Genomic DNA, 144,179 nt, shown 5'->3' on the forward strand with positions numbered 1-144,179 from the left:
TGCAAGTATTACACAGTTGTCAGCAAAGAGAAGATGCGTTAACTGTTCTCCATCAATTTTGATTCCTTCTTCCCAGTTCAATTTCTTGAATAGCGACTGCAATACTGCTGCAAACAGCTTCGGTGAGATTATGTTGCCTTGACTGACTCCTCTGTGTATAGAAATAATGCAGGGGACATTGAATAATGTTATCTCTGTCAAGCAATTGTGGTTAATTTCTTCCAGCACGTCAATGTACCTTGGATCGATTCCGATTTCATTGAGTGCACTGAGTACAGCGTTAATCTCTACCGAGTCGAATGCCTTTTTGTAGTTGACAAATGCAATACATAATGGTACTTTATATTCCTTGCATTTTTCAATGAGCTGCCAAACTGAGTGGATTGTCTAATACCCTGAGCAGAAACCAGCTTGTTCTCTGCTTTTCTGCATTTCAAGATCTTTCTTAATCTGACTGAGTATGACATGGGTGAAGACTTTATACACTTGGTATAAGGGACCATCTATCCCAAAGGCAAGTTTGCCTGTGTGGTAAGATAGAGCAGAGTACAGAGTACAGAGCTAAAAGCCATGTAGAGTTGGACCTTCCAAAGGGAATTAAAACCAATAGTAAAAGGTTCTATAGCCATATAAATAAGAAGAAAACAAAGAAAGAAGAAGTGGGACCGCTAAACACTGAGGATGGAGTGGAGGTTAAAGATAATCTAGGCATGGCCCAATATCTAAATAAATACTTTGCCTCGGTCTTTAATAAGGCTAATGAGGAGCTTAGGGATAATGGAAGGATGACAATTGGGAATGAGGATATGAAGGTAGATATTACCACATCCGAGGTAGAAGCCAAACTCGAACAGCTTAATGGGACTAAATCGGAGGGCCCAGATAATCTTCATCCAAGAACATTAAAGGAACTGGCACATGAAATTGCAAGCCCATTAGCAAGAATTTTTAATGAATCGGTAAACTCAGGGGTTGTACTGTACGACTGGAGAATTGCTAACATAGTTCCTATTTTTAAGAAAGGAAAAAAAAGTGATCCGAGTAACTATAGGCCTGTTAGTTTGACATCTGTAGTATGTAAGGTCTTGGAAAAAATTTTGAAGGAGAGGGTAGTTAAGGACATTGAGGTCAATGGTAATTGGGACAAAATACAACATGGTTTCACAAAAGGTAGATCGTGCCAAACCAACCTGATCTCCTTCTTTGAGAAAGTAACAGATTTTTTAGACAAAGGAAATGCAGTGGATCTAATTTACCTCGATTTCAGTAAGGCATTTGATACGGTTCCACATGGGGAATTATTAGTTAAATTGGAAAAGATGGGGATCAATATGAAAATTGAAAGGTGGATAAGGAACTGGTTAAAGGGGAGACTACAACGGGTCATACTGAAAGGTGAACTGTCAGGCTGGAAGGCAGTTACTAGTGGAGTTCCTCAGGGATCGGTTTTGGGACCAATTTTATTTAACCTTTTTATTACTGACCTTGGCACAAAAAGCGGGAATGTGCTAATAAAGTTTGCGGATGACACAAAGCTGGGAGGTATTGCTAACACAGAGAAGGACCGGGATATCCTACAGGAAGATCTGGATGACCTTTTAAACTGGAGTAATAGTAATAGGATGAAATTTAATAGTGAAAAGTGCAAGGTCATGCATTTAGGGATTAATAACAAGAATTTTAGTTATAAACTGGGGACGCATAAGTTGGAAGTAAGAGAGGAGGAGAAGGACCTCGGAGTATTGGTTGATCACAGGATGACTATGAGCTGCCAATGTGATATGGCCGTAAAAAACGCTAATGCGGTTTTAGGATGCATCAGGCGAGGTATTTCCAGCAAAGATAAGGAGGTGTTAGTAACGTTATACAAGGCACTGGTGAGACCTCATCTGGAATACTGTGTGCAGTTCTGGTCTCCCATGTTTAAGAAGGATGAATTCAAACTGGAACAGGTTCAGAGATGGGCTACTAGGATGATCCGAGGAATGGAAAACCTGTCTTATGAAAGGAGACTGAAAGAGCTTGGCTTGTTTAGCCTAACCAAAAGAAGGTTGAGGGGGGATATGATTGCTCTTTATAAATATATCAGAGGGATTAATATTAGGGAGGGAGAGGAATTATTTAAGCTTAGTAACAATGTGGACACAAGAACAAATGGATATAAACTGGACACTAGGAAGTTTAGACTTGAAATTAGATGAAGGTTTCTAACCATTAGAGTAGTGAAGTTCTGGAACAGCCTTCCAAGGGGAGTAGTGGGGGCAAAAGACATATCTGGCTTTAAGACTAAGCTTGAAAAGTTTATGGAGGGGATGGTATGATGGGATAGCCTAATTTTGGCAATTAATTTGGCAATTGATCTTTGATTATCAGCAGGTAAGTATGCCCAGTGGTCTGTGATGGGATGTTAGATGGGTTGGGATCTGAGTTACTACAGAGAATTCTTTCCTGGGTGCTGGCTGGTGAGTCTTGCCCACATGCTCAGAGTTTAACTGATCGCCATATTTGGGGTCGGGAAGGAATTTTCCTCCAGGGCAGATTGGCAGAGGCCCTGGAGGTTTTTTGCCTTCCTCTGCAGCATGGGGCATGGGTCACTTTCTGGAGGATTCTCTGCAGCTTGAGGTCTTCAAACCGCAATTTGGGGACTTCGATAACTCAGACATAGGCTAGGGGTTTGTTATAGAAGTGGATGGGTGGGATTCTGTGGCCTGCATTGTGCAGGAGGTCGGACTAGATGATCATAATGGTCCCTTTCTGACCTTAAAGTCTATGAGTCTATGAGTACCCAAGGGGACTGTCTGTTATAGTGCTTGAGGAGTTCACAATTGATATTCGGTTGGTGAAATATAAGTTTAGAACTCACAGCCAATCTGGGATTTGTGCCCTGCTTCTTCACAGTCTGTGCCGAGGTTGGTACTCACCCTCTTCAGCCACTATAGGACAGCTTGACACAGATCATGTGTTGGGCCCGTGTTTCTCCAGCAGTAAGGCTGTGTGTGAGAATTAGCACCAAAGACAGAAGCTGCATTTTCTATATTTTCTGGTCTTTTCGCTCCCTGCTTGTGTCAGTTTGTCTTGATTTGTCATCTAGGAAATGGGATCGGACTTTAACAGCAGCAACAGCAGCTCCAGCCCATCTCAACTAATTTCTCTCTCCTCCCCAAAAGGACAGCTATTACTATCTGTAATACCATCTAAGAGATTGTCAGACAGGGGTTTCTTTTTGCTTCCAAAATCTCTCTAAAGCTAGAGGGAAAAGAAATAAGGGGAATGTTACAGATGTTAGTGACAGATGACAGATGATGTGGAAAAAGCTGAAGTACTCAATGCTTTTTTTGACTCGGTCTTCACAGACAAGGGCAGCTCCAACACAGCTGCCCTCGGCAACACAGTATGGGGAGGAGGTAAGCAGCCCTCAGTGGTGAAAGAACAGGTTAAGGACTATTTAGAAAAGCTGGACATGCACAAGTCCATGGGTCCAGATCTAATGCATCCAAGGGTGCTGAGGGAGTTGGTTGATGTGATTGCAGAGCCACTGGCTATTATCTCTGAAAACTTGCGGAGATTGGGGGAGGTCCCAGATGATTGGAAAAAGGCAAATATAGTGCCCATCTTTTAAAAAGGGAAGAAGGAGAACACGGGGAACTGCAACCTCACCTCAGTCCATGGAAAAATCATGGAGCTGGTCCTCAAGGAAACCATTTTGAAGCACTTGGAGGCGAGAAAGGTGATCAGGAGCAGTCAACATGGATTCCCCAAGGGCAAGTCATGCCTGACCAATCTGATTACCTTCTATGATGAGATAACTGGCTCTGTGGATATGGGGAAAGCAATAGACGTGTTATTCCTTGACTTTAGCAAATCTTTTGATATGGTCTCCCACAGTATTCTTCCCAACAATTAAAAAAAGTATGGATTGGATGAATGTACTATAAGGTGGAGAGAAAGCTGGCTAGATTGTCGGGATCAATGGATAGTGATCAACGGCTCGATGTCTAGTTAGAATCCGGTATTAAGCGGAGTGCCCCAGATGTCGGTCCTGCGGCCAGTTTTGTTCAACATCTTTATTAATGATCTGGATGATGGGATGAATTGCACCCTCAGCAAGTTCGCAGATGACACTACGCTGCGGGGAGAGGTAGATATGCTGGAGGGTAGAAATGGGGTCCAGAGTGACTTAGACAAATTGGAGGATGGGCCAAAAGAAATCTGATGAGGTTCAACAAGGACAAGTGGCAGATGACATAACAAGGAGCAATGGTCTCAAGTTGCAGTGGGGAAGGTCTATGTTGGATATTAGGAAACAGTATTTCAGTAGGAGGGTGGTGAAGCCCTGGAATCGGTTACCTAGGGAGGTGGTAGAATCTCCATCCTTAGAGGTTTTTAAGGCCCTGACTGGGATGATTTAGTTGGGGTTGGTCCTGCTTTGAGCAGGAGGTTGGACTATATGACCTCCTGAGGTCTCTTCCAACGCTAATCCTCTATGATTCTATGTTGTTAAAATAAAAGCCTTACTTAATACTTGACAAAGGCTTTAACTGTTTTTCTTTCTTTATCTGTATCTTTAGGGGACTAAGCAGGCTGAGGTCTCTCTACTTAAAATCTGAGTCTTGCTTAACTGTCTAGTGTTGTACAGTGATGGGGTCACATTAATTCCTTTGACTCTCTGGGCCCATTTATTCCATCCAAATTAATACAACAGAAAGAATGGGTGGAGACTGAGACAAATATGGAGACAATATAGGCGTGAGGAGAATGGAGGAGCAGGAGGAGGGATAGCTCAGCGGTTTGAGCATTGGCCTGCTAAACCCAGGGTTGTAAGTTCAATCCTTGAGGAGGCCACTTAGGGATCTGGGGCAAAAATTGGTCCTGCTAGTGAAGGCAGGGGGCTGGACTTGATGACTTTTCAAGGTCCCTTCTGCTTCTAGGAGGTTGATATATCTCCAATTATTACCTTTGACATAGGAAACTGGAAAACCACAGGGAAAGGAAAGAAAGGACACAGACCACCAGAGACATATCAAGAAAAAATAATCCCTTTTTTATGGAATGTCTGGTGCTAAAATGGTGCTAAGGGGTGGGTGAATAGACTGTTGCAGCCTGCCTGAGTCACCAGCCAGAGCCTAGACTGTGTACGCCCACCCCACTTCAAGGATGGCCCCCTTTTGAATTGCTAATTCACCCGCTGTAGCAGACCCAAATTGCAAGGAGCCATGCCCCGCCCCCCAGATGCAGACATGGAGGGATGACATCGCCAGCTTACACGTGGTGGAGAACACGGGTATTACCCGCCCACCTGAACCTAAGGGGGACAGCATCTGTTCCTAACCCAACCCCAGCAGAGGCCATCATGGATTGGGGCCAGCTAGTGAGACAGTGGGCTGGAGGTGGAGTCAGGGGAACCGGGCCTCAGCGACCTACCTGGCCTGCCTGAGGATCAGACTGACAGGGACAAGGAGGCAGATGTTCGGCTAGATGTGGCGACAGACTTTTGCCAGGATCAAAGGGATGACCCCACAGTGAAGCATGCCTATGAGCAACTGTCCTGCGTGGATGGGGTCATGGTAGATGTGCAGAGGGCCAACCAGTGGCCTTAGTTTGAACTCACCCAGGATCGGATGTATCGAGTTGAGCTGGACCCCAGGATCTGCAAGCCTTGGTCCCAGCTGCTGGTCCCTCGATGGCATAGATTAGCCATGTTAAGGCTGGCACACAATGCCCCGGCGGCCGGCCACCTCAGACTGGAGAAGACGTGGGCCTGGGTTCTGTCCCATCTCTTTTGGCCAAGTGTACACTGTGACACTAAGGACCACTGCGCCTCCTGCCCAGAACGCACCTTCTGGGGTATCCAGAGCACCCCTGGTCCCTCTCCTGCTGGTGGGAACCCCTTTTGAAAGGGTAGCCGTGGACTTGGTGGGGCCTCTGGTTAAGAGCGCCATCAGATTATGATATATCCTGGTAGTTCTGGACTATGCCACTCGGTTTCATGAGGAGTGCCACAGCCCATATCGTAGCAGCAGAGCTTAACAAAATCTTTGCCTGAGTGGGCCTGCCCCATGAATTACTCACCCATCAGGGACGAACTTTACCTCCCGGCTCCTCCAGGAGCTGTTGTCACAGACTCACAGGTCATGCCCACTCTTGTCCCCATATGGTCCACTCTCTCTCAGGGGTTAAGCCCTGCTGCCTCCTGTAACTGCACTTCTCTGAGCCTTGGCATGCCTGTCTCTCTCCGTGGACCCCCTCAGGGAGTCCACTCGCTCTGGACCCCTGGGGCCTCCACTCCCAGAGGGAATAATACAGCCCTGTTCTCTAGACCAGAGAGACTCTCAGCCAGTGTAAAACAGGAGGGTTTATTGAGTGTCTGAACCCAGCACAGGAAACTCTCAGGGCCCTCAGGCCTGGCCTCCCTCAGCACAGTACATCTAAGTCTCTCCTGCATCCAGGTGGGCTCTGCCTACTCTCTCCCTCCAGTACTGAACCCAGTGCTTTCCAGCCGGACATCTGGTATCACCTCCCCCAAGCCCCGCCTCTGTCCATTGTCTTCTATCCAGGTAAACAGGGTCGCCTGGGCCTCCTCTCCTCTCAGCTGTCCTCTCTCCCCCTCTGGCTGGAACCGGTTAGTCAGGTCACTGGGGTCCTCTCTTCACAGCCCATTGTCCTCCCACTGGCCAGAACCAGCTGTGACTCCTGAGCTGTGCCTCCCGGTCACCAGTTGCTGGGGTATCCATTCTTCAGCCATTGTCTGGGGTCCCAAGTTCTGTTGCTGATCTTCTGTAACAACAAACTCCCTCTCACATCACCTCGTTAAATCAGGAACATCCAGGGAAACTGCGTTCCACCCCCTCTGCATGCAAACCATTGGAAAAAACAAGAAACTCCCTACTCCATCATAGGTGTGTGCTCTTCTGGGGATCAAAAAGCTCCTGATTTCCATCTACCACCCGCAGACAGATGGCTTGGTGGAACAGTTTAACCGGATACTAAAGAATATGCTCTGGAGTTCCCCACTGAGGAGGTCTGCCATTGGAATCAGCTCATCCCTCAATTGCTGCTTGCTATTTGGGAGGTGCCACAGGCATCCACCAAATTTTTGCCTTTTGAGCTCCTATACAGCTGCCAGCCTCAAGGCCTGATGGATCTCATTCAGAAGACATGGGGACAGACCCTGCCCCGTGCTGAAAAGTTGCTTCCGTGTGTTTAAGCTCCAAGAGTGCCTGGCCCAGGCTGGGACCCTTGCCCAGGAGACCCTCCAAGCTGCCCAGAAGGCCCAAGCACAAGGGTATAATCGCTGTTCGCGAGAGCAGATCTTTGAGCCAGGGGACCGAGTCCTTGTCCTGCTCCCTTCACCTGAGTTGAAGCTGATGGCCCACTGGCAGGGGCCATACGAGTTCACCCAATTGACAGACCCTGTCAATTATGAGGTTTGTCAGCCAGACTGGAAGAAAAAGCCCCAGATTCATCATGTGAACCTGCTAAAGCCTTGGCATGAGCGGGACAAATTGTCAGTCACTCCCAACCCCCCCGAACCAGAACTGGGATGGCAGACGCCCATTGGAACTGAACACGAGAACCTCTTGCTTGGGGACACCCTCTCATAGAATCATAGAATCTAAGGGTTGGAAGGGACCTCAGGAGGTCATCTAGTCCAACCCCCTGCTCAAAGCAGGACCAAACCCAACTAAATCATCCCAGCCAGGGCTTTGTCAAGCCTGACCTTAAAAACCTCTAAGGAAGGAGATTCCACTACCTCCCTAGGTAACCCATTCCAGTGCTTCACCACCCTACTAGTGAAAAAGTTTTTCCTAATGTCCAACCTAAACCTCCCCCTCTGCAACTTGAGACCATTACTCCTTGTTCTGTCATCTTCTACCACTGAGAACAGTCTAGATCCATCCTCTTTGGAACCCCCTTTCAGGTAGTTGAAAGCAGCTATCAAATCCCCCCTCATTCTTCTCTTCTGCAGACTAAACAATCCCAGTTCCCTCAGCCTCTCCTCATAAGTTATGTGCTCCAGCCCCCTAATCATTTTTGTTGCCCTCCGCTGGACTCTCTCCAATTTATCCACATCCTTCTTGTAGTGTGGGGCCCAAAACTGGACACAGTACTCCAAATGAGGCCTCACCAGTGCTGAGTAGAGGGGAATGATCACATCCCTCGATCTGCTGGAAATGCCCCTACTTATACAACCCAAAATGCCATTAGCTTTCTTGGCAACAAGGACACACTGTTGACTCATATTCAGCTTTTCGTCCACCGTAACCCCTAGGTCCTTTTCTGCAGAACTGCTGCCCAGCCATTCGGTCCCTAGTCTGTAGCAGTGCATGGGATTCTTCCGTCCTAAGTGCAGGACTCTGCACTTGTCCTTGTTGAACCTCATCATATTTCTTTTGGCCCAATCCTCTAATTTGTCTAGGTCCCTCTGTATCCTATCCCTACCCTCCAGCGTATCAACCACTCCTCCCAGTTTAGTGTCATCTGCAAACTTGCGGGCTTGGCTACACTTACAAATTTGCAGCGCTGCAGCAGGGTGTGAAAACACACCCTCTCCAGCGCTGCAAATTGCGGGGCTGCAAAGCGCCAGTGTGGTCAAAGCCCCAGCACTGGGAGCGCGGCTCCCAGCGCTGTCCGTTATTCCCCACAGGGAGGTGGAGTACGGACAGCGCTGGGAGAGCTCTCTCCCAGCGCTGGCGCTTTGACTACACTTAGCGCTTCAAAGCGCTGCCGCGGCAGCGCTTTGAAGCGCTAAGTGTAGCCACAGCCTAAGGGTGCAGTCCACACCATCCTCCAGATCGTTAATGAAGATCTTGAATAAAACTGGCCCCAGCACCGACCCTTGGGGCACTCCACTTGATACCGGCTGCCAACTAGACATGGAACCATTGATCACTACCCGTTGAGCCCGACCATCTAGCCAGTTTTCTATCCACCTTACCGTCCGTTCATCCAGCCCATACTTATTTAACTTGCTGGCAAGAATACTGTGGGAGACTGTATCAAAAGCTTTGCTAAAGTCCAGAAATAGTACATCCACTGCTTTTCCCTCATCCACAGAGCCGGTTATCTCATCATAGAAGGCAATTAGGTTAGTCAGGCATGACTTGCCCTTGGTGAATCCATGCTGACTGTTCCTGATCACTTTCCCCTCCTTTAAGTGGTTCAGGATTGATTCCTTGAGGATCTGTTCCATGATTTTTCCAGGGACTGAGGTGAGACTGACTGGCCTGTAGTTCCCTGGATCTTCCTTCTTCCCTTTTTAAAAGATGGGCACTACATTAGCTTTTTTCCTGTCGTCCGGGACCTCCCCCGATCGCCATGATTTTTCAAAGATAATGGCCAATGGCTCTGCAATCTCATCGGCCAACTCCTTTAGCACCCTCGGATGCAGCGCATCCGGCCCCATGGACTTGTGCTCGTCCAGCTTTCCTAAATAGCCCCGAACTACTTCTTTCTCCACAGAGAGCTGGTCACCTCCTCCCCATACCGTGCTGCAGAGTGCAGCTGTCTGGGAGCTGACCTTGTCTGTGAAGACAGAGGCAAAAAAAGCATTGAGTACACTAGCTTTCTCCACATCCTCTGTCACTAGGTTCCCTCCCTCATTCAGCAAGGGGCCCACACTTTCCTTGACTTTCTTCCTGTTGCTAACATACCTAAAGAAACCCTTCTTGTTACTCCTAACATCTCCGGCTAGCTGCAACTCCAAGTGTGATTTGGCCTTCCTAATTTCACACCTGCATGCCTGAGCAATACTTTTATACTCCTCCCTGGTTATTTGTCCAATCTTCCACTTCTTGTAAGCTGTTTTTTTGTGTTTAAGACGAGCAAGGATTTCACTGTTAAGCCAAGCTGGTCGCCTGCCATATTTACTTTTCTTCCTACACATCGGGATGGTTTGTTCCTGCAACCTCAATAAGGATTCTTTAAAATACAGCCAGCTTTCCTCGACTCCTTTCCCCGTCATGTTATTCTCCCAGAGGACCTTGCCCATCAGCTCCCTGAGGGAGCTGAAGTTTGCTTTTCTGAAGTCCAGGGTCTCTATTCTACTGCCTTCCTTTTTTCCTTGTGTCAGGATCCTGAACTCGACCATCTCATGGTCACTGCCTCCCAGGTTCCCATCCACTATTGCTTCCTCTACTATTTCTTCCCTGTTTGTGAGCAGCAGGTCAAGAAGAGCTTTTCCCCTAGTTGGTTCCTCCAGCACTTGCACCAGGAAATTGTCCCCTACACTTTCCAGAAACTTCCTAGATCGGCCGAGCAGTTGAAGCAAGCCAGACATCTCATTGAGGCCTTCCCTCGAATGTTCACCCCCATGCTCGGACAGACCATCCAGATCTACCACTCCATCACCACCGGTCCTGGAGAGGTTGTACGAGGAACCACCCAACCACTCCCCCACCATATGCGAGAGGCCATGGAACAGGCGGTCCCGTCCATGTTAGAACTAGGGGTAAATGAGAAATCCTCAAGTGGAGGAGCCCAATTGTCCTCGTCCCCAAGCCAGACGGGACCTGTCGCTTTTGCATTGACTTCAGGATGGTCAGTGAGATATCCTGCTTTGACGCCTACCCGATGCCCTGGGTGGACGAATTACTTGACCGACTGGGGAAGGCCCAGTATATCACAACCCTGGATTTAACCAAGGGACATTGGCAGATCCTGCTGACACCGGAATCGAAGGTAAAAACTGCCTTCGCCGCCCCCAGTGGGCTGTATCATTTTACCAGAATGCCCTTCGGACTCCATGGTGCCCCTGCAACATTCCAGAGGTTGATGGATTGTCTCCTCCTGCCTCACCTTGAGTATATGGCCACTTACCTGGATGACACAGCTATCACTGAGAGGACCACCTAAACCAGGTGGCAGCTGACTTGAGAACTCTCCGGGAGGCTGGTCTCGCTGCAAACATAAAAAAATGCCAAACTGGGTGGCAGGAAACAATGTATCTAGGTTACACATTGGGATGAGGCCAGCTGCACCCCCTTGTTGGGAAAGTTGAGGCCACCCATGACCAACCAGCTCCCACTACTAAGGGTAGGTCCATACTTACCCGCCGGGTCGCCGCGGAGAGTTCGACTTCTCGGAGTTCGAACTATCGCGTTTAATCTAGACGCGATAGTTCGAACTCCGGACGCGCTCCCGTCGACTCCGGAACTCCACCACCGCGAACGGCGGTGGCGGAGTCAACGGGGGAGCTGTGGACTTCGATCCTCCGGTGTCAGGACGGGTAACTCAGTCGAACTAAGGTAGTTTGACTTCAGCTACGCTATTCACGTAGCTGAAGTCGCGTACCTTAGTTCGACCCCCCCGCCTAGTGTAGACCAGGCCTAAGAAGCAGGTCCGGCAATATCTAGGATGCGTGGGCTATTACTGACACTTCATCCCAGACTTTTCGACTATCGCCGCCCTGCTGTCTTGGCTGTTCACGAAGGACCAGCCCCTCTGGATACGATGAACTCCAGACTGTGAGGCAGCTCCAGAGATCGGGAGCTGGGCCTAATGGGGTGGGGGGTGTAGCGAGGAGTGTGGCCCCCCTCAGAGGTGGACTTGGAGGGAGCACTGCAAGCCACCTGGTGGGAGAGCCAGGAGGGCCACACCCCACACGCCGGAAGCAGAGGGGAAGGATAGGAAGGGGAAGTATAAAAGACCTTCCCAGCAGCTCAGTTACGGGGGAGCTGCCAGAGGAGACAGATGCTTCTTCCCCGCTGCTGGAGTGGAGCACCAAAGAGAATTGTTGTTGCCCTGGGGAGACTGAGCTTCCAGGGAGCCCTGACGTTCTTGATGTGTAGGAACTGCTACTGCTTCCCCTGGCAGTGTATCCCGGGGAAACTGAGTTTTCAGGGAGCCCCGATGCTCTTGATCTGGAGGAGCTGCTACTGCTACCCTTGGCAGTGTCCCCAGAGGAGACTGAGGCTGACCTCTGGACACAGATATGCCCGAGGGGGAGAGAAAGAAGCAACTCAGAGGAATCAGGCAGTAGTCTGGTGGGGAGTGAGCCTGAAACTAGGTCAGTGTGTTGCGGGCAGATCCCCGCTGACCCAGTGGTGGACTACTCTGCCACTGATAGGGCCCTGGGTTGGAGCACGGTGGAGTTGGGCGGGCCCACGTCTTCCCTGCTATCCCACCCCTGGGATGGCAGTACTCCCCCTCCGTAGGCCGCCTGTGCTCCTCAGCTCAATCCCTTGCCTGAGCTCCACAGACTGTGTGTGGCGTTCACCCCAGACCTGAGCCCCATAGACTGCATGTGATGCTCAAACCCTTACCAGAGCCCCATAGACTGCGTGTGGCGCTCACCCCAAGCCTGAACCCCATAGACTGCATGTGGCACTCAACCCTTACCAGAGCCTCACAGAGTGCGTGTGGTGCTCAAACCCTTATCTGAGCTCCACAGACTGCGTGTGGCACTTACCCCAAACCTGAGCCCCATAGACAGCATGTGGCGCTCACCTCAAACCTGAGCCTCATAGACTGGGTGTGGTGCTCTACCCCAAACCTGAGCCCCATAGACTGTATGTGGCCCTCACCCCAAACCTGAGCCCCATAGACTGCGTGTGGCACTCAACCCTTACCAGAGCCCCATAGACTGCGTGTGGTTCTCAAACCCTTACCTGAGCCCCATAGACTGCGTGTGGCGCTCACCCCAAGCCTGAGCCCCAGAGACTGCGTGTGGTGCTCTATCCAAAACCTGAGCCCCATAGACTGCGTGTGGCGCTCACCCCATACCTGAGCCCCATGGACTGCGTGTGGCATTCACCACAGACCTGAGCCCCATAGACTGCGTGTGGCATTCACCCCAGACCTGAGCCCCATAGACTGCATGTGGTGCTCAAACCCTTACCTGAGCCCCATAGACTGCGTGTGGCGCTCACCCCAAACCTGAGCCCCAGAGACTGTGGTGCCTGAGCCCCTACACTGGGCTGGTACGACAGCTCTGCCTGATTGCTGGCCAGAGCCCTAACTGTTGGCTGCCCTGCCCTGCCTAAGGGCTGGGTGAATGGACTGTTGCAGCCTGCCCAGGTCACCAGCCAGAGCCCAGACTGTGTACGGCCTGCCCCGCTTGAAGGACAGCCCCCTTGTGAATCACTAATTCCCCCACTGTAGCAGACCCAAATTGCGAGGAGGTGTGCCCCGCCCCGACGCATCGGGACGGCCTTGCCAGCTTACAATCCCCAATCTTGGTTGGGCCCCGAAAGCACTGCTGTAATACAACACAGCATGTATGTATCATACCCCAGTCAGCCACACTCTCTGCCCCCTCCTCACCAGCACCATCCTAGTACCCAGCTGGTCACCCCCACACTCCTCCCATCACCACCCCAGAGACCAGACAAGACACCCCTCAGCACCCAGCCACACAACTCCACTCTCCCACCTGCCCTAACTGTAGACACCCAACTGTCTAAGCAGCACTCCACCACCTCCATCCAGCCCCAACCACCCACACTCCAGCACCAGTCACCCCAGTAGCCCCATAGCAGCCAGCAAACAACCACCAGGCCTTCCAGCATCCACAGGCAACCAACAAATACCCCTTTCTCTAATAGGTCTAACACTCACCGCTTCCAACATGGCAGCACTCATGCCACAAACAGTTACCAGCTTCCAGGACCCAGGCCCACACACCTACCCCAGATGCAGTTTTGGGCTGTTCCACATCCTGCCCCCAGGCTGGGTGGGCCAGTAACTGAACATGGTCATAAGGGAAATCATAAATATGCAATTTAGTTGATTAATTAAGTTGCATAAAATGTCACACATGGAGCATCACAAAACTTGGCAGCTCTGAAATCTGTCATAGTAATTGCAGTTTTCTGTTCTATAAATTGTTAAGCATGATGAGAAAATGGAAAGGGAATCCAACACGCACAGAAACCTCACATGCAGGAAAAAATCAAAATACACAGAGTGTGAGACCAGGGTAGGAAGTCTGTAGTCAGGGGCTATAATTCATTATCGGGCAGAGAAAGCTAGTTTTTAAAATACAACCATGCACATGAAATGAGCAGAAATCAGATTTATCTAGGGAAATAACAATTAAAACAAAGGGATCTAAAAAAATAATCTGTCCCTTTGACTTCTTCCTAAAAAGCACAGTATTCTTGTGAAAATATCTTCTGACAACAAAAGGCAGCAATCTGTGCACTGAGACATTGCTACAGTATTTAAAGAACAGGTGGGGCTAAAATATCAAAGCATGCAAGAGAACAAAAGGGCAAAAACTAACAGTGGGAAATACTGCGAGGAAAAAATATGAATCAAAGAGGCCTGTGCACAAACATGACAGAGGAGAGGGCTGAGAGGGATAGCAGTATAGAGGTTATCAGGCAAAGTCATTCTTTTCCTTCTAAAATCCTCTAGGGTGAAATAAATATTAACTTACATCCTTACCTGAATGAGTGCAAAATAAAAGACACCTGCCTGGAGATCATCTCTGCCGGGACTCGAACCCGGAACCTCTGGATTAGAAGTCCAGCGCGCTCGTCCATTGCGCCACAGAGACCTCACTACAAGCACAGCATCAGTACCAGAGCTGAAAAAGCACATACCTTCTGCATCACTGCAGGGTTAATCTCAGCATCCTGCTATTTCTGTGCAGCTACAGGGGCAGAGGGAAAACCTGGAGCTACAATCCATCTCACTGCTCAGGAAAATAGGCTATTCTCAGCATCCTCCTCCTTCCATGGGGAGTGGGGGAAGAGAGTAATTCTGGATATGATCCATATCTCATCCCCAGCTCTAAGAGAGATACTCCAAAAACACAGATCTAGGATTGTCCTCTGCATCCCTGACGGTCATCTCAGCATCTCCAACACTAACAAAGACAGAACTAAATCCTGGAATAGGATTAACCACTGCAACCCTGACAGGCTCATCTCAGCATCCCCTGAACAAGACCAGGCAAAGAGCTAAATGATTTAGCTTTCCCTCACACTCCCTGCTTCTCTCCATATCCCCATCACTAATTGGGGAAAGGCTGGTTGGCTGTTATGTGGAAAATTGTGGCTTTGTGGCTGTTATGGGGAAAGCTGTGGCTTTGTTACAGTAAAAAATAAGGGAGTCATCTTTTTATTTTTAATTTAAAGGAGTCTTGGCACTCAGGATTTTAATAATAGTTACTAAGTGTATTTCTCATTAGAAAAGTGTTACAGAATGGTCAGTAATTATTTAAAAAGCATAAGAGGATCATTAAACACCTACATTCATATAGAAGAGACACAGAAATGTAATAAACCAGTGGCTTCCAATAAAGCCTGTTACACATTCCTAAATTACATGGTTTTTATAGGGCTGCAGTTATCTAGAAACATCTTTATTCAACACTCCACAGGCACCCTCTGAGCTGGAACAGGAAGAGACATTCATGTAATACATGGGAATCTAAAATTCAGTTCAGTCCACTATTATACGGGCCCTGTACAAGTCTGAATCATTTAACTTTCGTTAAAAATTATTCAAAAAACCCAGGTCACTGTCCCATTGTCCACCCCACTCAACTTAGCGAGTCCAGTTTACACAAATTCTGGGAAGAGACTTGTTCTGTAGCTGGCTGGTTTGGAAGACAAAGGCCATGACTTTTTGTGACCAACACAAAAAGTCATGAATGTGACAAACATGACACCTAAGCAATAGAGAACTAGATTCCCATGGTAGGATTGCACGATGGAATCTAGAACTAGACCATTCCAGACAGGTGCTCTGATGCTCCATTGGTATGCATCCCGGCTCGGGGGGAAAGAGATGGGACAGTCCTTAGCATCTCCAGTACTAACAAACTAACTTCAGTCCTATAGAATTCACAGAACACAAGATAAAGGGAAGTGACTAAATAAAATGATTGGCTTTCCCCTTTACTGTGGCTTTATGTTAATAGATTCATAGATTCCAATGCCAGAAAGGACCATAGTGATCATAGGACCATAGTCTGAGCCCCTGTATAGCATAGGCCACAGAACTTCCCCAAAGTAATTCTTAGAGCAGGTTTTTTTTTTGAAAACATCCAATCTTAATTTTAAAAAGTGCCAGGGATGGAGAATCCACCACAATCCTTGGTAAATTGTTCCAACGGCCAATTTTTGATAGAGGGTAATTTACACCTTATTTCAAGTTTGAAAGATTAAAGTTTAAATATGTCCCTGAGGCTGTTTTTAAATTAAAAAGAGTTTGCTTGTGGCTTTACAGCCATGTAAGCAGATAGCTGTTGCCCTGGAGAGTTTGTCCTTGAAACCTGTAGCATAGCAGCACAAAGGGGTGGGGGAAGTATAGAAAAAATAATCTTTTTCCATTTTATCTGTCCTATTTTCCTTCTTTGCCCAGTTTTGGTTTCTATCTGCTTTTAGAGCTTTTATGCAGCATTGTTTTAAACTTCTTTATTGTTTAATGTTTTCTGCTAATTTTATCATTAGAAATATCCCACCTTGCCTCTGTTTATCAGATCTTAGCTTGCCTCTTTTTGCTGGGAGCCTTTGGAAGTACTTTTGGAGGCTCTATATGATGGCATGACAGCAACTTGAGCTGCAGGTCTCTACCCCTAGTGATGGAATTCTGACCAGCATAAGACTACTGTTAGCTCCACCCCATGCAGGTGTGTGTCTTAACTGGGAAGCAATTGCACATCCACGGAGCATAGCAGATGGTAAGGGGTTTTGTGTGTAGGTAAGACAGCAGGGTGAGAACAGACTGTCGTAAACCAACACACTTGGAAACTCTTTGTGCTGAAGTCTTTGCTAAACTGATTATAGTGAACTGTGAAATGTTCACGTGTTGTCTAGGACTGAGAAATAATACAAATGGATCTAGAAAGGCTAGAGCTATGAGAAGAAAATGACAAAGTATGACTGACCCTAGAAAACCGCATGTAATCAATCTTGGGCAAAAATGCAACACACACATACGTAAAGGGAGGGAGACACTTGCAAAGATGCAGTAGTGAGAGAGGCCTGGTGGAGTGGAGGCTGTGGACAATAAAGTTGGTATGAACTTGCAATGTGACATAGTGTCAAAGAATGTCAACACAATTGGTTGGGCCATTCCTGTATTCTTATGTTAATTGTTGGCTGCATAAAGTTCACTGCACCGTGGGATACGGAGATAAGTAGTCTATTTTCATAAACTTTAGGGAGACCAAACCTGGAATGCCATATGCAGGTCAGGGAACTTCATACCAGAAGGGCCTTGGCAGAACAGACAGAATTCAGAGCTGGAGTATGAGTTTATGAGGAACCATTAGAAGAACTTAGGGTGAGGGTATGTGCTGTATCTCTTAGAGGCCCAGCACACCCTGGGGGCGAAATGAGTCATCTTTAAGCCACCTTTGTGTCCTGGATGCTGAGCTGCACTGGGGCTGGAGGGGGATTATGTTATTGGACTGTTCTATAGGCAGTGGCACCACAAGGGATGCCCTCCTGCTGTGGGGTCTGGCAGATATCAGGCATGCTCAGAGTAAAACTAAAGGATGGGTCTCCTTGGTGAGACAGGCGTTTTCCCTTCATTTGAGAACCCTGCTTTGTGGCTGCTGGGGCTTAGGGCTCTGAGCTGCTCATTAGCTGTAAGGCAGCATCAGTGCTTAGGCAGCTTCACACATGGCCACAGGGCACTTAGGTGCTTACAAAGTTTGGTGGCACCTGAAGGGTGGTTTTGACAATGCCAGTGGTGCCTAAATGCTGGATTTAGATGCCTAAAAAGGCAGTTAGGTGCCTAGTGTGATTCACAAAAGCCAGTAGGGTCAGTGGGAGCGATGTGCATAACTCACTTAGTTCGTAATGCCCTAGGCACTTCTCTGCACCTTTGTAAATCTGGCCCTAATTTCCTGACATGCTGACCTGATCTGTGATTTCTATGTATTTGACGAGTTTAAAAACTGGGGAAGTGGAGGAACTGTATAGGGTGAGACGAGGGGGCAAACTGGGATTAATGTGGAAAATTTAGGATGGATATCTGGAAAAAATTCCTAATGCTGAGATTTATTAGACTGTGGAATAGTCTCGAGGGAAAGTAGACAGCATAAACGTAACACAGCATAAACCAGACTGGCTACAGAACTAGAAAACATACCAAAAGAAACAATCCTGCACCAGCCGGCTAGAGTGGGGAAGGCAGAAGGCACTAGTTGTGCATCTTTCCCATTTCTACATTTTACAAACAGATAAAGCGCAGACCGAGCCCAGAGTCATGCAGGTCAAACATAAGGTGAACAGTTTACAGTGACTGTTTGGAATGATCAGTGACCCACCACTTGAGAACCTACCTGCAGAGGCAGTTGGGAGGAAGACTGAACTAGGATGCTGGTCTGGGTGATCGGGTTTCTACTCCTGGCTCAGCCACCGATCTGCTGTGTGATCACAGGCAAGTCATGTCCTTTACACTGGGGATAATGACACTCACCTTCCCTTGTGAGGAGCTTTGAGATCAACGGAGGAAACGTAGCAAGGAAGCATTACAATACCAGTACACTGCTGAGAATGCATCTCTGCAATGTGGATGTCAAAGTAGAGGGGCCTCTTCCCACTGCGGTACTAGAGCTGGTCAAAAAAATCAGTACAAAATGTTTGTAATGAAAACATTATTTTTAGGCTGGAGCTTTAAAGGGGGTGAAGGGAGTTTGGTGCCCAGCTCCCACTGACTTCAGTGGTCCTCAGGCACCTGACTTCGTCCTCCAAGCTTTCATTGCCTGTGCTCTCAAAAAGAGCTGGTTCACTCAACATGACAGTGAAAAATACACTGAGCACAGTAGCCCCTGTCAGACTCAATTCCATATATTTTACATTGCCCATCCCCATTTCAGTTTTGCATATGCTGTTTGATTTTGTGCACTCAGTGCATAACTGCATTGTGGATGTTGCCGGGGGGAGCGGGGGGAAAGGAGGGTAGCTAGAGATTTGGCAGCTGAACAGGGAACAGCTGGAGTTTTCAGCACCTGGGGAGGCATTGGAGGGGTTTGAGACAGTGGGAATAACACATTAGTTGGAAGTTCCTGACAACAGGACCAGCAGTGACACAGCTAACAATGCTGACATTTAAATTAGCATCTTTAGGTTTTAGAGTTAACATCTCATTGAGATGAGTGGGGCTATTTGCACCTCTAATGGATATTCCTTCAGACCCAGACCCAGACAGACTGCACCGCATTGGTTACATTTAGGTCACATGTCAAAGGTTTCCTTTCTTAATTAGGAGGGCTAGAAATCTCTGTATTTTGTGGTGAGAAGAGAGTTCCATGGCAAGGAAGCCGTGCTCATAACTTCATTTGCATAAGTTTTTTAAAGAATCCTTATTGAGGTTGCAGGAACAAACCATCCTGATGTGTAGGAAGAAAAGTAAATATGGCAGGCGACCAGCTTGGCTTAACAGTGAAATCCTTGCTCGTCTTAAACACAAAAAAACAGCTTACAAGAAGTGGAAGATTGGACAAATAACCAGGGAGGAGTATAAAAGTATTGCCCAGGCATGCAGGACTGAAATTAGGAAGGCCAAATCACACTTGGAGTTGCAGCTAGCCGGAGATGTTAGGAGTAACAAGAAGGGTTTCTTCAGGTATGTTAGTAACAAGAAGAAAGTCAAGGGAAGTGTGGGCCCCTTGCTGAATGAGGGAGGGAACCTAGTGACAGAGGATGTGGAGAAAGCTAGTGTACTCAATGCTTTTTTTGCCTCTGTCTTCACAGACAAGGTCAGCTCCCAGACAGCTGCACTCTGCAGCACGGTATGGGGAGGAGGTGACCAGCTCTCTGTGGCGAAAGAAGTAGTTCGGGACTATTTAGAAAAGCTGGACAAGCACAAGTCCATGGGGCCGGATGCGCTGCATCCGAGGGTGCTAAAGGAGTTGGCCGATGAGATTGCAGAGCCATTGGCCATTATCTTTGAAAAATCATGGCGATCGGGGGAGGTCCCAGTTTGGCAGTTTGACTGTGTGCTTGATTGTTTGATTGCTTGTTTGACCAGTTTGATCTGGGAGTGCTTTGTTCCAGCTGGGCCTGACTGTTATAAAAAGGCAGTCAGCTGCGAACCAGCTGAGCAGCGAACAGCAGAGAGGCAAACAGAAGGAGTTTGCCTGGGATCCCTCTGAGCAGAGGTACGCTAAGTGCTGCAGTAGGGGGACTGCGCTGGTGAGTATCTGAGTGTCTGTTGGGGGGGCAGTTTGGCAGTTTGACTGTGTGCTTGATTGTTTGATTGCTTGTTTGACCAGTTTGATCTGGGAGTGCTTTGTTCCAGCTGGGCCTGACTGTTATAAAAAGGCAGTCAGCTGCGAACCAGCTGAGCAGCGAACAGCAGAGAGGCAAACAGAAGGAGTTTGCCTGGGATCCCTCTGAGCAGAGGTACGCTAAGTGCTGCAGTAGGGGGACTGCGCTGGTGAGTATCTGAGTGTCTGTTGGGGGGGCAGTTTGGCAGTTTGACTGTGTGCTTGATTGTTTGATTGCTTGTTTGACCAGTTTGATCTGGGAGTGCTTTGTTCCAGCTGGGCCTGACTGTTATAAAAAGGCAGTCAGCTGCGAACCAGCTGAGCAGCGAACAGCAGAGAGGCAAACAGAAGGAGTTTGCCTGGAGAGAGCTCTTAGAAGGAAGAGACCATGGATGCTGAGCAATCCGCCGTTGTGACCTGCACAGGATGCGCCATGTTCGTCTTCCTTCCACAGGATAGAAGCGACTTTGTCTGTACCAAGTGCAAGCTGATCTCCATCTTGGAAGAGAAGATTCAAGGTCTGGAGAAACGAATAACAACCCTGCATTCCATAAAAGAAAATGAGGATTTCCTGGATAGACGTCAGGATCAGCTGCAGCGGGCACAACGTTCTGAAGATTCAGAGCAGGCTACGCAGCGGGGACAGAAGGCCAGCGAGGATAAGTGGCGGCATGTGACTTCCAGAAGGGGAAAGAGTACCAGAAACATCCATGTACCAGAAACACAGATACAGGTGAGCAACCGTTTTCATGTTCTCTCCACAGGTATTAGTGCAGAGAGTGGAGTGGATGATGCACCTGAGGGAACAGAGCAGAAGGAGACTCCACTGATTGGAAGGCATGAGATGCACCGTCCTAGGGATGGGGGTTCCACGACCACCACTCCCAAGAGGAGGAGGAGGGTGGTGGTGGTCGGGGACTCTCTCCTCAGGGGGACTGAGTCATCTATCTGCCGCCCTGACCGGGAGAACCGAGAGGTGTGCTGCTTGCCAGGGGCTAGGATTCACGATGTGACGGAGAGACTGCCGAGACTCATCCAGCCCTCGGATCGCTACCCCTTCCTGCTTCTCCACGTGGGCACCAATGATACTGCCAAGAATGACCTTGAGCGTATCACTGCAGACTACGTGGCTCTGGGAAGAAGGATAAAGGAGTTTGAGGCACAAGTGGTGTTCTCGTCTATCCTCCCTGTGGCAGGAAAAGGCCAGGGTAGAGACCGTCGAATCGTGGAAATCAACGAATGGCTACGCAGATGGTGTCGGAGAGAAGGGTTTGGATTCTCTGACCATGGGATGGTCTTCCAAGAAGAAGGATTGCTAGGCAGAGACGGGCTCCACCTCACGAAGAGAGGGAAGAGCATCTTTGCAAGCAGGCTGGCTAACCTAGTGAGGAGGGCTTTAAACTAGGTTCACCGGGGGAAGGAGACCAAAGCCCCGAGGTAAGTGGGGATGTGGGATACCGGGAGGAAGCACAAGCAGGAGATTACAAGAGGGGAGGACTCCTGTCTCAGACCAAGAAAGCGGGACAATCAGCGGGTTATCTTAAATGCCTATACACTAATGCAAGAAGCCTGGGGAACAAGCAGGGAGAACTAGAAGTCCTGGCACAGTCAGGGAATTATGATGTAATTGGAATAACAGAGACTTGGTGGGATACTCACATGATTGGAGTACTGTCATGGATGGATATAAACTGTTCAGGAAGGACAGGCAGGGCAGAAAAGGTGGGGGAGTTGCGTTGTACGTAAGAGAGCAGTATGACTGCTCAGAGCTCCAGTATGAAACTGCAGAAAAACCTGAGTGTCTCTGGATTAAATTTAGAAGTATGAACAACAAGGGTAATGTCGTGGTGGGAGTCTGCTACAGACCACCGGACCAGGGGGATGAGGTGGACAAGGCTTTCTTCCAGCAACTAACAGAAGTTGCTAGATCACAGGCCCTGGTTCTCATGGGTGACTTTAATCACCCCGATATCTGCTGGGAGAGCAATACAGCACTGCACAGACAATCCAGGAAGTTTCTGGAAAGTGTAGGGGACAATTTCCTGGTGCAAGTGCTGGAGGAACCAACTAGGGGAAAAGCTCTTCTTGACCTGCTGCTCACAAACAGGGAAGAAATAGTAGAGGAAGCAATAGTGGATGGGAACCTGGGGGGCAGTGACCATGAGATGGTCGAGTTCAGGATCCTGACACAAGGAAAAAGGGAAAGCAGTAGAACAGAGACCCTGGACTTCAGAAAAGCAGACTTTGACTCCCTCAGGGAACTGATGGGCAAGGTCCCTTGGGAGAATAACATGACGGGGAAAGGAGTCGAGGAAAGCTGGCTGTATTTCAAAGAAACCTTATTGAGGTTGCAGGAACAAACCATCCCGATGTGTAGGAAGAGAAGTAAATATGGCAGGCGACCAGCTTGGCTTAACAGTGAAATCCTTGCTAATCTTAAACACAAAAAAACAGCTTACAAGAAGTGGAAGATTGGACAAATAACCAGGGAGGAGTATAAAAGTATTGTTCAGGCATGCAGGTGTGAAATCAGGAAGGCCAAATCACACTTGGAGTTGCAGCTAGCCGGAGATGTTAGGAGTAACAAGAAGGGTTTCTTCAGGTATGTTAGCAACAGGAAGAAAGTCAAGGAAAGTGTGGGCCCCTTGCTGAATGAGGGAGGGAACCTAGTGACAGAGGATGTGGAGAAAGCTAGTGTACTCAATGCTTTTTTTGCCTCTGTCTTCACAGACAAGGTCAGCTCCCAGACAGCTGCACTGTGCAGCACGGTATGGGGAGGAGGTGACCAGCTCTCTGTGGACAAAGAAGTAGTTCGGGGCTATTTAGGAAAGCTGGACGAGCACAAGTCCATGGGGCCGGATGCGCTGCATCCGAGGATGCTAAAGGAGTTGGCCGATGAGATTGCAGAGCCATTGGCCATTATCTTTGAAAAATCATGGCGATCGGGGGAGGTCCCGGATGACTGGAAAAAAGCTAATGTAGTGCCCATCTTTAAAAAAGGGAAGAAGGAAGATCCAGGGAACTACAGGCCAGTCAGTCTCACCTCAGTCCCTGGAAAAATCATGGAACAGGTCCTCAAGGAATCAATCCTGAACCACTTAAAGGAGGGGAAAGTGATCAGGAACAGTCAGCATGGATTCACCAAGGGCAAGTCATGCCTGACTAACCTAATTGCCTTCTATGACGAGATAACCGGCTCTGTGGATGAGGGGAAAGCAGTGGATGTACTATTTCTGGATTTTAGCAAAGCTTTTGATACAGTCTCCCACAGTATTCTTGCCAGCAAGTTAAAGAAGTCTGGGCTGGATGAATGGACGGTAAGGTGGATAGAAAACTGGCTAGATGGTCGGGCTCAACGGGTAGTGATCAATGGTTCCATGTCTAGATGGCAGCCGGTATCAAGTGGAGTGCCCCAAGGGTCGGTGCTGGGGCCGGTTTTGTTCAATATCTTCATTAACGATCTGGAGGATGGTGTGGACTGCACCCTTAGCAAGTTTGCAGATGACACTAAACTGGGAGGAGTGGTTGATACGCTGGAGGGTAGGGATAGGATACAGAGGGACCTAGACAAATTAGAGGATTGGGCCAAAAGAAATATGATGAGGTTCAACAAGGACAAGTGCAGAGTCCTGCACTTAGGACGGAAGAATCCCATGCACTGCTACAGACTAGGGACCGAATGGCTGGGTAGCAGTTCTGCAGAAAAGGACCTAGGGGTTACGGTGGACGAAAAGCTGAATATGAGTCAACAGTGTGCCCTTGTTGCCAAGAAGGCTAATGGCATTTTGGGTTGTATAAGTAGGGGCATTTCCAGCAGATCAAGGGATGTGATCATCCCCCTCTACTCAGCACTGGTGAGGCCTCATTTGGAGTACTGTGTCCAGTTTTGGGCCCCACACTACAAGAAGGATGTGGATAAATTGGAGAGAGTCCAGCGGAGGGCAACAAAAATGATTAGGGGGCTGGAGCACATGACTTATGAGGAGAGGCTGAGGGAACTGGGATTGTTTAGTCTGCAGAAGAGAAGAATGAGGGGGGATTTGATAGCTGCTTTCAACTACCTGAAAGGGGGTTCCAAAGAGGATGGATCTAGACTGTTCTCAGTGGTAGAAGATGACAGAACAAGGAGTAATGGTCTCAAGTTGCAGAGGGGGAGGTTTAGGTTGGATATTAGGAAAAACTTTTTCACTAGTAGGGTGGTGAAGAACTGGAATGGGTTACCTAGGGAGGTAGTGGAATCTCCTTCCTTAGAGGTTTTTAAGGTCAGGCTTGACAAAGCCCTGGCTGGGATGATTTAGTTGGGTTTGGTCCTGCTTTGAGCAGGGGGTTGGACTAGATGACCTCCTGAGGTCCCTTCCAACCCTGAGATTCTATGATTCTATGATTCTATGACTGGAAAAAAGCTAATGTAGTGCCCATCTTTAAAAAAGGGAAGAAGGAAGATCCAGGGAACTACAGGCCAGTCAGTCTCACCTCAGTCCCTGGAAAAATCATGGAACAGGTCCTCAAGGAATCAATTCTGAACCACTTAAAGGAGGGGAAAGTGATCAGGAACAGTCAGCATGGATTCACCAAGGGCAAGTCATTCCTGACTAACCTAATTGCCTTCTATGATGAGATAACCGGCTCTGTGGATGAGGGGAAAGCAGTGGATGTGCTATTTCTGGACTTTAGCAAAGCTTTTGATAGAGTCTCCCACAGTATTCTTGCCAGCAAGTTAAAGAAGTCTGGGCTGGATGAATGGACGGTAAGGTGGATAGAAAACTGGCTAGATGGTCGGGCTCAACGGGTAGTGATCAATGGTTCCATGTCTAGTTGGCAGGTTTTGTTCAATATCTTTATTAACGATCTGGAGGATGGTGTGGACTGCACCCTTAGCACGTTTGCAGATGACACTAAACTGGGAGAAGTGGTAGATACTCTGGAGGGTAGGGATAGGATACAGAGGGACCTAGACAAATTAGAGGATTGGGCCAAAAGAAATATGATGAGGTTCAACAAGGACAAGTGCAGAGTCCTGCACTTAGGACGGAAGAATCCCATGCACTGCTACAGACTAGGGACCGAATGGCTGGGTAGCAGTTCTGCAGAAAAGGACCTAGGGGTTACGGTGGACGAAAAGCTGAATATGAGTCAACAGTGTGCCTTTGCTGCCAAGAAGGCTAATGGCATTTTGGGTTGTATAAGTAGGGGCATTTCCAGCAGATCGAGGGATGTGATCATTCCCCTCTATTCAGCACTGGTGAGGCCTCATCTGGAGTACTGTGTCCAGTTTTGGGCCCCACACTACAAGAAGGATGTGGATAAATTGGAGAGAGTCCAGCGGAGGACAACAAAAATGATTAGGGGGCTGGAGCACATGACTTATGAGATGAGGCTGAGGGAACTGGGATTGTTTAGCCTGCAGAAGAGAAGAATGAGGGGGGATTTGATAGCTGCTTTCAACTACCTGAAAGGGGGTTCCAAAGAGGATGGATCTAGACTGTTCTCAGTGGTAGAAGATGACAGAACAAGGAGTAATGGTCTCAAGTTGCAGAGGGGGAGGTTTAGGTTGGATATTAGGAAAAACTTTTTCACTAGTAGGGTGGTGAAGAACTGGAATGGGTTACCTAGGGAGGTGGTGGAATCTCCTTCCTTTGGCCTGGTCTACACTAGGACTTTAATTCGAATTTAGCAGCGTTAATTCGAACTAACCGCTCAACCGTCCACACCAGGAAGCCATTTAATTCGAACTAGAGGGCTCGTTAGTTCGAATTTGGTACTCCACCCCGACAGGTGGAGTAACGCTAAATTCGACATGGCTAGCTCGAATTAGGCTAGGTGTGGATGCAAATCGAACTTAGTAGCTCCGGGAGCTATCCCACAGTGCACCACTCTGTTGACGCTCTGGACAGCAGTCGGAGCTTGGATTCTCTGACCAGCCATACAGGAAATGACCCGGGAAAATTTGAATTCATTTTCCTGTCTGGGCACTTTGAATCTGACGTCCTGGCTGGACATCGGGGCGAGCTCCGCAGCACCTGCAACGATGCAGAGCTCTCCAGCAGAGGAGTTCATGTTATCTGTGAATAGAAAGAGGGACCCAGCATAGACTGACTGGGAACTCTTCGATCTGATCGGTGTGTGGGGCGAGGAGTCTGTGCTTTCGGAGCTGCGCTCCAAAACAGGGAATGCGAAGACCTACGAGAAGGTCTCCAAAGCCATGAGAGACAGAGGATACAGGCGGGATGCAACGCAGCGCCGCGTGAATATCAAGGACCCCAGACAAGGCTACCAAAAAATCAAAGCGGCAAACGGACGCTACGGAGCCTGCCACAACTGCCCCACCAGTGACCGTGGACTCTGACGATGGGACAGTGTCGACGGCCAGTTCCTCGGTGATGTTCGCGGACGGTGAAGATGAGGAAGGGTTTGTGGAGGACGAGGCAGGCGAGAGCGCTTACAACGCTGGTTTCCCCGACAGCCAGGATCTATTCATCACCGTCACGGAGATCACCCAACAACCCTCCCCGGCCATTAACCAGGACCCTGAATCAGGGGAAGGAGCAGTCGGTAAGTGCTTTAACCATGTTAACTTTTATTCTTAATATAACAGGAATCTTAACTGTGTGAAAAGGAGGTCTCTCTAGATATGGGGATAGAACAGAAATCATCCTTGGAGATCTCCACGAAGCTCTCCTTGCGTTAATCGAAAAGCATCAGCAGGAGGTTCCTGAGGAGAGCTGCCTTATTGGGTGCTCCGTGGTAGCACAGTTTTCCGCGCAAGGCTTTCATGAGGTACTCAGGGAGCACTGCCTCCCCGAGCACGGCTGTATCGGGCCCTGGTTCGTGCTAGCTTTCACGCAGCATGCGCTCTCTATCTCCTTCAGTGACCCTCCTCAGGGTGATCTCGCTCGGAGACTCCTGCATCTAATTAGGGTAATTACTGTAATTTTACGCCTGGTCCAAAGTATTTTTAAAAAAAATCTACGGGCAGACGGCATAGCACAGACTCAGCACGCAGCTGCGTGACGAGCGTAACGGAAAGCCAAAGAATATAATGGACGCTCATGGAGGGAGGGGGGAATGAGGACGCAAGGTATCCCACAGTTCCTGCTGTCTCCGAAAAGTATTTGCATTCTTGGATGAGCTCCAAATGCTTCTAGGGTCAAACACAGTGTCTGCGGTGGGTCAGGGCATAGTTCGGCAATTTGCGCACACACCCCACCCACCACCAGAAGTGAAAACAATCCTCTGTTGACTCTTTTACATGTCACCCTATCTTTACTGAATGCTGCAGATAGACGTGATGGTGCAGCACTCAACACCAACATCCTTGCTCCCCCCACGCTATGGATGGCTGATGGTACAAAACGATGGAAATCCGTCCTCATCATCAGCCTATTGGCACATAGGGCAGTGCAAAAGGGCTGGTAACCATGCCGACTAGCATCAGTAAGGTCGATCAAGGGCGCCTGTCCCTAATTTTTGATGGCAGATGGTGCAATATGGCTGGTAACCGTCCTCATCATTGCAACAGGGGGCTGAGCTCCATCAGTCCCCACCCTTCATTGTAAATAAAAGATTCGATTGCCCCTGGACTAGCACAGGGATGATGGGCTCCTTCATCCACACTCCTTAATGTCCTGCCTGGACTATCATTGCAGCTGGAGGCTTCCTTCCACTCATTTCTCACAAACAAGTCACTGTGTCTTATTCCTGCATTCTTTATTACTTCATCACACAAGTGGGGGGACAATAATATGGTAGCCCAGGAAGGCTGGGGTAAGAACGGAATGAACAGGTGGTGTTGTTGCAGGAGCACCCCCTGTGAATAGCATACAGCTCATAATTTATGCAGGATCGGACACAGAGCAGCTGTGCTCTCTGGTTCTATGATACAGTGGTTCTCTAGTACACTTGCCCATAATCTAGGCAGGACTGATTCTATTTTTAGGTACCAAAAAGGAGGGATTGACTCAGGGAGTCATTCCCAATTTTTGCTTTTGCGCCCCTGGCTGCTCGGCCAGGGGCACTTATGACAGCCCCAAATGGGGCAGTGCAAAAGGACAGGTAACCATGCCCATCTTATTACCATCTTATTACCAATTTATGGTATGGTTGATGGTACAATATGGCTGGTAACCATCTCTGCTGTCATACAAAAGCAAAAGCATGCTGCTGTGTAGCGCTGCTGGCCCGCCTCTGTCAGCGGCATCTAGTACACATACGGTGACATACACAAAAGGCAAAACAGTGTCCATGGTTGCCACGCTATGGCGTATGCCAGGGCAATTCTGGGAAAACGGGCTTGAAATGATTGTCTGCCATTGCTTTCCCGGAGGAAGGAATGACTGGCGACATTTACCCAGAATCCACCGCGAAAATGATTTCTGCCCCAGCAGGCACAGGGGTCTCAACCCAGAATTCACAGAGACAGCCTAGACTCAGTTAATTGTTTGCAAAAATGTATCTTTGCAAGGAATTCACTCCCTGTTTCCCATCTCACAGCTTCCACTGTCTCCAGACCTGCCACAGCATCCCCCTCGCAGAGGCTGGCGAAGATTAGGCGGCGAAAGAAAAAGACAAGGGACAAGATGTTCGAGGAACGTATGGGCTGCTACCTAGCAGAGGCGGACCAGCAGAGCCAGTCGAGGGAGACCGTCTCTCTGTGCCAGCGCTCACACAGCGAACGGGAGGAGAGGTGGCGTGAGGAAGACAAGCAGGCGACTGAAACAATGCTTGGACTAGTGAGGGAGCACACGGACACGCTCAGGCGCCTTGTGGATGTTCTGCAGGACCGCAGGAGGACAGAGCCCCCCTGCAGTGTATCTGCAACCGCCCTCCCCCGCCACAAAGTCCCATACCCCCCTCACCGAAAATAATCAGGAGGAGGGGCGGCCGGGGACGTGAATACTGTCACTGCACCACAGCACAGTGCTCAAGTACCCAAAAGCTCTCATACCCTATATTTGCCGAAGTCCTTCACTTCAAGACTCACAGTAGTCCCAATCCCAGTCCCATCCCCTAACTGTCTACTTAATTAATAAAAATGATTTGCTGTTAATTACTGTTTCCGTTATGTTTTTTCAAAGAAGACTGTGTTCGAATGGGGGGCGTGGGGAAGGGGGTGGTTAATTGCATAGGACAGTCACCTTTCCCAGGGTACAGACACGGGGGCAGGATCAGCAGCGGGTCACACACACGGTGCAGTCAGTAGGCAACCTGGTCGGTTTTTGGAGGTGGTTTCCAGGATCTGTGTGGGCGGGGGAGATGTGACTTTGCAGCGGGGGAGGGCGGTTACAGATCTTATACAGCGGTCCTTGTCCTGGACCGCTGAGTCACGCAGCTGAGGAATCTGTATCCGTCCTCCTCCACCACAAGGTCACATATCCGCCCGCACACAGAATTCCATAAAGAGGGATGGCAGGCTCCGTTGAAAGAAGCCTTCCGGCACTGCGGACCGCTCTAGGAGCAGGAGCCTGTCATTCCTTGAGTTTAGAGGCGGTCTTTACATCACCGCACACCCTACCCAGCACAGCCTGCGTCCCAGTTTCAACCCTTTCACGAAAAGTCATGAATAAAGAAACCTTTGTTAAGTAATAATGGGACATGTATTTTATTTTTACATGTGTGCTGGAAGTGGGGGTAACGGGGTGAACGGGGTATGTAACCGAAGAGGAGAGTCAACAGTAACTGGGTAAAGAAACAGGGGCAGGTTCAGCTTCTCTGTAAAGAAACTGAACAGTCACAGGTCACGCTGCTCGCTGCTCGCTGGTATTTGAAGAGTTCCTTGTCGCTGTCCCAGGCGCCTGTATAGGGCTTCATGAGCAAGTGCATTAGCGGGCAGGCTGGGTCCCCGAGGATGACTATAGGCATCTGCACATCCACAACAGTTATTTCGTGGTCCGGGAAGAAACTACCTTCCTGCAGGCGTCTGAGCAGCCCACAGTTCCTGAAAACACACGCATCATGAACCTTGCCCGGCCACCCGACGTTGATGTTTGTAAAACGTCCCCTATGGTCCCCCAGTGCTTGCAGCACCATTGAAAAGTAGCCCAATTTCTCAGCAGCTGACTGTGGAAGACGTGGACGATAAAGTGCGAGGAGGAGAAAACGGCGATGATCGCAGCGGGCTCCGTGCTTGCAGTGCTGTGGCGTCCGCGCTGTCACTGACCAGAAAAGTGCACGAACACATTGCCCGCAGGCGGTTTCACGGAGGGAAGGAGGGAGGTTGTGATTGACGGTTCAATGACGACACTTACCCAAAACCACCCTCGACACATTTCTCCCCCCAGCAGGCATTGGGGGCTCTACCCAGCATTCTAATGGGCAGCGGGGACTGCGGGAACTGTGGGATAGCTTCCCACAGTGCACCGCTTCCAAAGTCGACGCTGGCCCCGTGAATGTGGACTCAGAAATTCGAATTAGTGTATTTAGTATGGATACACAAATTCGACTTCATAAGGTCGAATCCACAAATTCGAACTAAGTTGATTCGAAATAGTCTTGTAGTGTAGACAAGGCCTTAGAGGTTTTTAAGGTCAGGCTTGACAAAGCCCTGGCTGGGATGATTTAGTTGGGTTTGGTCCTGCTTTGAGCAGGGGTTTGGACTAGATGACCTCCTGAGGTCTCTTCCAACCCTGAGATTCTATAAGCCCCACTGTCATGAAGTTAGTCTCGGTGCTCTGGAACATCTCTGAATGAAGTCAGTCAGGACTCTAGTGCAGTGTCTCTCCCCTCAGGGCACAATTTCACCAAGGCAAAGCCTCCTTGGCTTCAGCACTTTCTGGCTCTGACCTTGGAGCATTCAGCACCCTGTTCCACACTGTGAGTTCCCTGAAGGGAGTCCACCTAGATGGGAAGCCTTAACATCCCAAAAGGCCATCCACCCCCACTCTGCAGTCCGGAGTGACTCTCAGCCAGCACTGTAAAATGGAAGGGTTTATTAGTTGACGGAAACACAGCATAGTACAGATCTTGTTAAAACACAGAAAGCAGGAAGATACAGCAAAGTCCACCTTAGAATCATAGAATCATAGGATATCAGGGTTGGAAAGGACCTCAGGAGATCATCTAGTCCAACCCCCTGCTCAAAGCAGGACCAATCCCCAATTAAATCATCCCAGCCAGGGCTTTGTCAAGCCTGACCTTAAAAACCTCTAAGGAAGGAGATTTCACCATCTCCCTAGGTAACCCATTCCAGTGCTTCACCACCCTCCTAGTGAAAAAGTTTTTCCTAATATCCAACCTAAACCTCCTCCACTGCAACTTGAGACCATTACTCCTTGTTCTGTCATCTGCTACCACTGAGAACAGTCTAGATCCATCCTCTTTGAACCTCCTTTAAGGTAGTTGAAAGCAGCTATCAAATCCCCCCTCATTCTTCTCTTCTGCAGACTAAACAATCCCAGTTCCCTCAGCCTCTCCTCATAAGTCATGTGCTCCAGCCCCCTAATCATTTTTGTTGCCCTCCGCTGGACTCTTTCCAATCTTTCCACATCCTTCTTGTAGTTTGGGGCCCAAAACTGGACACAGTACTCCAGATGAGGCATCACCTATGTCGAATTGAGGGGCATGATCACGTCCCTCGATCTGCTGGCAATGCTCCTACTTACACAGCCCAAAATGCCGTTAGCCTTCTTGGCAACAAGGGCACACTGTTGACTCATATCCAGCTTCTCGTCCACTGTAACTCCTAGGTCCTTTTCTGCAGAATTCCTGCCTAGCCATTCGGTCCCTAGTCTGTAGCAGTGAATGGGATTCTTCCATCCTAAGTGCAGGACTCTGCACTTGTCCTTGTTGAACCTTATCAGATTACTTTTGGCCGAATCCTTTAATTTGTCTAGGTCCCTCTGTATCGTATCCCTACCCTCCAGCGTATCTACCACTCCTCCCAGTTTAGTGTCATCAACAACTTGCTGAGGCTGCAGTCCACGCCATCCTGCAGATCATTAATAAAGATATTGAACAAAACCGGTCCCAGGACCAACCCTTGGGGCATTCTGCTTGAAACCGGCTGCCAAGTAGACATGGAGCTGTTGATCACTACCCGTTGAGCCGAACGATCTAGCCAGCTTTCTATCCACCTTATAGTCCATTCATCCAGCCCAAACTTCTTTAACTTGCTGGCAAGAATACTGTGGGAGACTGTATCAAAAGCTTTGCTAAAGTCAAGGAATAATATGTCTACTGCTTTCCCCTCATCAACAGAGCCATACTGACTGTTCCTGATCACTTTCCTCTCCTCTAAGTGCTTCAGAATTGATTCCTTGAGGACCTGATCCATGATTTTTCCAGGAACTGAGGTGAGACTGACTGGCATGTAGTTCCCTGGATCCTCCTCCTTCCCTTTTTTAAAGATGGGCACCACATTAGCCTTTTTCCAGTCATCCAGGACCTCCCCCGATTGCCATGATTTTTCAAAGATAATGGCCAATGGCTCTGCAATCACATCCGCCAACTCCTTTAGCACCCTCAGATGCAGTGCATCCGGCCCCATGCACTTGTGCTCGTCCAGCTTTTCTAAATAGTTCGGAACGACTTCTTTCTACACAGAGGGCTGGTCACCTCCTCCCCATGCTGTGCTGCCCAGTGCAGTAGTCTGGGAGCTGACCTTGTTCGTGAAGACAGAGGCAAAAAAAACATTGAGTACATTTGCTTTTTCCACATCCTCTGTCACTAGGTTGCCTCCCTCATTCAGTAAGGGGCCCACACTTTCCTCTTGTTGCTAACATACCTGAAGAAACCCTTCTTGTTACTCTTAGCATCTCTTGCTAGCTGCAACTCTAAGTGTGATTGGGCCTTCCTGATTTCACTCCTGCATGCCTGAGCAATATTTTTATACTCCTCCTTGGTCATTTGTCCAATCTTCCACTTCTTGTAAGCTTCTTTTTTGTGTTTAAGATTAGCAAGGATTTCACTGTTAAGTCAAGCTGGTTGCCTGGCATATTTACTATTCTTTCTACACATTGGGATGGTTTGTTCCTGAAACCTTAATAAGGATTCTTTAAAATACAGCCAGGTCTCCTAGACTCCTTTCCCCCTCATGTTATTCTCCCAGGGGATCCTACCCATCAGTTCCCTGAGGGAGTTAAAGTCTGCTTTTCTGAAGTCCAGGGTCCATATTCTGCTGCTCTCCTTTCTTCCTTGTGTCAGGATTCTGAACTTGACCATCTCATGGTCACTGCCTCCCAGGTTCCCATCCACTTTTGCTTCCCCTACTAATTCTTCTCTGTTTCTGAGCAGCAGGTCAAGAAGAGCTCTGCCCTTAGTTGGTTCCTCCAGCACTTGCCGCAGGAAATTGACCCCTATACTTTCCAAAAGTTTCCTGGATTGTCTGTGCACTGCTCTCCCAGCAGATATTGGGGTGATTGAAGTCCCCCGTGAGAACCAGGGCCTGGGATCTAGTAACTTCTGTTAGTCGCCAGAAAGAAGCCTTGTCAACCTGATCTGGTGGTCTATAGCAGACTCCCACTATGACATCACCCTTGTTGCTCACATTTCTAAACTTAATCCAGAGACTCTCAGGTTTTTCTGCAGTTTCATACTGGACCTCTCAGCAGTCATACTGCTCTCTTACACACAGTGCAACTCCCCCACCTTAACAGTTTATATCTATCTATGACAGTACTCCAGTCACATGAGTTATCATAGGATATCAGGGTTGGAAGGGATCTCAGGTCATATAGTCCAACCCCCTGACAGATTTTTGCCCCAGATCTCTAAATGACCTCCTCAAGGATTGAGCTCATAACCCTGGGTTTGGCAGGCCAAATGCTCAAACCACAAAGCTATCCCTCCCCTCTAGTCGCTGTTATTCCAATCAGATTCCATTCGTCTCTGTTATTCCAATCAGATCATAATTCCTTGACTGTGCCGGGACTTCCAGTTCTCCCTGCTTGTTTCCCGGGCTTCTTGCATTTGTGTAATGACACTTAAGATAACTCGCTGATTGTCCTGCTTTCTCAGTGTGAGCCAGGAATCCTCCCCTCTGGTGCTCTCCTGCTCGTGCTTCCGCCTGGTAACCCACTTCCCCATTTACTTCAGGGCTTTGGTCTCCTTCCCCCGGTGAATCTAGTTTAAAGCCCTCCTCACTAGGTTAGCCAGCCTGCTTGTGAAGATGCTCTTTCCTTTCTTCATTAGGTGGAGCCTGTCTCTGCCTAGCACTTCTTCTTATTGGAAGACCATCCCATGGTCAAAGAATCCAAAGCCTTCTCTACAACACCACCTGCGTAGCCATTCATTGACTTCCATGATTCGACAGTCTCTACCCAGGCCTTTTCCTTCCACAGAGAGGATGGACAAGAACACCACTTGCGCCTCAGACTCCTTTATCCTTCTTCCCAGAGCCACGTGGTCTGCAGCGATCCGCTCAAGGTCATTCTTGGCAGTATCATTGGTGGCCACGTGGAGAAGCAGGAAGGGATAGTGATCTGAGGGCTTGATGAGTCTCAGCAGTCTCTCCATCACATCGTGAATCCTAGCTCCTGGCAAGCAGCAGACCTCTCGGTCTTCCCGGTTGGGACAGCAGATAGATAACTCAGTCTCCCTGAAGAGGGAGTCCCCGACCTCCCCCCGCTCACCTCCTTCTCTGGGGAGCGGTGGTCATGGAACCCCCATCCCTAGGACAGTGCATCTCATGCCTTCCAATCGGTGGAGTCTCCTTCTGCTCCCTTCCCTCAGATGTATCATCTAGTCCACTCTCCGTATTAGTACCTGTAGAAAGAACATGAAAATGGTTGCTCACCTCTATCTGCATTGCTGGTACATGGATGCTCCTCTTTATTCTTCTGGAGGTCACATGCTGCCAAGTTTCTTCACCATCCTTCTGTCCCCACTGTGCAGCCTGCTCTGATTCTTCAGAATGTTGTGCCCGTAGAAGCATATCCTGATGTCTGTCAAGGAAATCTTCATTTTCTCTTATGCAACGCAGGGTTGATACTTGTTTTTCCAGACCATGAACCTTCTCTTCCAATATGGAGACCAGCTTGCACTTTGTACAGACAAAGTCGCTTCTGTCCTGAGGAACAAAGACAAACATGGCACATCCTGTGCAGGTCACAACAGCTGATCGCTCATCATCCATATTACCTTCCTTCTAAGAGCTTCCTCAGCTGTTGCAGTAACTACTCAGAGAAGCCTGCAAGATGAAAGCCTCAGAGGGCTCTCCCCAGGCGAACTCCCAGTCAAACATCCTCTGTTAGCCTCTCCGCTGCTCAGCTGGTTCACACCTTGTGGGGATCCAGAGCCCTGGGCTCTCCCCCCAAGTCCCATACCAGGAGACTGATGGGCTTCCAGCACCCCCACCTCTGTGTTTTGTCTCTTTCCAAGGCAAACAGGTCACCTGGTCTCTTTCTTCTCCAATACCTTTGGCTGGCTCCTTGCAGAAGACTGACCATCAGTTGCCAGGATAGAGTGTTGGCCATTCTCTGTTCCCAGGCAGCCAGTCAGCAGTCACACCTGCCCTCTAGGGGTCTGTGCAATGATCACAAACCCTTATCCCACCATCTAGATACTTGAGTAATACATAGGGGAAAATGAGGCGCGCACAGTATTCAGAGAAAACATTAAGAACATTCCCACTTTGTCACAGTGACGTAAGACTGTAATCACAGAATGCAGCCCCCAGCCACCCTAAGCAAGCAATAACCGTTTTAGTTTTCAAAAAACCATTATTTCATACCAACATTGTTACCCATAGCCACAACTTACTGATACTTTAGCAAAGTGACCAGAAATGTTAGTGAAAAACTGTTTCCAACAATATCTAACCTCAGCATCCACCTCCCCCACAATACTAACATGTGCTGAGCCCTGTGGTAATAACTGGGGCCTGACCGGCTTAGCAAAAATGGGAATTTTTGTACTATTTTTTATGAATCCCATGTGAACCTCAGGTTCCCCTATGTGTTGTATTGCTACCCAGTTGGGGATAAAAGGATTAAGTTTGCTCTCATGGCAGACTAAGAGACATAGATGCGTGTGTCACATCACTATCTAGGTGGAATGAAGAGTTGTTAAGAAACTGGTTGAAACCAACCTTGATCAATAAGGGGGCCAAAGAGACAAGGCAAGTTTCAGTGACTCATGATTCAACACTCCACAGCAGAATGTTCTGACAAGGGGGTTGTGAACTCAGCATGGCCCTGCCTGGAGAACAAAGGACTGAACCAGGAATAAGAGCTGGCTTCTGGAGGAGGCTGGGAAACTCTCTTCACAGGAACCGAGTAAGAAACTTGGGGCTCTTTCACCTAGGGACTGACTAAGGAAGGAATTCAGACAGCGAAAAAGAAAGCCTGAAAATGGAGTTTACCAAAGTCTGGCTGGTGAATCTCTCTGGAATGACCACAAGGGACCTTCATTTCTCTGTGCTAACCTAATGACTTTTGATGCTGTGTTCCAGTTTGACTAATAAACCTGACTATTTTGAAAACGCTGCTTGAGTGTCACTGGAAGTACATGGTGACGTGCATCAATCCCCAAAGACTGGACAAGTCTCTCCCTAGAGTCTGTCTCAGCTGGACTCACTGAGCAGAGCTCACAATTTGAGGTAGGAGTGCTGAAACCCCAGAGGTTCACTCTCAGGAGGCGGTGAGGCTGTGTGGCCTACCCTGAAGGAAGAGTGAGACTGCTTGGGGGTCTGGAACATCAGTGGGTTTCCTCTAAGAGACTGTTCCAAGTAGCACCGATCCTGTGAATCCGTGACACAGGCCTACCCCAATGGTGAGCTCAACTGTGAGAAAGTGGATACAAGTTTATAAAATGTTTCACACACCTATAACAATAAACGTTGATGGGAAAAGGTGCAAAGAGGAAACAGAAGGATTAATACAAACTAAAAGGTCTAGTAATATAACTCAGGAGGTGTGTTCAGTTTTCTGGTAAACAAAAGAAGTGTGGGACTGGAAATCAATGGACCAAAACTGGTGTGTTGGAAAGTAGGTCTAACTGGTGAGTAAAATGAGGAGATGGGCTGTCCTGCCTGTCTTTGCCTTTTGGCATCCTTAAAAATAAAGCCTTTGAGGGGAAATTGGCTGGCTGCCTGGGAGACAGTGAACTGGAAGGAGCAAGCCTTAACTCAACGGCAGGGAGGGATAGCTCGGTGGTTTGAGCATTAGCCTGCTAAACTGAGGGTTGTGAGTTTAATCCTTAAGGGGGCCATTTAGGGATCTGGGGCAAAGATCTATCTGGGGATTAGTCCTGCTGTGAGCAGGGGGCTGGACTAGATGACCTCCTGAGGTCCCTTCCCTGGTATTCTATGATATCCACCATGATGTCACTTGGCCTTCATCAGCCTGCTCCTGAAAGATGTCCTGAGCAAACTGAGCCAGAGAAAGGGACACAGCTCACACTGCAGCAGCTCTAGCTAGCTCCCAAACACCACCTAGAATGTGAGATTGGGCTCCTGCTGTCACCCCCACCCACCCTCTCATGTGACTTTTTCCTTCCCCCACCTTATTTCTTCTCTTTCCTACATGTCTCTTTTTTCCTTCTGTTTAATAAACATCTCAATTTTGCAGCACTGCTGTGAGCTTCTGACCAGGGAGGAAACTAAAAGCAATGCATTGAACAGGCCATTACGTTTTCCAGGTCTCAGAGTGGCTGATCAGACTATGCACTGGACCTGTGTTTCTCCAGCAGGGAGGTTTTAGGTAAGAGCACCAGAGACAGAAGCTGCATTTTCTCTCTTTGCTGGCCTTTTCTTTGCCTGCCTGTCTCTTTTTGTCTTCGAGGAAGCAGGATCAGGCTTTAGCAACAACATCTCAACTAATTTCTTCTCCCCTCCCCCCACCCAAACAGTTCTTTAATGCCATCCAAGAGATTGTCAAACAGGCACTTTCTGCTTTAAAAAAGCTAAAGGGAAAGGGAACAGAGGATATTGTTAAAATGAAAGCCTTACTCAGTACTTTACATTTCAAAGGCTTTAATAGTTTTCTTCTTCTTGTATTGTTAATAAAAGGCTTAAAACCAAAGAATGGCATGTTTGCCATGGGATTAAGCAGGCACTCAAAACCGCGAGTCTTGTTAGACTGCTTGGTGTTGTACAATGACAAGGTGATGTTAACACATTGGACTCCCTGGGCCCAAATTTCCCATCAAAATTAATATAACAGTCCACTAGTCTACAACTGCCCCTAGCATTCATCTGGCTCTTCAAGGCCTTAAATTGGTCTGGACTTCACTATATTAGAGTATCAGAGGGGTAGCCGTGTTAGTCTGGATGCATCCGACGAAGTGGGCATTCACCCACGAAAGCTCATGCTCCAATACATCTGTTAGTTTATAAGGTGCCACAGGACACTTTGCCACCATATTAGAGTTTGCCTCTCTGTTACCGTACAGCTTCTAGAGTACTCGGGGCTGTAGAGTGGATGGTACCAAGGGTGAAAACATAAGTGCAGGGAGGATATTGGGCCATGCAGGCATCAAGGCCATAGTTATGGAAATCTCCACAGGATACTGGGAAGGACATGGATCTTCAGATCAGAAAATAAGAGCCATCTCTTGCCATTAGCTTTCCCACAATTGCTTCCACAAATGGATAATAATAATCATAATACACAGCACTGGTAGGACACACTCTTGCATTGCAAGGTAAAGGTAGGTGAATACAATTGGTTCAAAGGCTGTTTCTATAGGTATGTCTACACTGGAGCTGGAGGTATACAAGAAGACAGACCCACACTAGCTCTAATAGAGCTAGCATGCTAACAGTAGAAGTGTAGCTGTCTGAATCTGATCCCATATGAAACCCTAGGTAGGTACTCAGGTAACTAGCCTTTCCTATCACTCGCACCACCAAGGCTACACTTCTATTTTCAGCACTGGCTCACTCAGAACTAGCATGTATATGTCTAATCAAGCTAGGAATGATATCTCCCAGCTCATGTAGATATACTATACAGGTCACCCTCTCTACCTTACTGGCATTTAACCTGCACTCATCACTGTGGTAGCTGAACTGACAACATTCAGACCACATGGTTATGTGCTAATTACAAATGCCCAGACCAGGAGCCAGACTGATTAGACTGGCAGATAAATCAGATTCGACAGTCTCCGCATTATCCATAACTAAATCATAGCAATCATCTATACCTTGGATATATAAGCTTCACTGGCTGACCACTACCACTAGAGTAGACTGTAATTGACATTCTACAACAGCAATAACTTTGATTGTAAGCCTTTGGAGGGCAAAGCCAATGCCTACTGGTTCTGTACAGTGCTCAGTATTCAGCACACAGCAAATAATAACAGTTGTGCTACACTAGAGGATTTAAGAGCAGGAGTCCGTGTGTGCAAAAAAGCAGCAATCCCTTCGTTTAGATCAGGGGTAGGCAACCTATGGCACGCGTGCCGAAGGTGGCACGCAAGCTGATTTTCAGTGGCACTCACTCTGCCTGGGTCCTGGCCACCGGTCTGGGGGGCTGTGCATTTTAATTTCATTTTAAATGAAGCTTCTTAAACATTTTAAAAACCTTATTTACTTTACATACAACAATAGTTTAGTGATATATTATAGACTTATAGAAAGAGTCCTTCAAAAAATGTTAAGATGTATGACTGGCACGCGAAACCTTAAATCTGAGTGACTAAATGAAGACTCGGCACAGCATGTCTGAAAGGTTGCCCACCCCTGGTTTAGATGTTAGCAAAGCTGGGCCTGATCTGAGAAGTGAGGATCTCCCCAAGGTTCCAGGGAGTTCAGCACAGCTGTCCTGGTATGACATGTTCTAACATAAACTGGTGAAAAGTGCCCTGGTATTTTCACAAGCGTGTCAATTTTATGTCAGACTCTGAAGACAGCCTGCTCAGCAACACAAGCACCACCCTCACTCTGCTCTGGACCCTTGACTCATTGCTGGATCAGACACAACAGGGGCACTCACTGAGTCCCCAGCACTACCACCTGCTGCTCTCAGGCTTTTCCTGGCTCTGAGCAGGCCTCACTCTGCTGAGCTCCTGAGATGGGACAGGTTCACAGCCCCCTGTGCTAGGGCTCTGGCCCGTGCAAAAAGTTCTTTCTTTCTCAGTTTCCCAGGGCATTTCCCTCTGCCCTTCCAAGCTGCAGCCCTTCCCTCCCAGCCCTGCATAGGCATTTCTCTCTCCTGCCCTTTCCCCAGCACCATCCTGCTCCTCTGCTGCACTTTCATTCAACTTCTACCCAAGTCTGTGCAGTTCCCCTCTCGGCCCCAGCTCCTAGCTCCTGTCCCTGAGCCTGGCTTCCTACCTGCAGCTCCCTTTGCTGCTTCCTCGGGCCTGGGCTGGCTCTTTGCATCCCTGGCCTGGGCGCTCTCCCTGGGGGACACTTTTTTGATTCCTCGTGTCTGCGGTTTCCTTTGTCCCTTCCTCCTTCCTGTACTTTTTCCGCGGGAGGCTGCGTGCGGCGTTGCTGGGAGGCCCAGCAGCAGGGCAGTCTGTCCCCATGGCATCGGGTTACCATGGGGATGCGGAAGCAGCTGGGGGTTCTTTAATCGCCACGTCGCAAAACACAAACAAAGCGGAGCCTTAAAGGGGCAGCGTGAGCCTGCTGCACAAAGGAGCCCAATGGCTCTCCCAGATAAAACGGTGTAGCTGCCCTCCAGCGTCCTCACCCGGTGTCACTTTGCAAGCAGCACCCAGAACACTAACTAGACGCTTCTGTTCAGCCTTTCCAACGTACAGAGACAATGAAAGGCAGTACAATTAAAATTGTTTTACTCCATGAATAATTAGTATGTGCAACTTGCCGCTGCCACACACTGTCATTATGCCAAAGACATCCAGGGTCCAAGAAACAATTAGTCATTGACATGGATAATAAAATATCACAAGTTACACGAGATAGGATGATAATAACAACTCCAACAACACCTTTCATGCTTCAGAACAGAAGCCAGCCACTAACTGGACTTTGGAAGAAACTACATGAACTACATCTCTAGATAGATCATTAGTCAGATTAGTATGGCAATTATGTTGTGCTTTCAACATCACCAACTATGGTTCCAGGTTCTATTCTCACTCTTTTGGGTTTTCCTGGGAGCTAAGAAGATTAATGCACAGATGGGCCCTATATCATGAGCACAATTGAAGGAATCAGTGAGACTAGACAGTTGTTTTTGTGAATATTATCATATTCTGTGTAAGCAGAGTCAGGATGAGCTCTACCCTGACATCTGGTTGTGAATTATGGGGAGTGTGGAAGGAATTTCAAGGAGTGGCAAGGATTTGCATTGCAATAGCCCACGGCAGCATGGGAGCATTATTTTGGCAGCAGGGATCCCCAATTTCTTTGTTATTGGGGCAGGAAGGAAAAAAAAGTGCTGTCACCCTAATTATGTGAATGAGGAACTATGAGATTGCTTTATGACAGAAATGACTCAACCTACATTAAATAGTACTTGCTAGACAAGGGACAGGGGTTCCAAAACCCAGTAAATTATGAGAAGCTGGGGACTGGTGTGTGTATCTGATGGTATGGTTCCCTTTTGAGGGCCTGGAACACTAATTGCATATTCTTTTTTCTCCACTGTTAAAAAGCAGAGCTAATTTTGAATCCTTTAAGAGTTTATCTAGAACCTGCTGACCTGAGTTCATGTTGGGCTAATGTGGTACTGGGGCTCCCCTACTACAAGCTGAAACCACTAAGATCTGAAATCACTAGAAGAGCTAAGCAGAGCTGAGATCACTGAGTGCTGTGTTAACTAGTGGGGGAGCCTGAAGCTTTATCGCTAAGCAGCTGGGGGAGTGGAGCAGTCTGTAGCACCTTGGGGCAGCCCATGGACCAGTGTGGAGTGGTTTGCGGGGATGGCTGACTTGTTTCAGGGGTTGGCTGGAGGAGCGGCACAGCTGGTGGAGTGGAGCCAGTCGTGGTGAAGGCTGCAGCAGAACTCCATGGAGAGGCGGAGCAGTTGGCCCAGGCCCACGTAAGGTGTCCCTTAACACCCTGTGTGCGCACCCCCCCATTTCCACCCAGGCTGGGGGGAGGGGTAAAACTCTGCAGATAAACTTTTGAACTCTGGGGTGGCACTGACCAGAGACAGAGACTTTGGGGTTGTTGGACTTTGGGGTGATTGGATTTAAGACCCTAAGGGGGAAAGGACAGTGCCAAATGTACTTGGAGGTGGGTTTTTGCTTATGGTTGTGTATAGTCCTGTTTGTGGTGTCTCTCCAACGTGATGCCGCATTGTTTCCCTCCTTTATTAAAAGGATTTTGCTACATTCGGACTCTGTGCTTGCGAGTGGGGAAGTATTGCCTCCTAGAGGCGCCCGGGGGGGGTGGTGTGGTATGTAATTGTCCCAGGTCACTGGGTGGGGGCTTGAGCCGGTTTTGCATTGTGTTATTGAAACGGAACCCCTGGATACTGAACCCGGCCCTTGTTGCTGCCAACTCAGAGGGACAGAAGGGTTACATCTGTATCAAGTGCCAAAAGTGTGCTAGGCTCTTTCCAGACAAATAAATGAACAAGGTCCGTGCCCAGAAGTGATTGCAATCCAGCCATACAACATACAGACTAAAGAAAGAGGCTGGGATGTAACTAGAAGCCAGGGAGCAGGTCAGTGGCGAGTTCTGTAGCTCAGAACTCTACATGTTCTGTGTTTAAGATTTTATTTTATGACATATCTCTAAGGGAAGGATTAAGACTCATAGGCCTCCTGGCAGAAACACGCTAACAGGAGGGATTTGGAGGCATGATAGCCTGGGTCAGAGAGTAGGACTAGTGACAATCTATTTGTGTATCTTGTTTGGGGTTCCTGACCTCTATGTGACCTTTTTACATCCCTCTCTCTGGCTCTGAGATACATAGAGCTCCTTCTGGGTAGCCCTGAGCCAGTCTGGCTGTCTTCCCCCCCCACACCCTAAGTGTGTGCTTTAGTAAACATGCCTTTGTTATTACCTGCCCTGGGTTGGTTAGGCATCTATTCTAGCTGACGAGTGGAAGAAGGGTTCCCATGGACCGCTGTAGCTATGGGGCTTTTGGGACTGACCTACGTTGCAAGCAACATTTGGTACATGTGGGGCACCAGACACCTCAGAAGAAGATCTGGGGGTTGGAGAGTCAGAGATGCTGTCGCCAGCAATGCATAAGGTATCTGCAAAAGCTTGTAACTTGTCAACCTTCACAATCATTGTGAAATGTATGTATGGGTAATATCTAATATCTATGTACTGATATTGAAAGCACGTTTTATGGACTTGGAGTAGAAATTAGTCACCAGGAGATAACGTGTGTCTGTGTTGGCTGATTTGAGCAAGGGGAGTTGCCCCCACTGGTGATGCAATGTAAGCCTCAATTGTTTAGCCTTGAACAGTGCTAAGACTTTGCGTGTGAAACTATCAGAGGCAACAACACAGAGCCAAAACCACTTAAAGGTAAAAAAGAAACTTTATAAAAAGACAGGGTTTCACCCTGTTGGTGGAAGAAACAAATGGCTGTTTTCAGTATAACACAAAGTAGGGAGATGCATTGTGTATCCAGTCACTGGGGAACCCCCTTGTAGTGCAGGGGGCCTTTCATGAATGTTTGTACCCTGGTTCTTGAGAAACCAGGAAGTTCTGCAACAGATTGGAGAGAAAAATCTACTTTACTAAATAGGAAAGGGAATTATTGATTAGTGTATCCCCAGATTTGTGTTTTATTATTTTGATTTGTATTGTAATAATTTGTTTCCACCACTCTCTCTTGCTTCTAGTTAAATCTTTATTCTTTCTTAAATAAACCTACTTTTGTTTTATTATATGTGCTCACAAGTACTGTGTGGTTTACAGGAGTGGTGGTTTAAGGTAAAACTGGTAAACTGTGGTACACTGCACCTCTGACTGCAGAGGATCTGGAATTTCAGTGGGTACCCAGTGTCAGGGGCTGGATATCACAGGAGAATGATCCAAAGGGACTTGGGGATTGGGGTGCACCTATTGTTCACCTGCAAGGTGAAGTTAGAGCTGGCACAGGCCAGAGGAGGAGCTAGCAAACTGGACCAGCAAACAGGGGAGTTTTGTAAGGGAGTTCTCCAGGTGAAGGAGGAGCAACTACATGACCGTTGGGGTGTGTTTGTTGTCTGTTAGTTTGTTGTTGTTGGGTTCTTGCTTGCCACAGAATCATAGAATCATAGAATATTAGGGTTGGAAGAGATCTCAGGAGGTATCTAGTCCAGTCCCCTGCTCAAAGCGGACCAACACCAACTAAATCATCCCAGCCAGGCCTTTGTCATGCCAGGCCTTAAAAACCTCTAAAGATGGAGATTCCACCACATCCCTAGGTAGCCCATTCCAGTGCTTCACCACCCTCCTAGTGAAATAGTGTTTCCTAATATCCAACCTAGACCTCCCTCACTGCAAATTGAGACCATTGCTCCTTATTCTGTCATCTGCCACCACTGAGAACAGTCTAGATCCATCCTCTTTGGAACCCCCCCTTCAGGTAGTTGAAGGCTGCTATCAAATCCCACCTCACTCTTCTCTTCTGCAGACTAAATAACCCCAGTTCCCTCAGCCTCTCTTCATAAGTCATGTGCTCCAGCCCCCTAATCGTTTTCATTGCCCTCCGCTGGACTGTCTCCAATTTGTCCACATCCCTTCTGTAGTGGGGGCACCAAAACTGGATGCAATACTCCAGGTGTGGCCTCACCAATGCCGAATAGAAGGGAATAATCACTTCCCTCGATCGGCTGACAATGCTCCTACTAATACAGCCCAATATGCCATTGGCCTCCTTGGCAACAAAAGCCCACTGCTGACTCATATTCAGTTTCTCATCCACTGTAATCCTCAGGTCCATGTGCCTCCTTGATTGCAGATTATAGTGTGGTCTGTTTTGGGGGCTTTGGGCTGAGCCGGGCTAGGCTGAGAGCTTGCTAATGAGGGTCTATTCTTCTGTCCTTTAATCCCTCATCCCTTTAGGGTTCCTTGACAAGGAAGCAGAGCTAATTCAGGGAGAACAGGGTTAAAAGCCAGCTCCTAAGCAACCAGAGGAGCTAGCAAACAGGGGAGATTTGGGAGGGAGTATGAGAGGCAGATACACCTGACAAATATACTCTAAACTTAGCCCTCCCTCACAAACAAACAAACAGATGAAATCCCACACAGGTGTAAAAAGAATGCTGGTAGAAGTCCAGCAGCAGAGTGAGGGCTGGATGTATGACAGAGAGGTACATGGAGGGGACTTTCAGGGACTCCGTAGAGTGGTTCCCTTCCCACCAGTCTGACAGCACCTGTGGTGTTAATGGGATGAAAGTCTTGGGAAAGGAGAACGTCAAGCTGGAGCAGGTCCCTTAGTTGGGATCCTCTTTCCAGAAGAGGTCATGGTAGCCTCTTTCACTGAGGATACTCTTCCATGGAAGAGGACCCCACATATTAGGCAGAGCAAGGCAACAGTAATGAGGGATTCTATTATTAGAAATATAGATTGCTGGATTTGTGATAACCAGGAAAACTGCATGGTGAATTGCCTGCCAGACGCAAAGGTTGCAGGCCTCTTGAGACATCTAGACAGATGTGCGTGCCGTTCTGGGGAACAGCTGGTTGTTGTGATACATGTAGGCCCAATAACATAGGGAGAGGTAGGAGAGAGGTCTTGGAAGCCAAATTTGCGCTGCTAGGTAAGATATTGAAGTCCAGGATCTCCAAGGTAGCATTCTCTGAAATGCTTCCAGTTCCACATGCAGGGCCAGTTAGACAGGCAGAACTGCTGGGATCTCAAAGGATGGATAAGACGATGATGTGGGGAGGAGGGATTTACCTTTATTAGGAACTGGGGAACCTTTTGGGAAAGGAGGGGTCCATACTGGAAGGATGGGCTCCATCTAAACCAAAATAGAAGCAGATTGCTGGCATATAAAATTACAAAGGTCATAGAGGACTTTTAAACTAAGGACTGAGGGAAAGCTGACAGGTGTGAGGGAGCACATGGTTTGGATAGACACATCCTTTAAGGGAGGATTTATTAAAGAGGATTCTGTATATGCTAGTAAAGAAGAGAGGATGGAAGTTGATAAAGGAACTGAAGAGAAACAGTCAAATGAAAGAGTTGCATTCAATTACATCAGACAATTAAATATTGACAAATTGTATAAGTGCTTGAGTATAAATGCAAGAAGACTAAATAATAAGATGGGTGAACTTGAGGGCCTGGTATTAAATGAGAATATTGCTATAACAGGCATCACAGCAACTTGGTGGAATGATGATAATCAATGGGACATGGTAGTACCAGGGTACAAATGATAGAATAGGTCATGCTGGTGGGGGAATGACACTGAAAGAAAGTAAAGAGTTGTATAGTAAAAATCTTAAAGAATGAAGCACTACCATAGAATCCCTATGGATAGAAAATCCATGCTTGAATAAGAGTACAGCAGTAGGAATAGACTACTACTGATCACATGACCAGGATGGTGACTGTGACTGAGAAATGCTCAGGGGGATTAGAGAGGCTACAAAAACAGAAAACCCAATAATAATGGGGGCTCTCAACTATCTCCATATTGACTGGGTACATGTCACCTCAGGACAGGAGGCAGAGAGAGAATTTATAGACACCATTCATGACAGTTTCTTGAAGCAGCTAGTCCTGGAACTCACAAGGGGAGAGGCAATTCTTGTTTTAGTACTACGTGGAGCACAGGATCTGGTCCAAGTGGTGAATATATCTGAACTGGTCAGTAATTGTAATCATAACATAATTAAATTTAACATCTTTTTAGGGGTATGGGAAATACCAAAGAAAATTACCACAGAACATTTAACTTCAAAAAGGGGAACTACACAAAAATGAGAGCTAGTTAAATGGAAATTAAAAGGAAGAGACACATGAGTGAAATGCCTGCAAGCTGCATGGAAACTATTTAATACCACCATAATAGAGGCTCAAACTAAATGTATACTCCAAATTAAAAACAAAACAAAACAGCAACAGGACCAAAAATTGCCACCATGGCTAAATAACAGAGTAAAAGAGAAGGTGAGAGGTAAAAGGGCATCCTTTAAAAATTGGAAGTCAAATCTTACTGAGGAGAATCCAAAGGAGCATAAACTCTGGCAAGTCCTGCATCTTGGCAGGAGGTTAGAGTAGATGATCCTTGTGCTCCCTTCTAACCCTATGGTTCTAAGTCAAGTGTAAAAGTATAATTAGGCAGTCCAAAAAGACGTTGAAGAGCGACTAGCAAAAGACACAAAAACTAACAGCCAACAATTTTTTTAAATGTGTCAGAAGCAGGAAGCCTCCCAAACAGCCAGTGGACAATTAAGGTGCTAAAGGAGAACTCAAGGAAGACCAGGTCTTTGAAGAGAAGCTAAATTTATTGTTTACATCGATCTTTATGGCAATGTATGTGAGGGAGATTCCTACACCTGAGCCATTCTTTTTAGGTGACAAGTCTGGGAAACGGTCCCAGATGGAAGTGTCAATAGAAGAGGTTTTGGAGCAAACTGATAAATGAAACAGTAATCAGTCACCAGGACCAGATGGTATCACCCGAGCGTTCTGAAGGAACTCAAATATGAAATTGCAGAACTACTAACTGTGGTATGTAACCTGTCACTTAAATCAGCCTCTGTTCCACGTAACTGGAGCATAGCTAATGTAACGCTGATTTTTATAAAAGACTGGCAATTACAGGCTGGTAAGCCTACCTTCAGTACCAGGCAAATTGGTTGAAACTGTGGCAGAGAACAATAATTATCACACACAAACAAAGAATTATTACAGGGGTGAGCTGGAGCCGGTTCGCACGGGTTCGCATGAACCCGTTGTTAAATTTAGAAGCGGTTTTAGAACCGCTTGTTAACTAGCTTCCCTGCGAGGGAAGCTTTGATGGGCTCTGCCTGGGAAGCCTGTAATTCCTCCTCCCGGCCGCCGGGGGGCGCTGCGCTGTGCTGCGAGAGCCATGTGAGCTGCCTCCTGGCCCTGTTGCTGCTCCTGCTCTTTGGACCTCTGGCCCTGGGGCTCCTGCTGCTGCCCCGTGAGTCCCCGGCTGCGTCCTGCTGCTCCCAGCCCCCCCCCCCGTGTGAGTGTCTGCGCCCCTCCCCCACCTTCCCTGCCCCCAGCCACCCCCTGCCCCCAGCCACCCCCAGCCACCCCCTGCCCCCAGCCAGCCCCAGCCCACAGCCACCCCCTGCCCCCAGCCGCCCTCTGCCCGCAGCCACCCGCAGCCACCCCCTGCCCGCAGCCAGCCCCTGCCCACAGCCACCCCCCTGCCTGCAGCCACCCCCTGCCTGCAGCCACCCCCTGCCCCCAGCCACCCCCTGCCCCCAGCCGCCCTCTGCCCGCAGCCACCCACAGCCACCCGCAGCCAGCCCCCTGCCCCCAGCCAGCCCCCTGCCCACAGCCAGCCCCTGCCCACAGCCACCCCCCTGCCTGCAGCCAGCCTCTGCCCACAGCCACCCCCCTGCCTGCAGCCAGCCCCAGCCCACAGCCACCCCCTGCCCCCAGCCGCCCTCTGCCCGCAGCCACCCCCTGCCCCCAGCCAGCCCTGCCCACAGCCACCCGCAGCCAGCCCCCTGCCCCCAGCCAGCCCCCTGCCCACAGCCACCCCCCTGCCCGCAGCCAGCCCCTGCCCACAGCCGCCCTCTGCCCGCAGCCAGCCCCTGCCCACAGCCAGCCCCTGCCCACAGCCACCCGCAGCCACCCCCTGCCCACAGCCGCCCTCTACCCCGCCCCCTGCCCACAGCCGCCCCCTGCCCACAGCCACCCCCTGCCCACAGTCGCCCTCTGCCCACAGCCGCCCTCTGCCCCACCCCCTGCCCACAGCCACCCGCAGCCAGCCCCTGCCCACAGCCACCCTCTGCCCACAGCCAGCCCTTGCCACAGCCACCCTCTGCCCGCAGCCAGCCTCTGCCTGCAGCCCCTGCCACAGCCACCCCCTGCCTGCAGCCAGCCTCTGCCCACAGCCGCCCGCAGCCACCCCCTGCCCACAGCCACCCGCAGCCCGCCCATCTGCATCACCTGCCCACAGCCAGCCCGTGTCACTCCCTGCCTCCAGCTAGCCGTGCCCCACGCCCCTATCTGCAGCCAGCCCCACATCCACTGGTGCCCTGCAGTTCCCAGGGCAGTAACCCTGCACACCTGCTTTAATGAGGGGGGGGGGCAGGGAGCAGCTGGGACCCACACATGTGCACACCCTAGAGTGACCAGACAGCAAGTGTGAAAAATCGGGACGGGGGTGAGGGGTAATAGGAGCCTATATAAGAAAAAGACCCAAAAATTGAGACTGTCCCTGATCACCACCCACACATGTGAAACGGAGCTCATTTCTAGTTCAGCCCCATCTTTTTAAAAAAGAATTTAGGTAGGGTTAAAATACATCTGTATTTTCCTGGACATGTCAGGCTTTTCGGTTCTTAATCACCTCCTGGGAAAATATGGACGTATGGTAACCCTATTGGTACAAAAAATACATGCTGTCGCACATCCCTTAAATCAGAACTTTTTATAGGGAACCCGTTGTTAAATCAGAACTTTTTATAGGGAACCCGTTGTTAAGATTTTGGCAGCTCATCACTGATTACACACATATATGAACACAATTTATTGGGAAAGAGTCAACATGATTTTTATATAGGGAAATCATGTCTCACCAATTTATTAGAATTCTTGTTGACAAGCATGTGGAAAAGAGTGATCCAGTCAATATAGTGTACTTTGAGCTTCTGAAAGCCTTTTGTGACACTGGCACACTTGGTCCGCATGCCTTGTTTGAATACTGACAAACACATATCTGAAATCCTTCTGGTTCACTTGTGTGTTAGCATTGTTAAAATAAATATTAGAGTTATAAAAATGTGTTTAAATTGCTACATGCATTAATCTCACTTGCAACATCTGTAACCCACATTGTAAATTACCATTTGAGTAATTGCATTGTAAATCTCTGTAATCTCCAGCCAGGAAAGAGACATTAATTAGTGTGAAATGCTGGCCTCCAACAGCAGATGTTATATCCTGCCCCACAAGGAAGGCCTGTCAACACCAGAGGAACCATTGTGGAACATCAAAGAGTACAAAAACCTTTGCTGATTGTTCTCTCCCCATTAAGAGAAGACAGTCAAGTGAATTCCTCCCATCAGCTGAGTTTACAACTGGAAGCAGAAGGCAGGGGGAGAGATAGCTCTGTGGTTTGAGCATTGGCCTGCTAAATCCAGGGTTGTAAGCGCAATCCTTGAGGGGGCCATTTAGGGATCTGGGGCAAAAAAAAAATAAAAGTTGGAGATTGGCCCTGCTTTGAGCAGAGGGTTGGACTAGATGACCTCCTGAGGTCCCTTCCAACCACAATATTCTATGATTCCATGAATAAAACGGCTAACAAGGAGAAACTATATGCTACTTGTACTCTGAGGGGCAAGGATTACTAAATATAATAAAAAGATCCCCAGCGCTTAATCTGGGTTGGCTCTAAAGCAGGGGTCCCCAACCTTTTGAGGACCAGGGACCGGTCGGGAGCGCTCGTCCCGCGGCTCAGCCGGACCGCCCGCAGGCGTGCCTGCGGGAGGTCCACCGGCTCCGGTTGAGCTGCCGCAGGCATGACTGCGGACGGTTCGCTGGTCGCGCGGCTCAGCTGGACCGCCCGCAGGCACGGCTGCGGCAGCTCAACCGGAGCCGGTGGACCGCCCGCAGGCGTGTCTGCGGGCGGTCCAGCTGAGCCGCGCGACCAGCGAACCGTCCGCAGTCATGCCTGCGGGAGGTCTACCGGAGCCCCAGGAGCAGCGGACCTCCCGCAGGCATGACTGCGGAGGGAGCGCTCGTCCCGCGGCTCGGGTAGACCTCCCGCAGGCACGCCTGCGGGAGGTCCACTGGGTCGGTTCGCGGCCCAGTTTCTAACAGGCCGCGGACCGGTACCGGGCCGCGGACCGGGGGTTGGGGACCCCTGCTCTAAAGGACATATAGAGCTTGTTTATTATAGAAGCACAGGCGCCAACTTTCTGATTTTCCCTGGGGTGCTCCACTCCCTGCTCCATCCCAGGCCCCATCCTCACTCCACACCTTCCCCCAAGGCCTACGCCCACCCCACCTCTTCCTACCTCCACTCCACTCCATCTCTTTCCACCCCATTCTGCCCCTCCCCCAAGTGCACCCCATCATAGACAACTGGTTCCTCTCCATACTGCAGGGGCATGAGCTAAAGGGGAGGTCACATGACTGGTCACATGTTTCCCCCTCACCCATCCCCTCTGTGTCCAGCCTGGGGCCACTGCACTCTCCCTGCTGTACCTTACCTGCAGGGAGGGAGCACTCTATCCTCCCACTGAACCTGCCCCCTCGGCACTTTTTGTCACTCTCCCTGGCAGGAGGGAGCCTGGGTGGGGAGCGGGAGGGAGCCAATTCTAACATTGCCCCCTCCTGGTCACTGCTCTGCAGTCTGGCAGCTGCCTGAGAGAGCCTGGCTGGGGAGGCAGCTTCCACACCTTGCCCAGGGCTCAGCTACTAGGGACCATGATTGAGTGAGCTGGAAATGTGCCGGTGGGAGGGGAGCTCCTGCTCTCTCACCCCTGTCCCCAGAACACAAGCCCAGTTGGGGAGCAGAAGCTGCCTCCCCAGCCAGGCTCTCTCAGGCAGCCGTGAGCCCACCATGCTACAGTGCACCATCCCAGCAGCTGGAAGGGGCTGGTTCCATCCCTTTCACTCCCCGGCATCTGGGGATGTCCCTCTGATGCATCACCGACCTCCTCGCCTCATCCCCACCCTGCATCTTCCTGTCCTCTTGCTCCTCCTCCTCACCCCCAGTACCTCCTGCATGCCGCTGAACAGCTGATCCTCAGTGGGCAGGAGGCACTGGGATGGTGGGAGGGGGAGCTGATTGGCAGGGCAAGGTAGATTGGAGTACCCAAGGGGACAGTCTGTGACTCCACATTTGGGCCGGTATAGTGCCTGAGAAGTTTACAATTGATAATTGATTGGTGAAATCTCAGTATAGAACTCACAACCAATTATTGGTTTGTTCCCTGTTTCCCAACAGTCTGCCCTACGGTTGGTACCCACACACTTGAGCTACTGCAGGAGAGCTTGGCACCTTTGGCAAGGTGCCTCACCAATGGCTCTTCAGAAGACTAAGTAGTCATGGGGTAAGACGGAAGCTCCTCTCACGGATAAGTAGCTGGTTAAAAGATAGGAAGCAAAGGGTAGGAATAAACGGTCAGTTTTCACAATGGAGAGAGGGTCCCCCAAGGATCTATACTGGGACCTGTGATGTTCAACATATTCATCATGCATGATTTGGAAAGCGGGGTGAACAGTGAGGTGACAAAATTTGAAAACGATACAAAATTATATAAGATAGTTAAGTCCAAAGCCAAATGTGCAGAGTTACAAAGGAAACCTTCTCACTAAATTGGAGAAGCCCAACAAAATGGCAGATGAAATTCAGTGTCGATAAGTGCAAAGTAATGCACATTGGAAAACATAATCTCAACTGTACCTACAAAATGATGGGGTCTAAATTAGATGTTACCACTCAGGAAAAAGATCTTGGAGTCATCATGGCTAGTTCTCTGAAGACATCTGCTCAATGTGGAGTGTAAGTAAAAAAAGCAAACAGAATGTTAAGAACCATTAGGAAAGGATAGATAAGACAGAAAATATCATAATGCCACTATATATATCCATGGTATGCCCACACCTTGAATACTGTGTGCAGTTCTGGTCGCCCTATCTCAAAAAACTTTTTTGGAATTAGAAAAAGTACAGAGAAGGGCAAAAAATGATTGGGGGTTGGAAAAACTTCCATAGGAGGAGACATTAAAAAGACTGTAAAAGCAGCAAAGAATCCTGTGGCACCTTATAGACTAACAGATGTTTTGGAGCATGAGCTTTCGTGGGTGAATACCCACTTCGTCGGATGCAATTTTTAATAACTTTTACTACTTGGACAGTTGCATCTGACGAAGTGGGTATTCACCCACGAAAGCTCATGCTTCAAAACGTCTGTTAGTCTATAAGGTGCCACAGGATTCTTTGCTGCTTTTACAGATCCAGACTAACATGGCTATCCCTCTGATATTAAAAAGACTGGGACTTTTCAGCTTGGAAAAGGGGGGATATGATAGAGGTCTACACAATCATGAATGATGCGGAGAAAGTGAATGAAAAGGGTTATTTATCTCTTCTCATCCATGTGAAAATGCCTTCCTAGTTTGAAAAGTTTATATGGCTTCATAAATGCCATGTGTGAGTAAAGTGAATGGCTTGTGAACATTTTAAATCATTCCTTCAGTATGTTCAAAATGCAAATATGAACACCTGTCCAAGTAGTAAAAGTTATTAAAAATTACTGATGAGCAGATCCCAAACACTTACAGGAGTTTATGAGATTAAAGACACTGGAACTTCACCTTGGGGACAATGGGGCGGCTGCTCCATAGAATTGGTACATTTCCTCGGGCCACTGCGGAAGCCCCTCTAAGGATGGCCCACGAGAATCAGACACCATGGCCTTAGGGGGCCAAGCTAGGGTGGGAGTGTGTGGAGCGAGGTCCCAAGTTATCCTGTGGATGTCTCCGGATTTACTATTAAATCCAATGCACTGGTGGCCACCACCAATAGCTGACTCATGTGTCACCTGGAGTGGCTTATTGCTATAACAGAACAGGAAGAAAGAGAAGAATGCACCTGCTTTAAAAGATTAAAATGAAATTGCCACACGATGGCCTCAGAGGATAAGAAATGACATGAAGCCTCTGTATTCTATATAATAGCCAGATGGTGGCAGCAGAGTACAGGAATTAGGCACATTTCACTATCGTTCTATACAATAACTATGAATCTGACCCACTGCGCACACACTACTCAGATGACAACTGCTTCTGACAGGCACAGACTACCAGGAAGTTGGGGGGCAGCAACTGAGCATGGCTCTGCAGGCAGCTCAAATGAATCCTGCACTTAGTGCCTGACCCAAATGGGTGTGTGTGTGGGGGTGTGTGTGTGTGTGTGTGTGGTGTCTGACTTATTCTTTGCCACAGGACAGTTCTAACCTCTTCTCTTTTTTATTCTTGTTTATTTCAGGACATTTTTAAAAAATGGGCCCAATTCAGGTAGGGTCATATAACACAAAACAGCAATTTAGGGCCAACATCCATCCAGCTGAGCTCTCCCAGACCCTCTGCACCTCTCCACAACCAGTACTTGCCCACTAACCCTACCAACCAACTAATCACCTCCCCTGCCTCCCACTGAGCCCGGGAGCTCAGTGCACTAGTATTTTAGTGAGCTGACATAGCAGGGTTAGGCTGGCGTCCTCTTAGAGAGGTGAGATACTTGCAATGAGAATAACATGAGGGGGAAAGGAGTCCAGGAGAGCAGGCTGTATTTAAAAGAATCCTTATTGAGGTTGCAGGAACAAATCATCCCAATGTGTAGAAAGAATAGTAAATATGGCAGGCGACCAGCTTGGCTTAACAGTGAAATCCTTGCTGATCTTAAACACAAAAAAGAAGCTTACAAGAAGTGGAAGACTGGACAAATGACCAGGGAGGAGTATAAAAATATTGCTCACGCATGCAGGAGTGAAATCAGGAAGGCCAAATCACACTTGGAGTTGCAGCTAGCAAGAGATGCTAAGAGTAACAAGAAGGGTTTCTTCAGGTATGTTAGCAACAAGAGGAAAGTGTGGGCCCCTTACTGAATGAGGGAGGCAACCTAGTGACAGAGGATGTGGAAAAAGCTAATGTACTCAATGTTTTTTTTGCCTCTGTCTTCACGAACAAGGTCAGCTCCCAGACTACTGCACTGGGCAGCACAGCATGGGGAGGAGGTGAGCAGCCTCCTGTGTAGAAAGAAGTGGTTCCGAACTATTTAGAAAAGCTGGACGAGCACAAGTCCATGGGGCCGGATGTGCTGCATCCGAGGGTGCTAAAGGAGTTGGCGGATGTGATTGCAAAGTCATTGGCCATTATCTTTGAAAACTCATGGTGATCGGGGGAGGTCCTGGATGACTGGAAAAAGGCTAATGTAGTGCAAATCTTTAAAAAAGGGAAAAAGGAGCCAGTCAGCCTAACCTCAGTTCATGGAAAAATCATGGAGCAGGTCCTCAAGGAATCAATTTTGAAGCATTTAGAGGACAGGAAAGTGATCAGGAACCAGGGCCGCCCAGAGGATTCAGGGGGCATGGGGCAAAGCAATTTTGGGGGCCCCTTCCATAAAAAAAATTGCAATACTATATTCTCGTGGGGGGCCCCTGTGGGGCTCGGGCAAATTTCCCCACTTGCTCCCCCCCACGGGCGGCCCTGGGAAAAATAAACCTTCCGCATCTCGGCACAAACCCAGTTTTGAGAAAACTTCTTTACAAGGTATCACTGGTTCTCAGAATCAGCTAGTGCTAAAAGGCACTAAAGCTCATTAAAAGGGTTGGCCAAATATTTTCCATCAAAACTTTTTTTGAATCGAAAACTAGGGGTTTTTAAAAAGCAGAAAAAAATCACGGACAATGTCTGCTTTCCTTCAAAATTTGTTGTTTTTTTTAATTGAAAAGCTGAAATTAGTCTGCCAAAACCTGAATATGGTTTGAGGTTTCAGAAGTGTGTGACCAAATATTTGCTGCTTGCTGTGTTTGATTGTTTAAAGAAACAATTAAAAAATTCTGCTTAAAAAAAATTCAAAACTTTTGAACCACCTCAGCTTGTGACCAAACGCCTGAGCCCATCCAGTCAGAGATTTTTCCAGGTTTCTGATCCTCTGCTGGCTTCCTTGACTCATATCTGTCTCCATAACTTTGGGTTCATTTAGGTTAGAACATAAGAACAGCCATACTGGGTCAAACCAAAAGTCCATCCAGCCCAGTATCTTGTCTACCGACAATGGCCAATGCCAAGTGCCCCAGAGGGAGTGAACCTAACAGGTAATGATCAAGTGATCTCTCCCCTGCCATCCATCTCCACCCTCTGACAAACAGAGGCTAGGGACACCATTCCTTACCCATCCTGGCTAATAGCCATTAATGGACGTAACCTCCATGCATTGATCTGTTTCCTAGAGACTGGCTCCATGGGGTCCCTCACAAAGTGGAGACGGTTACTGTGGGGTTGTCTTTAGTATAGCTTATGTACATACTCCACGAACTGAGCATTTGAGTTTGTTCCAGAATCTGGAATGAGCCTATGTTGTGAAAACTGACATGCTCAAAATAGCACATGCATGTGAATGGACACAGGGTGCTAAAATTAAATTAACCCAGGGATTCTCAAACTGGGAGTCAGGACCCCTCAGGGGGTCACAAGGTTATTACTGGGGGTCGCGAGCTGTCAGCCTCCATCTCAAACCCCGCTTTGCCTCCAGCATTTATAATAGTGTTAAATATATAAAAAAGTGTTTTCAATTTATAAGGGGGGGGGTCGCACTCAGAGGTTTGCTATGTGAAAGGGGTCACCAGGACAAAAGTTTGAGAACCACTAAATTAACCCTTCTGAAGCCTCAGGGAATGCAGGGGAGGGGTCTCCCTTGGTAGGGTTGGGAAGGAGGTAGGTAGCGTAGGATATTGCTCTTCTCATGTGATCCCTCCCCCAGTGGCTAATTTTAAATGAAGCTACCCTCCCCTGACATGAATCTCCCTATGACACTGAAATTAAATATAGACTATAATTTGGCATTTGAGAAGTGAAAGGGATGGTAGCCCTAATGGAAAAGCTAACAGCTTGGCTCTTCTGCAAGCCTCAAACTGCTTAATGAGCTTTATGGTAGGGAAGGCTGTGGCTCCCAAACAGCCTGGCCCTGCCCCCTATATGACCCCCACCTACTACCTGCCCCTCTCAGAATCCCCGATCCATCCTGCTCCTTGCCCCTCACTATCCCATCCCCCAGATACCCCCCCCACCTCTGCTCCCTGTCCCCTGACTGCCCCGACCCCTATCCACCCCTCCGCTGAGTCCTGACAGACCCTGGAATGCCCACAATCCAACCCCCCCATTCCCTGTCCCCTGACTGCCCCCCCAACCTCTGCCCCCTCCCTGTGCCCTGACTGTCCCTGGGACTCCCTGCCCCTTAGCCAACCCCCCGGCCCCAGCCCCTTACTCCCGGCTCACCGCTCACCTGGAGCCTCAGCGCGTCATATCCAGCAGCGTCCCTGAACAGCTGTAGCGTGGCTCCGGCGGGGCCTGAGCCCCACCCTACTCAGAGCCGCGTGATAAGGAGGCAGGGCTGCGAGCTCCAGCGGGGCCTAAGCTTCCTCCACTCGGCCTGGAGCTTGTAGCCCCGCCCCCTTACCACATGGCTCTGAGCGGGGCAGAGCTCAGCCTCCCCCGGAGCCATGCTGCACCGTTGTTCAGGGACACTGCTGGATGCGCTGAGGCTCCGGGAGAGGGGCGGAGGCGGGACTGGGGCAGAAGCCTCACCCGTTCTCTTGGGGGCCTCTGCGGAGCCCGGGGTCTGGGGCAAATTGCCCCTCTTGCCCCCCCCGGGCGGCCCTGTCAGGAACAGTCAGCATGGATTCACCAAGGGCAAGTCATGCCTAACTAACCTAATTGCCTTCTACGATGAGATAACTGGCTCTGTGGATGAGGAGAAAGCAGTAGATGTGTTATTCCTTGACTTTAGCAAAACTTTTGATACAGTCTCCCACAGTATTCTTGCCATCAAGTTAAAGAAGTCTGGGCTGGATGAATGGATTACAAGGTGGATAGAAAGCTGGCTAGATCGTTGGGCTCAGCGGGTAGTGATCAATGGCTCCATGTCTTGTTGGCAGCTGGTATCAAGCAGAGTGCCCCAAGGGTCGGTCCTGGGGCCGGTTTTGTTCAATATCTTCATTGATCTGGAGGATGGCGTGGACTGCACCCTCAGCAAGTTTGCAGATGACACTAAACTGGGAGGAGTGGTAAATATGCTGGAGGGTAGGGATAGGATACAGAGGGACCTAAACAAATTAGAGGATTGGGCCAAAAGAAATCTGATGAGGTTCAACAAGGACAAGTGCAGAGTCCTGCACTTAGGACGGAAGGATCCCATACACTGCTACAGACTAGGGACCGAATGGCTAGGCAGCAGTTCTGCAGAAAAGGACCTAGAGGTTATAGTGGATGAGAAGCTGGATATGAGTCATAGAATCATAGAATATCAGGGTTTGTAAGGTACCTCAGGAGGTCATCTGTCTGTGGATTGGTCCTGCTTTGAGCAGGGGGTTGGACTATATGACCTCCTAAGGTCCCTTCCAACCCTGATATTCTATGATCTACTCCAACCCCCTGCTCAAAGCAGGACCAATCCCCAACTAAATCATCCCAGGAAGGGCTTTGTCAAGCCTGACCTTAAAACCTCTAAGGAAGGAGATTCCACCACCTCCCCAGGTAACCCATTCCAGTGCTTCACCACCCTCCTAGTGAAAAAGCTTTTCCTAATATCCAACCTAGACCTCCTCCACTGCAACTTGAGACCATTACTCCTTGTTCTGTCATCTGCTACCACTGAGAACAGTCTAGATCCATCCTCTTTTGAACCCCCTTTCAGGTAGTTGAAAGCAGCTATCAAATCCCCCCTCATTCTTCTCTTCTGTAGATTAAACAATCCCAGTTCTCTCAGCCTCTCCTCATAAGTCATGTGCTCCAGCCCCCTAATTATTTTTGTTGCCCTCTGCTGGATTCTTTCCAATTTTTCCACATCCTTCTTGTAGTGTGGGGTCCAAAACTGGACACAGTACTCCAGATGAGGCCTCACCAATGTCAAGTTGAGGGGAATGATCACATCCCTCGATCTGCTGGCAGAGCCCCTACTTATACAGCCCAAAATGCCGTTAGCCTTTTTGGCATCAAGGGCACACTGTTGACTCATATCCAGCTTCTCGTCTACTGTAACCCCTAGGTCCTTTTCTGCAGAACTGCTGCCCAGCCATTCGGTCCCTAGTCTGGTTGGATATTCGGAAAAACTTTTTCACTAGGAGGGTGGTGAAGCACTGGGATGGGTTACCTAGGGAGGTGGTGGAATCACCTTCCTTAGTAGGGTGACCAGATGTCCCAATTTTATAGGGAGAGTCCTGATTTTTGGAGCTTTTTCTTACATTGGCACCTATTACCCTCCACCCCTGTCCTGATTTTTCACACTTGCTGTCTGGTCACCCTATTCCTTAGAGGTTTTTAAGGCCAGGCTTGACAAAGCCCTGGCTGGGATGATTTAGTTGGGGTTGGTCCTGCTTTGAGCAGGGGGTTGGACTAGATGACCTTCTGAGGTCCCTTCCAACCCTGATATTCTATGATTCTATGAAGGATGTGTGTGTATGTGGGGGAGGAGTTGTGTTAATTGGAGTGTATGTTATGTTGCAAGCTGGCCTGATTCTGTGGCCATTTCAAGTTTCCAAGAGCGGTGACAACATTTCCATGGCCTTGGTGGTCTGGTGATGAGGTGGAGACAGACTGTAGGCATTTGAAATACCAGGCAGCCTTTGGGAAGTTGACTGATGGTGACCTTCCTCTTTTATGCATGGTGTTAAATACAAGCTCAGTAATTCCAGTTCATAATTCAGTAAAGAACCAACCATTGATTTTGCATGTCTATTAGAGCCCTGTCTGGGTGACATTGCTGCAGGCACTTTATTAACACAGCCTGGTGGGGGATGATCAGTCTGCTGCTGTGGCTGTGTTGTTTGCAATGGACCTTACTGCAGGGAGTTTCACCCATACACTCAGCCTGCCAGTGCCCAAATATGGGACAAAGGCATGAAACAAAAGGCATCCAGTGATTAATGCAGAGACTGTAGCATGTTGTGGAGTTCATTCATTTAGTTTAAATGACTCTTTCTATAGCCTCAGTTTCACGATTCTTTATGTAAATTTCCAACAACAGAAGTGAGGGGACACCAGGTTTGTCTGACATGTAGGTAACTTTGGGACTAAAATGAGTGATGCCTCTCATAGTAGGGCTCAGTTGCAAAATTTTGCAGTGTGCTTAGAAGTGGAGTTAAGAATAGAAAAATACGCAAATAAACAACTCTGCCTCAATTAGAGCATAGCTATTTACCTTTGCCTGGGAATAACTATAGACAAAAAGCTACTGTGTGTTCAAAACCCAGCTCTGGCATCATTCTCTATGGGTCCATGTCCCTGGATTTGTAGGATGGGATACACTGTTTTATTTAATAGAATTATGAGTAATTGACAGTGAATTGGATGGGTTTTTTTGGTTCCCATCAGGGACTAGAATGATATGCACTGCAGGCAAATGCTACATCTCTTGGGCCTGCACACAGTTCTGCCAAGAGAGCTTAGTAAGAACAAGCTTCTCCCTCCACTATTTAACCCTTCAGTCCATCAGTAGTGCTGTATCATCCCCCAGTCTGGGGCGGTTCTGTAAGATTTAAAAGCAGTAGGTTCAGAGACCCACAAACTCATTGCACCTGTGACCTGAGCCAGACCGGACTCTGAGTCTGAAGAGGTGTAAGGACATTGGATTTTTGAGAGACCAGGTGGATGAGGTAATAGCTTTTATTGGACCAACTTCTGTTTGTGAGTGAGACAAGCTTTTGAGCTTAAACAGAGCTCTTCTTCAGTCCTCTATGCAGCTCAAAAGCTTGTTTCTCTCACCAGCTGAAGTTGCTCCAAAATAAAAGGTTTCACCCACCTTGTCTCTCTAATATCCTGGGACAACATGGCTACAATTACACTGCACACAACACTGAATTTATGCTGTGTTCCAGTTCTCCACCCACATATTTGTACACACTGTGTTCTGTGGTTCATCTCTGCTTCAGTTCTGTTGTGGTGGGAACTAATTGGAGCAAGGGATTGCAGTTAGTGTTAGTTTTAGGCCCTCTGCGTTTTTCACCATTGATGTGTTTATGTGGGTGCTGCCCGGTTATCTATTAGCAATAATGATCTATTAGCAAAAGCATAAGGCAATGAATGTTACCTCGTTCCATTGTATTAGAGCTAATGCCAATTTAATTTTAAGGGCAGCACACAGCCACTGACAGTGGGGTTTTTCTACCAGCATTCAGACAGGGAACTGGTACAATGTGAGATCAAAACACATTTGCAGAGATAAAACAATGGTGGCCAAGTCAGCAAAGGGAATTGGGCCTGCAAAGGGATGCTTCATCATTGAAATAACATTTGTTACTAACTCTTTAGTTGTGGTGAAATATTGGACAGTCTCTTTTCACTCTAAGTGACTGAGCAGTGGGAATTTTGCCACAGGGTTATTTCCAGCAGATCTTGATTTCTCCTCATTTCCTGGTGTTTACTTCTAAAATTGCTTCCAGGGTCTTGGCCACTCATGTATACAATTAGCCTTAGCAGAGGATGCGAAATGTATCCAGAGGAAAGGTGGGTGTGAGGGCAGGAATGCTAGAGCACTAAAGTCACAGGAGTAACTTTTTTGCATAGAGACATAAATTTTAAGGCATGAAGGAACCATTCCGATCATCCAGGCTGAGTTCTGGTATAGCAGTACATAGCATAAGAGTGCCCATACTGGGTAAGACCAAAGGTCCATCTAGCCCAGTATCCTGGCTTCTGACAGTGGCTGATGGCAGGTGCCCCAGAAGGAATGAACAGAACAGGTAATAATCAGGTGATCCATCCAGTCACCCATGAATTTATCTAGTTCTTTTTTGAACCCTGTTATAGTCTTGGCCTTCACAACATCCTCTGGCAAGGAGTTCCACAGGTTGACTCTGTGTTGTGTGAAGAAATACTTACCTTTGTTTGATTTAAACCTGCTGCCTATTAGTTTCATTTGTTGATCCCTAGTTCTTGTGTTATGAGAAGGAGCAAACAACACTTTCTTATTTACTGCCTCCACACCAGTCTTAATTTTATAGATCTCTATCATATCCCCCACCAGTTGTCTGTTTTCCAAGCTGAAAAGTTCAGTTCTCTTCATACGGCAGCTGTTCCATATCCCTGATCATTTTTGTTGCCCTTTTCGGAAACTTTCTGATCATCCATCGATTCTTGTACCAAGCTCATTATTTCTGCCTTGGCTAGAGTTTGTCTTTTAGAAAAAAAAGTCTATTCTCGATGTAAAGATGCCAAATGATGGAGAATCCACCACATCCCTATTAAAGTTGTTCCAATGGGTAATTACCCTCACTGTTACACATCTGCCTTACTTCCAGGCTGAATTTATCTAGCTTCAGCTTCCCTAAGAGCCTGATTACTATCAGAAAGCTGTTCCCTAGGTAGGTATTTGCAGACCATGATTAATTCACCTCTAAATGTCTTTGGTAAATTAAATGCACTGAACTTTGTAAGGAAGGTTTTCCAGGCCTCAAATCAGCCATGTAGCTTTTTTTGGAACCCTTTCCCCTTTTTTAACATCTTTTTTGAAGTATGCACTGCTGACTGGCACACAGCATCCAGTAATGATCTCACTAATGCTGTATTCAGAGGTAATACCACCTCTCTGCTTCTACTTGATATTCCCCTGTTTATCCATCTCAGAATTAGCCTTGACTTTGTTAGTCACAGCACCGCACTGGAAGCTTCACCTGCATTTGATTCACTGCCTTCTAGGACACAGTCCCCCATCCTGGATGTGTAACCGATATTCTTTGATCAGAGATATATGGCCTTTCATTTGGCTGTATTGAAACACATTTTGTTCAAATAAGTTCAGCCTACCAGATTGTTCTATATAACTTACCTGTCATTATTATTTCCCACTTCTCTAACTTTTGGGGTCTCTGCAATGTTTACAAGAATTGTTTGTTTTGTTTTGTTTTCTTCCAGCTCATTGCTAAAAACCTTCTGATAGCTTTGGGCCAAGACCAAATTCCTGTAGGTTCCCACTGGAAACATTTCCCCAGTTATAAACATTTTTTGAGATCTATCAGCTGGCCAGTTCTTAGTATATGTTTCACAGTCATGGGGAGCTGCACCGCTGTCTCATCTCTTGGGGTACCACTGAGTACACCCCCTCAGGTGTCAGGCCTCTGAACTTCACTTCTCCACAATGCACCACTTATCAGACCAAGATCTGGGTTCCAGCCCCTGGCTGCCAACAGTGACTAATTCAGCAGGTCCCACTGGGTTTAGACCCTGCCGGGGCCCCTATTGGGTGCCTGTGACAGCAGTTGACTAAATTGACTCCAGAACAGCTTCTTCAAAACAAATAATTTATTAATTCCTCAAAGATACAAAGAGCAAAGCATAACCACAATCGAAGGTCTGCACACGAGTGCTACTTATCCCTTTGTGAGATCCCCTCAGCCCAGCTAACTCCATCTCTGCAGCCTGTCCTGCTCACATCATCGTGATGTCACTAGATCCTGGATTGCATGCTCGCATTCTTTAAGTTTAGAAACACCAACAGGAAGTAGGAAGTGTAAGTGGGTGCGCATCATGGGTGCTGGTACTACAAATGCTTCTGGAGTTACACAATTGTTGTCTTAATAAAAACCTTGTTGGATTTCATTCTTTCACTCTCGGCGTCCACTACCCCACAAACTGACAACAGAAATGGCCCTCTTTGCCTTGAATCCACCCTTTCTTCAAAGCCCAGGTCGGCCTCCAATTGTTTTAATGCTTGGATTACAGTGTTTGAGAGCTATGGCCTTACAATTAATGATAGAGAATTTTCCACACCATGCTCTGCTTATTCACTGCCTTGTAGCAGAACAGCAGCATATATTCAACACTTTTTCTGTTCTGGATGAGAAATATGATACTGTTCTCACTACCTTAAAGAATTTTTGGGGTGTCTCAGGTGCTAGGAGTCCACTGCCTCCGCATTCACAGATGCCACTTGTTCATAGGTGCGGCTAAGCATTGCTTCCTCTTACTGTTCTTGGGTGAAGTTTCCCCCTTGCAGTAGGTCCTCCAGGTGATTCCTGGGAAATCTCCTCCTTTGGGTCTTCACAGTCCCCTAGGCCTGCAAGGTCTGTGGTGTCCATCGGCCAGGGCTTGTCACGGGGCTCAGCTGCAGCATTGGTCATGTTTTTACTAATCTGCCAAAAGGAAGGCCAGTCTCAGCCAGTTATCACAGGATATGCTAATTTATCAACTAGCACTATGATAATTGAATCAGTGTGGGTCCGCACCGTCAGTTCCATTCGTCTACTGGGGTAAGGCTACACACTTCCCTGTACACACTCCAAGCAAATCATCCCCTCTGGGTTCATCATTTTGCCCACTAGGGCAGATTGCATCACTGTTTGGCCACACCCCAAGCCTACAAGTCCCAGTACGTCCTTCCATTGGACCCATACTGGAACCATCAACTTGTGGGGAATCCTCCCACAAGCCCTCTCTATATTTGCATTCCAGCCATGTGTATGCTTTCTTCTTATGCCCCTGTTGCTCACAGGAGTAGCAGGTTACCGAGATCATCCCTGTGGGCTCCTTCTCGGTGGGGAGCAGGTTTAAACTATGGGTGGGACCAGTGTCTGCACTCAAGGACTCCAGCCCAGTTGTTTGTATCACCAGGCAGTTTATCTGCGAGATACCACATCCAAGTTCTGCCCCGTATCTCACTAAGTTCTCTCCATGCGGGTAGCTCAGGTCACTGAGGTGGGGTTTGCACACATTTTCCATCATTCTGTGTACTAAAGGCCACCAAACCACATGGCGGGGTCCAAGTTCCCAGCTGTCTGGCCACCTAGAGTGGCGGAGTCTGGGCGCCTGGCATAGCAGGGTCCAGGGTCGGGGCTGCTGGCTGGCCCCACAGGGTCCAGGGTCTGGGACTGCCATCCAGTCCCACACTATGGGGGTCCAGTGCTGCCAGCCAGGCAGTGTGGTTCTCAACCTGCAGCCCAGGTAACGTGTTGTGGGCTGCAGATGCATACACATATGCGGTCCACAATGATAAACAGGTTGAGAACCATTGCTTTAGGCCCTGGCAGCATTCCCCAGGTCTCCCACCAGTTGTTGCCTGAGATCAGCCTTCTAGCATCCCTTCCCCCATAACAGTCTTACAATGTCAGTCTGCCCCCAGACAAAGCAGAGGAGGAAATGATAAGCTAGCTACTACCCTAGGCTGGGCTCCCCTTACTACTGGACCTCACAGGCAGCCCCTAACAGCCTCTCTTGGGCAAACTTCTTCACCCAACTTTGCAGTAGCGAGCGTTACCTTTTTAAGCTCCCCTTCTCCAGGTGCAGCATGTTCTGCAGGTGGACCTAATTGGTGCTACCTGAGTGTAGGAACACTGGTTAACCTTTCTATCAGTGGGAAGGGGGCATGTGGAATCACAAGCTGCCATATTGGGTCATACCATGGCCCATCTTGCCCAGTATCCTGTCTCCAACAGTGGCCCATATCAGAGCTTCAAGCCGAGTGTACAGATTAGGAAAATTATGGAGTGATCCACCCCAGCTTCTAGTTAGTCAGAGGATTAGTGTCTTCCCAAGTATGGGGTTGTGTCCCTGACCATCTTGGTTAATAGCCACTGGTGGATCTATCCTTTAAGAACGTATCCAGTTCTTTTTTGAACTCACTTGTACATGTGGCCGTGACAACATCCCATGGCAATGAGTTCCCATAGGTTAGCTGTGTGTTGTGTGAAAAAGTACTTCCTCTTGTTGTATTAAACCTGCTGCCTATTAATGTCATCAGATGACTTCTACTTTTCGTAGGATGTGAAAGTAAATTATATGTCCTTATTCACTTTCTCCACATTAGTCATGATTTTATAGACCTCTATCATAGTCATCTCTTTTCTGAGCTGAACTGTCCTAATCCTTTTAGTCTCTCCTTATATGGAAGCTGTTCCATATCCTTGATCAACTTTGTTGTCTTTCTCTAAATCTTTTCCAATTCTACTATATCTTTTTGAGATGGGGCAACCAGACCTGGACACAATATTCAAAAAATGGGTACACAATGGATTTATATAGTGTTGTGATGATATTTTCTGTCTTATTTTCTATCCCTTTCCTAATAGTTCCTAACATACTGTTAGCCTTTTTGGATATGTCTACACTGCAAAGAAAAACTTCTGGTACCGAGTCTCAGAGCCTGGGCTAATTGACTTAGGTTTCTGGGGCTTGGGCCATGGGTTTAAAAACAGCAATTGACTCCCTCAAAGAATTCTAATAGATTGGTGAGGCATGACTTCCCTTTACAAAAGCCATACTGATGCTTCCCAAAAAAATTGTGTTTATCTATGGGTATGTCTACACTACAAGACTATTTCGAATCAACTTAAGTCGAATTTGTGGAATCGACCTTATGAAGTCGAATTTGTGTATCCACACTAAAAACACTAATTCGACTGTGTGAGTCCACAGTAACGGGGCCAGCGTCGAATTTGGAAGCGGTGCACTGTGGGAAGCTATCCCACAGTTCCCGCACTCCCCGCTGCCCATTGGAATTCTGGGATTTCCCCCCAATGCCTGCTGGGGAAAAAATGTGTCGAGGGTGGTTTTGGGTAACTGTCATCATTGAACCGTCAATCACGCCCTCCCTCCCTCCCCGAAAGCGCCTGCGGGCAATCTGTTCGTGCACTTTTCTGCTCAGTGACAGCACGGGCACCACAGCACTGCGAGCACGGAGCCCGCGGCAGTTATGGCCGTTGTCAACTCCTCGCACTTTATCGTCCACCTCTTCCACAGTCAGCTGCTGAGAAATCGGGCTACTTTTCAATGGTGCTGCGAGCACTGGTGGACCATGGGGGACGTTTTACCAACATCAACGTTGGGTGGCCAGGCAAAGTTCATGACGCGCGTGTTTTCAGGAACTCTGCTCTGTTTAGATGCCTGCAGGAAGGTAGTTTCTTCCCGGACCACAAAATAACTCTTGGGGATGTGCAGATGCCTATAGTGATCCTCGGGGACCCAGCCTACCCGCTAATGCCCTGCCTCGTGAAGCCCTATGCAGGCACCTTGCACAGCGACAAGGAACTCTTCAAGTACCAGCGAGCAGCGAGCAGCGTGACCTGTGACTGTTCAGTTTCTTTACAGAGAAGCTGAACCTGCCCCTGTTTCTTTACCAAGTTACTGTTGACCAGCATCTGCAGTTACATACCCCGTCCACCCCGCTTCCCCCACTTCCAACACACGTTTAAAAATAAAATACATGTTCCACTGTAACTTTACAAAGGTTTCTTTATTGATGACTTTGCATTAAAGGGTTGAAACTGGGACGCAGACTGTGCTGGGTAGGGTGTGCGGTGATGTAAAGACCACCTCTAAACTCGAGGAATGACAGGCTCCTGCTCCCAGAGCGGTCTGTAGTGCCGGACTGGTTGTTTCAACGGAGCCTGCCATCCCTCCTTTTTGGGACTCTGTGTGCGGGAGCTATGTGGCCTTGTGGTGGGGGAGGACGGATACAGATTCCTCTGCTGTGTGGCTCTGTGGTCCAGGACAGGGACCGTTGCATGAGATCTGTAACCCCCCTCCCCCGCTACAAAGTCACGTACCCCCCCACCCACACAGAACCTGCAAACCACCTCCCATACCGACCAGGGTGCCTACTGACTGCACTGTGTGTGTGACCTGCTGCTGATCCTGCCCCCGTCTCTGTACCCTGCTAAAGGTGACTGTCCTATGCAATACCCTACCCCCTTCCCCACCCACCCCTTCAAACACAGCGTTGTGTAAAAAAGCATGACGGAAACAGTAATTAACAGCAAAGTATTTTTAATAATTAACCAGACAGTCAGGGGATGAAACTGGGATTGGGGCTAGGGTGAGTCAGGAAGGGAAGGAATTCTCAAAAATTACGGTATGAGAGCTTTTGGGTACTTGAGCACTCTGCTGGGGTGCAGTGACAGTTTTCACGGCCCCTGGCGCCACTCCTTCTGGTTACTTTGGGTGACGGGAGGTATGGGACTTTGTGGCGGGGGAGGGCGGTTGCAGATACACTGCAGGGGGGCTCTGTCCTCCTGGCTGCGGTCCTGCAGAACATCCACAAGGCGCCGGAGCGTGTCCGTTTGCTCCCTCATTAGTCCAAGCAGCGTTTGAGTCGCCTGCTTGTCTTCCTCACACCATCTCTCCTCCCGTTCGCTGTGTGAGCGCTGGTACAGAGAGAGGGTCTCCCTCCACTGGCTCTGCTGGTCCGCCTCGGCTCGGGAGCACCCCATAACTTCAGCGATCATCTCGTCCCGTGTCTTTCTCTTTCGCCGCCTAATCTTTGCCAGCCTCTGTGAGGGGGATGCTGTGGCAGGTCTGGAGACAGTCGAAGCTGTGTGATGGGAAAGAGGGAGTGAATTCCTTGCAAAGATACATTTCTGCGAACAATGAACACAGTCTAGTCTGTGTCTGTGAACAACACCATGCACAGCACCTATCTCGTCTGCACTCCTGCAGCAGGCAATCCGGAAAGCATAAACTCTGCCCCTGTTCCACCCCATCGCAGTGTCCCCCGACCCTTGGAATTCCGGGTTGAGATCCCAGTGCCTGATGGTGCAAATTTCATTGTTGCGGGTGGTTCTGGGTACATGTAGTCACTCATTCCTTCCTCCGGGAAAGCAACACCAGACAATCATTTTGAGCCAGTTTTCCCTGGATTGCCCTGGCAGACGCCATAGCGTGGCAACCATGGAGCCTGTTTTGCCTCTTGTCACTGTCACCGTATGTGTACTAGATGCCGTGGACTGAGGCGATTCAGCAGCGCTACACAGCAGCATTCATTTGCTTTTGCATGACAGCACAGATGGTTATCAGCCATATTGTACCATCTACCATGCCATTGTAAATTGGCAAGGTGATGATGGTTACCAGCCATATTGCATTATACCTTCTGCTGCTGTCATAGGTGCCCCTGGCCGAGATCAGCCGGGGGTGCAAAAGACAAAACTGGGAATGACTCCCCGAGTCAATCCCTCCTTTATGGTATATAAAAATAGAATAATTCCTGCATAGAAGATGGGGCTAGTGTAGTAGAGATCCAGTGTTTCAGAGAACCAGAGAGCACAGCCGCTCCGTGTCAGATTATACAGGAATGATGAGCTGCATGGCATTCACAGGGGGTGCTCCTGCAACAACCCCACCTGTTGCTTCCCTCCTCCCCCAGCCTTCCCGGGCTACCGTTGCAGTGTCCCCTGATTTGTGTGCTGAAGTAATAAAGAATGCAGGAATAAGAAACAGTGACTTATTAGTGAAATGAAATGAGGGGAAGGCAGCCTCCAGCTGCTATGATTGTCCAGACAGGACATTAAGCAGTGTGGTGGGAGAGGAAAACAGCATCCTGCTGCTATGACAGTCCAGGCAGTACAGAATCTTTTCTTTACACATGAAGGGCGGGGGCTGATGGAGTTCAGCCCCCTGTTGCTATGATGAAGACGGTTAGCAGGCCGTCTACTTATGGGCTGATGATGAGGACGGGTACCAGTCGTATTGCACTACACCATCTACAGCAAGGCTGATGATGATGACAACGGATATCAGTCTTATTGCACCATCAGCCACCCATGAGGCGGAGGGGGGAAAGGATGCTACAGTACAGTGCCGCAGCATCGCGTCTACCAGCAGCATTCAGTACACATAGGGTGACATTTAAAAGAGTCAAGAGACGATTTTTTTTCCTTTTCCTTCTGGGGGTGTGGGAGGGGGGTACATTGACGAGCTATGCCCTGAACCGCGTCGGACAATGTGTTTGACCGTACAGGTATTGGGAGCTCAGCCAAGAATGCAAATGCTTTTCGGAGACTGCAGGAACTGTGGGATACCTTGCGTCCTCAGTCCCCCCTCCCTCCATGAGCGTCCATTTGATTCATTGGCTTTCCGTTACGCTTGTCACGCAGCAGCGTGCTGAATCTCTGCTACGCCGTCTGTCCGGAGATTTTTTAAACATACTTTGGACCAGGCGTAACATTACAGTAATTCCCCTAATTAGATGCAGGAGTCGCCGAGTGAGATCGCCCTGAGGAGGGTCACTGAAGGAGATAGAGAGCGCATGCTGCGTGAAAGCCAGCACAAACCAGGGCCCTATGAAGCCGTGCTCGGGGAGGCAATGCTCCCTGAGTACCTCATGAAAGCCTGGCGCGGAAAAGTGTGCTACCACGGAGCACCCAATAAGGCAGCTCTCCCCAGGAACCTCCTGCGGAGGCTTTTCGATTACCTCCAGGAGAGCTTTGTGGAGATCTCCCAGGAGGATTTCTATTCTATCCCCATATATGGAGAGACCTCCTTTTCACATACTTCAGCTTCCTGTTATATTAAGAATAAAAGTTTACATGTTTAAAGCACTTACCGACTGCTCCTTCCCCTGATTCAGGGTCCGGGTTAACGGCCGGGGAGGGTTGGTAGGGGATCTCCGTGACGGTGATGAAGAGATCCTGGCTGTCGGGGAAACCAGCGTTGTAAGCGCTGTCGCCTGCCTCGTCCTCCACAAACCCTTCCTCATCTTCCCCGTCCGTGAACATCGCCGAGGAACTGTCCGTCGACACTGTCCCATCGTCAGAGTCCATGGTCACTGGTGGGGCAGTGGTGGCAGGCTCCGTAGCGTCCGTTTGCCGCTTTGATTTTTTGGTAGCCTTGTCTGGGGTCCTTGATTTTCACGCGGCGCTGCGTTGCATCCCGCCTGTATCCTCTGTCTCTCATGGCTTTGGAGACCTTCTCGTAGGTCTTTGCATTCCATTTTTTGGAGCGCAGCTCCGAAAGCACAGACTCCTCGCCCCACACACCGATCAGATCCAAGACTTCCCGGTCAGTCTATGCTGGGTCCCTCTTTCTATTCAGAGATTACATGAACTCCTCTGCTGGAGAGCTCTGCATTGCTGCTGGTGCTGCTGAGCTCGCCCCGATGTCCAACCACGAAATGAGATTCAAACTGTCCAGACAGGAAAAGGAATTCAAATTTTCCCGGGGCTTTTCCTGTGTGGCTGGTCAGAACATCGAAGCTCGGACTGCTGTCCAGAGCGTCAACAGAGTGGTGCACTGTGGGATAGCTCCCGGAGCTACTAAGTTCGATTTGCATCCACACCTAGCCTAATTCGACATAGCCATGTCGAATTTAGCGCTACTCCCCTCGTCGGGGAGGAGTACAGAATTCGAACTAAAGAGCTCTCTATGTCGAATTAAATGGCTTCCTGGTGTGGACGGGTGCGCGGTTAATTCGATTTAACACTGCTAAATTCGAATTAAAGTCCTAGTGTAGACCAGGCCTATGTGTCTCAACATTCTGTTCTTTACTATAATTTCTTCCAATTTGCCCAGTACTGAAGTTAGGCTAACTAGCCTGTAAGTCCCAGGATCTCCTCTGCAGCCCTTTTTAAAAAATGGCTTTATGATAGCTATCCTAGAGTCATCTGGTACAGAGGCTGATTTCAATGATAGATTATATACTAGTTAGTAGTGCTGCCATTTCATATGTGAGTTCCTTCAGGACTCTTGGGTGAATACCATCTGATCTTGGTGACTTAGTACTATTTAGTTTATCAATTTGTTCCAAAACCTCCTCTACTGACAACTCAGTCTGGGACAGTACTTCAGATTTGTCACCCAAAAAGAACTGCTCTGATGAGGGTACCTCCCCCACATCCTCTGCACTGAAGACCAATGAAAAGAATTAATTTAGCTTCTCCACAATGGCTGTGTCTTCCCTGAGTGCTCCTTTAACACCTTTCTCATCTAGATTCATCTGCTTGGCAGGCTTCTCCTTTCTGATGTACTTATTATTGTACTTTTATATTTTACTTGCCAGAATTTGTGCTCTTTCCTATTTTTCTCATTAGGATTTGATGGCCAAATTTTAAAGGATGCCTTTTTACCTCTAATGGCCTCCATTACTCTGCTGTTTATACATGGTGGCATTCTTTTGATCCTCCTACTATCTTTTTTGATTTGGAGTAAACATTTAGTCTGAGCCTCTATTATGGTGTTTTAAAGTAGTCTCCATGCTGCTTGCAGGCAGTTTACCCTTGTGACTGTTCTTTTTAATTTCCATCTAATTAGTATCCTCATTCTTATATAGTTCCCCTTTTAAAAGTTAAATGTTACTGTGGTGGGTTTTTTATTTTTGTTTTTCTTTTTTTTAGTATTTCCCCCCCCCCCTACAACGATGCTAAATTAAATTATAATACGGTTGCTATTATGTAGTGGTTCAGCTATTAACCTTTTGCCCCAGATCCTGTGCTTCTATAGGACTAAATCAAGAATTGTCTCTCTCCTTGTTGGTTCCAAAACTAACTGCTCCAAGAAGCAGTCATTTATGATGTCTAGAAATTTGATCTTTGCATCACACCCTGATAAATTAAAATTGCTGTATCATGAATGTGTAGAGAGACAAAGTGGGTGAGGAAATATCTTTTATTGGACCAATTTTTGTTGGTGAGAGAGACAAGTTTTTGAATTTACACAGAGTTCTTCTTCAGGTCTCTGTTTGTGTATCCACCATGCCTTACCAGCCAGAAAAGCTTGGCTTGGTCTTTCTCATACTGAGGATGATAGAACAGCTGCAGCGGCACAGGAGCCAGCAAACAGAGCTGTAAACAGGGGAGTTTCAGTGGGAGTTCTGTTGGAGGAGAAGGTTTTTGTATTTTGTGTATTGTATTTTGTTGTTATATGTGTGGAGGCTGGTAGGGGCAGTGTGCTGGGAAAGAAGCTGAGCCCTGTTTAGGGGGTGGGGCTTGTCTGCTTAGGGGTCCTATAAAGGCAGCCAGCCAGTCAGGCAGCGGCATAGACAGCTGCAGCGGCACAGGAGCCAGCAAACAGAGCTGTAAAAAGACGGTTACTCACCGTAGTAACTGTTGTTCTTTGAGATGTGTTGCTCCTATCCATTCCATGTAGGAATGCGCGCCGCGCGTGCACGGCTCTTCGGAACATTTTTACCCTAGCAACTCCGGCGGGCCCCTGGAGTGGCGCCGCTATGGCGCCGAATATATACCCCAGCCTTCGAGTGATTGCTCCTATGCATTCCATGTAGGTGATTCCCAAGCCTTACCTAGGCGGTGGGGTCGGAGTGAGACGTGGCAGAGCGCAAGACTGCTGAGCCGAAGGCTGCATCGTCTGTAGATTGTTGCACCAACGCATAGTGGGAAGCGAAGGTGTGAACGGAAGACCAGGTGGCCGCTCTGCAGATGTCCTGGATAGGGACATGGGCCAGGAAGGCGGCCGATGAGGCGTGAGCTCTGGTTGAGTGAGCGGTGAGGCGGCATGGTGGCACGCGAGCAAGCTCGTAGCATGTTCGTATGCATGCTGTCACCCAGGAGGAAATCCGCTGCGAGGAGACCGGCTCGCCTTTCATGCGATCGGCAACCGCCACAAACAGCTGGGTCGAACGCCGGAAGGGCTTCGTCCGATCAATATAAAAAGCGAGGGCCCGGCGAACGTCTAGGGTGTGGAGCTGCTGCTCACGGGATGAGGCGTGCGGCTTCAGGAAGAAGACCGGAAGGAAGATCTCCTGGTTGAGATGGAAGGCCGACACCACTTTAGGAAGGAAGGCTGGGTGTGGCCGAAGCTGCACCTTGTCACCATGGAAGACGGTATACGGTGGAATGGCAGTCAGGGTGCGGAGCTCAGACACTCGTCTGGCCGATGTAATCGCCACGAGGAAAGCTGTCTTCCAAGAGAGATAAAGCAGAGAGCACGTAGCCAGGGGCTCAAAGGGTGGTCTCATAAGCTGGGCCAGAACCAGATTCAGATCCCACGTTGGAGTAGGACGACGTATCGGCGGGTACAAACGATCGAGGCCCTTAAGGAATCGGGAAACCATCTCATTGGAGAAGATGGACCGACCACCCATAGAAGGTCGAAACGCCGACACGGCTGCCAGGTGCACCTTCAAGGAGGAGATCGCTAGACCTTGGTCTTTAAGGTACCAGAGGTAGTCCAGGATTGTTGGGATGGGGACTAGGAATGGATTAAGGCCTCGTTGGTCACACCAGATCGCGAAACGTTTCCACTTCGCGAGGTAGGTAGAGCGCGTCGATGGCTTTCTACTTTCGAGCAGGACTCGCTGCACTGCCGCCGAACAGTCCCTCTCTGCGCGGGTCAACCACTCAGGAACCAAGCTGTAAGATGCAGGGACTGCAGGTTCGGGTGACAAAGCCTGCCAAGGTCCTGAGTGATGGGGTCCGGCCATAGCGGGAGGGGAATGGGATCCCGAACCGAGAGCTCGAGCAGCAGGGTGTACCAGTGCTGTCTCAGCCAGGCCGGAGCAACGAGTATTAAGCGGGCCCTGTCCCTCCGAAGCTTGAGTAGCACCCGGTGTAAGACCGGGAACGGAGGGAATGCGTAGAGGAGGTGATCTGTCCATGTGAAGAGGAATGCATCTGACAGGGATCCCGGAGCTCGACCCTGGTACGAGCAGAACCTGTGGCACTTCCTGTTCTCTCTGGAGGCGAACAGGTCTATCTGGGGAAACCCCCACCTCCGGAAAATTGTGTGGGCCACATCTGGGCGTAGGGACCACTCGTGGGAGGTGAACGACCTGCTGAGGTGGTCGGCCAGCGTGTTCTGTACTCCCGGCAGAAAAAACGCTTCTAGGCGAATCGAGTGGGTCACGCAAAAGTCCCACAGGAACATCGCTTCTTTGCAGAGTAGGGAGGACCGGGCTCCGCCCTGCTTGTTCACATAGAACATCGCTGTTGTATTGTCCGTGAACACCGCTATGCAGCGGCCCTGCAGGTGGGACCGAAAGGCAAGACATGCCAAGCGGATCGTTCTCAGCTCCCGGACGTTGATGTGGAGGGAGAGCTCCTGAGCCGACCATAGACCTTGCGTGTGAAGGGCGCCCATGTGAGCACCCCATCCTAGCGCCGAGGCGTCTGTGGTCAGGGTGACTGACGGGCGAGGAAGGCGGAACGGGACCCCTGCACATACGACCTCCGGGTCTAGCCACCAGTTGAGCGTCTGGAGAGTGGGCTTTGCGACCGTCACCACCATGTCTACGGGGTCGCGATGGGGGCGGTACACCGCTGCCAACCAAATCTGGAATGGGCGAAGGCGGAGCCTCGCGTGCGCGGTCACAAACGTGCACGCTGCCATGGTCCTGCGGTCCAGTAGGCGTAGGCAGGACCGCACCGTCGTTGTGGGGAAGGCATGCAGGTCCCGTATGATCGAGACTATGGTCTGGTGCCGAGGACGAGGAAGGCAGACCCTGGCTAAGTTGGAGTCGAGGACCGCTCCTATGAACTCCACTCTTTGCGTTGGAGTCAGGCAGGACTTCTCGGCATTGATAAGGAGGCCTAGTGACTGGAACAGAGACAGTATTTCGGCCACTTGATCCGCTACCAGCTCCTGGGATGGCCCACGTATCAGCCAGTCGTCGAGGTATGGGTAGACATGTATTCGACGCCGACGGAGGGCTGCGGCAACCACCGCCATGCACTTGGTGAAAACCCTTGGTGTGGTGGATAGGCCGAAGGGCAGTACCGCAAACTGGTAGTGTTCGCCGTTGACCACGAAACGCAGGTAGCGTCTGTGCGGAGGGTAAATTGCCATGAAAGTATGCATCCTTCATGTCGAGGGCGGCAAACCAGTCTCCTGGATCCAGGGAAGGAATGATGGTCCCCAGGGTGACCATACGGAACTTGAGCTTGCACAGGTGTCTGTTGAGCTCCCGGAGGTCTAAGATGGGACGAAGACCTCCTTTCGCCTTGGGGATGAGAAAATATCTGGAATAAAATCCCCTGCTCCGCCTGCTGTGCAGAACCTCCTCTATGGCACCCACGCTCAACAGAGTCTGGACCTCTTGTAAGAGGACTTGCTCGTGAGAGGGGTCCCTGAAGAGGGACAGGGAAGGTGGGTGGGAGGGAGGGGGCGAAATAAACTGAAGGCGGTAACCGTGCTGGATGGTACTGAGGACCCAGCTGTCCGATGTTATGGAGCACCACGCCTGGAGGAAGTGGGAAAGACGGTCGGAAAATAACGGGGTAGGATCCTGGAGTGAGACTGATGGGCCGTCCCTGGGCGTCCCATCAAAAGGCCTGTTTGGGACCTTGAGGGGCCTTGGAAGGGCCCTGGGCCTGGTTACGCCTGCTCCCCGACGGCTTGCGGCGGTGTAACGCTGTACGGCGACTGTTAAAAGGCCTTGACCTGGCCTGGGTAAAGGGCCGGTAGGGCTGCTGACGGAATGACCTTCTCTGGGTAGCTGGCGTGTGCATGCCCAGAGTACAAATGGCAATCCGGCCATCCTTCAGGGTCTGGATTCTAGAGTCAGTCTTGTCTCAGAAGAGACCCTGGGTGTCAAAAGGGAGGTCCTGGAGGGTGTACTGCACCTCAGGCAGCAAGGTGGAGGACTGCAGCCACGAAATGTGCCTCATAGTCACCCCGGAGGCCACGGTTCTGGCTCCCGAGTCAGCGGAGTCCAGGGCGGCCTGAATTAAGGACCGGGAGGCTTTCCTGCCCTCTTCCAAGAGCGCCGAGAACTCTTGGCGTGAGGCTGGCGGGGTCAGCTCCGAAAACTTCCCCAGGGACACCAAGATGTCAAAGGTGTACCGGGAAAGCAGCACCATCTGGTTCGCGATTCGGAGCTGAAGTCCACCCGCTGAATAGACCTTGCGCCCCAACAGGTCCATGCGCCGTGCCTCCTTAGATTTCGGCGCTGCCGCAGGCTGTGCATGCCGCTCCCGGTCGTTTACCGACTGGACCACCAGAGAGTCCGGAGTTGGGTGCATGTACAAATACTCGTACCCCTTGGGCGGGACCGAGTACTTCCTCTCCACCCCACGTGCCGTGGGGGGGACCGACGACGGCGACTGCCAGATGGTGGTGCTATTACGCTGTATCGTCCGGATAAAGGGCAGGGCCACCCACATCGGGGCCTCCGCTCCAATGACATTAGTCACTGGGTCCTCGTCCTCCGGGACCTCCTCGACGGGCAGGTTAATGGCCTTCGCCACCCGGCGGAGAAGGTCCTGGTGTGCCCGTAAATCAATAGGCGGGGGGTCGGTCATGGATGCCCCCGCCACTGCCTCGTCCGGATAAGATGACGAGGACCGACCTGGGAGTACCTCGTCAGGAGCCTGCTCCTCCAACGGGTGCTCAGCCGCCACGGAGCCTGGATCTTGAGTCGGATCCTGTGGCAATGTGGTCTCTCCCGTCGGTGATGGGGGCGGCCTGCTGACTGTGGCCTCTGGCTCCCGACGCTGCGCTCCCACCTGCCTCGGGGGAAAGGGAAGCCCTCGAGGGTCATGGTAGTCCCAGGGAACCCAAAATCCCCACTGATGGGGTCCATGTTCCCGGCCTTGGGACTCGGCTCCAAAGTCAGCACCACTGCCCTCGGGAGAAGTGATCGAGGGCTGACGAGAGGGCCAGGGTGGAGCTGAGGCGACACCCGAGTGTGCCTCCGATGCCGGTGGCAGGACTCTGAGCGGTGCCGAGGCTCTTTGCCGGTCATCACGGTACCGGATCGGAGAGCGGGACCGGCGTGTGCTGCGGTGCCGGGAGCTCGACGGACGGTGCCGGGAGCTCGACGGACGGTGCCGGGAGCTCGACCGACAGTGCCGGGAGCTTGAACGGCGTCGGGCGCTGGACCGCGACGGTGGCCGACGGCGTCGGGAGCGGCTCCGGGAGTCTCGGTGCCGAGAATGGGCTCTGGAGCCGGATCTCCTGCGGTGCCGGCGACTCGGTCAGTGATTTCCCTACACCCCCCCCAGGGGGGGTGTACACCCCCCCTGAATTTTCCCAACACCCCCCCAAGTTTTGTGAGCTAGTTACATACCAATTTAGTGTCTGTTTGGAAATCTGAATTTAAACTGAAACATTCACACTTTAAAAGCTTATACAGTGTATGGTAAAATATGTCAAGTATCAGAGAGGTAGCCGTGTTAATCTGGATCTGTAAAAGCAGCAAAGAAGCCTGTGGCACCTTATAGACTAACAGACGTTTTGCAGCATGAGCTTTCGTGGGTGAATACCCACTTCTTCGGATGAAAGTAGTGGAAATTTCCAGGGGCAGGTATATATATGCAAGCAAGAAGCAAGCTAGAGATAACGAGGTTAGTTCAATCAGGGAGGATGAGGCCCTGTTCTACCAGTAGAGGTGTGAAAACCAAGGGAGGAGAAACTGGTTCTGTAGTTGGCAAGCCATTCACAGCCTCATCCTCCCTGATTGAACTAACCTTGTTATCTCTAGCTTGCTTCTTGCTTGCATATATGTACCTGCCCCTGGAAATTTCCACTACTTGCATCCGAAGAAGTGGGTATTCACCCACGAAAGCTCATGCTGCAAAACGTCTGTTAGTCTGTAAGGTGCCACAGGATTCTTTGCTGATAAAATATGTGTATCTGAAAAAGTATAATATATTTGAAAAGTATGAACATAGACTAGCTTCCTTGCTTCCTTATACAGCTGTTTTTTATGATGTCAGTGCATTCATTTAGTTGATGTTGGCCAACCTAATAATTTCAAATGATGATTTGTAAGCAAAGTCTAAATGAGTTCTCCCTGACAGCTAGTGATGAGCTGGGGGCTAAGGCTTCAGGGCCAGATTATATTTACATTCACACCTAATCTACCTAGGTATCCAGCAAACAGAGCTGTGTTGTCCAAGTGATAGATTTTGGCTGGAGTTGGGTTACAAACCACTTGAATGTCGGGGAAGGGGGGATGAAATGTTGTTCTTATTGTATGAGTAAAGGGCAGTAGAACTGTACTTAGCCTGTGATGATTTGAAGGCATCAAGAGAGAGGGTGGGGACCTGTCCCTCTCCACTGTTTAAAGACAGAGCTGATTAGGCTCTATAGATAGTCTTTTGTTCTGTTAAGTGACCACTGCAGCTGAAATCACTGACAATCTGCTTAGTCCTGTTGTGAGGACAGTGTTCCTGTGGGTACAGTGTTTTTGTGTAAGAGACAGCCCAGACTGCACTAGCAGCAAGGTTCCCGCACTGAGAGCTCAGCTGAAATCACTGAGGGTATGGCTACACTTTCGGTTTGCAGCGCTGGTAGTTTGCAGCGCTGGTCATCCAGCTGTGCAGGGCCAGCGCTGGTGTGTGGCCACACTCACAGCTACCAGCGTTGGTGTGTGGCCACATTTGCAGTATTTGCAGCACTGTTGGGAGTGATGCATTATGGGCAGCTATCCCAGCGTTCAAGTGGCCGCAACGTGCTTTTCAAAAGAGGGGGGTGGAGTGGGGTCTAGTGTGACAGGGAGCGGGGGGAAAGAGAGAGGGGATTTTTGGAGCCAACACTGTGTGTTTAGCTTCCTGCATTGAAAAATCAGAACATGTTTCCAACCCCTTAGTCTTAACTCTTAATTGCAAACAGCCTGCAGCCAACACGACTCCCCGCTGTTTCACTCCCTCCCTGCCTCTCATTTGATTGTTTACAGCCAGGTACAGATGATCACAGCAAACAGGAGCTCTGTTTGTTTTTTAGATAAGCAACGGAGCTCCGATCGGAGCTCGTTCATAACAAAACAAAGAGAGGCTGCATAACAAAACAAAGAGAGTAATTTATAAAAGCATTCTGGGATACATCCTTATACCCTGGAGGCCAATCACAGCGCTGGTGTGTGGCCACACTTGATGACCAGCACTGCAGCACCAGCGCTGGAATCCTTATTCCCCATGCTGAGTGAGGTGTACGGCCAGCGCTGCAGCCAGGGAGTTGCAGCGCTGGAAGTGCCCTGCAGGTGTGTCCACTTACTAATTGCAGCGCTGGTGGAGGCTTTCCAGCGCTGCAAATCGCCAGTGTAGCCATACCCTGAAAGCTGGTGGAACCTCAAGAGACCAACTCGCAGAGGTCACAGTGGTAGGTGACAGCAGAAGGTGACTGTGCAGGGCCATTGGCAACAGAGTGGTAAAGTGAACTGTTATATCCTTGGGGCAGCCGGTGTAGGAAGCAATCACTTGAGGCCAGAGAGCAGGCAGCTAACCAAAACCTCCATTTTATTTACAGATATACAGAGAGCTCACTCAGCCGGTTGAAACCGGTTGAGCTAACCCATAATAATCTAACTCAGTTGCCATAGCAACAAAAACCATGACAACCAAATACACAACATATTCCTCCCCCCCTAATAAGAACATCCCCTAAATAAAACACACACTAGACTAGAGAAGGAGGGTAGACTGCCTCCATTCCCGGCTAAACCCTGGGGATTATTTTGCCCCATAACCGTGGGTTCGCCCTAGCTAAAGATCCAGCCGATGAGGAGGCCTTCTGTCTCTAGGTGGATTACGGCGAACTTCTGGTGTTATTGCACCCGAAAGCACTAGGGGCTCAGGGTCCGCAGCACGAACAGGTGAGGAGGTGGTATCAGCTCGTGCTGGGCAAAGGGGTATCTCAGCCGCCGGCAGTAATGGAGGAGAACAGTCAGAAACAGGTGACTCGTGATTCGGTCCCTCACTAGAAGAGGTGAAGTCAGACCCCTCAACTGCAGATGGGTCCTGAGGACTGGCATGACCTGGCAACAGCTGATCTACATGTCGCCGCCAGGTAAGATTCTCTGCAGTCCGGACTGTGTAGGAAACAGGTCCTGTTTGAGTGATGACTGTGGCCGGAACCCATTTAGCTCTGGAAGTATAATTCCGAGCCAAAACTGGCTGTCCCGGGCTAAAGGTTCGGTCTTTTGCTCTGGGTGCCCGTCTGATGACTTGATATTGCTGCTGATGTTGCACAATTTGTCTGGGTTCAGAAGGTTTCAGCAGATCAAAGCAAGTGCGCAGCTGTCGTCCCATCATTAGAAAGGCCGGAGATGCGTGGGTCGTAGCATGAGGTGTGTTTCTGTAGGAAAGTAAAAAGGTATCCAGACGCTTTTGAATGGAGTGTTGTCCCCTTGCTGATTTCAAAGCGTTTTTCATTGTCTGCACAAATCTTTCAGCTAATCCGTTGGTGGACGGATGATATGGTGCTGACATGATGTGGTGTATCCCATTTGCCTTCATAAAATTTTGAAACTCCTGAGAAACGAACTGCGGTCCGTTATCGCTCACAAGTTGTTCTGGCAGACCAAAACGACTAAAGAGTCCTCGTAATTTTTGGATAGTACTCTCTGCAGAAGTGGACTGCATTATAGAGACTTCTGGCCATTTAGAATGGGCATCTATTGCCACCAAGAACATGCTTCCTTCAAGGGGGCCAGCAAAGTCAACGTGAATACGTTGCCACGGGTTTTCAGGCCAGTCCCATGGGTGTAGGGGTGTAGTCATCTAGGGTATGCAAGGTTCCTCTTTTTGTCGGCCAGACCACAGGCCTCTTTTTCTTTTGTTTACAGGCATACTCAATGTGTCCCTTTTTGCCACAGTGTCGACACACCAGGTCCTTACACCAGCATTCTGATGCCTGGTGACCCAGCTTACCACAGTGGTAACATTCTTGACTCTGCACTGTTTTGTGGGTCAGTTCTTGTGACACTTTTTGCACCCTAGCGGATGCACCGATGTATTGTGCCTCCCTTGTAGCCAGTTCCATGGAGACAGCAATATCAACAGCCTTCTGTAATGTAAGCTGAGCCTCTGTCAGTAGGCGCTTCCGTATAGCTTCACTGTAGAGGCCACACACTAACCTGTCATGCAGGGCATCATTTAACATCTCTTTAAATTCACAGTGTTCTGCTAGCTTTTTTAAAATGGCTACAAATTGTACAACTGTTTCATCTTCCTTTTGGTCTCTTTTGTGGAACCTATATCTTTCAGCAATTACCAGTGGTTTTGGGGAGAAATGAGACCCCAGGATTTCCACAATGTCACTGTAAGATTTAGTCTCAGGCTTAACAGGGTGCAGTAAGCTGCGTAGCAGAGAGTAGGTTTTAGCCCCTACAACAGTTAAGAATATTGGCACCTTCTTCGCTTCTGTAATGTCATTTGCAATACCAAAAAGCTCAAAACGCTCAGTATACACATGCCACTGCTCTGTATTCTCATCAAAAGGCTCCAGGGGCCTGGTCAGAGTAGCCATGATTTTTAGTTTCACTTTCACAGTCAGTGCAAACAAGCAGCTTTTTTTGTTTGTTTGTTCTTTACCTTGACTTCTACTTCCTTCTGTTACTGGAGCAGCACCAGGATCCCACCCTCGTCGCCAGTGTTATATCCTTGGGGCAGCCGGTGTAGGAAGCAATCACTTGAGGCCAGAGAGCAGGCAGCTAACCAAAACCTCCATTTTATTTACAGATATACAGAGAGCTCACTCAGCCGGTTGAAACCGGTTGAGCTAACCCATAATAATCTAACTCAGTTGCCATAGCAACAAAAACCATGACAACCAAATACACAACATGAACCATGGCACAACGAACAGCCGTGGCCAGAGCAAACTGTGCCTTTTTGTCCCCCACCTGGAAGGTGTACTCACGTGAAAGCACCTCTGAACTCTGAGTCTCCACTGACCAAGGACAACACCGGTGAGTGGAGTGCGGTGGAGGGAAAAGTGAGGGGCACGTTAAATAAACATTTGTTTGTTGGACTATATTTTAGTCACTTTGCTCCAGAATGCTAGATTTGTGACTGGGAATGGAAACTTATATAAATATGTTTCCCAGTAGGCCAAGATTTTTAAAATGCAGTATTTGCCAAGGTTGTTATCTCACATTGTTGCTATCTTGAGAGGTCATTATGTTGGGGAGTTTCTGTACTAAACATTTTTATTATAATTAATTTTTACATAAGAATGGTCGTACTGGGTCAGACCCATGGTCCATATAGCCCAGTACCCTGTCTTACAACAGTGGTCAAGGCCAGGTGCTTCAGAGGGAATTAATAGAACAGGGAATCATCAAGTGATCCATCCCCTGTTGCCCATTCCCAGCTTCTGGAAAACAGGCTAGGGACACTCAGAGCATGGCGTTGCATCCCTCTCATCCTGGCTAATAGCCACAGATGGACCTGTTCTCCAGGAATTTATCTAGTTCTTTTTAAAATCCTGTTATAGTTTTGGTCTTCACAGCATCCCCTGGCAAAGAGTTCCCTGGGTTGACTTTATATTGTCTGAAGAAATACTTCCTTTTGTTTTTTTAAAATCTGCTGCCTATTAATTTCATTGGGTGACTGCTAGTTCTTGTGTAATGTGAAGGATTAAATAAAATTTCCTTATTCACTTTCTTCACACCAGTCAAGATTTTGTCGACCTCTATCATATCCCCATTAGTCATCTCTTTTCTAAGCTGAAAATTCCCAGTCACTTTAATCTCTCCTCCTGTTTCATACCCCTCATCATTTTAGTTGCCCATCTCTGTACCTTTTCCAATTCCAATATATATATTTTAGGATATGTGACCAGATCTACACACACTATTCAAGGTGTGCACGTACCATGGATTTATATAGAGGCAATATGATATTTTCTGTCTTATTATCTATCCCTTTCTTAATGATTCCCAACATTGTTTGCTTTTGTGACTGTTGCTGCACATGGAGTGGATGTTTTCAGAGATCTATCCACAATGACTCCAAGATCTCTTCCTTGAGAGTTAACAGCTAATTCAGATGCCATCATTTTGTATGTATAGTTGAGATTGCTTTCCAATGTGCATTACTTTGCATTTATCAGCATTGACTTTAATTTGCCATTTTGTTGCCCAGTCACCCAGTTTTGTGAGACCCCTTTGTAGATCTTCGCAGTCTGCCTGGGACTTAACTATCTTGAATAATTTTGTATCATCTGCAAATTTTGCCACCTCACTGTTTACCCATTTTTCCAGATGAATATGTTGAATAGGACTGGTCCCAGTACTGACCCCTCAAGGATACCACTATTTATCTCTCTCCATTCTGAAAACTGATAATTTATTCCTACCCTTTGTTTCCCATCTTTTAACCAGTTACTGATCCATGAGAGGATCTTCCCTCTTACCCCATGATGGCTTACTTTTCAAAAGTCAATTTAAATTAAATACATTTTTTTTAAATTTTTTTTTTTAGAAATCCAGATCTGTTATGTGTTTTGGTGTAACTTGCATTTTCCTTATGTTAAATTTGGATTATCCTAACAAAACATTTACTTTATTCACTTTCTTCACATCAGTCAAGATTTTATAGACCTTTAGCATATCCCCCCTTAGTTGTCTCTTTTCTAAGCTGAAAATTCCCAGTCATTTTAATTTCTTCTCCTGTTTCATACCCCTAATCATTTTAGTTGCCCATCTCTGTACTTTTTGCATTTCCAGTATGTCTTTTTTGGGATAGGGTAACCAGATCTGCACACAGTATTCAAGGTGTACATGTGCCATGGATTTATATAGAGGCAATATGATATTTTCTGTCTTATTATCTATCCCTTTCTTAAAAAAGCAAAGGTTTCAGAGGAGCAGCCGTGTTAGTCTGTATTGCAAAAAGAACATAAGCTTTTGTGGGCTACATCCGTTGAAGTGGACTGTAGCCCACGAAAGCTTATGCTTAAATAAATTTGTTAGTCTCTAAGGTGCCACAAGTGCTCCTGTTCTTTTTAAAGAAGCAAACAGAATGTTGGGAATCACTGACTGCTGCTGCACACTGAGTGGATGTTTTCAGAGAACTATCCACAATGACTGCAAGATCTTTCTTGAGTGTTAACAGCTAATTCAGACTCCTTCATTTTGTATGTATAGTTGAGATTGTTTTCCAATGTACATTACTTTGCATTTATCAACATTAAATTTCATCTGCCATTTTTGTTGCCCAGTCACCCAGTTTTATGAGATCCCTTTGTAATTCTTCGCAGTCTGCCTGGGACTTACCTATCTTGAATAGTTTTGTATCATCTGCAAATTTTGCCACCTCACTGTTTACCCATTTTTCCAGATCATTTATGAATATGTTGAACAGCACTGGTCCCAGTACCGACCCCTCAGGGATACCACTATTTATCTCTCTCCATTCTGAAAACTGATAATTTATTCCTACCCTTTGTTTCCCATCTTTTAACCAGTTACTGATCCATGAGAGGATCTTCCCTCTTACCCTATGATGGCTTACTTTTCAAAAGTCAATTTAAATTAAATACTTTTTTTTAAAATGTATATATTTTTTAGAAATCTAGACGTGTTATGTGTTTTGGTGTAACTTGCATTATTCTTATGTTAAATTTGCATAATCCTAACAAAACATTTACTTTATTCATATCTCTTTTCATATCTCATTGGTCCTGACACCCCCCCTGTAAATTCGAACACCCCCCCTAATTTCAATTCCTGGGGAAACCACTGGACTCGGTGACCGTGATCGAGAGCGGTGCCGGCGACTCGGTGACCGGGAACGGGAGCGGGAACGGCACTGGGAGTGCAACCGGTACCACGATGCTGAACGGTACCGGGACTGCGACCGGCGCCGGGACGGGGAGCGGCGCTGCGACGGTGATCGGCGCCGGGATCGGGATCGGCGTGGTGGTGACCGTCTCCGAGATCGGGACCGGGTCCGAGATTTGGAGCGCCGTCCATCCCGTCTGTCGGAGGTTGGGGGCCGTATCATTGCTGGCTTGCCCACCGACTGGACAGCCCGCACCGGCAGTGCCGGGGGCCGGAGGCTCGGAGCCTCTGCGAGCTCGATAAGCTCTCTCGCCATCTCAAACGCCTCAGGCGTGGACGGGAGCTGCAGCTCAACCTCGGCTGGTACCGGGAAGCAGGGTGGTGCCGGACTCAACGGCCTCTGCGGTGCCGGAGTTGGCGGCACCGTGCACGGTTTGTGCACCGCCACAGCCTGAACAGTCTGTATCAGAGGTGGCTGGGCTAACGGCCTCGGAGGATGTTTTGAGGCCGTCTTCGGCGTCTTGAGCTTCCTCGTTGGGGAGAGGGAGCGGTGCCGGGATGTCGGTGCTGGGTGTCGAGAGGCCTCAGTACCGGGGCGGCTCGGTGCCGCCGGTGCGCTGCACGCCGAGGATGACTTCGGCGCCGGTGGGGTCGGCGCGGGAGGCTGGAGCGAAGCATCCATGAGGAGCTGCTTCAATCGAGAGTCCCGCTCCTTCCTCGTTTGGGGCTTGAAGGCTGCACAGATCGGGCACTTATCAGTTCTGTGAGACTCCCCGAGGCAGCGCAGGCAGGAGTCGTGCGGGTCACCCACGGGCATATGCCGCTGGCAAGCCGCACAGGGCTTGAATCCCGGTGCCCTGGGCATAAGCCCGCACCGGTTGAGGAAGAAGAGGGGTTAATCCCTCTAATTCCCTACTGAAACTACAACTAACTAAACTTATTCAACTAAACTAAGTTAACGAACTATGCTAAAGAACGGAGAAAACGCTAGGGCTGTGGAGGTAAAGAAGCACTCCACTGTTCCAACTGGCCGTCACGGGCGGTAAGAAGGAACTGAGGAGCGGACGGGCCGGCTGGGGTATATATTCGGTGCCATAGCGGCGCCACTCCAGGGGGCACCCAGCCGGCCCGCCGGAGTTGCTAGGGTAAAAATGTTCCGAAGAGCCGTGCACATGCGGCGCGCACATCTACATGGAATGCATAGGAGCAATCACTTGAAGAAGAACAGGGGAGTTTCAGTGGCAGGTCATAGGGGGAGTTTGCAGGGGAGACTAAGAGACCTAAGCAGAGGAATTGACAGGCTAGTGAAGGGAGTGGGTGGTGTTCTGCCAGTGTTCTGGTGCCTGTTGGGGGTTTGTTTTGCTGTAGGTGGTGGTGGTTTGCTTAAGTTTGTTTCCTGAACTAACAGGTTTTAGGTGGGAAGGCTATGACCGATAGAGAGGCAGCAGTGAAAGACACAATGAGGATGACTGGATGTGGAAGCTGCAGCATGTACACGATCCTGGAAGGGGTACCTGAAAAGAGTTTCGTCTGCATGAAGTGCCGCCTGATAGAGCTGATGGAAGAAAAGATCCGAGGACTGGAGATGCAGGTGGAAACTCTGATGGAGTTTAGAAGGGGGTTCGAGCGGATGATGGAGCAAAGACATGAGGAGGCTGAAGGGATAAGCTCAGTGTTGCAGGTGGAAGCAGGACCAAAGAATTCTGAGGGGAGACTGCTGGGTGAGGAAAGTGGACAGTGGAAGCATGTGACTAAGAGAACCAGGCAGAGGAAAAGACGGGCCAGTGAAGGAGAAATAGAGCTCAGGGACAGGTTTGCAGAGTTGGAAAATGAAGAAGAGGCACAGCAGGTGGTCACTGAAGGTGAGAGGGCAAGGAAGAAGAGAAGAGCAGCTAGTCCTATAGGAAGAGGGGAAGAGTCAATGGAGACACCACCAAATATGAGCCTGTAGTGAGTCGGTGTGGCTCCCCTCCTGCCCAGCAGAGGGAGCTCCCTCCCAGACACCCAAGTGGGCGGAGCTACCACCGCCTGTCCCCGCCCCCCGGAAGTCACGGGCTGGGACAGGAAGTAGAAAAGCCGGCAGCCAGAGCTCAGTCAGAGCGTAGCAACCGCCGAGAGCAGACGTGCCGGCGGGAGCTCCTGACTGGGAACCCTCCAGGGCCCGAGGCAGCTGCCCTGACTGGCCGGGGCTTCTTCGCGCCCGGTACGACGAGGAACCCCTGGAGCTTCCCCGTGACCGGTACCCAGAGGAGCCGCTGGAACTCCCCCGCACCCGGTACGAAGAGGAGCCGCCGGAGCTTCCCCGTCCCTGCTGTTACCCGGAGGAGCCGCCTGACCGCGCCGGGCCGGACTTCCCGGAGGAGCTGCCGGACCTGCCACCAAGCCCTGGTCCCGAGGAGCCTATGCAGTTAGACTGGCCTGGATCCGGTGCGACCGACGAGGTAGGCCCTGAGGGGGATATGGACAGTAGCCCGGGGGTAGCCGACCCCTGTCAGGCTACAGAAGCAGAGGTCCCGATGTCAGTGTGTTGTGGTCAGGACCCCACTGACCAGCGGCAGTGATAGCCGCTGCTAGGGCTATCTCCACTGGGACACAGTGGAGTGGGCGGGCCTGTGTCCCCCCTGCCACCCCACTCACGGGTGGCAGTTTTCCCCCTCACCCAGGTGTAAGGACCTGGGCCTATACGCCTACTGTTGCTGCTCACCCTGCTTCACCGGGCCTGAGCTCATTGACTGATTGCTGCTCACCCCTGCTTCACAGGGCCTGAGCTCATTGACTGATTGCTGCTCACCCCTGCTTCACCGGGCCTGAGCTCATTGACTGATTGCTGCTCACCCCTGCTTCACCGGGCCTGAGCTCATTGACTGATTGCTGCTCACCCCTGCTTCACTGGGCCGGAGCTCATTGACTATTTGCTGCTCACCCCTGCTTCACAGGGCCGGAGCTCATTGACTGATTGCTGCTCACCCCTGCTTCACAGGGCCTGAGCTCATTGACTGATTGCTGCTCACCCCTGCTTCAGAGGGCCTGAGCTCATTGACTATTTGCTGCTCACCCCTGCTTCACCGGGCCTGAGCTCATTGACTGATTGCTGCTCACCCCTGCTTCACAGGGCCGGAGCTCATTGACTATTTGCTGCTCACCCCTGCTTCAGAGGGCCTGAGCTTAGTGACTGATTGCTGCTCACCCCTGCTTCACCGGGCCGGAGCTCATTGACTGATTGCTGCTCACCCCTGCTTCACAGGGCCTGAACTCATTGACTGATTGCTGCTCACCCCTGCTCCAGAGGGCCTGAGCTCATTGACTGATTGCTGCTCACCCCTGCTTCACAGGGCCTGAGCTCATTGACTGATTGCTGCTCACCCCTGCTTCACAGGGCCTGAGCTCATTGACTATTTGCTGCTCACCCCTGCTTCACAGGGCCTGAGCTCATTGACTATTTGCTGCTCACCCCTGCTTCACAGGGCCTGAGCTCATTGACTGATTGCTGCTCACCCCTGCTTCACCGGGCCTGAGCTCATTGACTGATTGCTGCTCACCCCTGCTTCAGAGGGCCGGAGCTCGTTGACTGATTGCTGCTCACCCCTGCTTCACGGGGCCTGAGCTCATTGACTGATTGCTGCTCACCCCTGCTTCACCGGGCCTGAGCTCATTGACTGATTGCTGCTCACCCCTGCTTCAGAGGGCCTGAGCTTAGTGACTGATTGCTGCTCGGCCCTGCTTCACAGGGCCTGAGCTCATTGACTGATTGCTGCTCGGCCCTGCTTCACCGGGCCTGAGCTCATTGACTGATTGCTGCTCACCCCTGCTTCAGAGGGCCGGAGCTCGTTGACTGATTGCTGCTCACCCCTGCTTCACAGGGCCTGAGCTCATTGACTGATTGCTGCTCACCCCTGCTTCAGAGGGCCTGAGCTTAGTGACTGATTGCTGCTCACCCCTGCTTCACAGGGCCGGAGCTCGTTGACTGATTGCTGCTCACCCCTGCTTCAGAGGGCCGGAGCTCATTGACTGATTGCTGCTCACCCCTGCTTCACAGGGCCTGAGCTCATTGACTGATTGCTGCTCACCCCTGCTTCACAGGGCCTGAGCTTAGTGACTGATTGCTGCTCACCCCTGCTTCACCGGGCCTGAGCTCATTGACTGATTGCTGCTCACCCCTGCTTCACCGGGCCTGAGCTCATTGACTATTTGCTGCTCACCCCTGCTTCACTGGGCCTGAGCTCATTGACTGATTGCTGCTCACCCCTGCTTCACAGGGCCTGAGCTCATTGACTGATTGCTGCTCACCCCTGCTTCACCGGGCCTGAGCTCATTGACTGATTGCTGCTCACCCCTGCTTCACCGGGCCTGAGCTCATTGACTGATTGCTGCTCACCCCTGCTTCACCGGGCCTGAGCTCATTGACTATTTGCTGCTCACCCCTGCTTCACCGGGCCTGAGCTCATTGACTGATTGCTGCTCACCCCTGCTTCACCGGGCCTGAGCTCATTGACTGATTGCTGCTAGATTCTCACTGGAACATATCAAGGGAGACTATGCCGGGCTGGAGAAGACGCTTAAGGAAATCGAGGCTCAGGTGATCTTCAGTGGGATTTTGCCTGTTCCTAGAGAAGGGCAACAAAGGTGTGACAAGATTATGGCGATCAACAGATGGCTTCATGATTCTGCACTTGTCCTTGTTGAACCTCATCAGATTTCTTTTGGCCCAATCCTCTAATTTGTCTAGGTCCCTCTGTATCCTATCGCTACCCTCCAGCATATTTACCACTCCTCCCAGTTTAGTGTCATCTGCAAACTTGGTGAGGGTGCAGTCCACGCCATCCTCCAGATCATTAATGAAGATATTGAACAAAACCAGCCCCCAGGATCGACCCTTGGGGCACTCTGCTTGATACCGGCGGCCAAGTAGATATGGAGCCATTGATCACTACCTGTTGAGCCCAATGATCTAGCCAGCTTTCTATCCACCTTATAGTCCATTCATCCAGCCATACTTCTTCAACTTGCTGGAAGAATACTGTGGGAGACCATATCAAAAGCTTTGCTAAAGGAATAACATGTCCACTGCTTCCCCCTCATCCACACATCCAGTTATCTCATCGTAGAAGGCAATTAGGTTAGTCAGGCATGATTTTCCCTTGGTGAATCCATGCTGACTGTTCCTGATCACTTTCCTCTCCTCTAAGTGCTTCAGAATTGATTCCTTGATGACCTGCTTCATGATTTTTCCATGGACTGAGGTGAGGCTGACGTAGAGTTACCGGACAGCAAGTGTGAAAAATCGGGAAAATAGGAGCCTATACAAGAAAAAGACCCAAAAATCGGGACTGTCCCTATAAAATCAGGACATCTGGTCACCCTAGGCTGATGGGCCTGTAGTTCCTCGGATCCTCCTTCTTCCCTTTTTTAAAGATGGGCACTACATTAGCCTTTTTCCAGTCATCTGGGACCTCCCCCCGATCGCCTTGAGTTTTCAAAGATAACGGCCAATGGCTCCGCAATTACATCTGCCAACTCGTTTAGCACCCTCAGATGTAGTGCATCCAGGCTGTAGTGAGGTGGTGTGGCTCTGCGCCGCCCCAGAGGGGGAAGAGCCCATCTGGAGGCTGGAGTGGGCGGAGTTAGGGAGCTCTGAGACCGCCCCTCAGAGGGTCAGGCAGTGACCCGGAACTATAAAGGCCGGCCCTCAGAGCTCAGTAGGAGCCTAGCAGGCCCGCCCAGAGGGGGGGGCAAGTGGGGCAATTTGCCCCAGGCCCCAAGCCCCACGGGGGCCCCCACCAGAGTTTTTCGGGGCCCCTGGAGCGGGGTCCCTCACTCGCTCCGGGGTACCCGGCAAACTCTTGTGCGGCCGGGCGCAGGAGCTTCTGCCGCTCCCGGTCTTCGCCCCCCGCTGGCGAATTACCGCCGAAGACGGAGCGGGACCCGCCGCCGAAGCGCAGCCTGGTCTTCGGCGGTAATTCGGCGGCGGGGGGCCCTTCCGTTCCGGGACCCGCCGCCTAAGTGCCCCGAAGACCCGTGGCGGGGCCCCCCTCCACCGAATTACCACCGAAGACCGGGCTGCGCTTCGGCGGCGGGTCCCGCTTCGGCGGTAATTCGGCGGCGGGGGGGCCCCCGCTGCGGGTCTTCGGGGCACTTCGGCGGCGGGTCCAGGAACGGAAGGGCCCCCCGCCGCCGAAGACCCCGGGCCCCCGGAATCCTCTGGGCGGCCCTGGAGCCTAGCTGCCAGAGCGAGCAGACGTCCCTAGCAGAGCCCGCGATGGGGAAACCCCCGCGGCCCCAGGCGGCTGCCCAGATTGGCCGGGCCTGCCCTGCGCCTGCTATCTGGAGGAGCTGCCAGACCTGCCCTGCGCCCGCTATCTGGAGGAGCTGCCAGACCTGCCCTGCGCCCGCTATCTGGAGGAGCTGCCGGGCCTGCCGATCAACCCCTGCCCCGAAGAACCCATGCTCCTGGATCCCCCAGAGGCCAACAGCAGGACCCAGGTAGGGCCCGAGGGGGTGTGTGGAAGTAGCTCGGGGGCAGCCGACCCCAGTCTGGCTGCAGCACTGCCAGAGCCTATGTTGGTGTGTTGCGGCCAGGATCCCCACTGACTAAGCAGCGGATCTTTGATCACTGCTAGGGCCCTGGGCTGGGATGCAGTGGAGTGGGAGGGCCTGCGTCCCCCCTGCCTCCCAACTCCAGGTTGGCAGACTCCCCCTTTCCCTGGCCTGAGGAGGCTGGAGCCTATGGTTACTGCTCAGTCCTGCCCGAGGGCCTGAGCCTCCTGACTCAGCGTTTGTTGCCTGAGCCAGGGCCTGGGCTTAATACTGTGTTACTGCTCAGTCCTGCCCGAGGGCCTGAGTCCCCAGACTCAGCATTTGTTGCCCCGCTCTGAGCCAGGGCCGGGCTAACCGCATTTCGGCCAGCTACAGCAAGGGCTACCGAGGGGAAACCCCCTGGCCGGACTAATTCCCCGAAACCAACGGGGTGTAGTGAACCAGTGTGGCTTCCCACCGCCCCAGAGAGGGTCGAGCCCTGGCAAACTCTTGTACACGTGGTACTAGAAGTGGGGATCTGATCCCTTGACCCCTGGGAGAAGGGGCCGGAAGGGGAGAGCCACCCCCATAGAACCATGGAGATGGAGCGACTGTTTAAGCTGCTGACGGAGAGTCAGGAGCGGCAGCAGGCCGCCCAGCTACAGCAGCAGCAGGCAGCTGCCCAGCTCCAACATCAACAACAGTGGGACGCTGCCCAACTCCAGCAGCATCAACAGCAGCATGCCGCTCAACTCCAGCAGCATCAGCAGCTCATTCAGCAGCTCGGAGCCCAGCTGCAAGAGCTGGTGACAGCGTTACTGCACCCGGTAGACCCGCAGCCAGGGGACGGGGCTGGGTCACCACGCCCGACCGCCTCAGTGCGATTAACCAAATGGGTCCCAACGATGACTCCGAGGTGTTCTTGGTAACGTTCGAATGGGTGGCGCTGGTCGCTGGGTGGCTCCAGGACCAATGGGCCACCCTTTTGGCCACAGACCTAACAGGGACTGCCCAGACGGCATACCGGGGGTTGGCTATGGAAGAGACAATTGATTATAGCCGGGTAAAGGCCACAATCCTGGATGCATTAGATGTCAGCCCAGAGACTTTTCGGCAGCGGTTCTGAAGCCAGACATACCCTACGGGCACCAGACCCCGGCTGGTGGCCCAAGCCCTGAAGGAGGCGTGTAGGTGGTGGCTACGGCCGGAGACGAGGACGGTGGAGGAGGTTACGGAACAAGTCATCCTGGAACAGTTTGTGCACATCCTCCTGGCCTGAGAATGGGCCTGGGTGCTCCGCCATCGGCCGGCGACGTTAGCCGCGGCCGTCACACTGATGGAAGACTTTCTCGCGGCCGAAACACCAGGGGGGCCCGCCTTCCGAACTCAACCCCCTGGGCCCGAGCGCCCTAACTCTGAAAGAAAAGGGGACACCCCGACTGGGCCGTGGAGCCTTGGCCGCAGGCAGGAGGCTCGCCCGGGACCTCGGTTCCGAAGCCCAGAACCTTCCCCTCGGCCTGGACCGGCGCCTCCCGTGCCGAATGTCACGAGGGTCCACCGGAGTCCCCCTAGGAGTCCGAGGGGAGCCCCCTCCCGGGGCGGTAGCCCTGAACTCGGACCCTGTTTCTGTTGTGGGAAATCAGGACACTTGCAGTGGGACTGCACGGAAATGGACTGCAGCTTTGGGCAGGTCTGTGCAGGGGACACCAGGGCCCGGCTATCACAGGCTCCCAAGATCACAGTCCCAGTAGTTGTCGAGGACCATGCCACCCAGGCTTTGATCGACTCCAGCTGCGGCCAGACATTGATTCGCCAGACTTTGGGACCCTGGGCGGACCTCCACCTGGGGAAAACTCACCTGCAATGCATCCATGGGGATGTCCGGCCTTACCCTAGTGCCTGGGTCCCGTTAACAGTGGCTGGCGTCACCCGACGAATCGTTGTTGGCCTAGCCCCTTGACTTGCATACCCGGTGATCCTGGGGCAGGACTGGCCCGCCTTTGAGGAGGTCCTCCGGTCGACCCTGGTGCTGGAGGGAGAGTTCCAGGAGGCCCTCCTCAGAGGAGCGTGAGACCCCGGGACCCAAAGCAGGAACCGAAGAAACCGACAATCCCCTGCTGGGGCCCGTGGTCGAGCCCCTCCTCGATACTGATTTTTGCCGTGACCAGAGAGCTGACCCTACCCTTAGCCGGGCCTACGAACAGCTAGCGGCAGTCGATGGGACCATCATCGACCCCCAGCGCGCAACCCAGTGGCCCCACTTCGAACTACGTGGGACCATCTTTACCGGATCGATCGTGACCCCCGCACAAAGGAACCCCAAACACAGCTGCTGGTACTGTGGTGTCACCGGCGAGCCGTAATGAAGCTGGCACATGACATCCCGGCTGCTGGGCATCTGGGCCATGAGAAGACCCTCGCCCGGATCTTGACGCAGTTCTTCTAGCCCAGCGTTCACCAGGAGGTGAGGAACTATTGTAGCTCTTGCCCGGAGTGCCAGTTAGCCACTCCTCCGTGAGTGCCCAGGGCACCCCTTGTCCCCATGCCCGTAATAGATGCCTTTTGAACGAGTGGCCATGGACCTGGTGGGCCCGCTCCCAAAAAGTGCTTCAGGGTTCCAGTATGTCCTGGTCATCGTTGACTACGCCACTCGTTTCCCCGAGGCCATCCCATTGCGGAGCACCACCGCCTGGACCATCGCTGGGGAACTGGTGAAGGTCTTTGCTCGGGTGGGCCTGCCCTGGGAAATCTTAACGGATCAAGGCACCAATTTCACCTCCTGGTTGTTACAGCAGGTCTGTGAGCTCCTGGGGGTTAAACAATTACGCACCGCCATCTACCACCTGCAGACGGATGGGCTGGTGGAATGATTCAACCGGACTCTCAAGGAGATGCTTCGGAATTTCCCCCCAGAGGAGCTATGCTGGTGGGACCAGCTGCTCCCTCCCCTGCTGCTAGCCATCCACGAGGTACCCCAATCATCAATCAAGTTTTCCCCATTTGAGCTGTTGTATGGGCACTGTCCATGGGGCCTGTTGGACTTAATGCAGGAAACTTGGGAGCAATCCCCCTCTCCAACCTAGGGACTCCTGAAGTATGTCCTCCAGCTGTACTTTGCTCAGGCTGGGGCCCTGGCTCGTGGAAACTTAAAGGCTGCACAGGACAGGCAGGAACAAACTTATAACCAGGAGGCGCAGGTGCGTGACTTTGAACCTGGGGATCGGGTCCTGCTCCTCCTGCCCTCAAGCGAGTCGAAGCTACTGGCCTGTTGGCAGGGACCTTACGAGGTAGCTCGGAAGGTTGGGACCGTCACTTACGAGATCCACCAACCCGACTGGTGCAAGAGGACCCAGCGATACCACGTGAATCTGCTGAAACCGTGGCGGGAGCGGGAGGGCCTGCTGATTAACCCTTACCCGCCAGAGCCTGAATTGGGTCCCCACGCGCCCCAGACAGAGGAGCCCGCTGTTCCCCTGCTCGGCAACACTCTTTCGGATGAGCAGCACAAGCAGGCCAAATGTCTCCTGCAGGCTTTCCAGGGAACCTTTATGGCCCTACCTGGATACTCGACCCTGGTCTATCACTCTATCCAGACTGAGCCAGGGAAGGTAATCCGGGAAACGACCAGGCCACTGCCATACCGGATGCGCCAGGAGGTGGAGGAAGAGGTACAGGCCATGCTGGCCTTAGGAGTCATCGAGCCGTCTCAGAGTGAGTGGTGTAGCCCAGTGGTCTTGGTACCCAAGCCCGATGGCACCCGCCGATTTTGTATAGACTTCCGGCGGGTGAATGCCATATCACGGTTCGACACCTATCCTATGCCCCATGTGGACGAGCTGCTTGGCCGCCTAGGGGAGGCCTGGTTCATCATCACCCTCGACCTCAGTAAAGGGTACTGGCAGATCCCGCTCGATGACCCCTCTAAGGAAAAGATGGCGTTCGCCACTCCAACGGGACTCTACCAGTTTACGCGGATGCCTTTCGGTCTCCATGGGGCCCCAGCGACGTTCCAGCGGCTAATGGATCGCCTACTATGGTCCCATCGAGAGTATGCGGCAGCTTATCTGGACAATGTCATGCTCTATAGCCGCCACTGGGAAGACCACCTGGAAAGGGTAGCAGCAGTCCTGAGATCCCTGCGACAGGCGGGACTGACGGCCAACCCGAAAAAGTGCCGCATCGGATGGCAGGAGACCACGTACTTAGTATACTCAACCGGGGAGGATGAGTGAACCCCTCATCGGGAAAGTACAAGCCCTGGCAGCCTGCCTGACGCCCACCACGAAACGCCACGTCTGACAGTTCCTAGGGCTCGTCGGGTACTATCGGCGGTTCATTCCCCAGTTTGCTTCCATCGCAGCTCCCTTAACAGGACTATTGACGAAGAACAGTCCCCGGCAGGTCTGGTTGTCCACAGACTGAAGATGCCTTCCGGACACTCCAGGTGTGTCTCTGCCAAGAGCCGGTCCTATACAGCCTGGACTTCCACCGGGGGTTCATCCTCCAGATGGATGCTTCAGAGATGGGGCTGGGGATCGTCCTGTCCCAAGAAGTTAATGGAGAGGACCACCCGGTTCTATACCTCAGCCGGAAATTATTTCCCTGGGAGAAGAACTACGCTGTGGTTGAGAAAGAGGCACTTGCTGTGAAGTGGGCCTGTGACGCCCTGCACTACTACCTCCTTGGGGCTCCGTTCACGCTAGTCACGGACCATGCCCCCCTCCGATGGTTGATTAAAATGAAAAATAATAATGACCAATTACTGCGATGGTATCTGGCCTTACAGCCATATGCATTCACCATCCAGCATAGGGCTGGTAAGGAGCATGCGAACACAGACTTTCTGTCCCACCTGGGAGGGATGGAAGAGCCTGGCCCCGATGAGCGGGAGCCAGACTTGAGGGGTGTGTGTGTGTAGTGAGGCGCTCCCTGCTGCCCTGGAGGGGGAAAAGCCCATCTGGAGGCCGGAGTGGGCGGAGCTAGGGAGCTCTGAGCCCGCCCCTCAGAGGGTCAGGCAGCGACCCGGAACTATAAAGGGGAGCCTCAGCAGGAGCCCAGCCACCAGAGCGAGCAGACGTCTCTAGCGGAGCCCGAGATGGGGAAACCCCCACGGCCCCAGGCGGCTGCCCAGATTGGCCTGCCCTGTGCCCGCTATCCGGAGGAACTGCCAGACCTGCCCTGCGCCCGCTATCTGGAGGAGCTGCCGGACCTGTCCTGGGCCCACTATCTGGAGGAGCTGCCGGACCTGCCGATCAACCCCTGCCCCGAAGAACCCATGCTCCTGGATCCCCCAGAGGCCAACAGCAGGACCCAGGTAGGGCCCGAGGGGGAGTGTGGAAGTAGCCTGGGGGCAGCCGACCCCAGTCTGGCTGTAGCACTGCCAGAGCCTATGTCAGTGTGTTGCAGCCAGGATCCCCACTGACTAAGCAGTGGATTTTTGGTCGCTGCTAGGGCCCCGGGCTGGGATGCAGTGGAGTGGGAGGGCCTGTGTCTCCCCTCCCACCCAAATCCTGTGTGGCAGACTCCCCCTTTCCCTGGCCTGAGGAGGCTGGAGCCTATGGTTACTGCTCTACCCTGCCTGAGGGTCTGAGCCCCCTGACTCAGCGTTTGTTGCCCCACCCTGAGCCAGGGCCTGGGCTTAATACTGTTGTTACTGCTCAGTCCTGCCCGAGGGCCTGAGCCCCCTGACTCAGTGTTTGTTGCCCTGCCCTGATCTAGGGCCGGGGCTTAATACTGTGTACTAAGATTGCTCATCCCTGACTGAGGGCCCGAACCCAGACTTAGCAGTGTAGCCCCGCTCTGAGCCAGGGCCGGGCTAACCGCATTTCGGCCGACTACAGCAAGAGCTACCGAGGGGAGACTCCCGGGCCAGACTAATTCCCCGGAACCAACGGGGTGTAGTGAGCCGGTGTGGCTCCCCCCCGCCCCGGAGAGGGTCGAGCCCCGGTGAACTCTTGTACACAGCCCCATGGACTTGTGCTCGTTCAGCTTTTCTAAATAGTCCCAAACCACTTCTTTCTCCACAGAGAGCTGGTCACCTCCTCCCATACTGTGCTGCCCAGTGCAGTCGTCTGGGAGCTGACTTTGTTCATGAAGACAGAGGCAAAAAAAAGCATTGAGTACATTAGTGTTTTCCACATCCTTTGTCACTAGGTTGCCTCCCCCATTCAGAAAGTGGCCCACACTTTCCCTGACCTTCTTCTTGTTGCTAACATACCTGTAGAAACCTTTCTTGTTATTCTTAACATCCCTTGCTAGCTGCAACTCCAAGTGTGATTTGGCATTCCTGATTTCACTCCTGAATGCCTGAGCAATATTTTTATACTCCTCTCTAGTCATTTGTCCAATCTTCCACTTCTTGTAAGCTTCTTTTTCGTGTTTAAGATTAGCAAAGATTTCACTGTTAAGCCAAGCTGGTTGTCTGCCATATTTACTATTCTTTCTACACATCGGGATGGTTTGTTCCTGCAACCTCAATAAGGATTCTTTAAAATACAGCTAGCTCTCCTTTCCCCCTCATGTTTTTCTCCCAGGGGATCCTGCCCATCAGTTCCATGAGGGAGTCAAAGTCTGCTTTTCTGAAGTCCAGGATCCATATTCTGCTGCTCTCCTTTCTTCCTTTTTTCAGGATCCTGAACTTGACCATCTCATCGTCACTGCTTCCCAGGTTCCCATCCACTTTTGCTTTCCCTACTAATTCTTCCCTGTTTGTGAGCAGCAGGTCAAGAAGAGCTCTGCCCCTAATTGGTTCCTCCAGCACTTGCACCAGGAAATTGTCCCCTATACTTTCAAAAAATTTCCTGGATTGTCTGTGCACTGCTGTATTGCTCTCCCAGCAGATATCGGGGTGATTGAAGTCCCCCATGAGAATCAGGGCCTGCTATCTAGTAACTTCTGTTAGTTGCCGGAAGAAAGCCTCGTCCACCTCATCCCCCCTGGTCTGGTGGTCTATAGCAGACTCCCACTATGACATCACCCTTGTTGCTCACACTTCTAAACTTAATCCGGAGACTCTCAGGTTTTTCTGCAGTTTCATACTGGAGCTCTGAGCAGTCATACTGCTCTCTAACATACAAGGCAACTCCCCCACCTTTTCTGCCCTGCCTGTCCTTCCTGAACAGTTTATATCCATCCATGACAGTATTCCAGTCATGTGAGTTACCCCACCAAGTCTCTGTTATTCCAGTCACATCATAATTGCTTGACTGTGCCGGGACTTCAAGTTCTCCCTGCTTGTTTCTCAGGCTTCCTGCATTTGTGTATAGGCACTTAAGATAACTCACTGATCATCCTGATTTCTAAGTATGAAGTAGGAGTCCTCCCCTCTTGCGCTGTCCTGCTCATGCTTCCTCCCGGTATCCCACTTCCCCACTCACCTCAGGGATTTGGTCTCCTTCCCCCGTGAACCTAGTTTAAAGATCTCCTCAGTACGGCTTTAAACTAGTAGGAAGGTACTTTACTTTTAATGACGGTACTTTGGTCACAACAGTATGATAAAGAGTAACTGCAGCTTTGGAATACCAGTTTTATCTTATCCCTGTGAAAGGGATGGGGGAAAAGGAGGGCAAAAGACAAACAGCAAGTCACACAGGGACAGAGGGGGCAGGAAGAAGGAAAGGGTCAGACTGGGCAAGGGCAAAGGAGGCAAGCAAGCTGATCTAGGGGGAAGAAGGCTCCTTGCTCCAGCCCACAAGCCATGCGCTGAAACAGAAAGTCTCTGAAGCACACAAAGTACTTTCACCCCAGCCCACTGAATGCCTTGGAAACTGAGGCAGGGAAATGCCTGTAGGGTATAGTGTTTTGTTTTGTCTGAGCTCAATACAATCTTGTGCTTTATATGATTAAGTAAAAGAGCAATTGTGTTATATTCTGAATGCTTCACAATTGGTACAATGTCCCCTCAGAGAGTTAAACTCATAAACCAGAAGCTTCACACCTGTGCGGAGGAATTCTGGAAGAGAGCGGGTTTAAGTATGGGAGAGTTGGAAGGGTCAGCGCTGTGCCCAGAGGGAGTTAGGTAGCTGACCAGCGGGTTTCAGTTCCCAGAAGGGACTGTGTAGGTCTGCACCCAAACAGAATGCTAGAGACCCTAAGATAGGGGCAGGTACTGAATTCCATTCAGGTTCTGGAGGCTTGAAAAATCCATCCAGGAATCCAGAGGCTTGGATTCCCCTTACAGGAGTCCAGTGAGTGGCCAGCATGGGGACACCCGACTAGACACATACATCTAGGAACAAAGAATGTAGATCACTCTTATAGGATAAGCAGCAAAGAATCCTGTGGCACCTTATAGACTAACAGATGTTTTGCAGCATGAGCTTTCGTGGGTGAATACCCACTTCTTCGGATGCAAGTGGTGGAAATTTCCAGGGGCAGGTGTGTATATATAAGCAAGCAAGAAGCAAGCTAGAGATAACGAGGTTAGCTCAATCAGGGAGGATGAGGCCCTGTTCTAGCAGTTGAGTGAAAACCAAGAGAGGAAAAACTGGTTTTGTAGTTGGCAAGCCATTCACAGTCTTTGTTTAATCCTGAGCTGATGGTGTCAAATTTGCAGATGAACTGGAGCTCAGCAGTTTCTCTTTGAAGTCTGGTCCTGAAGTTTTTTTGCTGCAGGACGGCCACCTTAAGATCTGCTATTGTGTGGCCAGGGAGGTTGAAGTGTTCTCCTACAGGTTTTTGTATATTGCCATTCCTAATATCTGATTTGTGTCCATTTATCCTTTTCCTTAGAGACTGTCCAGTTTGGCCGATGTACACAGCAGAGGGGCATTGCTGGCATATGATGGCATATATTACATTGGTGGACGTGCAGGTGAATGAACCGGTGATGGTGTGGCTGATCTGGTTAGGTCCTGTGATGGTGTCACTGGTGTAGATATGTGGGCAGAGTTGGCATCGAGGTTTGTTGCATGGATTGGTTCCTGAGCTAGAGTTACTATGGTGCAGGGTGCAGTTGCTGGTGAGAATATGCTTCAGGTTGGCAGGTTGTTTGTGGGCGAGGACTGGCCTGCCACCCAAGGCCTGTGAAAGTGTGGGATCATTGTCCAGGATGGGTTGTAGATCCCTGATGATGCATTGGAGGGGTTTGAGCTGGGGACTGTATGTGATGGCCAGTGGAGTCTTTCTTGGGTTTGTCTTGCAGTAGGAGGCTTCTGGGTACACATCTGGCTCTGTTGATCTGTTTCCTTATTTCCTCGTGTGGGTACTGTAGTCTTGAGAATGCTTGGTGGAGATTTTCTAGGTGTTGGTCTCTGTCTGCGGGGTTAGAGCAGATACGGTTGTACCTCAGTGCTTGGCTGTAGACAATGGATCTTGTGGTGTGCCCGGGATGGAAGCTGGAGGCATGAAGGTAGGCATAGCGGTCGGTAGGTTTTCGGTATAGGGTGGTGTTAATGTGACCACCACTTATTTGCACCGTGGTGTCTAGGAAGTGGACCTCCCATGTAGATTGGTCCAGGCTGAGGTTGATGGAGGGGTGGAAGCTGTTGAAATCATGGTGGAATTTTTCCAGAGTCTCCTTCCCATGGGTCCAGATGATGAAGATGTCATCAATGTAGTGTAGGTAGAGAAGGGGCGTGAGTGGATGGGAGCTGAGGAAGCGTTGTTCCAGGTCGGCCATAAAAATATTGGCATATTGTGGGGCCATGCGGGTGCCCATAGCGGTGCCACTGATCTGGAGATATATATTGTCATTAAATTTGACAAGAATTTAATGACAATATATATCATTGAAGAAGTGGGTATTCACCCACGAAAGCTCATGCTGCAAAACGTCTGTTAGTCTATAAGGTGCCACAGGATTCTTTGCTGCTTTACCCAGTATAAAGCTTATACAGGGTAAACTCATAAATTGTTCGATCTCTATAACACTGATAGAGAGGTATGCACAGCTGTTTGGCTCCAGCCCACACACCCGGCAGGCATGCATAGCCTCTCTTTAGTGGAACATAATGTAGTCCCTCCGGCGGGGTGTGCACAAGCCTCCTCCCTGGTGCTTGCTACTTACAGTGACTTCTCCCCTTATGTCACATGGGCTGGGTCCAGGGTTCTTTTTTGTGATGCCAGGGTTCTTTCTTGTGACACGTCACTGTGCCTGAGACACAAGGGGCATAAGACCCAGAACACAGGAAACAATAAAGTGCATCAACACAAACCTCAGCAAAGAAATGCCACACCCCAAAATAACAATAGAACAAAGGAAAGGTTCATTGGGAACAGAAAAATGGGATCTGGGGAAGGAAAGGGTTCAACTTAGCAAATAAGCACTAAAACATCAACAAATGAACCCATTCCCCACCTGCCAACACTCACAACTCTCCCCAGCCCTTAGTTCTCCCTGATTCATTCCCAGAGCCACATGGGGACATGTGCAAATGTGCCTTGCAGAATGAGGAGTGGGGGGTGCAGGGACACATGTGCCTGACTGAAAGGGAGAGGCTAAGGGGCCAGGCAGGGTCTGGGTGGGGGAGGCTCCCCAACTCCCTAACAATCCTTCCCCCCTCTACCCCTCTCCCCATTCCATACATCTCCCACCCACACCCAACAACCCTCCAGATTCACTCCCAGGCTTCTTCTCAGCAATTTATTTCCCTCTCCCTCAGCTCCTCTGTTACCCCTGACTCCCCAAAGCCTTTGCACTGCTTCTGAGGGGTGCAGGAAATACAGTTCTGTACTGTATTTTAAATTAATTATTACTCAAAGTTCTGTATTAATATGCCTACCAAGGAATCTATTTGTCAAAAAACATTTTCTTACTTTTTTTGTCTCTATTGTTATAGAAATACTTGCTGACTGGTATTTTGAAATAAATTACCAAAATACTTGAAACAGGGTTGATTATATTGTGTTATTTTGACAAATAAAATATGCAGAATTTTAAAATATTGTGCACATAATTTTTAATTTTTTTGTGCAGAGCTCCTCCAGGAGTAAAAGACATCAATCTTGATTTAGAGACTTCGAGTGAGAATCCACATCTCTAGGTAAGGTGTTCCACTGGTTAATTTACACCATATTTACTGTCTGTATTTGTCTACCTTCAACCTCCAGGCACTGGACCTTGTTATGTCTTTTTCTGCTAGATTAAAGAACCTTCTATTATCAAATATTTTCCCCATGTAGCTACTTGTAGACTGTGATCAAGTCACCGCTGAACTTTCCCTTTGTTAAACTAAAAAGATTGAGCTTCTTTAGTATCTCACTGTCAGGCAGGTTTTCCAGACTGTGAATCATTTCTGAATCTCTCTTCTGATCACTTTTCAATTTTCCAACATCCTTTTTGAACTGTGGACACCAGAAATACACACACAATCCAGTAATTGTCTCCCTGATGTCATATATATATAGTGGTAATAATACCTACTTATGTCTACTTGATATGCCTTTGCTTATACATCCAAGGATTGCTTATGCTGTCTTTGCCACTGCATTTCTGTGGAAACTTATTGTAACCCCACTTGGAGTTTGCCAGCTCCTGGAACTCTGGACTAAGCCCTCAAGGGTCATACCCTATGGACTACATCCAGTGTTTTCCCCAGGAATTGAAATTAGGGGGGGTGTTCGAATTTACGGGGGGGGGGGGGGTCAAGACCGATGAGATATATAAAAGATATATGAATATAATAAATGTTTTGTTAGGATAATGCAAATTTAACATAAGGATAATGCAAGTTATACCAAAACATATAACAGGTCTAGATTTCTAAAAATTTAATTTAAATTGACTTTTGAAAAGTAAGCCATCATGGGATAAGAGAGAAGTCCTCTCATGGATCAGTAACTGGTTAAAAGATGGGAAACAAAGGGTAGGAATAAATGATCAGTTTTCAGAATGGAGAGAGATAAATAGTGGTATCCCTGAGGGGTCAGTACTGGGACCATTACTGTTCAACATACTCATAAATGATCTGGAAAAATGGGTAAACAGTGAGGTGGAAAAATTTGCAGATGATACAAAACTATTCAAGATAGTTAAGTCCCAGGCAGACTGCGAAGAGTTATAGAAGGATCTCACAAAATTGGGTGACTGGGCAACAAAAATGACAGATGAAATTCAATGTTGATAAATGCAAAATAATGCACATTGGAAAACAATCTCAACTATACATACAAAATGAAGGAGTTTGAATTGGCTAACACTCAAGAAAGAGATCTTGGAGTCATTGTGGATAGTTCTCTGAAAACATCCACTCAATGTGCAGCAGCAGTCAGTGATTCCCAAAATTCTGTTTGCTTTTTAAAAAAAGAACAGGAAGACTTGTGGCACCTTAGAGACTAATAAATTTATTTGAGCATAAGCTTTTGTGGGCTCCAGCCCACTTCATCAGATGTAGCCCACGAAAGCTTATGCTCAAATAAATTTGTTAGTCTCTAAGGTGCTACAAGTACTCCTGTTCTTTTTGCGGATACAGACCAACATGGCTGCTACTCTGAAACCTTTGCTTTTTAAAGAAAGGGATAGATAATAAGACAGAAAATATCATATTGCCTCTCTATAAATCCATGGTATGTGTACACTGTGTGCAGATCTGGTCACCCCATCCCAAAAAAGATATATTGGAAATGGAAAAGGTACAGAGATGGGCAACTAAAATGATTAGGGGTATGAAACAGGAGGAGAAATTAAAATGACTGGGAATTTTCAGCTTAGAAAAGAGAAGACTAAGGGGGGGATATGATAGAGGTCTATAAAATCTTGACTGGTGTGAAGAAAGTGAATAAGGAAATGTTATTTAATCCTTCGCATAACACAAGAACCAAAAAAACCCCCAAAAAACAAAAGGAAGTACTTCTTCACACAACATAAAGTCAACCCGTGGAACTCTTTGCCAGGGGATGCTGTGAAGACCAAAACTATAACATGATTAAAAAAAAAGCTAGATAAATTCCTGGAGAATAGGTCCATCAGTGTCTATTAGCCAGGATGGGGAGGAATGCAATACCATGCTCTGAGCTGGCACAATCCATATACCAGGTTGTTATATAAAATACACATGGATTTTAACCCTTCACTGTCGAATCGTGGAGGTCAACGAATGGCTACACAGGTGGTGTTGGAGAGAAGGCTTTGGATTCTTTGACCATGGGATGGTGTTCCAAGAAGAAGGATTGCTAGGCAGAGATGGGCTCCACCTAATGAAGAGAAGGAAGAGCATCTTCGCAAGCAGTCTGGCTAACCTAGTGAGGAGGGCTTTAAACGAGGTTCACCGGGGGAAGGAGACCAAAGCCCTGAGGTAAGTGGGGAAGTGGGATACCGAGAGGAAGCACGAGCAGGAAAGCACAAGAGGGGAGGACGCCTACCTCATACTGAGAAAGCGGGATGATCAGCGAGTTATCTTAAGTGTCATTACACAAATGCAAGAAGCCTGGGAAACAAGCAGGCAGAACTGGAAGTCCCGGCACAGTCAAGGAATTATGATGTGATTGGAATAACAGGGACTTGGTGGGATGACTGGAGTACTGTCATGGATGGATATAAACTGTTCAGGAAGGACAGGCAGGGCAGAAAAGGTGCGGGAGATATGATTTCAGAGCCATTGGCCATTATCTTTGAAAACTCATTGTGATCGGGGGAGGTCCTGGATGACTGGAAAAAGGCTAAAGTAGTGCCCATCTTTAAAAAAGGGAAGAAGGTCCCTCAGTCCCTGGAAAAATCATGGAAAAGGTCCTCAAGGAATCAATTCTGAAGCACTTAGAGGAGAGAAGAGTGATCAGGAACAGTCAGCATGGATTCACCAAGGGCAAGTCATGCCTGACTAAGCTAATTGCCTTCTATGGCTCTGTGGATGAGGGGAAAGCCGTGGACATATTATTCCTTGACTTTAGCAAAGCTTTTGATACGGTGTCCCACAGTATTCTTGCCATCAAGTTAAAGAAGTATGGGCTGGATGAATGGACTATAAGATGGATCGAAAGCTGGCTAAATCATTGGGCTCAACGGGTAGTGATCAATGGCTCCATGTCTAGTAGGCAGCCGGTATCAAGCGGAGTGCCCCAAGGGTCAGTCCTGGGACTGGTTTTGTTCAATATCTTCATTAATGATCTGGAGGATGGTGTGGACTGCACCCTCAGCAAGTTTGCAGATGACAGTAAACTGGGAGGAGTGGTAGATACGGTGGAAGGGTAGAGATAGGATACAGAGGGACCTAGACAAATCAGGGGATTGGGCCAAAAGAAATCTGATGAGGTTCAGCAAGGACAAGTGCAGAGTCCTGCACTTAGGACGTAAGAATCCCATGCACTGCTACAGACTAGGGTCCGAATGGCTAGGCAGCAGTTCTGCAGAAAGAGATCTAGTGGAAGAGAAGCTGGATATGAGTTAACAATGTGCCCTTGTTGCCGAGAAGGCTAACAGCATTTTGGGCTGTATAAGTAGGGGCATTGCCAGCTGATTGAGGGATGTGCTCATTCCCCTCTGTTCAAGATTGGTGAGGTCTCATCTGGAGTACTGTTTCCAGCTTTGGGCCCCACACTACAAGAAAGATGTGGAAAAATTGGAAAGAGTCCAGTGGAGGGCAACAAAAATGATCAGGGGTCTGTAGCACATGACTTATGAGGAGAGGCTGAGGGAACTGAGATTGTTTAGCCTGCAGAAGAGAAGAACAGGGAGGATTTGATAGCTGCTTTCAACTATCTGAAAGGGGGTTCCAAAGAGGATGGATCTAGACTCTTTTCTGTGGTACTAGATGACAGAACAAGGAGTAATGGTCTCAAGTTGCAGTGATTGAGGTTTAGGTTGGATATTAGGAAAACCTTTTTCACTAGGAGGGTGGTGAAGCACTGGAATGGGTTACCTAGGGAGGTGGTGGAATCTCCTTCCTTAGAGGTTTTAAGGTTAGGCTTGAGTAAGTCCTGGCCGGGATGATTCAATTGGGGATTGGTCCTGCTTTGAGCAAGGGGTTGGACTAGATGACCTCCTGAGGTCCCTTCCAACCCTGATATTCTAGGATTCTATGATAATCTACTAGAATTCTTTCAGGGGTCAACAAGCATGTGGACCAAGGGGATCCATTGGATATAGTGTACTTAGATTTTCAGAAAGCCTTTGACAAGATCCTTCACTAAAGGCTCTTATGCAATGTTAGCTACCATGGGATAAGAGGGAAGGTGCTCTCATGGATTGTTAATGGGTTAAAAGATAGGAAACAAAGGGTAGGTATAAATGGTCAGTTTTCAGAATGGAGAGAGGTAAATAGTGGTGTCTCGCAGGGGTCTGTTCTGGGGTCAGTCCTATTCAACATGTTCATAAATGAACTGGAAAAAGGGGTAAACAGGTGGCAAAATTTGCAGATGATACAAAGTTACTAAAGATAGTTAAAACCCAGGCAGACTGCAAAGAGGGATAGCTCAGTGGTTTGAGCATTGGCCTGCTAAACCCAGGGTTGAGAGTTCAAACCCTGAGGGGGCTATTTAGGGATTAGGGCAAAAATCTGTCTGGGGATTGGTCCTGCTTTGAGCAGGGGGTTGGACTAGATGACCTCCTGAGGTCCCTTCCAACTCTGATATTCTATGATTCTACAAAAGGATCTCCCAAAACTTGGTGGCTTGGCAACAAAATCCATGGTACGCCCACATCTTGAATACTGTGTGCAGATATGGTCGCTGATCTCAAAAAGGATATATTGTATTTGGAAAAGGTTCAGAAAAGTGATTAGGGGTATGGAATAGCTTCCATATGAGGAGAGATCAATAAGACTGGGTCTTTTCGGCTTGGAAAAGAGATGGCTAAGGAGAGATATGATTGAGGTCTATAAAATCATGGCTGGTGTAGAGAAAGTAGATGAAGTATTGTTTACTACTACTCATAACACAAGAACTAGGGGTCACCAAATGAAATTAATAGGCAGCAGGTTTAAAACAAACAAAGATAAGTATTTCTTCACACAACGCACAGTCAACCTGTGGAACTCCTTGACAGAGGATGTTGTGAAGTCCAAGTTCTAGTTAATCAAAGAACTAGATAAATTCACGGAGGATAGGTCCATCAATGGCTATTAGCCAGGATGGGCAGGGATGGTGTTTCTAGCCTCTGTTTGCCAGAAGCTGGGACTGAGTGCCTGGCACTGGCCACTGTCGGAAGACAGGATACTGGGCTAAATGGATCTTTGGTCTGACCCTGTAGGGCCATTCTTATGTTCTTCTTAGGACTGATCCCTGGGGCACTAGACATTGAGATGTTGAGCACTACCCATTGAGCCCGATGATCTAGCCAGATTTCTATCCACCTTATAGTCCATTCATCCAATCCATACTTCTTTAACTTGCTGGCAAGAATACTGTGGGAGACTGTATCAAAAGCTTTGCAAAAGTCAAGTTATATCCAGTGGTGAGCTGGAGCCGGTTTGCACCGGTTCGCAGGAACCGGTTGTTAAATTTAGAAGTCCTTTTAGAACCGGTTGTTCCAGGACAACCGGTTGTATAAGGGACTTATTTAACAAAAGCTCCGACACTCTGCCCCGGCCCCAGCTCACTTCCCCCTCCTCTCCTGAATGCTCTGCCCCCTTCTCCTCCCCCTCCCCTGCTTCCCGCAAATCAGATGTTTGCGGGAAGCCTGAAACAAGCAGCGGGCAGGTAAACTGGGCTGCGGGGGGAGGGGAGGTGCGGCCGGCTTAGCGGCTCCCTCCAGCCTGGCACCCCCAGCCAAGCGCCCCCAGCCCCAGCCCAGTGCCCCTGGCTCTGGCCCCGTGGCTACCACCGGCCCGGCTCCTGGTCCTGGCCGAGCAACCCCAGCCCGGTCCTGGCCGAGAGCCCCTAGCCCCGTCCTGTCCTGGCCCCAGCTGTGCACCCCCAGCTTCGGCCCCGCAGCTCCGTCCTGGCCCCCATGGCGCCGGTGCTGGTCCTGGCCCCACGGCTCCGGCCCCACGGCTCTGGTCCTGGGGGGGCAGTCAGGAAGGAGCAGGGGTTGGATGGGGTGGCGGGGGGCAGTCAGGGGCAGGGATTCCAGGGGCGGTCAGGGGACAGGGAGAAGGGGTGATTGAATGGGGCAGGGATGCTAGGGGGCAATCAGGAATGAGAGGAGAGGGGTTGGATGGGGCAGCAAGGGGTAGTCAGGGGACAGGGAAGGGGGGCAATCCCGGCCCCACGGCTCCGGCCCAGCCCGGCCCCGCAGCACCGGTGCTGGTCCTGGCCCCACGGCTCTGGCCCAGCCCACACGACGCCGGTGCTGGTCCCTGCCCCGTGGCTCCGGCCCGGCCCCCGCGACACTGGTGCTGGTCCCGGCCCCGCGGTTGTGGCTCCCAGCCTGGCCCCCACGGTGCCGGTGCTGGTCCCGGCCCCGCAGTTGTGGCTCCCGGCCCAGCTCGTAAGGTAAGGGGCTGCTGGTAAGGGGGCAGGGAGCAGGGAGGGGGTGTTGGAAGAGGGCAGTGGAGTTTGGGGGTTGTGGGGAGGTGGATAGGGGTGGGGCAGTCAGAGGGCAGGGAACAGAGGGATTGAATGGTGGCAAGGATCCTGGGGGGGCAGTCAGGAAGGAGCAGGGGTTGGATGGGGTGGCGGGGGGCAGTCAGGGGCAGGGATTCCAGGGGCGGTCAGGGGACAGGGAGAAGGGGTGATTGGATGGGGCAGAGGTGCTAGGGGGCAATCAGGAATGAGAGGAGAGGGGCAGCAAGGGGTAGTCAGGGGACAGGGAAGGGGACGGATGGGGCAGGGGTCCCGGGGAGGCGTCAAGGAACTTGGGGGGTTGGATGGGGCAGGAGTCCTGGGGGGCAGGGTGGCCACGACCCCCTCATGGGGTGAGGAGGAGGGAACCTGTTAATATTTTTGCAGCTCATCACTGGTTATATCACATCCACTGCTTTCCCCATATCCACAGAGCCAGTTATCACATCATAGAAGGCAATTAGGCTGGTCAGGCATGACTTGCCCTTAGTGAATCCATGTTGACTGTTCCTGATTACCTCCCTCTCCTCCTCTTCCTCTCCCAAGTGCTTCAAAATGGATTGCTTGAGGACCTGCTCCATGATTTTTCCAAGGACTGAGGTGAGGCTGTAGTTCGCCGGATTCTCCTTCTTCCCTTTTTAATAGGTGGACAATATTTGTCTTTTTCCAATCGTCCAGGACCTCCCCAGATCACAACAAGTTTTCAAAGATAATGGCCAATGGCTCTGCAAGCAGATCAGCCAACTCCCTCAGCACCCTCGGATGTATTGCTTCCAGCCCCAGGGACTTGTTTATGTCCATTTTTTTCTAAATCAGTGGTTATCAAAGCCAGTCTGCCAATTGTTCAGGGAAAGCCCCTGGCAGGCTGAGCCAGTTTGTTTACCTACCGCATCCACAGGTTTGGCCGATTGTGGCTCCCACTGGCCGCGGTTCGCCACTCCAGGCCAATGGGGGCTGCGGGAAGCCACAGCCAGCACACCCCTCACCCTGCACCACTTCCCACAGCCCCCATTGGCCTAGAGAGGCGAACCGCGGCCAGTGGGAGCCACGATCAGCCGAACCTGTGGACACAGCAGGTAAACAAACTGGCCCGTCCCACCAGGGGCTTTCCCTGAATAAGCGGCGGACTGGCTTTGAGAACCACTGTTTTAAATAGTCCTTAACCTGTTCTTTCACCACTGAGGGCTGCTCACTCCTCCCCATACTGTGCTGCCCAGTGGAGCTGACCTTGTCTGTGAAGACCAAGGCAAAAAAAGCATTGAGTACTTCAGCTTTTTCCATATCATCTGTCACTAGGTTGCCTCCCTGTAGCAGGGTGGACCCTGCTCCGGGGTTTTAAGGGGTTAAAAGTGGCCTGACAGAGCTGAGCTGATTGGGGAAGTGGCTGCAGCTGGGGGCCACGCCCCAAACTGAGGAGCAGGGCCTTATAAAAGGCAGGGAAGCTAGGAGCCCAGACAGTCTCTCTTCTGCCTTCAGAGAGAGATGGGCCTAGCTGCTGGGAAAGAGAGACCAGGTACCTGAGTACAGCAGGGCTGGGGAAGGCTGAGGAGCCGGAGAGCTCCAGCCTAGAAAGCCCCAGGCTGCGGCCTAGGAGTGGGCCGATAGGTACTGTGGGTTGCAGAGGGCGGCCCAGGGGTAGGACAAAGCAGCAGGTCCAAACCCTCCTTGCCAGGGATGAGTTGGCTGAGACTGCAGTCTGCCCAGAGTGGGGGGCTAGACAATGACTGGCAGTAGCCATACACTGAGGCAAGGTAGGGATAGAGGGTGAGGGTTACCTAAGGAGGGGAGACCCAGAGAGACGGGGGTTATTGTCAGGGGGCAGTACCCCAGAGAAAGGGGCACCGGGTCCAGGGAGGGACACGGGGGCCAGACGAACAGGTGGATCACTGGCCTGCAGAGGGCGCTCCGGCGCTGGACGGAGCTAATTCCATGAGTCACCAGCAGGAGGCGCCGCAGGGGTGAGTACCACCCTGTTACACTCCCCCATTCAGGAAGGATCTCACACTTTCCCTGACCACCTTCTTGTTGCTAACATATGATCATAGAATCATAGAAGATTAGGGTTGGAAGAGACCTCAGGAGGTCATCTAGTCCAACCCCTGCCCAAATCAGGACCAACCCCAACTAAATCATCCCAGCCAGGGCACCAATATTCTGTCTCTTTTTTCTTTTTAAATAAATTTTAGTTTAGTTAATAAGAATTGTCTGTAAGCATATATTTGGGTAAGATCTGAGATATTCATTAACCTGGCGGGTAATGTGTCTGATTCTTTTGGATGGGTAGAACTTTTTGTACAATGAACAAGATTTTCAGTAATCCTCATCATATTTGACTTGGCTGTCTGGGTGGGAGCCCAAGGCTGGATTGCTTTAAGGGAACTGTGGTTTTGGCTTCTGGGTAACCAGGAAGGTGTAGAAGCTGTTTTGTTGCTGGCTTGGTGAATCTAAGTACTAGAATAACCTCCAGTTTTGGGGATTGTCTGCCTCATTCTTTTCAGTTTGCCATAATTGAGCAATCTCAGCGTGGCCCCTCAGGGATCCCAGTCACAAGTAGTATTTGTAAAACTCATGCTCTAGCTTAGGTAGCACTTATAGGATAGATGTGCAAATCTCAGGGTGAAACTCTCTGGCCTGTGCTATGCAGAAGGTCAGACTAGATCAGAATGGTCCCTTCTGGCCTTAAAAATCTATGTGTCGAGTAGACAAAGGCATAACTAGGTCCAATGGCTGGAAAGTTTAAAACAGACAACTTCAAAGTGAAAACAAAGCATTTTTTTAATAGTGAGAGTAATTAACCTTTGGAGTCAGTTATCGAGGGATCGTGTAGTGTGATTTGCCAAAGGGCTGAGATTTGTTCGGAGCACCAGGACCATTGATTTACTAGGCAGTTTCAAAATCCCATCCATATCATATTTCTTCCAGTTCTGCTCCTGTTGCACCGCCGAAGAAGGACCCTCCGCCAAAATGCTGCAGGCTGCAGCGGCAGTCATTGCTGAAATGTCGGCGGTAGCTCAATTACCTGCCGCTGTTTTCCGCAGCACGTCAGCGGAGGTCCTTCTTCAGCGGCGCAACGGGAGCAGAACCCGAAGATCCCGCGCGCCCCATGGGGAGAGTTCAAAATGCCGCCCCCTGAATCCTGGCGCCCTAGGCGATCGCCTAGGGTCGCCTAATGGAAGCACTGGCCCTGTGTCTCACCAACATAAGTTGGTCCAATAAAAGATATTACCTCATCCACCTTGTCTCTCTTAAATGACAATGGCCTTTTGGGAAAGTGAAAACTTTCATTAAAAATTTCCTGTTTTTTTAAAAAGAAGAATGGCCATTCCAGGTCAGACTAATGGTCCATCTAGCCCAGGATCCCATCTTCCAGTGCCAGATGCTTCAGAGGGAATGAACATAACAGGGCAACTATCAAGTAATCCACCCTCTATCGCCCAATCCCAGCTTCTCACAGTTGGAGGTTTAAGGATACCCAGAGCATGGGCTTGCATCCTTGACCATCTTGGCTAATAGCCACTGATGGACCTATCCTCGATGAAGTTATCTAATTCTTTTTTGAACCCAGTTTTACTTTTGGCCTTCACAACATCCCCTGGCAATGAGTTCCACAGGTTGACTCTGCCTTATGTGGAGAAGTACTTCCTTATGTTTGTTTACTGATCCATGAGAGGACCTTCTCTCTTATCACTTGATGGCATCATTTGTTTAAGAATCTTTGTTGTGGGACCTTGTCAAAAGCTTCCTGAGAATCCAAGTACCCTATGTCCACTGGATCCCCCTTTTGCACATGCTTGTTAACACCCTTAAAGAATTCTAATAGACTGGTGAGGCATAACTTCCCTTTTCAAAAGCCGTGTTAACTCTTCCCCAACATATCATGTTCATCTATGGGTCTGATAATTCTGTTATTTACTATAGTTTTAACCAATTTACCTGGTACTGAAGTTAGGCTTACTGGCCTGTAATTGCCAGGATAGCCTTTGGCACCTTTTATAAAAATCATTGTTACATTAGCTATGCTCCAGTTATCTGGTAGAGAGGCTGATTTAAGCAATAGGTTGCATACTATGGTTAGTACTACTGAAATTTTATATTTGAGTTCCTTCAGAACTCTCAGGTGAATACCATCTGGTCTTGGTGACTGATTACTGTTTAATTTATCAATTTATTCCTAAATCTCCTTTATTGACACTCCAATCTGGGATAGTTGCTCATATTTGTCACCTAAGATGAATGGCTCATGTTTAGGAATTTCCCTCACATCCTCTGCAGTGAAGGCTGACACAAAGAATTCATCTAGCTTCCTTGCAACAACCTTGTCTTCTTTGAGTGCTCCTTCAGCACCTTGACTATGCAGTGGCCCCACTGATTGTTTGGCAGACTTCCTGTTTCTGATGTACTTAAAAAAATTTTGCTGTTAGGTTTTGAGTCTTTTGCTAGGGGTTCTCCAAGTTCTTTTTTGGCCTGCCTAATTATACTTTTACACTTGACTTGCCAGAGTTAATGTTCCTTTCTATTTTCTTCAGTAGGATTTGACTTTCAATATTTAAATGATGCCTTTTTGCTTCTGTCAGGAGGGAGGTTCCCAAGGCTGGGAAGGGGATCCCAGGTCTCTGCATAAACTCCATCACACCTTCCTAGGGAGGTCAGAGTTAACCTCTGGAACAAGCACCACTCTTAACAACAGAACAACACTTTACTCTAACCCAGGCAAAGCCAGGCACAGGCCCAGCTCAGGATCTCTAGCAGGAGTTACCCAGACTCTCTTGCCACAGAACAGCAAACAGCATTACCACCACTTAACTCATGCCTGGCTAGACACTCACAGACCCACTGCTCTACATCAATGCAATCCCCTCCCCGCTTTGGGTCCACCCAACCTGTCCACATGCTCTGATGCTGGCAGGTGGTGTGAGCTCAGAATGGTGAGTCCTGGGGCATGGTCTCTGGCATACTGTCAGCTTCAAGATCAGGTTTATAACAGTCCCCTTTGGCATCCCTTTGGTTCTCCTCCGAGCAGCTCCCTCTGTGCCATAGCTCAGGGCTCCTGCCTCCTACACCCACTTCTTTGTTTTCTCCCAGAGTCTTCCCGGGCTGATCTTCTGTCCCCACCCCTCATCTGCTCATTTGCTCAAATCCTCCCAGAGGTCAGAGTTAATTCTGTGTCCTTGTTTTGGAGTGGTACTCCTCCCCAGCCAATCAGGTTTATGGAAAGTAGCGGGGTTGGGGGCGGGTAAGAAGCTCTCTCTCCCCAGTACCACATCTCTAACCACTTCTGTTATTCAGCTGTTTAGCCATGATGGCATTTTTTGGTGCTCTTACTGTGTTTTGATTTGGGGTATACATTTAGTTTGAGCCTCAATTCGTGTTTTAAAATAGTTTCCCTGCAACTTCTAGGCATGTCACTATTGTTATTTATTTTCCATTTAACTAGATTCCTCATGTTTGCGTAGTTCCCCCTTTTAGAAGTTACATGCCACTGTGGTGTGCTTCTTTGATATCTCCCCCCCCCCCAAGGATATTATATGTATTTACATTATGGTCACTATTATTGAGCAGCTCAGTTATATTCACCTCTTGGACCAGGTCCTGTGCTCTAAATAAAGAATTGCCACTCCCCTGGTAGGTTCCACAACTAGCTGCTCCAAGAAGCAGTCATTAGAAATTTTATCTCTGCATCCCATCCTGAGGTGACGTATACCCAGTCAATATGAGGATAGTTGAAATCCCCCATTATTGGGTTTTCTAGTTTTTAGCTTCTCTAATCACCATGGGCATTTCAATAAACCCAAATCTCTCCTCCCAACACCATCTTCTCATTGACATATTGAAACCCTGCAGTTCTGCCTGTCTAACTGGCCCTATGCATAGAACTAGAAGCACTTCAGCGAATGCTACTATAGAGGTGCTAAACTTTAATCTCTTATTTAGCCACTAAATTTGGCCTCCAGGACCTCTCTCCTACCTTTCCCTATGTCATTGGTATTTACATGTACCTCACCCACCAGCTCCTCCCAGCCCTGTACATAAGTCTGTCTAGATGGCTTGTGGCATCCACAACTTTTGTACCTGGCAGACAGGTCACCATGCAGTTCTCCCAGTGATCACAAACCCAACTATCTATATTTATAAATATTGACACCCCCATTACTTATGCCTGTCTCTTCCTAATAACGGGGGTCTCCTCCTCTGGTGGGGTATCCTCAGGGTGAAAGGATAACACCATGACATCTAAAAAGAGGGTCCTAACAGTGGGATCATTTCCCTTTGCTCCAGCATGACCTTCTCCTTCCCGAGACTTTCATCCTTCTCAACAGCACAGATGCTGTCAGACTGGGGGTGGGACTGCTCTCCTGTGTCCCTGAAAGTCTCCTCTTTCGATCTCCCTTAGCTCCTCCAGTTCAGCCACTTTGGTCTCAGTCCCTGTACTTGGTCTGTGAGGGCCATGAGTTTCTTTCTACAAAACACATACAATTGTCGAAGAAAAACTAAGTTCCCGCTTTTTGTTTGGGTGCAGCAAAATTAAATACTTTATTTATTTCTCTAGTGAACACAAGAGGGAGAGAGTGTCAGGAACTGGGTTGCCCCTTGCCCCGGACGGATCTCTCTCAATTAGTAAACAATCATAGCAATTTTTATACCTTTGTTACAGACAGTGGCTAGCAAACCTGGAGACAGTAAAAGTAAACATTTGCATTTGTTTATACATAAGCCTATTCGCTATCTTATTTGTCTGCAATACTAGAACAGAAAACAAAACTGCAGTTTACAAGGTCGTAATGACTCTTCACACAATTCTCTCTGTACCACATTAAGATCCCTTCAAACCTTCATTAATTAATTCTTGGCCTCCACACATATGTCATCTGCCCACAAGGCAGGTAGTCGTACATGCTGCATTCAGCTGGACATCCCTCACTCTGCTGCTGGACTTCTGCCTGCATTCTTTTTACTCTTGCTGGGGGGTTATTGGCCTAAGTTTAGTGTACATTTGTTAGATGTATCTGCCTCTCACACTCCCACTCTAAACTCCCTCTCAAACTCCCTTATTCACTAGCTCTTCTGGTCACATAGGAGCTGGCTTTTTAAATCCCTATTCTCCCTTTGCACTTTGTTTCAAACACCCATTTGAAAGTGCACTAGGGGGCTGTTAGTGTATTGAAGCAGGAACACTAAGGCCTGGACTACACTACAACTTTAGGTCTAATTTAGCAGCATTACCTTGATTTAAGCCTGGACCTGTCCACACGACGAAGCCCTTTTTTTCGACTTAAAGGGCTCTTTAAATTGATTTTTTTTATTCAACCTCTGACAAGGGGATTAGCGCTGAAATCGGCCTTGCCGGGTCGAATTTGGGATAGTGTAGATGCAATTCAACAGTATTGACCTCTGGGAGCTATCCCAGAGTGCTCTACTGTGACCACTCTGGACAGCGCTCTCAACTCAGATGCACTGGTGAGGTAGACAGGAAAAGGCCCACGAACTTTTGAATTTCATTTCCTGTTTGGCCAGTGTGTTTGCAGAGCTCATGCAGAACTCATCAGCATGATGTGCACATTGCCGGGGCACATTGCCTGGACTGTACTTTGTGAGAAGTCTATGACCATGTCCCTCTCGTCACCATGCTGCTGTCTCCTCCTCGCCTGGTTTGCGTGAAACAATTGTCTGCTGTTGCTCTGACAGAGGGAGGGGCGATTGACGACATGGCTTACAGGGAATTAAAATCAACAAAAGAGGTGGCTTTGCATCAAGGAAAAACACAAACAACTGTCACACAGAATGGCCCCTCAAGGATTGAACTCAAAACCCTGGGTTTAGCAGGCTGTTGATTTCACAAAACAAATCAGGTCAATTTCTTGTTTTGATCCATTATCTTTTACATCTTAGGCTGGCAGCAGACACTGCAGTACGACTGCAAGCCATCGTCATCTCCTGGGTGCTCGGCAGAAGATGCTGCATTACGATTGCTAGCCATCATCATTTCCTGGCTGCTTGCCAGAAGAAGCAGTACGAGTGCTAGCCATCATCTCCTGGGTGCTCGGCAGAAGATGGGAGTCACTTCCATGTCTGCCCAGGCGCCCCTGACCGATCTCACCGAGGTTGGCTAAAAGAGCACGCAGGAATATGACCACGATGGCTACCAATCGTAATGCACCGTCTGCTGCCAAAAGGCAATGAGCTGCTGCTGTGTAGCAATGCAGTCCCATGTCTGCCAGCACCCAGGTGATGGTGAGCTGAGCGGGCTGCATGCTTAAGAACATAAGAGAGGCCGTACCGGGTCAGACCAAAGGTCCATCTAGCCCAGTATCTGTCTACCGACAGTGGCCAATGCCAGGTGCCCCTGAGGGAGTGAACCTAACAGGCAATGATCAAGTGATCTCTCTCCTGCCATCCATCTCCATCCTCTGACGAACAGAGGCTAGGGACACCATTCTTACCCATCCTGGCTAATAGCCATTTATGGACTTAGCCACCATGAATTTATCCAGTCCCCTTTTAAACATTGTTATAGTCCTAGCCTTCACAACCTCCTCAGGTAAGGAGTTCCACAAGTTGACTGTGCGCTGCGTGAAGAAGAACTTCCTTTTATTTGTTTTAAACCTGCTGCCTATTAATTTCATTTGGTGACCCCTAGTTCTTGTATTATGGGAATAAGTAAATAACTTTTCCTTATCCACTTTCTCAACATCACTCATGATTTTATATACCTCTATCATGTCCCCCCCTTAGTCTTCTCTTTTCCAAACTGAAGAGTCCTAGCCTCTTTAATCTTTCCTCATATGGGACCCTCTCTAAACCCCTAATCATTTTAGTTGCTCTTTTCTGAACCTTTTCTAGTGCTAGAATATCTCTTTTGAGGTGAGGAGACCACATCTGTACACAGTATTCGAGATGTGGGCGTACCATGGATTTATATAGGGGCAATAATATATTCTCAGTCTTATTCTCTATCCCCTTTTTAATGATTCCTAACATCCTGTTTGCTTTTTTGACTGCCTCTGCACACTGCGTGGACATCTTCAGAGAACTATCCACGATAACTCCAAGATCTTTTTCCTGACTCGTTGTAGCTAAATTAGCCCCCATCATGTTGTATGTATAGTTGGGGTTATTTTTTCCAATGTGCATTACTTTACATTTATCCACATTAAATTTGCCATTTTGTTGCTCAGTCACTTAGTTTTGTGAGATCTTTTTGAAGTTCTTCACAATCTGCTTTGGTCTTAACTATCTTGAGTAGTTTAGTATCATCTGCAAACTTTGCCACCTCACTGTTTACCCCTTTCTCCAGATCATTTATGAATAAATTGAATAGGATTGGTCCTAGGACTGACCCTTGGGGAACACCACTAGTTACCCCTCTCCATTCTGAGAATTTACCATTAATTCCTACCCTTTGTTCCCTGTCCTTTAACCAGTTCTCAATCCATGAAAGGACCTTCCCTTTTATCCCATGACAGCTTAATTTACGTAAGAGCCTTTGGTGAGGGACCTTGTCAAAGGCTTTCTGGAAATCTAAGTACACTATGTCCACCGGATCCCCCTTGTCCACATGTGTATTGACCCCTTCAAAGAACTCTAATAGATTAGTAAGACACGATTTCCCTTTACAGAAACCATGTTGACTATTGCTCAAGAGTTTGTTTTTCTATGTGTCTGACAATTTTATTCTTTACTATTGTTTCAACTAATTTGCCCGGTACCGACGTTAGACTTACCGGTCTGTAATTGCCGGGATCACCCCTAGAGCCCTTTTTAAATATTGGCGTTACATTAGCTAACTTCCAGTCATTGGGTACCGAAGCCGATTTAAAGGACAGGTTACAAACCTTAGTTAATAGTTCCGCAACTTCACATTTGAGTTCTTTCAGAACTCTTGGGTGAATGCCATCTGGTCCCGGTGACTTGTTAATGTTGAGTTTATCAATTAATTCCAAAACCTCCTCTAGTGATACTTCAATCTGTGACAGTTCCTCAGATTTGTCACCTACAAAAGCCAGCTCGGGTTTGGGAATCTCCCTAACATCCTCAGCCGTGAAGACTGAAGCAAAGAATCCATTTAGTTTCTCCGCAATGACTTTATCATCTTTAAGCGCTCCTTTTGTATTTTGATCATCAAGGGGCCCCACTGGTTGTTTAGCAGGCTTCCTGCTTCTGATGTACTTAAAAAACATTTTATTACCTTTGGAGTTTTTGGATAGCCGTTCTTCAAACTCCTCTTTGGCTTTTCTTATTACACTCTTGCACTTAAGTTGGCAGTGTTTGTGCTCCTTTCTATTTGCCTCACTAGGATTTGACTTCCACTTTTTAAAGGAAGTCTTTTTATCTCTCACTGCTTCTTTTACATGGTTGTTAAGCCACGGTGGCTCTTTTTTAGTTCTTTTACTGTTTTTCTTAATCTGGGGTATACATTGAAGTTGGGCCCCTATTATGGTGTCTTTAAAAAGGGACCACGCAACTTGCAGGGATTTCACTTTAGTCACTGTACCTTTTAACTTTTGTCTAACTAACCCCCTCATTTTTGTATAGTTCCCCCTTTTGAAATTAAAGGCCACAGTGTTGGGCAGTTGAGATGTTCTTCCCACCACAGGGATGTTGAATGCTATTGTATTATGGTCACTATTTCCAAGCGGTCCTGCTATAGTTACCTCTTGGACCAGCTCCTGTGCTCCACTCAGGATTAAATCTAGAGTCGCCTCTCCCCTTGTGGGTTCCCGTACCAGCTGCTCCATGAAGCAGTCATTTAAAGTATCGAGAAATTTTATCTCTGCATTTCGTCCTGAAGTGAAATGTTCCCAGTCAATATGGGGATAATTGAAATCCCCCACTATTATCGGGTTCTTAATTTTGATAGCCTCTCTAATTTCTCTTAGCATTTCATCATCACTATTACTGTCCTGGTCAGGTGGTCGATAATAGATCCCTACTGTTATATATTTTTACTAGAGCATGAAATTTCTGTCCATAGAGACTCTATGGAACCTGTGGATTCGCTTAAGATTTTTACTTCATTTGAATCTACACTTTCTTTAACACATAGTGCCACTCCTCCCCCTGCACGGCCTGTTCTGTCCTTCCGATATATTTTGTACCCCAGAATGATTGTGTCCCACTGATTGCTCTCAGTCCACCAGGTTTCTGTGATGCCTATTATATCTATATCCTCCTTTATCACAAGGCACTCTAGTTCACCCATCTTATTATTTAGACTTCTGGCATTTGTGTACAAGCACTTTAAAAACTTGTCCCTGTTTATTAGCCTGCCTTTTTCTGATGTGCCAGATTCTTTTTTATGTGACTGTTTATCATCTGATCCGGCCCTTACATTATACTTCTCATTCCTCTGCTCCTGACTATAACCTGGAGATTCTCTGTCATCAGACTCTCCCCTAAGAGAAGTCTGTGTCCGATCCACACGCTCCTCTGCAGCAGTCGGCTTTCCCTCATCTCCTAGTTTAAAAACTGCTCTACAACCTTTTTAATGTTTAGTGCCAGCAGTCTGGTTCCACTTTGGTTTAGGTGGAGCCCATCTCTCCTGTATAGGCTCCTCCCATCCCAGAAGTTTCCCCAGTTCCTAATGAACGTGAACCCCTCCTCTCTACACCATCGTCTTATCCACGCATTGAGACTCTGAAGCTCTGCCTGCCTACCTGGCCCTGCGCGTGGAACTGGGAGCATTTCTGAAAATGCCACCATAGAGGTCCTGGATTTCAGTCTCTTCCCTAGCAGCCTAAATTTGGCTTCCAGGACATCTCTCCTACCCTTCCCTATGTCATTGGTACCTACATGTACCACGACCACCGGCTCCTCCCCAGCACTACACATAAGTCTATCTAGATGCCTCGAGAGATCCGCAACCTTCGCACCAGGCAGGCAAGTCACCATACGGTTCTCCCGGTCATCACAGACCCAGCTATCTACATTTCTAATAATCGAATCTCCCATTACTAACACCTGCCTTTTCCTAGAAACTGGAGTTCCCTCCCCCGGAGAGGCAACCTCAGTGCGAGAGGCAACCCCAGCACCATCTGGAAGGAGGGTCCCAACTACGGGAAGGTTTCCCTCTGCTCCCATTGACTGCTCTAGTTCTCTGGGCCCTTCTTCCTCCTCAACAGCACAGGAGCTGTCTAAGCGGAGGTGGGACAATTCTACAGTGTCCCGGAAAGCCTCATCAACATACCTCTCTGCCTCTCTCAGCTCTTCCAGTTCCGCCACCCTGGCCTCCAAAGTCCGTACATGGTCTCTGAGGGCCAGGAGCTCCTTACACCGACTGCACACATACACCACCCGCCCACAGGGCAGGTAATCATACATGCGACAGTCAGCGCAATAAACTGGATAGCCCCCACTCTGCTGCTGGGCTTCTGCCTGCATTGTCTCCTAGTTAGTGAAAGGGTGGTTTACGGAAACTAGTTTTGGAATGTGGTTCGGTTTATAGGTTTTGGGGGGGGGGGCACGGGGAAGGGGTTAGGGCTTGCCACTCCCTTCCCACTCCCCTTCTAAACTCCCTTGTGAAACTCCCTGTTAGCAGCCCCTGGTCGCTTGTGCGCGGCTTTATAAAGCCCTGGCCTGAGTGAATGCCCCGCCCACTGATTAAGGCTCAGCCAATTACCAGAGGCTTCGAGCTTTCAAACCTGCCTCCAACTGCCAGCCAGAGCACACGGTCCCTCAAACAACCAACCAACCAAACAGACTGACAAACACAAGCTCAGCACACAGCAAGTAACCCCCAAACACAAACAAACACACACTACAGAGAGTCACTTACCCAGATGCTGTATTAGCTCCTCCTTCACCTGGAGAACTCCCTTGAGAAACTCCCTGTTAGCAGCCCCTGTTCGCAAAGCTTGCCGTGGTATGGCGTCTGCTCAGGTAACCCAGGAAAAAAGGAGTGAAACAATTGTCGGCAATTGCTTTCAAGGAGGGAGGGAGGGAGAGGGGGGCCTGATGACATGTACCCAGAATCACCCGCGACACTTTTTTTGCCCCATCAGGCATTGGGATCTCAACCCAGAATCTCAATGGGAAGTGGAGACTGCAGGAACTGTGGGATAGCTACCCACAGCGCAACGCTCTGGAAGTCGACGCTGGCCTTCGTACTGTGGATATAGTCTGCTGACTTAATGCACTTAGAGCATTTTGTGTGGGGACACACACAATTGACTGTATAAAAACGATTTCTAAAAAAACAACTTCTATACATTCGACCTAATTTCATAGTGTAGACATACCCTTAATGTGTGGCAAGGTAGTGTGCTGTAGATTCATGGCCCCAGTTTGCCATGTGTTGGGACGGTGCCAAATTATTATTATTAATTACTGTGATTGGTATGAACAAATGTGGTGAACATGAGTTTGGTATGGCTTGGTACGTCTGAATTGGTGGAGGATTCTGGGAGCAGGGTTCTCTTAGCATTAGACTGTTTGTAGAGCTGAAATTGCACTTGAATGGTTAATCAGAGGCTCTATCTTTGTGTATTTCAGCTTGGCACTTCGGTTATGGTCAGCCAATCACCAGCTCACAAAAATAAATGCACAGAAAACATGTCACCAGAGAGCTTGGTACTAGCTGACCTAGGTCAAAATGACCCTTTAGGATGGCACCACACTAAGAGCTTCAAAGACCATTTGACATTTACTGTCTCAGATTTCTGTTTGTTTTGCAGTGTTAGTTCCCCAATTAATATCTGAAGAGGTCTGTGACGCTGTAAGACAGAGGGTCTCAGGGTAGCCAACACCCTGCTACGAGGGACTTTTGTAGGACTTTTGAACCAGAGGGCCTTGCAGTAGCCAAAACCCTGCTCCAGGGGACATTTGACAGACCAAGTACTTGAGAAGAGAAGAGAAGTCTCTATCTAGGACTGGTAGATATACCTGCTTTGTTTGCCAATCAGGGTACTGTGTAGGCCAACATAGATACTGAGGATTTATGCTAGGGGAATTGAATCATAAAGTCATAGAAGATTGGGGTTGTAAGAGACCTCAGGATGTCATCTAGTAAAAGTCCCTGCTCAAAGCAGGACCAGCACCAACTAAATCATCCCAGCCAGGGCTCCGTCAAGCCTGACCTTAAACTCTAAGGAAGAAGATTCCACCACCTCCCTAGGGAACCCATTCATGCTTCTCTACCCTCCTAGTGAAATAGTTTTTCCTAATATCCAACCTAGACCTCCCCCACTGCAACATTAGATCATTACTCCTTGTTCTGTCATCTGCCACCACTGAGAACAGCCTAGCTCCATCTTCTTTCGAATCCCCCTTCAGCTAGTTGAAGGCTGCTATCAAATCCCTCCTCTGCGTGCCACTTGTGGGGATCTGGGTGAGGAGGCTATGTAACATGGGGAGGAGGGTAGGCGGTTATACAGTGGATGCAGCAGGGGTCTGTGATCTTGTTGGATTTCCTGCAGCTCCAACAGATGCTTCATCATGTCCATTAGCTCCCCCATTAGCCTCAGCATCGAGTCCCGCCTCCGCTCTTCGCGCTCACTTAATTCTTTCCTGGCCTCTGCCACTGAATGCCTCCTTGCATTAAGCTGTGCCCTATCAGTGTAGGAGGACTGCATGAGCTCAGAAAACATGTCATCGTGAGTGCAGTTTTTTCACCCTCTAATCTGCGATAACTTCAGGGACGGAGATAATAGGGGGAGCATAGAAACATTTTCTGCTCTACAATTCTGGGAAGACTGCATGGTCACCTGTGCTGCTGAGTTCACCATGCTGACCAAACAGGAAATGAAATTCAAAAGTTCCCAGGGCTTTTCCTGTGTACCTGGCTAGTGCATCGGAGTTCAAAGTGCTGTCCAAAGTGGTTACAACAGAGCACTCTGGGATAGCTCCCGGAGGCCAATACCGTCGATTTGCATCTGCACTGCCCCAAATTCGACTCAGCAAAGTTGATTTTAGTGCTACTCCCCTCGCCGGGGAGGAGTACAGCAGTTTCTTTTGGCCCAATCCTCTAATTTGTCTAGGTCCCTCTGTATCCTAGCCCTACCCTCCAGCCTATCAACCACTCCTCCCAGTTTAGTGTCATCTGCAAACTTGCTAAGGGTGCAGTCCACACCATCCTCCAGATCGTTAATGAAGATATTGAATAAAACCGGCCCCAGCACCGACCCTTGGGGCACTCCACTTGATACCGGCTGCCAACTAGACATGGAACCATTGATCACTACCTGTTGAGCCCGACCATCTAGCCAGTTTTCTATCCACCTTACCGTCCATTCATCCAGCCCATACTTCTTTAACTTGCTGGCAAGAATACTGTGGGAGACTGTATCAAAAGCTTTGCTAAAGTCCAGAAATAGTACATCCACTGCTTTCCCCTCATCCACAGAGCCAGTTATCTCGTCATAGAAGGCAATTAGGTTAGTCAGGCATGACTTGCCCTTGGTGAATCCATGCTGACTGTTCCTGATCACTTTCTCCTCCTTTAAGTGGTTCAGGATTGATTCCTTGAGGACCTGTTCCATGATTTTTGCAGGGACTGAGGTGAGACTGACTGGCCTGTAGGTCCCTGGATCTTCCTTCTTCCCTTTTTTAAAGATGGGCACTACATTAGCTTTTTTCCAGTCATCCGGGACCTCCCCCGATCGCCATGATTTTTCAAAGATAATGGCCAATGGCTCTGCAATCTAATCGGCCGACTCCTTTAGCACCCTCGGATGCAGCGCATCCGGCCCCATGGACTTGTGCTCGTCCAGCTTTCCTAAATAGCCCCGAACTACTTCTTTCTCCACAGAGAGCTGGTCACCTCCTCCCCGTACCGTGCTGCAGAGTGCAGCTGTCTGGGAGCTGACCTTGTCTGTGAAGACAGAGGCAAAAAAAGCATTGAGTACACTAGCTTTCTCCACATCCTCTGTCACTAGGTTCCCTCCCTCATTCAGCAAGGGGCCCACACTTTCCTTGACTTTCTTCCTGTTGCTAACATACCTAAAGAAACCCTTCTTGTTACTCCTAACATCTCCGGCTAGCTGCAACTCCAAGTGTGATTTGGCCTTCCTGATTTCACACCTGCATGCCTGAACAATACTTTTATACTCCTCCCTGGTTATTTGTCCAATCTTCCACTTCTTGTAAGCTGTTCTTTTGTGTTTAAGATGAGCAAGGATTTCACTGTTAAGCCAAGCTGGTCGCCTGCCATATTTACTTTTCTTCCTACATATGCGGATGGTTTGTTCCTGCAACCTCAATAAGGTTTCTTTGAAATACAGCCAGCTTTCCTCGACTCCTTTCCCCGTCATGTTATTCTCCCAGGGGACCTTGCCCATCAGTTCCCTGAGGGCGTCGAAATCTGCTTTTCTGAAGTCCAGGGTCTCTGTTCTACTGCTTTCCCTTTTTCCTTGTGTCAGGATCCTGAACTCGACCATCTCATGGTCACTGCCTCCCAGGTTCCCATCCACTATTGCTTCCTCTACTATTTCTTCCCTGTTTGTGAGCAGCAGGTCAAGAAGAGCTTTTCCCCTAGTTGGTTCCTCCAGCACTTGCACCAGGAAATTGTCCCCTACACTTTCCAGAAACTTCCTAGATTGTCTGTGCACTGGTGTATTGCTCTCCCAGCAGATATCGGGGTGATTAAAGTCACCCATGAGAACCAGGGCCTGTGATCTAGCGACTTCTGTTAGTTGCTGGAAGAAAGCCTCGTCCACCTCATCCCCCTGGTCCGGTGGTCTGTAGCAGACTCCCACCACGACATTACCCTTGTTGTTCATACTTCTAAATTTTAATCCAGAGACACTCAGGTTTTTCTGCAGTTTCATACTGGAGCTCTGAGCAGTCATACTGCTCTCTTACATACAACGCAACTCCCCCACCTTTTCTGCCCTGCCTGTCCTTCCTGAACAGTTTATATCCAACTGCTACCCACAGTGCACCGCTCTGTAAGTCAGTGCTAGCCATGGTAGTGAAGACGCACTCCGCCGACTTAATGCGCTTAGTGTGGATATGCGCAATCAACTGTATAAAATCGACTTCTATAAAATCGGCCTAATTTTGTAGTGTAGACATACCCTGAGATACAGAACTCAAGAGGAGACCCCATGAAAGAACAAAATGGAACGCTGCCCCCCCGTAATGGCAGGGAGTGTGGTGTCCATTTTCCACAGGTGGCTGTAAAATGGTGTGTTAAACCAGGTGATTCATAAAACTTGTTTACATTTGTCATTTTAATGCTGTATACTCGTGTTAGTAAAATTCTACAGCTACACAGGTAGCTCTGGTAAAGAAAATATCTTACGCTCCCGGGGGAGTTGGAGCTTCAGAGGGGTGAACCCTCTTTTTCAAACTGCCAGAAAGTACAGTAAAACTTTCACTAGAAGCTTGGCTTTCAGCTTGGCTTTCAGACCGGGATGCTTACACTTTACACAAACCAGATCAAATATGTTTAAAAGAAACAAGACTGTTGTTTCAGATTTGCATGCACAATGGCCAGCAGATCTGGTGGATTTGCATAGTTCTCCAAACACAAACATGGTTTTAAGTACATTTTAACAGTGATAGACTTAATATCTAAATATGCCTGGGCGTAAGGCCTAAAAGACAAGATGGGTGGTGAAGTATCGAAGGCCTTTAAACCTATTTTCAATGAAGGTTATGTGCCTCAAAAATTAAACACGGATCAGAGAAATGAATTATTAAACAACCTTTAAGCAAATTGTTAAAGTGGCGGGATGTTCACCAGTTTGTTACTAATCGTGAAGTCAAAGCTGGGTTGTGGAATGGTTTAACATAAGTTTAAAATCTAAGCTGTGGAGATATTTTACACAACATTCACAACACATTTTGCTACATCAGTGTGTTACTTGAGTTTATAAAGAGTTACAACAAAAGCTTTAAGAAACTATATGTATGAGACCCAATGATGTTAACCCCCTCAAATTCTTTGAAGATATAGAAAACAGTTTATGGAGACAGTTTTAAAATAAAACCTGTTGTTGCCCGTTTTAGAAAAGATGACCATGTGAGACTATCCAAAATCAAAGGAGCTTTTGAAAAAGGTTATGAACAAATGTTTATCAATGAGATATTCATAGTGGATGAAGCCTTAACCGAGGGACAGAGACCTGGAATACCTATTAAAAGATTATGGGGGTGAGATGGTTATTGGATCTTTTTACCCTGAAGAATTACAAAAAGTTAACCACAATTAGGATAAGATTTAGAGAATTTAAAAATTTTAGCTGAGAAAGTAAAGGGGAGAAAGAAGCAACTACTGGTGAAATGGTCGGGTTGGCCTGATAAGTTTAATGGCTGGTTTAAAACTTCACAACTCTGTGACATTTAGATGTGAAAAAACACAATTACTCCCGAAAAGAGGAAGAATGAGCAATGGTGGCTTTTACGTCACTTCACCCAGCAATGCCAGCTGTGGGGTTTCCCCCTAAACACTAGCTTGAACTTACAGGTAGTTAAGCCCTTGGACCTTCTAGGGACCTGGGAGATGGGATTATTGGAAATACACTGCACAAAACCAATACAACTGGAACAGTTTGAATGAAGACCCCCCCCTTTTGAAATCACCTTTAGAGCTAAGAAATGGAGTTACACCCTATCATAGAATCATAGCATATTAGGGTTGGAAGAGACCTCTGGAGGTCATCTAATCCAGTCCCCTGCTCAAAGCAGGAACAACACCAACTAAATCAGGGGTCCCCAACACGGGGCCCGCGGGCACCATGGCACCCACGGGGGCATCTTAATGTGCCTGCGTCCTGGCCCCCGGGAGAGCACCCGCCGAAATGCCGCAGCGGCATTTTGGCGGGGACGCCTCTCCATGACAACGCTTGTCGCCGACAAGTGACTTCATCGAATTTCGGCAGTGGGGAGCACAGGCCACTGGTTGCATGGAGGTGGGAGAATACCCTGCAGCTTCCCCCGCCGCCCCCAGGACAGGGACTTGGCAGTGAGACTGAACCTGACCCTGACACAGAAACACCCTGGGGCCCTGTCCCTTTTGTGCCAGGCACACCAGATGTGGACAGGGAGGCTCAGCCCAGCAGCAGGATCCAAGTGCAGAGGGTCTTAGTGTGGCGGTATCTAGATGGGGGTAAGAGGGTTCTGTGTGGGGGGTAAGAGGGTTCTGTGGGGTGCAGTCTGGGTGCAGGCAGCTCAGTGGGGGATCTGGATGCACAGGGAGTTGCCAGGTGGAGGGGCAATGGGAGTCTGCAGGGGGGACCAAGTGAAAGTGGTTGGAGCTCAGCGGCGTGGGGGAGTCTGGGTGCAGAGGAGGTGGCTTTGTTGTACTTAAAGTACTGCACAGGATCTTTTCAGGGGGAATAAGGCACACACATGCATTACCAATGAATGTGGCATCAATCAACACTGTATCATATGCATATGATCTATATTACAGTCATGCACTCACATACAAACACACTCTGTCTCGTTGTTACGAACTGGTTGCTCCCCTTAACTTCACTGGCCAGGTGAGTTAGATAGGGGAGGGGTGGAGCCAGGGCCGGCTCCAGGCACCAGCTTATCAAGCAGGTGCTTGGGGCGGCAACTCCGGAGCGGGGCGGCACTTTCAGGTGTTCGGCGGCAATTCGGCAGAGGGTACCTCACTCCCACTCCGAGCGAAGGACCTCCCGCTGAATTGCCACAGATTGCGATCGCGGGTTTTTTTTTTTTTTTTGGCTGCTTGGGGCGGCAAAACCCCTGGAGCCGGTCCTGGGTGGAGCTGGGCTTCTGCCGATCCGGATTGATGCTCCGATGTTGACAAGACAAGACCCGGGATCCTCTGCAAGACACCTCACATTTATAGCAGCTTCCCTCTCATGCAAATCTGTACCAGATTCAAAATCTATGTCTGTTGGTCCTTTGTGCTGCTTCCTTCTGGGTGTTGCCCCACTGCTGTTCAAAGTGGGTGTTTCCAAAAGAAGGTGCTTGCCTCTAACCCCCCACCCCTCAGGCCGTCAATATGTCTGCTATTCTTTAGTGAGCCCACTTGACAAGTTTTATTGTCCTTAGGTCTGGCTTCCATCCCCTCTCCAGCTAGCTGTCTGGAGGTGCTTGTCTTCCACGCCTTGCTCATTCACACCTCATTCATTCAACAGGGCAGTTGATTGGGGGGGGGGTGGAGGGGAGAGATCTTATTCTACTCCCAGGGGCGGTTCTAGGCATTTTGCCGCCCCAAGCATGGCAGGCAGGCTGCCTTCGGTGGCATGCCTGAGGGAGGTCCGCCGAAGCCGCAGGACCAGTAGACCCTCCGCAGGCACGCCGCCGAAGGCAGCCTGCCTGCCGCCCTCGTGGCAACCAGCAGAGCGCCCCCAGTGGCTTGCCGCCCCAAGCACACGCTTGGTGTGCTGATGCCTGGAGCCGCCCATGCCTACTCCTAGCAAAAAGACATTTTTCTTCTACTTTAACTATCCTTAGGGGCTATAACATTATACCAAGGATTAACACAAAGTTTTCTATAAGTTTTTCTACATAGGGATCTGATACAAAATTCCTATATCAAAGGACTTGATACAAAATTGTATGAAAATAGCTTAATACAAGGTTATATGGAGAGGCATAATACAAAGTCATATGACAGTTATGTGAAGATGCTTAATACAGAGATTTATCTACAGGGTTCATTTGGGTGGAGGTCTAGGTGTAGGTGGTTGGAGGCTCAGTGGGGAAGGTGTCTTGGGGGGCTCATCAGGGTAGTGCAGATGCAGGGGAGGTGGGGCTTGTCAGGGTGGGGGTTTGATGGGCCTGCTTAACTGGGGAGCCCCAGCTGCTGCCAAGGGGATCCACATGCTAGGCCTCCATTTCCCCTATCCCAGAGATCAGCAACCTTCAGCATGCAGCCCACCAGGGTAAGCCCCCTGGTGGGCCGGGCCGGTTTGTTTACTTGCTGAGTCCGCAGATTCATCCAATCGCGGCTCCCACTGGCCATGGTTTGCTGCTCCAGGCCAATGGGGGGCTGCGAGAAGCTGCAGCCAGCACATCCCTCATCCTGCAGCCCCCCATTGGCCTGGAGCGGCGAACCACGGCCAGTGGGAGCTGCGATCGGCTGAACCTGTGGACGCGGCAGGTAAACAAACCGGCCCAGCCAGGCCCACCAGGGAGCTTTACCCTGGCGTGCCACATGCCGAAGATTGCAGATCCCTGCCCTATCCCTTTCTCTTCCCCATCCCATGCCCCTTCCCCACCACTCCATCTCCTCCCCATCCCACCCCCATCCTTCCCCACTGCCTCTTTCTCCCTGCCCCTGCTTCCCCTATCCCCTTCTCTTCCCCATCCCATGCCCCTTCCCCACCACTCCATCTTCTCCCCATCCCACCTCCTTCCTTCCCCGCTGCCTCTGTGCCCCTGCCCCACCATGGGCACTCACTGTTGTACAAGATGAAGGATGGCTCCCAGCACACAGAAGGGAGCTCAACCAGCACTAGGACCCAGAAAGTGGTGTCCAGCTGCAAAGTCCCCAAAGCTGAGCAGCACCTTCTTTTTTCAGCCCGGTTGTGCAGCTCTGCAGTCAGAGTAGGTCTGCTCGTTCCACCCCACTCCCCAAGGCCCCACTCCACCTCTTCTCTGCCTCCTCTCCCCAGGTGAGCATGCTGTGGCCCGCCCTCCTGCTGGCAAACAGCTGATTGAAACAGCTGATCGTGGGCAGGGAGGGGGAGGGCTGAACGGAGTAAGCTTTGAGAGGAGGCAGGGGAGGGGGTGGTTTGGCTGCCCTGCTGCAACAGGAGCCTCAGTGCCAGGAGCACCAAGCTTCTGCCCCCTGATGGAGAGAGCGGGGGGCGGAGAAGAGTGGCTCTTGCTGGGGCCCCCCTGGAGTGTGGGCCTGGCTCCATGGTGCCAGTGGCTCCATGGTGAATCTACTACTGCCCCCATTGTAACTTGAGACCATTACTCCTTGTTCTGTCATCTGCCACCACTGAGAACAGCTGAGCTCCATCTTCTTAGGAACCCCCCTTCAGGTAACTGAGGCCTGCTATAAAATCCCCTCTCACTCTTCTCTTCTGCAGACTAAATAACCCCAGTTCCCTCAGCCTCCCCTCATAAGTCATGTTCCCCAGCCCCCTAATCATTTTCATTGCCCTCTGCTGGACACTCTCCAATTTGTCCACTTCTCTTCTGTAGTGGGGGGACCAAAACTAGGCGCAATACTCCAGGTGTGGCCTCACTTGTGCCGAATAGAGGGGAATAATCACTTCCCTTGATCTGCTGGCAATGCTCCTACTAATACAGCCCAATATGCCATTAGCCTGCTTGGCAACAAGGGCACACTGTTGACTCATATTCAGCTTCTCATCCACTGTAATCCCCAGGTCCTTTTCTGCAGAACTGCTGCTTAGCCAGTCGGTCCCCAGCCTGTAGCAGTGCATGGGATTCTTCCTTCCTAAGTGCAGGACTCTGCACTTATCCTTGTTGAACCACATCAGATTTCTTTTGGCCCAATCCTCCAATTTGTCTAGGTCACTCTGGAACCTATCCCTACCCTCCAGCATATCTACCTCTCCCCCAGCTCAGTGTCATCTGTGAACTTGCTGAGGGTGCAATAAATCCCATCATCCAGATCATTAATAAAGATGTTGAACAAAACTGGCCCCAGGACAAACCCCTGGGGCACTCCGCTTGAAACCGGCTGCCAACTAGACATCAAGTGTTGATCACTACCCGACAATCTAGCCAGCTTTCTATCCACCTTATAGTCCATTCATCCAATCCATACTTCTTTAACATGCTAGGAAGAATACTGTGAAAGACTGTATCAAAAGCTTTGCTAAAGTCAAGATATATCACATCCACTGCTTTCCCCATATCCACAGAGCCCGTTAGTTCATCATAGAAGGCAATCAGGTTGGTCAGGCATGACTTGCCCTTGATGAATCCTGATCAGCTTCCTCTCCTCCAAGTGCTTCAAAATGGATTCCTTGAGGACCTGCTCCATGATTTTGCTGGGGACTGAAGTGAGGCTGACCAGTCCATAGAATCATAGAATATCAGGGCTGGAAGGGATCTCAGAAGATCATCTAGTCCAGCTCCCTATTCAAAGTAGGCCCAATTCCCAGACAGATTTTTGCCCCAGATCCCTAAATGGCCCCCTCAAGGATTGAACTCAGAACCCTGGGTTTAGCAGGCCAAAGCTCAAACCACTGAGTTATCCCTCCCCCAAGATTCCCTGTGTTCTCTTTTTTCCCTTTTTAAAATATGGGCACTATATTTGCCTTTTTCCAATCGTTCGGGACCTCCCCCGATTGCCATGAATTCTCAAAGATAATAGCCAGTGGCTCTGCAATCACATCAGCCAACTCCCTGAGCACCCTTGGATGCATTAGATCTGGAGCCATGGACTTGTGCATTTCCAGCTTTTCTAAATAGTCCTTAAGCTGTTCTTTCTCCACTGAGGGCTGCTCAGCTCCTCCCCATTCTGTGTTGCCCAGTGCAGTAGTCTGGGATCTGCCCTTGTCTGTGAAGACCGAGGCAAAAAAAGCATTGGGTACTTCAGCTTTTTCCACATCCTCTGTCACTATCTCGCCTCCCCCATTCAGTAAGGGTCCCACGCTTTCCCTGACCTTCTTGTTGCTAACATACCTGTAGAAACCCTTCTTGTTACCCTTCACATCCCTTGCTAGCTGCAACTCCAATTGTGCCTTGGCCTTCATGATCATACCCCTGCATGCTCTAGCAATATTTTTATACTCCTCCCTAGCTATGTGTCCAAATTTCCACTTCTTTTAAGCTTCCTTTTTGAGTTTAAGCTCACCGAACATTTCACTGTTAAGCCAAGCTGGTCGCCTGCCATATTTGCTATTCTTTCTGCACTTCAGGATTGTTTGTTCCTGCGCCCTCAATAAGGCTTCTTTAAAATACAGCCAGCTCTCCTGGACTCCTTACCCCATCATATTAGCCTCCCAGGGGATCCTGCCCATCAGTTCCCTAAGAGAGTCTAAGTCTGCTTTTCTGAAGTCCAGGGTCTGTATTTTGCTACTCTCCTTTCTTCCTTTTTTCAGGATCCTGAACTCAACCATCTCATGGTCACTGCTGCCTAGGTTGCCACCCACTTCTACTTCCCCTACCAATTCTTCCCTGTTTGAAAGCAGCAGTTCAAGAGGAGCACGGCCCTTAGTTGGTTCCTCGAGCACTTGTACCAGGAAGTTGTCCCCAACACTCTCCAAAAACTTCTTGGATTGTCTGTGCACTGCTGTATTGCTCTCCCAGCAGATGTCAGGGTGATTGAAATCCCCTATTAGAACCAGGGCCTGTGATCTGGAGACTTCAGTTAGTTGTCCAAAGAAAGCCTCATCTACCTCATCTTTCTGATCCGGTGGTCTATAGCACATGCCCACCGTGACATCAGCCTTGCTGCTCCTACCTCTAAACTTAACCCAAAGATTCTCAACAGGCTTTTCTCCAGTTTCAAACTGGAGCTGTGAGCAATCATACCACTCTTTTACATACAATGCAACTCCTTCACCTTTCCTCCCGTACCTGTCCTTACTGAACAGTTTATATCCATCCATGACACTGCTTCAGTCATGTGAACTGCCACACCAAGTTTCTGTGACTCCAATCACATCATAGTTCCTTGATTGTGCCAGAACTTCCAATTCTTCCTGCTTGTTTCCCAGGCTTCTATGCAGCAGCACCCCCAGCACTCCTAGTTTCAGCACCTTTAATCTTACGACAAGGCTATTACTAATCTATACCTGAATTACTGGATTACATAAACAATTCCATGGCTAGTCAACCAGGTGGTCATGAATTATGACTCTGTCAGTAGAAAAGTTAGATACAAATCCTCCAATGTTGCTTATGCGTTTTCTACCAGTGGGGAGCTAATATTTTGGGTTTGAGCCCCAATCTCAATGTCAAAAAAGATTCGCCTTTCAGCAGACATTATAAGGGGTTTCTGCTCCTTGTATGCATACAGAGGTATCATAGAATTGTGGGGGCCTTTTCCATACCCTGTTACTCTGTGTCCTCATCCAAGGAAGGAACAAGAAGTTTGTCACCATCACCAGGGCCAGTGCAACCATTTAGGCAAACTAGGCAGCCGCCTAGCGTGCCTAGTGGTTGGGGGCGCCTAGAACTCCCCTCAGGTGAGGAGGTGGAGTGGAGGTGAGCTGGGTGGGAGGGTGCGCGGGGACGGCTGCCCGCAGTAACGGGAGGGGGGGGAGCACAGGGGAACAGCTCCCCGCCCCAGCTCACCTCCACTCTGCCTCCTCCGCTGAGCACACAGCCCAGCTCTAAGTCTCCTCCAACCAGCGCCGCAAGCCTGGGCGGGGAGGAGAATTAGAGCAGCGCCAGCGTGCTCTGTGGAGGAGGCGGAGCCGAGGTGAGCTGGTGCGGGCTCCCCAGGCGGGGTTAGCTTCCGCGGGGGGAAGTCTCCCCAGGCAGGGTTAGCTGCCATGGCAGGTGGGGGGGAAGTCTCCCCAGGCAGGGTTAGCTGCCGTGGGGGGGGGATGGAGAGGGGGGGAAGTTTTCCCACGCAGGGTTAGCTGCCGTGGCGGAGGGGGGAAGTCTCCCCAGGCAGGATTAGCTGCCGTGGCGGGGGGAGAGAGGGGGGAAGTCTCCCCAGGCAGGGTTAGCTGCCGTGGCGGGGGGAGAGAGGGGGGAAGTCTCCCCAGGCAGGGTTAGCTGCCGTGGTGGGGTGGGGGAGGGTGAAGTCTCCCTAGGCGGGGTTAGCTGCCATGGCGGGGGGGGGGGGGGGAGTGGCCCCAGGCAGGGTTAGCTGCCGTGGGGGGGAAGTCTCCCCAGGCGGGGTTAGCTGCCATGGCAGGTGGGGGGGAGGTCTCCCCAGGCAGGGTTAGCTGCCGTGGCGGGGATGGAGAGGGGGGAAGTCTCCCCAGGCAGGGTTAGCTGCCGTGGCGGGGGGAGAGAAGGGGGAAGTCTCCCCAGGCAGGGTTAGCTGCCGTGGTGGGGGGGGGGTGAGGGGGGAAGTCTCCCCAGGCAGGATTAGCTGCCGTGGCGGGGGGGGGGAGGGGGGGGTCGTCACCCCAGGCAGGTGTAGCTGCCGAGGCGGGAGAGGGGGGAAGTCTCCCCAGGCGGGGGTAGCTGCCGTGGCGGGGTGGGGGGGGGTGAGGGGGGAAGTCTCCCCAGGCAGGGTTAGCTGCCGTGGTGGGGGGCGGGAGAGGGGGGGAAGTCTCCCCAGGCAGGGTGAGCTGCCGTGGCGGGGGGAGAGAGGGGGGAAGTCTCCCCAGGCAGGGTTAGCTGCCGTGGTGGGGTGGGGGAGGGTGAAGTCTCCCTAGGCGGGGTTAGCTGCCATGGCAGGTGGGGGGGGGGGGAAGTCTCCCCAGGCAGGGTTAGCTGCCGTGGGGGGGAAGTCTCCCCAGGCAGGGTTAGCTGCCATGGCAGGTGGGGGGGGGGAAGTCTCCCTAGGCGGGGTTAGCTGCCATGGCAGGTGGGGGGGAGGTCTCCCCAGGCAGGGTTAGCTGCCGTGGTGGGGATGGAGAGGGGGGAAGTCTCCCCAGGCAGGGTTAGCTGCCGTGGCGGGGGGGGGTGAGGGGGGAGGTCTCCCCAGGCAGGGTTACCTGCCGTGGCGGGGATGGAGAGGGGGGAAGTCTCCCCAGGCAGGGTTAGTTGCAGTGGTGGGGTGGGGGAGGGTGAAGACTCCCTAGGCAGGGTTAGCTGCCATGGCAGGTGGCGGGGGAAGTCTCCCCAGGCAGGATTAGCTGCCGTGGCGGGGGGAGAGAAGGGGGAAGTCTCCCCAGGCAGGATTAGCTGCCGTGGCGGGGGGGGAGAAGGGGGAAGTCTCCCCAGGCAGGGTTAGCTGCCGTGGTGGGGGGGGGGTGAGGGGGGAAGTCTCCCCAGGCAGGATTAGCTGCCGTGGCGGGGGGGGAGAGGGGGGAAGTCTCCCCAGGCAGGGTTAGCTGCCGTGGCGGGGGGGGGGAGGGGGGAAGTCTTCCCAGGCAGGGTTAGCTGCCGTGGCGGGGTGGGGGGGGTGAGGGGGGGAAGTCTCCCCAGGCAGGGTTAGCTGCCGTGGCGGGGAGGGGGAAGTCTCCCCAGTCGGGGTTAGTTGCCGTGGGGGGATGGGGGGGAGAGGGGTTAGCTGTCACGGTTGGGGGGGTAGCTGCTGTGGGGGGGGGCTCCCCGGGTGCGGGGCTGAGTTAGCTGCCGTGGGGGGTGCGGGGTTAACTGGGTGGGGGGTGCAAGGTGGAAGTTTCGCCTGGGGCGCGAAACTTCCTTGCACCGGCACTGACCATCACATATGATAAACCACATTATGTCCCTGTCACTAAATACCACATTGATGCCATCACCACTGAAATAAAGACAGACCATAACAAACACCATCTCATTTCACTTTGGCAAGGTGATCATCAGGCTGCACTGTGCTCCTGGAGAGAGCATGCATTTTAAAAGCAAAAAGCTGTGATGACCATAAAAAATTACAAGGACCCACCATCTACAGAAACTGTTACAAAGCCCAGGGTGGATATGCCTTTCCTGGATATCATGGGCCCCTGTGCTGTACGTGGCTGATGTGGGTGGAATATTCCGCAACCTCTTTCAAAAAGCCATACCACTTCTGAAGAGGGTCTAGAGATTATTAAACCCCATGTAAAAACAGCCATTCAAAACAGAGCCAGCGATGTGGTAGGCCATGTCTCCCGATGTCTTCTGGAGAACCTGAATAAACAAGCTATACAGGAGGGATCGAGATTGATATACATTGAAAGGAGGAAGAGAAAGAGAAATATGTCATACCTGTGACACAGGGGGTCCCCAAAACCCTTTAAAAGAAGGACTTTGGCATGCAGAACCAGTCATAAGTGAAAGACCAAGGGGAAGACTGGGAGAAGGAGGAGACACTCTCCACCTGGTAAAAGGGATATATTGACTTGTTCCAAATAGCCCCTATGCAGACTAGCACAGAGAAAAGCATCTACATTGAGGTGCCGCCTCTATTGGCTATTATGGAGGCTGCCCCATCAGCCTTTTATAGCAGGGAATGGCATAGATTATATGGATTTAAACAACATGGTGCTGTACCTTTGCTGCAAGATTGTAAAAGAAGATGGAACCGCCCTCAACAGGAGGCCGAGGTGGGCCTGGTGAATTAGCCCATGGTGTCTATTTTCAGTCAGTTGGAAGTCACTTTGGGAGACCACCACATAAGCCAAATCAACAACTGTTACCCTTACAGGGCCTTTATAGAATCGGTGCTCAGTTACAGCGATGACACCCTCACCACACAATTTTCCTGTTTTACAAAGACACTTCCATCCAGCATAAAGCAACTGAGCTTCAAGCCTTTTTGAGGCAGGCAAACCTGACAACCCAGCAAGGATAGAGCTGTTGGGTCATCTACAGATTGACCTGTTTTTCCAAGAAAAACTTTTGTTGAATGGTGTGGATATGAAAATTAAACTAACATGCAGTAAAGACACATGTGGCCTGCGAAGCTCTTCCCTGCGGCCCGCCAAGTTCCCTGTGCGCCCTCCCCCTCCAGTTACTTCCTGTCGCTGCCAAACTCCCCTCACCCCTGCCCCCGAGTTATTCTATGTGGCAGCTAAGCTCCCCGCACACTGCTCCCCAATGTTTGGGGCTGGGTCTCTCCCCTGGCCCTGCCTGCCACCCCCAGGCACCTCCCCCAAGTGTCCCCTGGCCCTCACTTGCTGCCCCCTCACTGCCCGGAGCCTGCAGCTCATGCTGACTCTGCTCGGCTTCTGGCATCACCTGCTGTTGCAGGGTCCTAATGCCCCCCTTCACTAGGGCCAGGGCAGGCTGCCCTTCCCCTGCCCTAGTCCTGAGCCTCTCCAATGCCCTGAGCCTCTCCAATACCCCAAACCCCTCATCCCCAGCCCCACAGCCCTCCTGTCCCCAAAATCCATCCCAGAGCCTGCACCCCACCCCCTGCCCCAGCCCGGAGCCTGCACCCAGCACCCAAACTCCATCCCAAAGTCTGCATCCCAGAGTGTGCACCCCAGAACCCCTCCCCCACCCAAACTCCCTCCTAGAGCCTTAGGCAGGTGGGGGCAGAGTTTGGGGGGGCAGGTTCTGGGCACCACCAAAATTTCTACAAACCTGCCACCCCTGGAAGAGGCAGAGCAGGAGTGAAATGGTGGTGCAGCCCAGTGCAGTGGGGGGCTTTATTGAGTGTATATATTTTATTAAAACCGCTTGGAAATGACTTTGTTAAAAAAAAGAATACTCATGGAAGAAAAGAGAGTTTTTCAAGACAAATGGGAGAATTTATGTTTTTTCACAGAGGTAAAAGATAAAATTCAATGCCTTATTTGTCAGCAAACGATTGCTGTTCCCAAGGAGTGTAACATGCGTAGGCACTACGACACGATGCACCGTGAAAAATATGATGCATTCACTAGAAAAATCCAAGAGGAAAAAGTTCAGCAACTTAAAGCAGCATTTGTCAAGCGAAGAATTTTTTTTCAGAGATTAACAAGTCTAGCGAAGATTCAGTAAGAGCAAGTTTTGTGATAAGCGAAATGATAGCTAAATCATAGAATCATAGAATCATTGTCCAGCGGAGGGCAACAAAAATGATTAGGGGGCTGGAACACATGACTTATGAGGAGAGGCTGAGGGAACTGGGATTGTTTAGCCTGCAGAAGAGAAGAATGAGGGGGGATTTGATAGTTGCTTTCAACTACCTGAAAGGGGGTTCCAAAGAGGATGGATCTAGACTGTTCTCAGTGGTAGCAGATGACAGAACAAGGAGTAATGGTCTCAAGTTGCAGAGGGGGAGGTTTAGGTTGGATATTAGGAAAAACTTTTTCTCTAGTAGGGTGGTGATGCACTGGAATGGGTTACCTAGGGAAGTGGTGGAATCTCCTTCCTTAGACGTTTTTAAGGTCAGGCTTGACAAAGCCCTGGCTGGGATGATTTAGTTGGGTTTGGTCCTGCTTTGAGCAGGGGGTTGGACTAGATGACCTCCTGAGGTCCCTTCCAACCCTGAGATTCTATGATTCTATGATTTCAAGGACTGGAAGAGTGCATTGAAAAAGCTGCACTGCCATGGAACAAACTTGTATCTTTGGCTACAGACGGTGCGCCATCAATGTGCTCTGAAAACGTTGGTGTGGTTGGATTATTGAAGACCAAACTGAGCAGCCTCAATATACCAGGAATTAGCTTCACCAGTATACATTGTATTTTGCACCAAGAAGCCCTGTGTAGTAAAAATCTACAAATGAAGGAAGTTATGGATGTAGTTGTTAAAACTGTTAATTTTATACATGCATGAGGGCTGAATCACAGACAGTTCACTTCTTTTCTAGCAAGTATGGACAGTGAATATGGGGAACTTCTGTATCACACTCAAGTTAGATGGCTGATTCGTGGAAATGTTTTGAAGCGTTTTTTTGCTCTTAGAGAGGAGATTGATTCCTTCATGAAAATGAAAAACAAGGAGGTTCCTCAGCTTGCTGATTCCACTTTTATCTGCAACCTTGCTTTTCTAACAGATGTATCTGATCACCTGAATGCACTGAACTTGAAACTTCAGAGTAGAAAACAGGTGATGATAGGTGAAAACAGGTGATAACACAGTTGTATGACAAAGTCAAGCTTACTTTGTGGGGTAAACAGCTGATTGCTGCCAATTTGGTTCATTTCTCGACTCTGAATTCCTTAGGAAAAGTTGAACCCAAATCCTTGAAAGAATATGCAGAGATCATTTCTAACTTACACAAACAGTTTGATGTGTGGTTTAAAGATTTCAAGGTACTTGAACCATATTTTCAACTTCTTTCCACACCATTTGCTGTTGAAATTGACTATGATGCAGAGGAAATGCAGATGGAGTTAGTGGAGCTTCAGTGTGACACCATTTTGAAGCAGAAGTATAAAGATGTTGGAATTCCAGTATTCTATAGGTTTCTTTCACAAGAAAGATTTCCCATGTTGTTCTCTGCTTCCACAAGGCTAATGGCTATGTTTGGAAGTACATATATATGTGAACAATTCTTCTCTTCCATGAAGATTAACAAATCTGTGTTAAGGTCAAGACTCACTGATGAACATTTGAAAGCAACACTGAGATTGGTTTCATTTCAGGATATCAAACCTAATACCGATGCTCTGGTTGATGCAAAACGCTGCCAGCTAAGTGGCCAAAAATGAAATGACTGTCAAAATTAGCACTGACTTTTCACATTATAGTTAAAGAAGCTAATAAGAAAGTTAATAAATTGACTTTTAATAGCATACTATATTTTAATACTATACTACTATATTACTCTTCTTTTTTTTTCTGCCTACCTCCAGGTGCTTCCCACCGCCAAGCCGCCAAACAGCTGTTGGAGGTGCTTAGCACTTTCCAGGAGGGAGGGGGGAGGAGAGGGGAGCCGCGCACTCAGGGGAGGAGGTGGAGAAGAGACAGGGCAGGGGCGGAGCCTCATGGAAGGGGTGGAGTGGGGGCAGGGCCAGGGGCAGCGAGGGTGGGTGTCAGTGATGCAGCCTTCAGGTCCATGCACTAGTCCTCATGTGGCCCTTGTGATCATTTGAGTTTGAGACCCCCGCTTTAAACTATGGATTATATCAGCATCCCATTTAGTGATGAAAGTACTGGTGGCCCCAGGCGTCCATCTGGGGCAAAGACTAGTGCCAAATACCTCATGAACCATATGGGAATTAAGGTGTTTATCATCCCTGCAGGCAGCAGGGTCAGGAGAACCTGTTCTTGGGACAGTTACCCAAAATGCTTGTCCTTGGGTTTGTGGATAATGATGCTTTAAGTGAAAATTTCAGTAAAACCCCTTTCACTTTAAATATTACAGTATTAATTTTGTGGCCTTGTATGTTGATGGTGAACAGATACCAGCTAAGCCTTTGCAACCAGACTTCAAAGCTAGAAACTGCATGAGAGAGTACATGAATCTGGTACATGGCTGGTGAACACATCAAAGATCGTTTGCTGTTAATCAACCAGAAGGAATTTGCACAGAGTTACACCATGTTTGCCTTTGACCTGTCTCCTGACCAGGAATGCGCTGATCACTATTCCCTAATTAAAACTGGGAACCTGAAAGGAGAAATATGTTTTGCGAAGGCTTTGACAGTGAGCATCAATATGATTGTGTATGAGGTTTTTGACAATGCCATAGAGATAAATCAGAGGAGAAACATTCTGTTTGACTATATATGAATATGGACACCACACGGAGATCACGTGTTTTATCAGTGGCCCCTTACATGAAAGAGAATTTCTTAGATGTGTTTTCTTGTGACTGGTTCCCAGAGGACAGGCTGTCTCAAGGAGCCCTTGGTTTGGTGGTCAAAAGACACCGACACACAACCAACCAGTTGAACACTGGTTTGCCTTGTACCTGTTGGATCATGACTATGAAGAGTTTTTTTGACTCATATAGATACTCCCCAAGCAGTGTGTTCTTTTCTAGAAGCATTATGAAATTTTTAAACAAAATGCCACTGCTTGTTTCACTCTAGATAATGATGAGACCCCCCCCTGCTCTGTCACCTGCAGCTATCACTGCATGTTTTTCTTACATCACCATAGCAAGGGTTTATCTTTTGGCCAGATTTTAAATTTGTATTTTAATGACTTAGTGCAAAATGACCTTATGGTGATGAATTTTGTAAAAAATAAAAGAAAGTAAAACCTCAGCTACATTTAGGCTTGCTGAAAACATGTTTCAACAAGCCCAGACGTGTATCTTGCAATGACTTTCATAACCATGTTTCTCCATTAAGCACCCCGAGGTAGGACAGTTGATGGCTGGTGGGGGTTTGTTTGTTTTGTTCGTTTGATTTTGCAATGGCCATTTCAGAGAAAGTACACATAGATATTAGAATTTTTTGAAAAGCAAATATTGTATTTAAAGCAAAACATTGCCATTTTAAAAATTACTTCTTTAAAGCATGAAAAACATTACCCACTGCCTTTTAGACAATTTTTGCTTTTTAGGAGCCAAAAAAGGGGATGGTAGTGTTGTTTATTGATCTTCCCTTGTGTTGGGGTCAAGGTCTTCAGGCGTTCCAAAAGATCTGTGTTGGCCGCTTTGCCCAGGACAGAGGATGGTACATTCAGCTCCACCAAATCATTCATAAACACATCCCAACCTTTAGGTACGGGTCTGCTAGGAATGGAGTGTGTCTGGGTGACAGCCCTGACTAAATTGAGCATGTTAGAACTGTTAACCACCAAGCCTTTGTACACAAAGCCCCTTTATTGTTCTGTGAAGAGATGTTTTTATCCTGGCCCAGCTTATTTAGCTAAACTAATGCATTTTTTTGTGTGATGCCTATTCACATTATCCAACACCTCCTGAGCAACAGAGTCAGAGTTCTCTGGTGTTTCTGGGGGTTTGGCAGTCATGCTCTGTTCCTTTTCTGCTAGAAATAGACTTATTTTTCCTTTATCCGCATCACTCTGCCTCGTGTTCATTAGGTAGCTTTGAAGCACGGCTACATAAAGTTTAGCCTTTTCATATTCATCTAAGTCAGTCCTTTGAAGAATTAACTTCATTTCAGCATCCATTAAGCGAGTAGCAGGTGTTCTGTTATATTCCTCTGCTGGCGGGAGGGTGGGAGTGGGGAGGGAACGGACCCTGAATTGTTCCAAGTGGTGTTTAGGCACCAGGTATGTTTTTTCTGCATGCTCCATTATTGATTAGTCAAAATCCCTATTATCAGAGAGAGAGTAAAACTTAACAGAGGTCCAATAAACCTCCTGGACTGCTTCACCAGATGCATCTTTCTTTTAAGTTTTTTTTAAATTTGCATATTTTTTTCAGCACATGAACTGATTCTGTTTCAAAGGTACATTTCCTTTTAAGGTATTGAGCACTATTTTTGAGATGGCCATTACTCAATCATCAGATGCTGAACACAGTGGAGCCTTCTTTTGTTGCGGAGGGTGATTTGCTACGTAATTTTAAAAGGACCAGGTTTCTCTTCACACAGACATGTTTTTGGTCGGCAGCCCCTGCTGTTAAAAAGAACCTGCTGATAATTCATCTCTTTTTATATCCAGCTGTTGTTCTTTTCAAAGTATAAACCACTGGCCAGTCTGGAGGAACAAGCCTGATTCTTAATCTATAAGCCTCTGGTATAGAAGCATTTAAATCCACCACCAGGTAGCCATAAGGTCTTTTGGTAGCATCCTCAAAAGCTTCTAGAAAGAATTGCACCTTGCTGGGGTACATTTGCCGAGCAAGCATAGTGATTCGTAATTTATCCCTTGGGTTTGAACAGAACCGTGTACTTTATGTCTAGGTTAATTGTGCAACATTTTTTTCCCTGACAAAATTAGTTCTGAACAATATACATAATGCTCAGGTTCCTGTGATGCACATACTTGGTAAAGGTTTCAGAGTGTTAGTCTGTATCAGCAAAAACAATGAGGAGTCCTTGTGGCACTTTAGAGACTAACACACTTTCTTGTCAACGGTTTGAAATGGGCCACTTTGATTGCATTGGCCTCGTTAGCACTACAAAAGTAATTTTCCCTCCCTTGGTATTCATCCCTTTTTGTCAACTGTTGAGAATAGGCCACTTCCACCTTAATTGACTTGGCTCATTAGCAGTGACACCCCCCCCCCACTTGGTAAGGCAACTCCCATCTTTTCATGTGCTGTAATATATATACTTCTTACTGTATTTTTCAATCCATGCATTTGATGAAGTGGGTTTTAGCCCACGAAAGCTTATGCCTAAATAAATTTGTTAGTCTCTAAGTTGCCACAAGAACTCGTTATACTTGATAAAGTCTTTCTCAATTTCATCACTTTCACAAGCAGAGTTGATCAAATCATCTACAATAATCACATTTACTTTATTGGTAGGAAACAACTGGTCATCGTTAAAAGCATCATATTGATAAAGGGATATTTACAAAGCAGTTCTTTATACAGAGGTTGCCAGCAACTGTTATACCCCACAATATTCTCAGGCATAACAGACACAGGCACCAGCTCCTAATTTTTTCTGGGGATGCTCAACCCCTGCTCAGCCCCAGGCCCTGCCCCCACTTCACCCTTTCCCCTAAGCCCCCACCCCTGCCCTGCCTCTTCCTACCCCCGCTCCACCCACACCCCTTCTCTTCCCTGCCTCTTTCCGCCCCCTCTCCTGAGCACACCTCCTCCCCGCTCCTCCCCCCTGCCTCCCAGTGCCTCCTGCATGAGGTGGAATAGCTGTTCTGCAGCATTCAGGAGGAGCTGGGAGGGAGGGGGAGGAGCTGATCCATGGGGGCTGCTGGCAGGCGGGAGTATGGTGTGGGGAGCTTGGCTGCTGATGGGGGTTAAGCGCCTGCTAATTTCTCTCCATGGGTGCTCCAGCCCTGAGCATTATCCAACACATTTTTTATAAAGTAACTTTTCTGACAGTTGCTTGGCCTTGAGAGAATTACAGAA

General features: G+C 49.4%; 1 non-coding gene across 1 annotated transcript; it reads right to left on the minus strand.

Moving 5' to 3' along the window:
- Positions 1 to 14,423: 14,423 nt before the first annotated feature.
- TRNAR-UCU lies at positions 14,424 to 14,497 on the minus strand. The gene has a single exon. It is a non-coding gene; the product is annotated as a tRNA-Arg (tRNA).
- Positions 14,498 to 144,179: the final 129,682 nt, after the last annotated feature.

This window comes from Mauremys mutica, chromosome 17, assembly GCF_020497125.1.
Source record: "Mauremys mutica isolate MM-2020 ecotype Southern chromosome 17, ASM2049712v1, whole genome shotgun sequence".
In the NCBI taxonomy this organism is placed as follows: domain Eukaryota; kingdom Metazoa; phylum Chordata; order Testudines; family Geoemydidae; genus Mauremys; species Mauremys mutica.